At 37.5% G+C, this 127,533-nt stretch overlaps 2 protein-coding genes and 1 long non-coding RNA gene across 3 annotated transcripts; 2 read left to right on the top strand and 1 right to left on the bottom strand.

Moving 5' to 3' along the window:
* Positions 1–9,984: 9,984 nt before the first annotated feature.
* Positions 9,985–10,405, bottom strand: LOC119768857. Its single transcript, XR_005278261.1, has 3 exons — positions 10,288–10,405; positions 10,159–10,226; positions 9,985–10,104 (listed from the first exon to the last, which is right to left on the bottom strand). It is a non-coding gene; the product is annotated as an uncharacterized LOC119768857 (long non-coding RNA).
* A 19,574-nt stretch (positions 10,406–29,979) lies between these two features.
* Positions 29,980–106,289, top strand: LOC119768855 (tetraspanin-11-like). The gene is made up of 4 exons (XM_038260315.1): positions 29,980–30,123; positions 35,498–35,716; positions 76,351–76,614; positions 106,085–106,289. Exons 1-3 carry the CDS (start codon positions 30,103–30,105, stop codon positions 76,501–76,503), a joined length of 393 nt encoding a protein of 130 aa, XP_038116243.1. The 5' UTR covers positions 29,980–30,102; the 3' UTR covers positions 76,504–76,614; positions 106,085–106,289.
* Positions 81,817–82,564, top strand: LOC6054432. Its single transcript, XM_038260309.1, has 2 exons — positions 81,817–82,308; positions 82,374–82,564. The coding sequence occupies exons 1-2, from the start codon at positions 82,038–82,040 to the stop codon at positions 82,562–82,564; spliced, it is 462 nt and encodes a 153-aa protein (XP_038116237.1). The 5' UTR covers positions 81,817–82,037.
* Positions 106,290–127,533: the final 21,244 nt, after the last annotated feature.

Here is a 127,533-nt window from a genome sequence, read left to right as displayed (position 1 = left end):
GAATTTGTCAATGATCGAACACCACATTTTGGTATTCTTTTGGTATTACAGTATTTTATCAAATTCCTCTGCAACTATGGGAAAATTTTGACCAATTTTGACAAAATAATTAATTTTGCGCTATAACAATGTCTCAAAGCGAATGCTTTCATTTAAAACCGGAAATTTCAAACATGATTTTAAACATTTTTGATATCCCTACAGAAATGACTTGAAATTGTGGAAAATATTCTAAGTCAGGATGGCACATTTTGGTATTATTTTGGTATTTAAGTGTTTTATCAAATTCCTCTGAAACTATGGGAAAATTTTGACCAATTTTGACAAAATAATTAATTTTGCGCTAAATGATGTCTCAAAGCGAATGCTTTCATTCAAAACCGGAAATTTCAAACTTGATTTTAAACATTTTTGATATACCCCTATAGAAATGACTTGAAATTGTGGAAAAAATTCTAAGTCAGGATGGCACATTTTGGTATTATTTTGGTATTAAAGTGTTTTATCAAATTCCTCTGAAACTATGGGAAAATTTTGACCAGTTTTGACAAAATAATTAATTTTGCGCTAAAATCATGTATCAAAGCGAATGCTTTCATTCAAAACCGGAAATTTCAAATTTTATTTTAAACATTTTTGATATACCCCCTATAGAAATGACTTAAAATTGTGGAAAATTTTCTAAGTCAGGATGCCACATTTTGGTATTTAAGTTTTTTATCAAATTCCTCTGAAACTATGGGAAAATTTTTACCAATTTTGACAAAATAATTAATTTTGGCTAAAATGATGTCTCAAAGCGAATGCTTTCATTCAAAACCGGAAATTTCAAACTTGATTTTAAACATTTTTAATATACCCCCTACAGAAATGACTTGAAATTGTGGAATATTTTCTAAGTCAGGATGGCACATTTTGGTATTATTTGAATATTGAAAGGTTTCATCAATTTTCTCTGAAACTATGGGAAATTTGTTAAAAATTTTTACGAGTTAATTAATTTTGCTAAAATGACTTGAAACCCAAAAATGTTAAAGATGATTTTAAAAATTAGTGTGATATACCCACTAATATTTTTTCAAAAACGTTGAAATATCTCTAAGTCGGGATAACCAAATACTTTGAAAAACGAGTCAATCGACAGATTAATGAATTTTGGTGAATTTCAATTCAGTTTCATTTTAATAATACATATTTTTCAATCTTGTTTTTTTTCAGAAGCTTCAAGAACTTCAAGCACAGGCCGTTCATCAATGACAAATGCATTCGGTGTGGTGAAGAATATCACTAATAACAACATGGAATCATCAGGTGAGTAGATTTGGCTGTTGCATATTGTTGGCGCCAACGCCAAAGTAGATTTAATTTGCCCAAGAAATGATTTTAATCTTAAAAGAAATAGTTTCCAACCCATATGATTTTTCTAACAGTGTCAGGTAGAGTAAATTTGCAAGAATAATCCATCCATTTCCACAGTGTCAGTTAATCCTTCTATTGTTTAAGCACACAACACAACACAAATGTACCCGCACATACACGCCACATATTGAAGAAGAAAGGAAACAGCAGCATGTAAATAACCATACCAACTCACCATTCGTGTCCTTTCCCTTTCACACATGTTTCATTCATGTATTTCACAGCACACAATAGGTCAAGGACGCGCAGCGCGTTTGAGTAGGCAGCTTGCGCAAACAGACCAATAGGAGAGCAGGGAGTAGGAATGAAAGAAATGAATGAATGAAAGAAGAAGTGGCGTGTACATGGTTTAGGGAAGAAGGATTGCGCACCCGATAGGAGATTAAATAATAAGAATACTTTTCGTTGAAAGAATGAAGAAGATTCGGCAAAATTGCCCGAAAATTTATGCTTAAAAACCAAATGAATTTGTTAGTCCGTAAGTCAGTTTAAGCTTGTAAATATAGAAGTTAACATCGTGAAACAAGCTGTTTTCTTGCATCCTGGCCAAAGGAGTCCACTGAAGGAAAAAGTTGTGAATACAGTCCACTCGCCGATTGTCGCCTTGAAGCTGTGTTGTGCCACGGAATTCCTGCAACACAGTGGAAAGGTTGGACAATCAACAAGTCCTCCTGGAGCCGGGCCTAGCGCTCCTACATGGTCCTTCGAGCCGGATTTGTGTGAAGTGTTCGGACCTTCCGACCGGAATTGTGCGAAAAGTGCGGATCTTCGTGGTCCTTCAACCCGTTATTCTGTGAACGTTCAATGAGAGTCGCCAACCGGAAGTAAGTGATCCGTCAACCCGACATGTGAAAGTGGCCTTTAGCGGATGTGAGGAAGAACTGACAAGTGGGTCTAAAGAGACCAAAGTAAAGCACAGCCAAAGTGTTTTACAAACCAAAAACTCGTGTGCCAAAATTTGGCAAAGTGCGTCCACGCCGTGGACAAAAAGTGCAACAAGCAAAAGGTTGCAAAGTGAACTCAAACTTTGAGACACAAGTGAAGTGAAGTGAGAGCGCCAAAATGGTGTTGCACACGCCAATGAAGCAGCCCGTGAATCCAGATGAAGTGAAGTCGCTGATTCATCAGCGGGGACAGGTCAAGGGAAAAGTGACGAGAATTAAGAGTGCCCTTGACGAAGCAAAGAAGAACCCGCAGAGGATAACCAAGGCGACGCTGAAAGTGTACGAGAAGAAGCTGGAAGCGCACTACCAGGAGTACGTGTTGCGCCATCGTGAAGTGATCGAAGCAGTTGACAAGAAGGAGGAACAAGATGATGTGCTCGACGTGTTTGACCAGCTTCACACCGAAACGCTGGTGCTGGTCGAAGAGCTGATGGAGATGTTCAACCAGCCGGTCGCTGGACCGGCCCCCTTCCAAGTCGGTGCCAACGGAGTGGCGCCTCAAGTGATCGTGCAACAGCAACCTCTTCGAGCACCGATACCGAGCTTCGACGGGCAGACGGAGAACTGGCCAAAGTTCAAGGCCATGTTCGAAGACCTCGTCGGTCGCACCCGCGATTCCGACGCCATGAAGCTGCATCACCTCGACAAAGCCCTGGTCGGTGATGCAGCTGGGTTGATCACCGCGAAGATGATTCAAGACAACAACTACGAGCAAGTTTGGAAGGAGATCAGCGAGCAGTTCGAGAACCAACGTGTCATCGTGGATACGCACATCGATGGATTGTTGCAGCTCAAGCCAATCACCAAGGGAAACCACAAGGACTTGCAGGCGCTCACCAAAGCCTGTGATCGCCACGTCGCCGGATTGCAGTACCAAGGACTCGTCGTCGACAGGTTGTCAGGACTTATCATTAACAAGCTAGTGGTAGGGTGCTTAGATGATAGTACTAGACAGCAGTGGAAAGGACGCAGAAACAAGGTGAGTTGCCAGACTTTAACCAAACATTGCAATTTCTGAAAACCGAGTGCCAAGTCCTTGAACGTTCCCAAAATTCGCGCGTCTTGAGCTCAGCAAAGGAGCAAAGCAACACCAAGCCATCTTGCCCCAAACCAACCCCAAAAGCCCATACTGCCACATCTGCAAAGGTCGCCAAGTCATGTCTGGTTTGTGGGGCGGATCACCGTCACTTTGAATGTTCGAAGTTGCTGGCGATGACAGTTCCGGAGCGCAATGCCAAAGTTAGTGAGTTGAAGTTATGTTTTAACTGCCTCCGAGCTGGTCATCGACTTTCTAGTTGCTCCAGCAACCTGAAATGTCAGACTTGCCACAAGAAACACCACACCTTGCTCCATAACGACTCTTTCTCCAAAGCTCAAAGCGTAAGACCAACCCCAAGCCTAATTAATTATTTGTCGCGCAACGCGAGTCGACGGGTAAAATTATTTATGCTTGCGTTAGCGCGCATGGTCAGAACTGTGGTGAGGTTCGAAAAATGGACAAATTTAATGATTTAAATTTGAGGTCGCTGCAGTATTCATAAACCACGCGGACACTTAAAGAGTGCGGGGTATTGAGATCATCCACGTTCCATAAAAAAAAGATTTTTTTTGTAGGGGCAATTTTCAGCAAAGGACAATTTTCCAAAACGGGTTATCCACGTGGTAAGGATTGAACAGCAACGATAGCTTTATGCGACGACTCGATGCGCAAGATTCGGTTTGTTCTAGATTTTGTTTAACTGAACTGATTTGTCTTTATGAACTTTGGCTGGTTTTGTGAAGGCTTTGAAAACAAAATATGTGTTATTCGATAATCCAAAATGAACTTTTGATAAGGCCTTCGGATAATCGAGTGATTTTCAACTAAATGCATTTTTTGCGAAATGATCAATGTATTAAATCGACGCTGTTGTGCTATCTTGTCGTTTGTCGCTTTTTGACGTTCCGAGAAAATCGCGTTTTAATGTTTGGCCTTGAATAAACGAGAGCACGCAATGTAAACAATAACAAACAGGTTTTGTTTGGTTGACCATTCTGTGCATTGTCCCGAAGTTTTACAAATGTTTGCGGTAGTCAGGCATGTACGTGTGTCAAACACGTTAGACCTGAAATCCCTTTGGCCAGTTGTCGCACTTACATCAATTTACAGGGTGTGTCAAGTTAGCACAACAAGATTGAGACTTCTTTCATATGAAGAGCGGCAACAATGCACGGAGTATTTTCGGTTTTTATTGAATATCTCAAGATTGAAATCGAATGTTGGGTATCTGTGTAGGGCACTGTGAGCTACAAAATTGGCGTTCTTAACTCAATTTGGCTCATTTAGATCTGTTCATTAAAAATATGTACTCTGCTCAAGATGTTCTCCTTATCTACATCATTTGACATAGTCGGAGTTTTTTGTTGGATTCGGTGGAGTCAGTTCTATTTTGAAGGCAGTTAGAGTAACTAAATCTCAGAATCCGGAGTCCGAATCCTTTAACTCTGCAGACTAGGAAAATATTCAAAATTAAAGTGAAGCTCGGAATTTTTTGAACGTTCAATTGTGGACATAATAATCCCAACTTCCCCGAACCCAGTCGCGCGCGGTTCTGGGCAACGGCCGTACCCGCCTGACCGGGTTCGGGGAAGTGGCGTTCGGGGAAATGGCCGTTCGGGGATATGGTCATTTGGGAAAATGATTTTCAGGGATGTGGAAAATTATAGGGGAAGTGGCCATTCGGAAAAATGGTTTTTAGGGGTAGTCGCCATCCGGGTATGTGGCCGTTCGAAGAAATGGATTGTTCGGGAAATGATTTTCGATGATTTTTTTTTTTTTGGATGGCCCACTAGGGTGTAATATGGTTGTATGGAAAAAATAAAGTTGTCCAAATTTGGCTAGCACAGCAACTTTTGGTTCCTTATAGGGTCCTTAACAACTTCCCAAAGTTTGGGAACGATTGGTTTAGTCCTCACTTTGCGCAAAGCAATTCAATTTTCCATACAAACTTGTATGGGAAAAATCATTTTTTTGAATTTTGATATTTAAAAAATCCAAGTTTAACGCTATACAAAAACCGGATTCATATTCGGGTGCTCCGGAATGTGCTCTACAACTTTCCCGAAGAGTATGGTGCTTGCTCCTATAAAGATACAGCGTCCTCAAAACTCGTCTAAAACGTGATTTTCGATCAAAAACACGTTTTAGACGAGTTTTGAACACGCTATATCTTTTATAGGAGCAAGTTATACATATGAGCACATAGGGTTTACCGCGCCCAGAATCGCGTTTCTTTGGACTGTTTCATATGCGGCCCAGTGACATCCTCATTAGGACGTGAACCGATATTGAGAAGCCGACCGTCATGACATGCTCTCCTTCACAGCCACACCTATGGGATGCCACTTCATTCCAAAGGTCTCTGCCTTACAAAAGGTTTACACAGTTTCTTGAACTCACGAAGATTAGTTGTCGCTCTCGTTGACTCCGGTAGCATGTTGAACAAGTTGTATCCTCTGTAGAATAGCGAGTTCTGTGTGCACGATTTCTTAAAATTCAGCAATCTGATATCTCCTGCTTGCCTAGTAAAATGTCGATGAACGTCTCTTCCACACTGTACAGTTTTTGTCAAGTATTGTGGTGCCAATCCGTTAACAACTTTAAAAATAAACACTAATGTACTATACTCCACACGTTGCCTAATCGACATCCACTGCAGAGAGTCAAGCATCAAAATTCTTGGTGTCAATCTGTCACATCTAAGTATCATCCTCATAGCTTTACTCTGTACGATCTGCATCTTCTTCCGTTGCTGGTTCGTGGCAAGAAACAGAATTGAAGCGCAGTAGTCAAAATGTGGTGCAATCAGCGTTTTGTAGACCATAATTTTGTTGTCAAACGATAGGTAGCGATTGATTCTGCAGAGGACACCCAACTTCCGAGCAGCTTTCCGAATAGTGAGAGCTTTTCGTCCAACATTACACCAAGGTACTTGATGGCATTAACCCGCTCGACCAATTCACCGTCGACAGATATTGTACAGTTACTTTCACTCCTCCTTGTTGTCACCACCATGTATTTTGTTTTGCTGACGTTCAGTTTCAGCTTTTTCCATTTCAGCCAATCCGCGAACACTGCCAGCTCGTTATTCATGATCTCGTAGCACTCGTCTAGTTTGTCTCCAGCAACATATATCACGGTGTCGTCAGCAAACAGGTTGACACATGCCCGCCTAAGTGCTTTCGTCAGGTCGTTTATGTATAGGATAAACAGTAGTGGTCCCAGCACGCTCTCTTGTGGAACACCCAACTCTACTGCTTCTGCTTCTGATACTGAGTTGTTATACCGTGTAATTTGGGTTCTGTACTCCAGATAGCATTTAAACCACCTCCAAACGTCCCCTTTAATCCTGTTTCGCCGCAACACTTCCAACAACTTCCGCCGATCAATAGTTTCAAAAGCACGTTTCAAGTCAACAAACACCGTCAGGATAAACTTATTGTTCTCGATAGACTGCTTCCACTTCAGCATCAACAGGTTAAGGGCTGATTCACACGAGTGCTGCTTTCTGAATCCTGATTGTTCCTCGATAAGTAATCCGGCCCGATTGATACATTTTTCTTGGGTCGCTTTACACTCCTTCACGCGATGATTTTCGCTGCAAATCGGGCATATCTCACTTTCCACTTTGCAATCAGCACCTTTATGATTGAATCCACAGCACTTGAAACAACGCAGAACGTCCACACCGTCGAAAACACGGCAACGGTCCCATCCAACGTTGAGTTTTTCCAGCTCCATCACCTTAAAGAATGTCGCAGCGTCCAGTTCCACAATCGCAGAGTACTGTGCATATTCTCGCCTTGGGTTGCTCAGGAACTTCCGCAGTTTGAAGTGCTTGAGACCTTGAAAGACGTCATTCTGGCTGACCAGCGTTTCCTGTAGTTCCTCTTCCTCATACTCCTCATTCATTCCAACTATTTTGATTGTAGGTTTAATGCTTTCTCGTACAGACACGTCAAATTTATCTCCCATTGCCTTCTTGACACTCTCCTTCAGCTGTTTCGACGATCCTTCATCCTTCAAAACTACCATTACCGCTCCATCTTTGCCTTGAATCACGCGACTGACGTTCAAATTTTCGGGTTCACTTTCTTTTTCAGCTCTTGCCTTGTGCTTCCGGCTTCCGTATCCTGCTTAGGCTTGATAACGATAACCGGCTCCGGTTTCTTGTACTGCTTTGGGGCTGTCGGCTCTGCTTCATCTGGTGGTTTCGCTGCTTTTTGCTTTCCGCGCCCATTTTTGGTCACTTCCGCAAACGACAACGTTGATTTGGGTGTCTCCTCAACGTTTGCAACATTAAACACTGGCGTTTCCGGTTTATTTTTCTTGGTTTCTGATCGAAGAACTCGTCCATTTTGCTCCTTATTATCTTTTTGCACTGTCACACTAGAGTTATTTTTCACTAATTCACTTTTAACAATTTTTCGCACTTTTTGTTCAAAGTTTTTTACCAATTCGACGACACACGCGAGATCATTTAATTTGTTGACAATTTCATCTAATGTTTTATTACAGTGTCCAGCATCGTACTCATACCCGTGCAATGCATAACACGCATCACACACAAAGACTGCGTTGTGGATCTTTTCCAGCTGATCGATCTCCACCGCGGTAGCACCGGGCAAGCAGTTTGTGTGTATTTCGAGTCTACAGTGACCGAAACATTCTAACGTCTCGTCTTCTTCTGTGATCGGTTTCGCACACTGCGCGCAAGGCTGCATGTGTGTATCACCGTCTTTGACCATTTCTACTGGTCCGGGCACTTGCCCGTGTAGAACAAACAAAAAACAAATGCAACAAGGGTACTTAGCTTCGAGACAGAGGCAGGGTTAAAACTCGACGAAAAAATCAGTCTTCTGTTGCAAATCAGGACTGCACTCCAATGTTAGCTCACTGCACAGATCTTTCCACGTCAACACAAAAATTTTGATGAAAAACACTAGTTTTAACACCCTTTAAATTTAATTTTCCAGTCCGCTCATTTGAGACACAAACAACGGACACTCCGGCTGCGTAACCTTTCGGGGAAATGTCATAGATTCTAACGCAATGACGCCTCGGCCACCACAGATTGGTGAACAAGGTGTGGTCAATGAACTCATTTGTTTATTATGGTGGTGTGAGTTGGTAGCATTATTCTCTCGATTTTGGCGCTGAGTCCTCAATAAATTTTGAAGGAACGATTCTTTCGACTCGGAATTTTGGGTGTATGATTTGGTTCAGGGTCTAAAATTAAGCTTTAAATTCTGATGTTAGTGAACCATCGTAAATTTATTCAATTATTTAATTATATTTAATCAGAGATGCTTGCGCGATTTTGGCTTTTTCTACAATGTATTTCTTACGGGCGAACTATCATGTATACCACTCGAATCCGGTGTTCCTTTCAAAGTGATTTTTTACTGATATTACAATTTCTCAGTGATTTCTGTTAAATTCTGTTAAAAGGGTTGTATAGGGGACATCTTAAAATGAATTAGCTGAAAAATCTACTTCCTAGAACAAATCCTATCATTTTTACATCTGAGCAGTTCTCTCAGATTTCGGTCATTCGATTTTTTGTATTTTTTAATCCGACTGAAACTTTTTAGCTGCCTTCGGTATGCCCAGAGAAGCTATTTTGCATCATTAGTTTGTCCATATAATTTTCCATACAAATTTGGCAGCGGTCCATACAAAAATGATGTATGAAAATTCAAAAATCTGTATCTTTCGAAGGAATTTTTTGATCGATTTGGAGTCTTCGGCAAAGTTGTAGGTATGGATACGGACTACACTGAAAAAAATGATGAATGGTAATTTTTTTTTTTTGGTGATTCTTAATTTCACTTTTGTCACTAATTTGTTTATTTTTTTTTTTTGATATGTTTTAGAGGACATAAAATGCCAACTTTTCAGAAATTTTCAGGTTTTTCAGGATTTTTCAACATTACTTGAATACCAAAACTTGGTATTGCCATGGTTTTAATTTAAGGTATTCCCGCGCCCTTGGAAAATAAGATTTTGGTATTCCTGTGGTCTTCCACATACATGATTTTGATATGATTTCATATTTTACCATCTATTACTGGGCAACCAAGAGCACATTTTGGTCGCTGGTATTTGCTCAAGTAATACCAAAATTTGGTATATTCATACCATTTTTAGTGCAGCAGTTACAGTTAGTGAAAAAACGGAAATGATCCATATGCAACAGCCAAATTTACTCACCTGATGATTCCATGTTGTTCTTAGTGATATTCTTCACCACATCGAATGCATTTGTCATTGATGAACGGCCTGTGCTTGCAGTTCTTGAAGATTCTAAAAAATAACAAGATTGAAAAATAAGTACTATTAAAATGAAACTGGATTGAAATTAACCAAAATTCAATAATCTGTTGATTGACTCGTAGGCCGTCCCAAAAAAATGAAAAGTTGTCAAATGCTCGGTGCTCACCCCTAGAATGATAGATTAGGATGTCAGGAACAATGTTTTCATTCAACGAAAAATTCCCAAAAATGGTTTACAACTCGCGCGCGGAGCTTGAATGAAAAAAGTGCATTTTCAGAAATGCGAGTAACAATCATATTGTAGTTTTTCACGACCGTTACAATTATTTTAGATTACGTTTCGGCTTTCGGTCACTTGGTAAAATCAAACACCAGTTTGCTTTCTTCTCCGACGTTTCGGTTCATATAGAACCTTTTTCAAGGAATCTTAAATTTATTTGGTGGTAAAATTGGGCACAACATAATTACAAAGAATCTTACCGAAAAGAAGGTGCTTTTCGTCTGTTGGTACTTTTCCAAGCACTCAACTGTCAGGTGGTGGGGAAATACTAATAAAGGGTAAATTTTAATTAGCCAAAATTAGCATCACTTTTGTTTCCGTGTACTCACACGCTTGCGAGTCTGGCCACTCTCCAAGATTCGCTCGTCCCATGGAGATTTCGACTCGAACCACAATACGGTAGCACCAGAAAATTATCACACTTCTCATTCGGCGCGCCAACTTTTTAAGATGGCAGTACAAGTGAAAAAAACGACTATTGTGTGTGTTATGTAAACATTATGTGTTAGTATGTGTGTTGTCCCTACTGTTTGTGTTGTTTTTATTTGGTTTGTTTTGGTTAGCATTCCTTTTGTTTTGATGTTTTTAATTTCATGTAAAATTCCAGCATATGCAGCATGTAGGTTGTCCGTGTCCGTCCGTTTGTTCACTGTTTTGTCTGTGTTTTTTATGTGACAACTCTCCAAGATTGGCAGATTACTCGATTTCATTGAGCGATCTACTATTTTGACGGAGTCAATCCCGATAGAGTGTTCCATAGCTGTTGCGTGTTGAACCAATGCTGATTTTCCTTCGCCCAGCTGATCTGTGGATCAGTGTTTGTGTAGCCCTGCTGTCTCAGTGTTTGTATCCTCTTGATGTCCGTTTTGTGTCCGGACATCCTCTGTTTCAGCTTTGTTGTTGTGAGCCCAATGTAGCATGCATCGCAATCACTACACGGGATGCTGTAGATCACGTTGCTTTGCTCTTGTATTGGTGTTTTGTCTTTCACTAGTGGCAGCAGTGTGTTGACTGTTTTGGTGTTCTTTGTAGCAATGTGTACGGTTGGATATTCCTTCTGCAGTGTTTTGGTTATCTGTTGTGTAAGTCCAACGATATTGGTGAGAGAGTAGAATGTTTTTGTTGTTACTTCATTCCCACTCTCTTCCATAGCTGTAACCGTCTCTTGCTGTGTTGTTGTCGTTGTTGCTCCCTCTTGTTCTGGAATCTGTTGTGTTTGTCCTAGCCTGTTCAGCACCCGACTGATTAACGACACATAAAAAACACAGACAAAACAGTGAACAAACGGACGGACACGGACAACCTACATGCTGCATATGCTGGAATTTTACATGAAATTAAAAACATCAAAACAAAAAGGAATGCTAACCAAAACAAACCAAATAAAAACAACACAAACAGTAGGGACAACACACATACTAACACATAATGTTTACATAACACACACAATAGTCGTTTTTTTTCACTTGTACTGCCATCTTAAAAGTTGGCGCGCCGAATGAGAAGTGTGATAATTTTCTGGTGCTACCGTATTGTGGTTCGAGTCGAAATCTCCATGGGACGAGCGAATCTTGGAGAGTGGCCAGACTCGCAAGCGTGTGAGTACACGGAAACAAAAGTGATGCTAATTTTGGCTAATTAAAATTTACCCTTTATTAGTATTTCCCACCACCTGACAGTTGAGTGCTTGGAAAAGTACCAACAGACGAAAAGCACCTTCTTTTCGGTAAGATTCTTTGTAATTATGTTGTGCCCAATTTTACCACCAAATAAATTTTAGATTCCTTGAAAAAGGTTCTATATGAACCGAAACGTCGGAGAAGAAAGCAAACTGGTGTTTGATTTTACCAAGTGACCGAAAGCCGAAACGTAATCTAAAGTAACAATCATACTAAAGTCATTCAAATTTGGTTGCCTTGGGCTTCAAGTTATAGTTAATGTCCTCTGGACAAATTCCTGTACAGCCATGGTCCATAAAAGCTTGTTGTTGGGCATGGTACGGTGTTTTATGGAGAAAAAATTGTATTTTTAGCCAAAAAATTTCAAAAATCACTCCCCAAAGCGAGCCAAAAAAATTTGCAGCCAAAACTAGTGCATTCAGCTTATAGGAAATTTAACGGAGATCATTTTGCTTTTTTTTAACATTCAATTTATGTCCACGCAAAGCCGAGATATTTGCATTTTAGCATAGAATAGAAGTCCAACTGTCAAAAACAAGTTGTATCACTTTTTTCTCAAGAACAACCCAGTCAAATCAATCCGATCCTGAAACGGAATCTTATTAGAATCGTATACAAATTCCGTTTCAAACGCAACAACCGGTTCGAACACGGAACCGGTTGTTGTGTTTGAAACGGAATTTGTATACGATTCTAATTAGATTCCGTTTCAGAATTCGGATTGATTTGACTGGGAAGTAGCGCCGCGTATCGGCGATGGTATACTTTATTATACCACTACTCTGGCATAATTTCAAGAAAGTGTTGCTAAAGGTGGCAACAACACCATTATTGATTTTTATTCGGAAGAATTTAATTAAAATTTGTTTTATTCTTAGCATCAACAAACCGGGAGTGAAACACGCAGACAAAGAGGCAGTATGGAAAGTCTGCTGCTATATTTTTCTATGGTTCTTTACATTCACAGCGCTTTTAAACTTCGTTTTGAAAATTATTTTTAATCAACATATATGTTGATTTGTTATATGATTTGTTTTACCACCATTTTTGCATCGCATTGCCAAAGAACTGACATCATTGCAATTGAAAATCAAATTTTATTCTTAAAAAAACGAATCTCTTCATTTCTATTGAGGAGAAAATCGTGACGTCAGAAATGAACTCAAATCACTCAAAGTTCATTTTGTGAGTGACTTTAACAGTTTGGCCTAGTTTGACAGCTACATTGTCCCCAGTTTTCTGTGGGAGAAAAGGAGGCGAATACTTTATGAAAATCATACTTGTCATAATTCCCAGCCTCAAAATTTTGTCGCGAGTTGCTTTTCTCCTCTATTGTTCGATAATTTTCGAGCACGTGGTTTTAAGCTTTTGACAGAACCGGCTCCGTGGCTTAATGGTTACGGCTTCTGCCTCATAAGCAGAAGGTTCAGGGATCAAATCCCGGTCGGTACCTTTGAAATTTGGAATCAGGAATTGAACAAAACGAAACTGAATCAGGTGGGATTCGAACTCACACCTCTGGATTGATGGTCTGGGACCAGGGGCGCCGACTAGTCCAAAATGTTGGGAGGGCACGGTTGTTTTCCGAAATCAATAGGTAAGAGTGGCGATTAGATGTTTATGTTTCTTGTATATCACGAATTAAAAAAAATATATTACGATGTGATACGGATTTTTTTCATCCGGAATCCATTTTTTAAGAAATATATAATTTATTAAAACGTGATTGAGAATGTTAATTGGAGGGAATTTTTCATAAGTTTGGAAGGCGAATTCATTCTCATTGTCATATTCGTAGTTATTTTCTAGAAGTAACAGTCAATAATAAAAATAATCAGATATTTAGAAATTCAACAATACAAATATTCTAAAAATAAAAACAAAAGTTAAATGCAAAAATTTAGAACTTCAGAAATTTGAGAATACAAATACACATTTAAAAAATATCCATTTTTCAAATCTGCAATTTAGAAAAAACAGATACACCAAATTCAATATTCCAAAATAAAAAAACAGAGAAACCTCTCTTTATTTTTGAAAGCTTCAAAGGCGTTTTTAGATCTGAACCTTCAACCTACAAATTGCTTTTAAAAGATTGCAAAAATGTTGCGTCGTTCCAGAGAAATTTACAAATTAAAAACGTAACGCATCGCATAAAAAGAGAAAAAATAAAGAAAAAAATCTAGGGTTACAAAAACTCATGACTTGAAAATGTTAAGAAATCAAAAGCAGAAATTTAAACAATCAGAAATTTAGAAATAACAATAAAATTCAATGTTTAAAAAAAATCGAAAATTTCAAAAGAAGAGAATTTATAAATTAAAAAATTTAAGAATTTAAGAATTTAAGAATTTAAGAATTTAAGAATTTAAGAATTTAAGAATTTAAGAATTTAAGAATTTAAGAATTTAAGAATTTAAGAATTTAAGAATTTAAGAATTTAAGAATTTAAGAATTTAAGAATTTAAGAATTTAAGAATTTAAGAATTTAAGAATTTAAGAATTTAAGAATTTAAGAATTTAAGAATTTAAGAATTTAAGAATTTAAGAATTTAAGAATTTAAGAATTTAAGAATTTAAGAATTTAAGAATTTAAGAATTTAAGAATTTAAGAATTTAAGAATTTAAGAATTTAAGAATTTAAGAATTTAAGAATTTAAGAATTTAAGAATTTAAGAATTTAAGAATTTAAGAATTTAAGAATTTATGAATTTAAGAATTTAAGAATTTAAGAATTTAAGAATTTAAGAATTTAAGAATTTAAGAATTTAAGAATTTAAGAATTTAAGAATTTAAGAATTTAAGAATTTAAGAATTTAAGAATTTAAGAATTTAAGAATTTAAGAATTTAAGAATTTAAGAATTTAAGAATTTAAGAATTTAAGAATTTAAGAATTTAAGAATTTAAGAATTTAAGAATTTAAGAATTTAAGAATTTAAGAATTTAAGAATTTAAGAATTTAAGAATTTAAGAATTTAAGAATTTAAGAATTTAAGAATTTAAGAATTTAAGAATTTAAGAATTTAAGAATTTAAGAATTTAAGAATTTAAGAATTTAAGAATTTAAGAATTTAAGAATTTAAGAATTTAAGAATTTAAGAATTTAAGAATTTAAGAATTTAAGAATTTAAGAATTTAAGAATTTAAGAATTTAAGAATTTAAGGATTTAATAATTTAAGAATATAAAGATTTAAGAATTTTGGGATTTAAGAATTTAAGAATTTAATATTCCATTTTTAAGTATTATTTTCTACTCCCTGATTTTTTGATATATTTTTTGAGGATGCAGTTAAAATTTCTATAGCCTTTTTATTTTTTTAAATCGATCATGAATTGCAGAAAGCAATACACTTGTGTTTTATGATTATAATGTGGAATTGTCTCAGATTATGTTTAAATTTGTCAGCTTCTCAGTAAATCGGTGTTCTAGTTTCCAAAAATTTACTTTTTGAAACAATTGTATTTTTCAGCTAAAATTGGTATAGAACGGTTAACAAATGTATTTGAAATCTTTTCAAATCCTTTCTAAAATTACTAAAAAAATATTGAATTCCTCAGCATTTTTGTAAATGTAAAGCAGTCATCAAATGACCATTTTGAAAAGTGTTTCAGTTTATATTCGCTAAATCCTGATCTACAATGGCAAATCGCAGAATGTTGCGTTTGAAAACTTGGTGATTGTAGATAAGGTGCTATGGAAAAAGTACATTGGTTTTGTTTTTGAAACAACATGCACAGATACAAATCTTATGAGCAAATCCGTAAAATTTATGTTGACGACATCTCTCAAATCATATACCGATGCCTCTGTGCTCTTGTACTAGATAACTGATTTTCCTAGAGAGCACAGTGGTATAGATAAAACGTTGTCGATTTAGAAAAAAATGCATCTAAATCCAGAAAATTGTAAACGATTTTGTTCGAAAAATTTCAGCGATTTCGAAAACAACAAATGTTTTTGAGCTATTTTACGGATTCGCTTACAAGAATTCTATCCGTGTGTACAAACAATGTTCCATTTAAGTTTAAGATACTATTTTCAATTATTTCTGTGTTTTTTACATTTGAAATAAAAATATTTTTCTTCCAAAATTTCTGGGGGCACAATGCATGCGCTGCCCTCAGCCAAATTTTAGGGGGCAAAAGTACCGTGCCCCCAGAGTCGGCGCCCCTGTCTGGGACTCTAACCAGTCGGCCATCTGAAGGTTATTAAACATGTTGTATTCTTCTCATATTAAATACGCTCTGATCCCTGATTTGCCAGAAGGGATTGGGAGTCTTAAGATAGATCAAGGATCCGTCTGGTGCTTGCTTCTATGTAAAGGCGAGGCCGGTCAATGCCTCGGAATTGGGCCGCTAGGATCTCTGCCATTCTGAAATGGATCGTTAGAAGCAGCGCGAGGGCTATCACCACCTAATACCCAGGACTGAGATACAGTGAGTCAAATATTTGTCCGTACCCCCCCATACGGAAAATGTTTGTGATGTAAAAGTTCATAAAATACGATCAAAGTACCATGTTTTATACATCAATCGACGCGGCAGAATATCCTCTTCAAGACACTGTCATTGGATTTGCAAAAAACTTTTTCTAAAAAAATACAAAAATAGTTTACTGAAAATAGTCAAAAAAAAAAGAGGTCAAATAATTGTCCGTACCCCTAATAAAAGTACAAAATCTGATCGATTTAAGTGAATTCATTCATGAAATGTTGTTTCTGTGTCAAATACTAGTACCTCTAGCCAGTTTGTGACAACTTTGAACTTCTGATAACTTTGTTAAGTTAGTTTATATTAACAATTGGTTTAAATTTAGTTTTTTTATGTAAAACTTATCAAAACATTAGTTTATAAACAACTATTTTTATAAAATTGCTATTTTATGTTGTAAGAGTCTCTATTGAACAAGTTTTAACAATATTTGTTCGAAATATACATTGCTTTCATCTTTTTTATTGACATTTTTCGACCAAAAATACTGTTTCGGAACAGTACCGTTAAACAATCCGGATTGTCCCGGAACCGGTTTAACCCCTCGGAGGGAAATTTTGTGGTGGTCAGATAGAGGACAAAAAAACCCACCTCTCGCAATTTGAAGCATCCAATTTCGTCCACTACAGCCCGATTACGAGTCCCTAGTCTGAAATTTGAAATTTTCAAATTCCCCAAGCAAAACATTCTGACCCAGGCCGGTACAGAAATTCTCAGCACGGAAAGTGAAAATTTCAAATTTCAGTCTAGGGACTCGTAATCGGGCTGTAGTGGACGAAATTGGATGCTTCAAATTGCGAGAGGTGGGTTTTTGTCCTCTATCTGACCACCACAAAATTTCCCTCCGAGGGGTTAAACCGGTTCCGGGACAATCCGGATTGTTTAACGGTATTGTTCCGAAACAGTATTTTTGGTCGAAAAATGTCAATAAAAAAGATGAAAGCAATGTATATTTCGAACAAATATTATTAAAACTTGTTCAATAGAGACTCTTACAACATAAAATAGCAATTTTATAAAAATAGTTGTTTATAAACTAATGTTTTGATAAGTTTTACATAAAAAACTAAATTTAAACCAATTTTTAATATAAACTAACTTAACAAAGTTATCAGAAGTTCAAAGTTGTCACAAACTGGCTAGAGGTACTAGTATTTGACACAGAAACAACATTTCATAAATGAATTCACTTAAATCGATCAGATTTTGTACTTTTATTAGGGTACGGACAATTATTTGACCTCTTTTTGACTATTTTCAGTAAACTATTTTTGTATTTTTTAGAAAAGTTTTTGCAAATCCAATGACAGTGTCTTAAAGAGGAAATTTTTGAAATTAAATATGTCTTTATTGAACTTTCTTATAATAATTACATTTCATTTACATTCTAAGTGGTATGGCTACATGCTCTTCATCTTTGTTATATTTTTCGTTTTCTTATTAACTGTTCACATTCATTTATTTACTTCAAATTGTTTTACATTTTTGCATTAAATCGAATACATTTGGGTAAAAAAGAAAAAAAAATCGCTTTAACAACTAATCCTAACTTAAAACTAAAAAAGTAAATTCATTGAAATATTCAAAATCATTATAACGAGTAAACTACGAACTGTATTTTAAGATGAATGCTCCAAGCGTTCGTACTTGTTCCTGGCGAGTTTTGCAACCACGCAGTGTTGTTGTCATCTCGATGAAAATGTTCAGAAGTTCTTGTGGTGAAAACAGGTCACTACTGCCTTCATTCGTTGATGCTGGTTGGTTTTCCTCAGTTGCTGACTGAAGCCTGGAGGTGTTGTATTCTCTGCAACTCTTTGCCGCTGATTCAACGGCAATGGTTGCAGATTTGGAACCACTCGAACAGATCCCGCTCCAGGTGACGCCAAAGCAGGAAAATCCACGTCCGTGAAAGTTGGTGGTGTTTTGCGACGATTTGGTTGGTGCCTCGTCGTCGCTTGCTGCCGAATTTTCACAAACTCAGCTCGTTTTGGGCAGCTCCGATTCTTGGTAGAATGGTCGCCGCCGCAATTGAAGCATTTCGCTTCGATGTTCTCGTTGATTGTTTCGCAAGCTTGAGTTTTGTGCTCACCTCCGCAGGTTGCACAACGACTCTTGATGAAACAGTTCCTTCCACCATGTCCAAACTGCAAACAGTTCGAACACTGCGTCACGTCACGGTGCACTGGACGATAACGTTCCCAAGTCACGATGATGTTGAAAATTGCCCGAACTGCTTTCAGCTCAGACGGCGTAGTCGATCCTTTCTCGAGATGAACCAGGTACAGTTGATCACGATACTTGATGTCCTTGTTGTGTCTCGTCATCTTGAAGACTTCGATCACGTTCAACTTAAGAGTTTTGAGCTCTTCTTTCAGCACACTCACATCCATGTCGTACAGGCCTCGGAGGACCTGTTTCATGGGGCGTTTACCTGGATCGTCATGGCTGTAGTATTCAATCTTTGTGTTGTTCAGGAAATCCCGAACGTAGTTGTAATCCTTTCTGGTAGGTAGCAGAATTTTGAGTCCATCAGCACACAAGCGAATGGAAGCTCGTAAAGCACCAGATTTGATAAATCCGGTCAGCCACTTTCGCACCGAATCCGATGACGATGTTTTCACAAAAATGGGTGGCAACTTTTCCCGTCGTTCAAATTCTTCCTTCTCGCTCACGTCCACAGGGAGGGTAGCGAACTGGTTTCAGACAATTTTTGAGCGTCCTTGCTCAAACTGCCTGGCTTTGCAGGTAGCGCTTCGGCATTCTTTAGCTTCTTCAAATCTGCCGATCCTGCTGGTGAGGACCGCCTCTTTTTCTTGCCGTGAGGCATTTTGCACTTTTTAAGCACTTTTTTGGTTTGTGAGGGACGCACGTCTGACTCGCTTCTCTGCTGATCGCAGACTGAGTGTCTTAAAGAGGACATTCTGCCGCGTCGATTGATGTATAAAACATGGTACTTTGGTCGTATTTTATGAACTTTTATATTACAAACATTTTCCGTACGGGGGGGTACGGACAAATATTTGATTCACTGTAAGTTGTATCAGCATTCGGCATATACAAAGTCTGATACAAATTATACTTTCCCATAATTTCGCCTCCGGTCAGCGGGTATTGGATTGGACCACACACACACACACACACACACACACACACACACACACACACACACACACACACACACACACAAGAAAGAAGAGCTACTTCGAGAACCGCGTGCTGGTCTACGACACTGCCGATGGACAAAAAACCGTTGTTGTTACCGCGGGAGTTCCGCAGGGATCCATTCTGGGTTCAGCACTGTGGAACGGAATGTATGACGGAGTGTTGACACTGGGGCTACCCAACGGCGTAGAGATTGTTGGCTTTGCAGACGACATAGTGCTGACGGTAACCGGCGAAAATGTCGAGGAGGTCGAAGTGCTGGCTATGGAGGCAATCGCAATGATCGAGAACTGGATGCTCGAGGTGAAGCTGCGGATCGCTCACCACAAGACCGAGATGATACTGGTTAGTAACCACAAGAAGGTGCAGCAGGCCCAGATACACGTTGGAGAACACGTCGTGCACTCGAAGAGAGCGCTCAAGTACCTCGGGGTGATGGTGGATGACCGGCTGAACTTCAACAGCCACGTCGATTACGCCTGCGAGAAGGCGGCTAAGGCGATCATGGCACTGTCGAGGATTATGTCGAACAACGCTGGACCCAGGAGCAGTAGGCGCCGACTCTTGGCAAGTGTCGCGACGTCCATACTTAGGTACGGCGGACCGGTATGGTGGACGGCGCTGGGGACGAAGCGAAATCGAGCGCTGCTCGACAGAACGCAGAGACTGATGGCCATGCGGGTTGCAAGCGCGTACAGGACCATTTCGTCGGAAGCAGTTGGCGTCATAGCCGGAATGATCCCCATCGGCATCACACTGGAGGAGGACACCGTGCGCTACACCCGGAGAGGCACGAGAGGTATCCGGGAAGCTGCGAAAGCCGAATCGCTGGTAAGGTGGCAACGTGAGTGGGACACCACGGAGAAAGGCAGATGGACGCATCGGCTTATCCCGTCCGTATCCACGTGGGTGAGCAGAAGGCATGTAGAGGTCACCTTCCACCTCACACAGTTTCTGTCGGGCCATGGCTGCTTCAGGAAGTACCTGCACAGGTTCGGACATGCAGAGTCCCCTCTCTGTCCGGACTGCGTCGATTGCGAGGAAACACCGGAGCACGTGATGTTCAGCTGCCCTCGCTTCGAGGCAGCGCAAAGCGAAATGCTGGCCATAATCGGAGCAGACACCAGCCCGGATAATGTGGTGCGAAGAATGTGCAGCGACATCGCCAAGTGGAATGCGGTCGTCGGAGCGGTGACGCAGATCACTTCGGCTCTCCAGCGGAAATGGAGAGACGACCAGAGGAGGAACGACTAGGAGCCTAGTCGAAAACCCACGAGTGTGGCTGTGAAGGAGAGCACGTTATGATGGTCGGCTCTACCAAATCGGTACACGTCTCGATGGTCACAGGAGTTGAGAACCCACGAGTGTGGCTGTGAAGGAGAGCACGTTATGACGGTTGGCTCTACCAAATCGGTACACGTCTCGATGGTCCAAGGAGAGGGCTGCATATGACTAACCGATCAAAAGCAACGCGATTCTTGGGCGCGGTTAAACCCTCGCATGGACTCATATGTATGTAGAACAGGAAATGGTTCTAGCACCCGGCATGGATCCTGTAAGTAGACTAGTGCAGAAAATGCAACGCCTCCCCCGAACTTATACCGAAAGGTGGTCCGGGGGGGAAAAGGGCACGGCGTTCAAGGACTGGTTTAGTGGGTTGGGAAAACAAAGAGACACTACCTGAGAAATGAATTCTCAGGTGTCTGATAGCAGATTCCGAGCTTTAAAAAAAAAAAAAACACACACACACACACACACACACACACACACACACACACACACACACACACACACACACACACACACACACACACACACACACCCCGTGAACCGTGGGGACAGGTGAGGGTCCCTGCGGAGTTTAGCTGCCAGCTACCGGGCGGGTTGCAGTAGGCGGATAGCTGTCGGCGATTGCATACATTCATTGCATCGCCCCCGGACCAGCAGCGGGAGGATGTCTAGGACGTGGCGGAATTGAACAAGGGCACTGTTTAATTTCTTCGAAAAACCACATGGGTCCGTAAACACCTCTGTCAAGCGATCGAACGCCGCTATAAGTGTTTTAGCCCAAAACCTCACCAAACCCCGAATCCAAGATGTGATGCGACCCGTGTCGAGGGATGCATGGCTGGGGGTTCAACAAATTCCCAGTCGATAACGGAGCCTGTAGGGCACAGGGCGAACCCCACACGTAATTTGCCCTTACTGCGTCACGGCAGGGCACTGGCGCAGCGGACCGTATTTCCTAGCGACTCGTGGGATTCAAAATGAAGACAAGTGAAACAAACCAACAAAAGGGTCCCGATGCGCCCCAAGCATCGGAAAACACGGAGGTAGAAGAGGACGCAAACGTCGAAATGGCAGGAGGCGAGTCAAACGGCGGCGACACAGCAGGCGGAGTGGCGAGCGCGTTCCGTGGAAGCGGGAAGGTGTTGAGATCCCCAGTGTTGAACCAGGCGGCTGCTTCGAGTCAGCAGATAGGAGTAATTGGAGAGGAGACTCCCAAGTCATCCTTGTTGAACTTCGCCGGCAGTACCCTCAGGACGGAGTCCTGCTTGGAAGGACCGCGTTACAGGAGGTCAGGAGGAGGGTCAACGAACTCTTTGATTTCATCAAGGACAAAAACAACGTCCACACCAGAATCAAGCAGATGGTGAATGGAGTCAAGGCAGCCATGAATGCCGCAGAGCGCGAAAACAACTCGCTGGTGGTGACGCGGAATTCACTGAAGCTCAGAGCTGAAAGAGCCGAAGAAACGCTGAATGCAAAACTGGAGGAGGAAGCGCTACGGGAGAAAGAACCGAAAACGCCGCCCGGCCCAAGCTCTAAAAGGGACAGGGAAACGCCTGGAGAGGAGGAGGACGCAAAGAAGCAGAAGCAGGGAATGGAGACAGTCCGGACCCGGCGAAGGAACCAGAACCAACCCCAGGGAAGGAGAAGGAATGGGAGAAGGTCAAGAAGAAGAAGCGGAAGAAAAAGGGAAGCAGAACGAGGACACCCAAAACCCAAGTTTCGCAGGGAGCGTAACAAAGGCGAGGCTTTGGTGGTCGAGGTGAAGGAAGGTGTTTCGTACGCAGACCTCCTCCGGAAAGTACGAACCGATCCGGAACTCAAGGAGCTTGGCGAGAACGTGGTTAAAACCAGGCGCACCCAAACCGGAGCGATGCTTTTTGAGCTGAAGAAGGATCCCGCGGTCAAGAGCTCAGCTTTTAAGTCCCTCGTCGAGAAAGCCGTAGGCTACGAGTCGAAGGTAAGAGCGCTATCACCGGAGACAACGATCGAGTGCAGGAACTTGGACGAGATCACGACGGAGGAAGAGCTAGAAGATGCGCTGATCGTTCTTCTGGATGACCGTACGACACCGATGGCAATCCGGTTGAGGAAAGCCTACGGCGGCACGCAAATTGCGTCGATCCGACTATCGACGCCTTCGGCGTCTAAGCTGCTGGAAACCGGCAAGGTCAAAGTAGGGTGGTCGGTGTGCCCACTGAGGCCTGTTCCTCGAGTGACCCAGCAGATGACGAGGTGTTTCCGCTGTATGGGCTTCGGCCACCAGGCGAGAAATTGCGACGGTCCCGATCGAACCAACAGTTGCAGAAGGTGTGGTAGAGAAGGCCACATGGCAAGAGACTGCAAAAATCAGCCGAAGTGCGTGCTCTGTAAAGAAGGCGACGGCAATAGCCATGCGACGGGTGGCTTTAATTGCCCGGTGTACAAGAAGCTGGCCTCGGGCAAAAGTAATGGAGGTGTCCCAGGTGAACCTCAATCACTGCGACACTGCACAGCAACTGCTGTGGCAGTCGACCGCGGAGACGGGTGTGACGTGGCAATTATTGCAGAACCGTACCGAGTTCCACACGACAACGGAAACTGGGCCGCGGATACAGCAAGAATGGCGGCGATACACGTGATGGGGCGGTACCCCATACAGGAAGTGGTCTCGAGGGCGTTTGAAGGATTCGTGATCGCCAAAGTAAACGGAACCTTCTTCTGTAGCTGCTATGCTCCCCAAGATGGACCTTGGAGCAGTTTCAGCAGATGCTGGATAGTCTGACCGATGAACTGATCGGACGAAGCCCGATCGTTATCGGAGGTGACTTCAACGCGTGGGCGGTCGAGTGGGGTAGCAGATGCACCAATGCTAGGGGCATAGCCTAATGGAAGCTCTGGCAAAGCTAGACGTTAGGCTGGCGAATCGCGGAACCAGCAGTACCTTCCGCAAAGACGGTCGTGAGTCCATTATCGACGTTACGTTCTGTAGCCCGCGACTGGCGGCCGACATGAACTGGAGGGTGAGTGAGGACTATACCCATAGCGATCACCAAGCGATCCGGTACAGCATCGGGAGACGAGCCCCTGTACCAGATAGGAGCAGCCGGTCCTACGGAAGGAAATGGAAGCTGCAGTACTTCGACGAGGGTCTCTTCGTGGAAGCGCTCCATTGGTGTGATGGTCCCCAAGACTTGAGTGCCGACGTGCTAACAGCACAACTGGTGACAGCATGCGACACAACCATGCCGCGGAGACTGGAGCCAAGGAACTGTCGTCGTCCAGCCTACTGGTGGAATGAAGAACTCGGTACCCTTCGGGCAAGTTGCCTCAGCGCCAGAAGACGAGTCCAGAGAGCAAGATCCGAAGCAACTAGAGAGGAGTGCAGAGAGGAGTACCGGTCTGCAAAGGCCGCGCTCAAGAAAGCGATCAAATGCAGCAAGACAAACTGCTTCAAGGAGTTATGCCAAGACGCTGATGCAAACCCTTGGGGAGCGCATATCGTGTAGCGATGGCGAAGATCAGAGGCCCATCGATGGTGGCTGAAACGTGTCCCGACAAGCTGAAGGTCATTGTGGAAGGGCTCTTCCCAAGACATGACCCAACGACATGGCCTCCTACACCGTACAACGACGAAGGGGTAGCAACGCCGAAGGTCATCTGATCACCAACGAGGAACTTGTGGCAGTAGCGAAGAGATTGAAGGTGAAGAAAGCTCCCGGTCCGGATGGAATCCCGAATTTCGCCCTGAAATCGGCGGTTCTAGCATTCCCGGACAGGTTTCGAACAGTCCTGCAGGAATGCCTGGACGAAGGACACTTCCCCGACCCGTGGAAGATTCAAAAGCTCGTGTTGCTGCCGAAGCCAGGCAAACCACCGGGGGACCCATCATCGTATAGGCCTATATGTTTGCTGGACACCCTCGGAAAGCTTCTGGAACGGATCATCCTTAACCGGCTGACCAAGTACACGGAGAGCGAGCATGGCTTAGCAGCGAGGCAGTTCGGCTTCCGTAAAGGGAGATCCACGGTGGACGCCATCCGGAAAGTGGTCGAGAAAGCCGACGAAGCGCGGAGGAAAAACGCAGGGGGAACCGTTGCTGCGCAATAGTCACGATTGACGTCAAGAACGCGTTCAACAGTGCGAGCTGGGCGGCCATAGCAGCAGCGCTGCACAAAATGAAGGTGCCTGACTATTTGTGCATGATCTTGAAGAGCTACTTCGAGAACCGCGTGCTGGTCTACGACACTGCCGATGGACAAAAACCGTTGTTGTTACCGCGGGAGTTCCACAGGGATCCATTCTGGGTTCAGCACTGTGGAATGGAATGTATGACGGAGTGTTGACACTGGGACTACCCAACGGCGTAGAGATTGTGGGCTTTGCAGACGACATAGTGCTGACGGTAACCGGCGAAAATGTCGAGGAGGTCGAAGTGCTGGCTATGGAGGCAATCGCAATGATCGAGAACTGGATGCTCGAGGTGAAGCTGCGGATCGCTCACCACAAGACGGAGATGGTGCTGGTTAGTAACCACAAGAAGGTGCAGCAGGCCCAAATTCACGTTGGAGAACACGTCGTGCACTCGAAGAGAGCGCTCAAGTACCTCGGGGTGATGGTGGATGACCGGCTGAACTTCAACAGCCACGTCGATTACGCCTGCGAGAAGGCGGCTAAGGCGATCATGGCACTGTCGAGGATGATGCCGAACAACGCTGGACCCAGGAGCAGTAGGCGCCGCCTCTTGGCAAGTGTCGCGACGTCCATACTTAGGTACGGCGGACCGGTATGGTGGACGACGCTGGGGACGAAGCGAAATCGAGCGCTGCTCGACAGAACGCAGAGACTGATGGCCATGCGGGTTGCAAGCGCGTACAGGACCATTTCGTCGGAAGCAGTTGGCGTCATAGCCGGAATGATCCCCATCGGCATCACACTGGAGGAGGACACCGTGCGCTACACCCGGAGAGGCACGAGAGGTATCCGGGAAGCTGCGAGAGCCGAATCGCTGGCAAGGTGGCAACGTGAGTGGGACACCACGGAGAAAGGCAGATGGACGCATCGGCTTATCCCGTCCGTATCCACGTGGGTGAGCAGAAGGCATGGAGAGGTCACCTTCCACCTCACACAGTTCCTGTCGGGCCATGGCTGCTTCAGGAAGTACCTGCACAGGTTTGGACATGCAGAGTCTCCTCTCTGTCCGGACTGCGTCGATTGCGAGGAAACACCGGAGCACGTGGTGTTCGCCTGCCCTCGCTTCGAGGCAGCGCGAAGCGAAATGCTGGCCATTATCGGAGCGGACACCAGCCCGGATAATGTGGTGCGAAGAATGTGCAGCGACATCGCCAAGTGGAATGCGGTCGTCGGAGCGGTGACGCAGATCACTTCGGCTCTCCAGCGGAAATGGAGAGACGATCAGAGGAGGAACGACTAGGAGCCTAGTCGAAAACCCACGAGTGTGGCTGTGAAGGAGAGCACGTTATGATGGTCGGCTCTACCAAATCGGTACACGTCTCGATGGTCACAGGAGTCGAGAACCCACGAGTGTGGCTGTGAAGGAGAGCACGTTATGACGGTTGGCTCTACCAAATCGGTACACGTCTCGATGGTCCAAGGAGAGGGCTGCATATGACTAGCCGATCAAAAGCAACGCGATTCTTGGGCGCGGTTAAACCCTCGCATGGACTCATATGTATGTAGGACAGGAAATGGTTCTAGCACCCGGCATGGATCCTGTAAGTAGACTAGTGCAGAAAATGCAACGCCTCCCCCCGAAGTTATACCGAAAGGTGGTCCCGGGGGGACAAGGGCACGGCGTTCAAGGACTGGTTTAGTGGGTCGGGAAAACTCTTTTTTGTTTTCCCAACCCCACACTACCTGAGGAATGAATTCTCAGGTGTCTGGTAGCAGATTCCGACCTTGTAAAAAAAAAAAAAAAACACACACATACACACACACACACACACACACACACACACACACACACACACACACACACACACACGCGCGTGGTTTTAAGCTTCGCGAATTCAGATTTGCTAATTCAATAACAGTTCTATTCATATTGGCGAATCTGCATTTTTCTTAAAATTATTTTTGTTCTGTTCTTTTCGGTGCTGGGACCTGGTTAAAGATTTAAAGATCTTTGGAATTTTCGATATTTATTATTGCAAAAGTTTTTTAAAATATTTTTTTGATTTAAACGATTTATCGACAAAATACCTGAAAAGGAGAATGGGCGAATTTGGTCCAAGGATGTACACGAACGGGACCAACTTTTTTCGAAAGATCTCGCCGAGACATGAAAAAAAGTCTTCTGGACCAACTCTCTAAACCCTAAAGTTACATGCTTTTGAAGTTTGAGCATTTTGAGTAAAAATATACAAAAAATCGTATTTTTGCTATTTCTAAAATCATTTATAAAATCTCATTTTCATTATGGATTTCGATTTTCTTGACTTCATTCGACGCGTATCAGCAAAAACTATAAATTCTGATATGTCTTAGCATGATTGAAACATGATTTCTCTTGTTTTTATCCGTTTGAACCGTTTGTGCAAGAGGCATCCCATAGAAACAAGTCGAAACTTCAAGGTTTTGAAACCGGATCCGACCCAGACTGCTTCACTGAGTATGGAAGGCTTCAGTGCAATGTTGTAATAACTTATTGGGATGGTCTGAGATATCCAAGAACTCCTTGGAGTTAAGACCGGTGAGTCTACCGCCGTAACAAGCAAGATGTCGGCGGTTTTTGACCACTGATCATACCCGCATGGCTTCAGTGAGTATGGTAGACTACTATGCGGATGTGTTGGAGTGTCCTGGGTTCCCCTAGGACTCTCTGGGAAGGAAAATGTCGACCGGTTTTGACAACGGAACATGCCCGCATAGCGCATAGGATGACCAAAGACATCCCAACACATTAACTAAGCAGTCTACCATACTGACTGAAGCTATGCGGGTATGTTCCGGGGTAAAAAAAACCGTCGTCTTCTTGCTTGTTACGGTGGTAGACCCATAGATCTAAACTCCAGAGAGTCCTAAGATAACCCAGAACATTCCAACACATTAGCAAAGTAGTCTACCATACTCACTGAAGCCATGCGGGTATGATCAGTGGTCAAAACCGCCGACATCTTTCTTGTTAAGGCGGTAGACTCACCGGTCTTAACTCCAAGGAGTTCTCGGATGACTCAGACCATCCCAATAAGTTGTTACAACATTGCACTGAAGCCTTCCATACTCACTGAAGCAGTCTGGGTTGGTTCCGGTTTCAAAACCTTGAAGTTTCGACTTGTTTCTATGGGATGCCTCTTGTACAAACGGTTCAAATGGATAAAAACAGGAGAAATCATGTTTCAATCATGCTAAGACATATCAGAATTCATAGTTTTTGCTGATACGCGTCGAATGAAGTCAAGAAAATCGAAATCCATTATGAAACAGAGATTTTATGAATGATTTTAGAAATAGCAAAAATACGTTTTTTTGTACATTTTTACCCAAAATGCTCAAACTTCAACAACTTGTAACTTTTGAACCCCGGGGTTTAGAGAGTTGGTCCAGAAGACTTTTTTTCATGTCTCGGCAAGATCTTTCGAAAAAAGTTGGTCCCGTTCGTGTACATCCTTGGACCAGCTCCCATACAAATTTGCCCATTCTCCTTTGACTTGAAATTTCACTCAATGGGTTTTTCGGAATTGCAAAAAATGTTGTATGGAACTCGTTGCAAAATTTTTTCAGCACTCGTCGTATTTATCCAACTCGGTGAACTTCGTTGGATAAATGTACGACTCGTGCTGAAAAAATCCTCTTTTTGCAACTTGTTGCATAAACTACTATTTTCGCTTAATTTTTTGTTTTCTTCAAATCTTGCATTTTTTGTAAACTTATGATTGCAAAACTAGTGTAAGTTTAGGAAAAACAATGTCGAATTAATTTTGGATAGCTCAATGCTTAAAATGTCTCCCACAGTTCGGAATTTGTTGCTTGGTCGCTACTCTTCGATCCCAAAATGCTGTGGACGGTGAAAAACCTGTTCATCTGCTCCGATCATTTCCTCCCTGAGCAATTTAAGGACGCGTCGTGCAAGTGGAAAGGGTAAGTTTACCGTAATAATGCATAACGTAGCGATCACATATCACTGAATACCTTTAAAATTAAAAATTAGAAACAGCAATGTTTATAACATTATTTAAAAAGTTTGCAACGATTTGTCGTAGCCACCGATTTGCAGTCATCTTGTACCAACAATCCAGCTTCGCCATGATAAAATCTGGTATAATTATGCAAGCTTGGGCTACAGTCAAACCTCGTTAATTTGGAATGGTTGAACTTTTAAAATGTTTAAAAAAACTTTCAATGGTTTTTATAGCAATGTTCAGCGAAAAAGACAACGAACCAAAATTAATCAAAAGCAAAATAAAAGGAGCATTATTATGTAGTGTCCTTTTTTTTAAAATAATGAACATTGTTTTGTAATAAAAAACTACATACATTCATTTGAAACTGCATGGATCGAATTGGTTGTGATTACGGATAAGACAATATTTATTAATTTGTGGCAAAGAGTATTGTAAACGGTTGAAGCAGCGGTACCGTCATCTGTGCCGAATCGGGACACATGGGGCGAATTGGGACAGCAGTTTAAGCAATGTTTTTTTTTAGATTCAGAGCAACAAAATGTGTTCATTCAATCCCAAATATGAAGCTTTTAAGTGCTCTAAAACGTGGTGTCCCTAATTAGACTGTAGTTCCGAAACGCCCGCTTACAAAAATATACAAAAAAAAAATCGGGGGCCGAAACCCAAGTACGCCACATTTTAACTTAAAGGACAATCAACTCGACCAGGACAATGCAAGTAGCAGCAACTTTTCCACTCATTCGTCAACCAAATTGTCCGACAAGGAACTTCTAGACCAGGCAAGGGTCGAATTTTCTGGCCAACCTCCAACTACATCGAATTCAAACTTTATCAACTTCCGAAAAGGGGAAACCATCAACCCCTACCGGAAGGAAAAAACGCCAATCGTCCCACCTCTGAATGCCACTACGCCGCAGCCAGCAGAAACGTCATCACAAACTCCTGAAGTAACAGACAGTATGTTCTGTCTGGACCCAATGAAGCCGCCCATAGTACGCCTAACTGAACAGTCTGCAGTCGGCGATGGCCGTTTCCTGCTAGCCAGACTCCGCGAAATTAAAGTCTATGACAATCTCAGACTATACTTGGCGTATCTGAAGGACCAAAAACCGGACGTCTGCATAGACGGAATAACAGTAACCAGCATGCATGTCTTTTTGCATCCAATGGCCTGCCTTCTGAACCTGAACATCTTATGAACATCTTCATGGAATACAACTCAACAATTGGAATTTCACCTAAGCAAACCCTCACCGACCTGAAACCTACAGGAAATATGTAACAAACAAAAGACTTCAATACCTGCAGCACTCGCGCGAAACCGCCAACAAATTCTACCTGCCGACTACATCGTCGAATTTTTACAAGCATTGACGCCTTCTAACACGGAAGAAGAAATGACACCCTCGCAAGGGGCAGTAAGTACTACTAATAATTTAAGTATGTCTCCAAAAATTTCTTCAACGGAACAACAGAATGCGAATGAAATTCTAATTTATTGTCAGAATTTCAATCGCATGAAAAGCCCAGGCAAAATGAAGGAAATTTCTTTAAACATTCTCTCACATTCTTTCGACATTATTCTTGGAACTGAAACTAACTGGGACGAAAGCGTCCACCCTGAAGAAATTTTTGGAAACAATTATTTTGTATTCCTAGGCAATAGAAATTTAAATCTAAGTCAGAAAAAGTCAGGAGGCGGCGTCCTCTTAGCCATAAATGCCAGACTTAATCCAAAAGAAATTGTAACTGAAAAACATTTTCAATTTGAACAAGTCTGGGCCAAAGCCACTATTGCAGGCCAAGTACACATTTTTGCATCAGTATACTTTCCGCCGGACCATGCAAATAAACAGTCGTATGAACTATTCTTTAAAACAGTAGAAATCATAACATCAAAATGGAACCGGAAGTAAAACTTCACATTTATGGCGACTTTAATCAAAGCAAAGTCGAATTTATATCTGACCAAGAAAATGAAGCAATTCTTCTCCCAGTCATTGGGGAAAATGAAACATTGCATTTTCTCTTTGACAATATTGCAAATTATGGACTTTTCCAAATCAATCATGTAAAAACCAAAGAAATTCATTTTTAGACCTTTTATTCACTAACTGTATTGAAGACTTTCATGTACAAGAATCTGTAACCCCCCTTTGGAAGAATGAAGTCTTCCATACAGCAATTGAATATTCTATTTATGTCCATAAAAACACTTTGCCCATTGACTGGGAATATGAAGAAGTCCTGGAATACAATAAAACAAACTTTGTAGAAGCCAAACGTAAACTACTTGCAATTGACTGGCAAAATTTATTTAATAATGAAGGAAATGTCGACGAATTAGTAGGAAAATTCTATACGGAAATTAACACTATAACATCTGAAACCGTACCTACTAGAAGAAGACGACGTAATAACACAGGCAATAAATACCCAGTGTGGTTCACTCCACAACTAAGAAATTTAAAAAATAGAAAACAAAAAGCCTACAAACTATACAGAAACAATACAAATGACACAAATCTTCTGAATTATCTGAATATTTCCGACCAATTTTTCGGCACTCAATTCTGCCAACGAAGAATATAATAGTAAAGTCGAATCTGAAGTCAAATCATGCCCGAAAAATTTCTTTAATTACGTAAAATCCAAATCCAAAAGTAGTAACTTCCCATCGCAAATGCAACTGGACGAAAATGTAGGCAGTAACTCAAAAGAAATTTGCAATCTTTTTTCAAAATTTTTCAAAGAAGTATACACCTCATTTTCCGAAGAAGACCGCGACCGCGACTATTTTTCATATATACCAGAATTTCCAAATGACGTCTCAGTCAATTCTTTGTCAGAAACTGAAGTACGCCAGGCATTGAAGGACTTAGACTCATCAAAAGGACCAGGACCCGACGGAATAGCACCTGCATTCCTAAAGAACCTTGCAGAAGAATTGACATTTCCACTGCATTATCTCTTCAACATGTCAATAAATACTGGAAAATTCCCACAAACATGGAAAAGTCTTTTTGGTGCCTATTTTCAAATCAGGCCCAAAATCAGACATACGTAATTATCGCGGAATTGCCCTTTTGTCTTGCATTCCAAAACTTTTCGAATCTATTATAAATGAAAAAATCTTTCAGCAAGTAAAAACCGCATCACATGTAAACAGAACGGCTTTTTTAAAGGCCGCTCTACTAGCACCAACCTTTTAGAATTTGTAAATTTTACACTGAATGCAATGCATAATCGCAATTTCGTAGAAGCAATTTACACAGACTTTAGTAAGGCATTTGACAGAATCGACATACCATTATTAATCTTCAAACTGCAGAAAATTGGAATTCAACCGAATCTTTTGGAATGGCTTAAGTCATATTTGACTAAGCGCGAACAAATTGTTCGCTTCCAAAATGTACTATCGGAATCAATTCACGTCACCTCTGGGGTTCCGCAAGGATCCCATCTAGGACCTCTTCTTTTCATCTTGTATGTAAACGACATTTCCTTCATTCTTAAAAAATTAACGTACTTGTATATGCAGACGACATGAAATTGTATATGGAAATAGGAAATGCCAACGACAGTCATGTATTCCAAAACGAAATTAATCTTTTCTACACATGGTGTAGTAAAAGCCTACTCCAATTGAATGTAAAGAAATGTAATTCCATTGCCTTCAGCAGAAAACATGAAACACCAAACATAACAGTATTATTAGGAAACCAACCAGTAGAAAAATGCAAAGTAGTACGTGATCTAGGTGTCATCCTAGACTCACAACTAACTTTGTAGAACACTATAACACAATAATAAACAAGGCAAAAAGTACATTAGGCTTTATAAAGCGCTTTGCATTCAACTTCCAGGACCCGTATACTATTAAATTACTCTATATAACGTATGTCAGGCCACTCTTGGAATACTGTAGTATCGTCTGGAATCCATACTATGCCGTACACCAAGCACGTATTGAATCTGTCCAAAAACAATTCTTACTGTACGCACTACGTAAACTTAACTGGACTGCATTTCCTCTCCCATCGTATGAAGCACGCTGCATGCTCATAAACATACAATCATTACAAGAACGTCGTAAATTTGCCATGCTCTCTTTCATCAACGACATTATTTCTCAACGCATACAGTCAGCAGCATTATTGTCAGAAATACGCAATAGTATTCATGAACCAAGCCGTACTCTTAGACATTCACCACTTTTTAGAATAACTGCATACACGACAAATTATTTAAAAAATTCGCCATTAAATCAAATGATGCGCTTTTATAATGAAAATTCACAGTACATACATTTCGACATGTCTAAACCGGAACTACGAAAAATCTGTACAATAGAAATAATATCTAGTATGTAAGAAAATTGTAAGTAGTCTACATAAGCTTGACGAATAAACAATAAACATTTACTTTTACACCCCAGAATCAAACATTTATGAATAACTTTTCAAGGGAGCGTCCATAACCAAAGCCACTAATATGGCAGACGTGTATCTAGTAGACACACCTTTCCCCCAAATATGAGCCTGATTAGTTGAAACTACGACTTGTGAGAGCCATTTTATCATTGTTCCCCGTGTCTCATTGATGACTACTCTACCCTACTTCAAAAGTTCTGACAATGTTTAGAGAAGTTATGATTAGATGATGTTTTAATTGAATTTGTATTTGCGATGCTATTTAGTAGAAAATAAAACTGCATTAATGTAAGGAAGGCATCAGCCACCTCAAGGTGGATTGAGTAACGTTTTTTTTAATTAGGCTTGAAATTGAGTTATTCTAATTTTGTTTTAGCCAACACAACGAAGAAGAAGCGAAAGTCCAAGGAGTTGGCAAAGGCAAGAAAATTGAACATCTGAGAACCAAGCAAATAAATCTACCCACCACTAGCGTGCACAGGGTGGGGCAACTTGGGGCAGTTGCCCCACCATCCTCAGAAATTCGTTCTAATATTGCCAAGGGGTATGTATGTATGTATGTATGTATGTATGTATTAGTACCGTTTTGGCAGGACTTGGCCATGACCACAGTATGTTTCAACTGAGACGGTTCGTTTAGTAACCGACTTATATCTTAAGGACCTTAGAAGATTATCATTCTCTATCCAACCATTTGTTATGATATGATTAAATAGATAATGACATTCATGTGACTTGGGCCAGGCGATCCACGACTCCCTCATCCAGTCCATAAAATATATGAAGGCCCTGGGATATTTTTTGAGAGGCGTTTGAAATATAATTATATATGATAAAAAATGAATAATCAATGTTATGAATTAAAAGATATATCAATGTATAGCTAGGCCGTTGCAAATATTTTACAAAGTTTATGTCGAAAAAAACAATGAAATATCGCAATAATATAAAAACTCAACAAGTTGTTTCGAAGCTCTCATCCTTTTATTTTGGAAAATGCTAAGAATTTAAAAAAATAATGTTATACAAATTAATAATAATAATAATGTTCTAAAATTGCCAAGGGGGTGTCCATAAACGACGAAATTTTCAAAACGCTCATATTGTTGCCCCACCTTCCTTGAGGATCTGGGCACGCTAGTGCTACCCACCCAAACAACTGCTCGAATAAATATTGCCAATTTATTACTAATCTTCGAAATCCGTGTTTCGTTCTTAAACTGTTTTTAAAGTTGCTGTCCCTATTCAGACCGTAGTCCCAATTCACCACAGTTGGCGGTACTTATAGTTTTAAACTGGAAAATATGATTATAAAATTTAGTTTTTTCGAAATTGCCGAATTAGCGGAGCTCTACTGTAATCGTTTGTTTACAGTGAATTATACCACCAGTTATACCACTTCAAGGTACACTGTGAAGTCAGAACAGTGAGAAGTGAAAAAATCGTGGGGGCCTTTTGAAACACGTCGCCATCTTGTTTTCTCTCCAAGTTACACTTCTATTCTATGATAAAGTTGAATTTAGAAGCTAAAATTGTAAAAAAAATTGCTCTGGGTTCGTACAACAATACAGCTTTACAAACATAGCCGTACCTCTTTAGAATGGATTACCTTGCTCTCACCCGACGAAATATTTCGGGATACCCCGCAAAATGTCGGAAAGAGCACTTCTTTCCCGGTGCCAAATATCAGACATACCGATTTTTTGTATCTTTGAGGTCTCGAAAAAATACACCGTGACGGCGTCCTATCTCGCCCTGCGAAATGAAGTCGATAAAGTAGGTAGTCGGTTTCGATGGAGAAAAATTAGAAAACGTGGTCTAAAAATAGCGGTCAACAGATATGACAGTTGTTGGTTAGCAGAGTGGCAGGTTTGTCCGGATTTATCCCGGAGTAAAACGCGGAGTTACTCTGAAAGTCTAAACAAAACTGGAGATCTTTATTGAATGCGTGCAAACGAAACGGGTGATGAAAATGCATTGATTGTTGTTGTTCCACAGCTTTGACAGATGCGCGCGGTGGGCACGAAAGGGACTCAATCAATCCGAATTCTGAAACGGAATCTAATTAGAATCGTATACAAATTCCGTTTCAAACGCAACAACCGGTTCCGTGTTTGAACCGGTTGTTGCGTTTGAAATGGAATTTGTATACGATTCTAATTAGATTCCGTTTCAGAATTCGGATTGATTTGACTGGGGAGTCGGCCGATTAGATCGCCTCAATGGTGTCAACAGGTTTTGTCCATTTAGAAAAGTGGCCATCCATAAACCACGGAAACCCCAAATCTATTTTGTATGGAGCGTGGACAATCGTGATTGTCCTAGTTAGCATTATCTAAAAATATATTTTTTTTTTCAGTTCCAGTGTTGTGGTGCCGAAGGACCGAATGACTGGCAAAGTAGTGTATATAACAATGCTGACCGTTCGTCTTTGGTTGATATCGCGATTTCAAAATTAAATATTGCATATAAAGTTCCTGAAAGTTGCTGCCATGAAGGAATTTCTGTTGATGACTGCAATACTGTTCGCAATATAGGAATGTTAACGTCAATTGCAAAACCGGTTGTATACACAAGCGTAAGTATTTAAATTTTTAGTATTAAATTATTGTAGTTTTAGAAACACTGCCAAAAATCCACACGTTTCGTTCAAGTAGACGTAACACATGATTTGCAAGTTGTATAAAATAAAATAGTTTACGTGATTTCCACATCAAATCAAAACATGTTACACTTGAAAGTATAGAGTCCAAGAGTGTGCCACTCAAGGTTTTGGGCACGGTTCTGGCTCGGCGACAGAACTTTTGGCCCCGAACCAACTTTATTGAAAATATGGGTAATCTCTTTTAAGTGTGTACACATTTTGACGTTTAGAACGTCATCCAAGCAGCCAAAGAAAATTTTGTTGTTGTTATTATTTTTTGTCGAACAGGCTTTTAATTCGCTTTGTGGCCAAGAAACACCGGCTGGTCTAAACAACGCGCCGGACTCGAACAACCCGCAGCGGCCGGAGTCCAAGAAACAGCACGCAACCTGATCGACGACAATCACAATCTGGAATCTGCGTTGCGATTCTTCTCTTCGGTGTCGGGTATCTTCGGCAACCAGCAGAATCAGCATCTGCAGCTTATTAAACAAATGTTGGTCAAATATCTTGACCCATCGTCCGTTCCGAAGGTGCTCTTCCAGGTTGCTTGTACCGTCGGAGCGTTCATTCTGTTGCACGATAAGGACGAAGGGTGATGATAATCACGGCCGAAAGTATCGACGAGGTGATGATTTTACTGTCGGATAATGTTCTGAGATGTTCCGGAAGCGGACGTAAAAGAACGTGGCTTCTTTGGTTCCGCTGGTGTTACAGATGATGATCGACCTGGAGGACGACGAGGAGTGATCCGTGTTGGACGAGACTGCCGATGATAACACCAGCGACAAAAATGTGATTGCCGAGTCGGCGTGAGTCTTGTCGGAAAGGCCATTCTGCCGCACATTATCGCAAACATTACAAACATGTTGAACTGGAAGTAACGGCAACCGCTCTGTTAGTCGTCTCGGCCGCTGGCTAAGGTTGCCACAAGCAGATGGAAAGCATGCTGACGAACATCATGCAGGGCGTGCTCAAGTAGTTGATGGGTCATTTGACAGTTCATTGGTCAAATGGCCACCGACTTAGCATCGGTCTTCGAGAAGAAGGCCTGGGCTAACCGGCAGTGGGGACTCTGCATACTCAACGAATTTTAGTTTTCCATTTCAGCGAAGCCTGTTAATAAACGATTGTCAGTACGGTTAAATTGAACTAGGTTAAGCCCATTAAGATGATGAAAACGACATCCTCTCACCGAAGGTTTGATGTCGGAAAAGAAAAAGGAAGCATAGGAGTCGGAACATCGGAACTTATGACGACTTGCCGGATTTCTCACATAACGTGAACCCAACCCATCTCCGTTCCCAGCTTGGTTCCGAATCTACATCAGGCTACCGGAGTAGCTCCACCGATTGCGGCTGCAACTTCTGCAGCGTTTTAAATTTATTTCGAGTACATTTACAAATTTTCGTATTGGTTACTCATTACATAACTTAGTAACAATGGTTCGTTTCCTCGTGAACGTTTACTGATCAAACTCGAGGTCACTCTTGGCATGGTAGAACACTTGTCGCGATGGATCTGCAAGGTACTTGGCCGCAGGCGTGTGGCGGAAGAACTGTAGTTGCCGCCGTCGTCACTGTTGGCATTTGAGCACTCGAGCAGGTAACCCACGTTACAATCAGCACCTAGAAGTCGCGCAAGACCGTTGTGATTATACCACTTCAATTCTCCGTTCCTTCGCTGACGATCAGCCCGCAACACTTGCTCGCACCACAGTGGCAAATCTTCTTCTGGTCGCCGAACGTCTCAAAGTTGTAGTTGAAGGTGAGCTCTTAGCCCTGGTGGAGAAAAGAGAGTTAGTTGTAGTAAGTGTTTTTACCGGAATTTCGAAAAACTTACTGCTTTGAGGTCCTTGAGGGCAAACAGCCCTACGGATTGGCTTCCGCCGACCTTCCACAGCAACGTCTCGCAGTTGGACTCGAGTAGTTGATGAACCTGGCCAAGTTGCCCTTGGGCCCCGCGTCGATCGTCTGCTCCGAGTCCACCGTCAGGAAGTAGTAATTTTCGTCCTTTTGATTTATCCGCCGCGGCAACTCCTCGTTGTTGATCACTTCTCGTACTCGATCACGCGACGCGCGACCTGACCCTAGCGCTTGATGGGTATCCGTTTGGCTGCCAGTGCCTAGTACCGCTTCCGTTTGAAGCACTGGTTCTGGCAACTTTCGCTAGCTGGACAAGTCTTCGGATTGCACTCCACGAGCAGCGCCCGGTTGATGCAGTTCGAGTTTAGCCCGCAAGGGTCCTTGTCCGACTATTTGTACTCACCGATCTAGTCCTCCTGTCGAAATAAAATAGATTTAACAATTGATACGGAAGACCATTCCCTCGAAAAACTCACCCCGCGCATTGGCTCAAATCGTCCTGGGTCGATTCTTCATTGTACCGCTCCATCATGTCCGACTGCTTCCGGCCGCCACGATGTCCGAGTCGATTGCCTCCGGTTGATCCATCCAAAATCGTGCGTGCTGTAGAAGCGCACGCAAATGTCCTTTTGCTTGTGTTGCCGCCGGAATACCACGTCCGGGTCCGCTGGCAGGGCTATCGTGAGCGCGGGCCAGAACTTGAACGCGGAGATGGAGGTGGAGATGAGACTCCGCTCTTATCGCACCGTTGACGTTGATTGAGCACTGCTCGAGTGAGTGCTTGGGGCAGATCATGATCGACGTGGTCAGTAGCTGGAATCCGGCGGGGATGCACTTGACATCGGGTACGAAGAAGGACATCGAATGCACCGGACGAGGGAGCCCCGTGTGGCGGTCGAGTTGGTACGAGGATCTTCCGTGACGCAGGAGTGACACATGTGGTATGGCAAAGGAACAACCGGAACAACCGTTGAGTGGTCATCAGAATCGGATTGTTCGACTGCTTGACCGGACCACTTTTATTGATGCTGTTAAAAACCGCGTGCAACTTTTCGCAGGAAGAAAAAACGGGTTGACTTTGTTTGGATTTTTTTGCTTGACAGTGACAGCTGTTGTGCAGTGCACGCTAAATTTATTTCCAAAAATCGGCTACTTTTCAATCAAAGTTCCAGACACGGTTCCAGCGCGGTGCTGGCTCCGACCAGCTCGGTGCTGGCTCTGAGCTCGAGGTTCCAGCACCGGCAGAACCGAAGTGTCACCCCCCTAGATAGAGTCCCATAGTTTATTCTCACCTCACTTGAATATTAAGGGCCAATTTATTTAACTCCATGTTTTTGAAATATGCGGCAAATTTTAGAGAATTTCTCTTTATACCCAATTCTTTATGTAAACTAATGTCAAAAAGATACACAATGACTTTTATATCCCGCCGTTTGACTTGTGGGTTGGAGTCATCCCGCCAAACAAATCCTAGTAAACTGGGGTTGCGATGGCCAAAAAAATACTTGTCAAATATTTTCTGTTTTTGTGTTGAACTACACGGTTCTCACCCCGGCGAACAAACTTTAGATTAATCTTTTCAGCGTCAAGGCCGCTGTTTGTGATGTCCAGGTCATCCCGGCATGTGGCAGCTCCACGAGGCACGAGAACAGATCGCCCACTATCCGGAATAGTTATTGGCGTAACCTAGGGCTTAACTCACTATGGATGCCGTTCGTGTAAGGCATGTGTGGTAGCCGATTGTGACGAGTCTGGCCACGAAGATAAAAAAATCGAGAAATCTAATTTCCTAGCTTTTAATGTAGATCTGCATTGTCTGTTTGTTGTTTTTCATCTGTTATGACATGACATCAGAAACGAACCAAGAAAACCCGTGCCATGTTCAAGAACCTGACAGTAGAATCATGAAAAAATCCTTCGTCGAAGAGGAGTCTGCGATCAGCAGAGAAGCGAGTCAGACGTGCGTCCCTCACAAACCAAAAAAAGTTCTTAAAAAGTGCTAAAATGCCTCACGGCAAGAAAAAGAGGCGGTCCTCACCAGCAGGATCGGCAGATTTGAAGAAGCTAAAGAATGCCGAAGCGCTACCTGCAAAGCCAGGCAGTTTGAGCAAGGACGCTCGAATTTCGTCTGGAAACCAGTTCGCTACCCTTCCTGTAGACGTGAGCGAGAAGGAAGAATTTGAACGACGGGAAAAGTTGCCACCCATTTTTGTGAAAACATCGTCATCGGATTCGGTGCGAAAGTGGCTGACCGGGTTTATCGAATCTGGTGCTTTACGAGCTTCCATTCGCTTGTGTGCTGATGGACTCAAAATTCTGTTACCTGCCAGAAAGGATTACAACTACGTTCGGGATTTCCTGAACAACACAAAGATTGAATACTACAGCCATGACGATCCAGGTAAACGCCCCATGAAACAGGTCCTCCGTGGCCTGTACGACATGGATGTGAGTGTGCTGAAAGAAGAGCTCAAAACTCTTAAGTTGAACGTGATCGAAGTCTTCAAGATGACGAGACACAACAAGGACATCAAGTATCGGGATCAACTGTACCTGGTTCATCTCGAGAGAGGATCGACAACGCCGTCTGAGCTGAAAGCAGTTCGGGCAATTTTCAACATCATCGTGACTTGGGGACGTTATCGTCCAGTGCACCGTGACGTGACACAGTGTTCGAACTGTTTGCAGTTTGGACATGGTGGAAGGAACTGTTTCATCAAGAGTCGTTGTGCAACCTGCGGAGGTGAGCACAAAACTCAAGCATGCGAAACAATCAACGAGAACATCGAAGCGAAATGCTTCAATTGCGGCGGCGACCATTCGACCAAGAATCGAAGCTGCCCAAAACGAGCTGAGTTTGTAAAAATTCGGCAGCAAGCGACGACGAGGCACCAACCAAATCGTCGCAAAACACCACCAACTTTCACGGACGTGGATTTTCCTGCTTTGGCGTCACCTGGAGCGGGATCTGTTCGAGTGGTTCCAAATCTGCAGCCATTGCCGTTGTATCAGCGGCAAAAAGTTGCAGAGAATACAACACCTCCTGGTTTCAGTCAGCAACCGAGGGAATACCAACCAGCATCAACGGATGAAGGCACCCTGACTGAAAAGTCCGTCGGACGTCCGTCGTTTGTCGTCCGTGCAACCGTACGACGTCGCACGACAATGTCGTGCGACATTCGCACGAATGTCATACGTTTTTGCACCAAAATGTCGTATTTGTCGTGCGATCGATCATCGAAATTGTTCGACATTGTCGTACGACATTCGACCGACGTCGCACGGTTTTGTTATTTAGGTTGTCGTGCCTTTGTCGTGTGCTGTTTTTTCAGGTTTTTGGTTATGTTGCAGTTAAAAAATAGATGATTGTTTATTTTTAATATATTTTATTTTTCATGTAATTTGCACATTTCCCCACAGTAAAAATCAATTATTTCATTATACTTGTTGTGTCGCGGATCTTCACGTACATCTTGGTGTCGTCTTCCGGTTGGTCTTCCAGTTCTCCTCGTCGCTCGGCATCTTGGCCGGAATTTTTTGGCGTTGTCTTCCGGGTCCGGATTTTGTCAGCCATCTTTTCGAGCCGACGCCAGCGTGCGGGGCAGCATCTTGATCAAGAAGGACTATTGCTCCTCGACTAGCCGCAGATACGGCGGGGTGCGGCGCCACCGTTTATGTCCCATGGATTGATGGCCACCGGAGTACGGGACAGCGTCGGTTTACGAACTTCTGGAGCAGGTGTTTTGCGGTCGTTACAGCTTCCGTTCAACAAGCTGCGTGGAACAACACGGAGACGCTGGGTTGTTAGCAGGATCAGATTGGAATATGTTTGGTTACCTGAAAAAAGATAACGTCATTCGGCTGAATAATCATATCCAAATCATATCTAGAGTTTTGTTGTTGAAACAAAGGGAATCTCATGACAGATATCATACTCAAAAAATCTGTGAAAATTCATAAAATAATTAATTGTGGAATATTCAAAAGTTTAACTTTCAATGTAAAATTTTGAAAACAAATTAATTAAAAAAGTAGTTGATTAAACCTTATTTTATTCAGAAAATAAAGATTAAAGCAAATTTTAGACAACAAAATATTCTAACATTTTAAATTTCAAATTAAAAATCAACATTAACGCAAGTTTCATGGAGAAACCCCATCTGGACCTGTATAAATATTTTTGATTTTTTTAAATTAAAATGCATGTGTTTCTGAAGACTTGGGGTCTTCATGCTTTGAAGAAGCTAAGAACTTAAAAGACTTTAAATAATTTTAAAATGTTCGAATGTTTAAATTAATCATAAAAATTCAAAATATCTGAATAATTTAAAAATGAAATTTAATGTTTGATATTTTTGAAATTTACAAATATCAAGAATTAAAAGAATACACTCAAAACCCGATGGTTTGACACAAACTGTTGTCAAACGAAAGGGGTCACTTTTTAGTTTGACACCCATTTTACAAACGAAAAAGTGACCAACCACCGGGGCTGAGTGTAATGCAACATAAAAATTTAAGAGATTAAAAATTGTAGAACCTAAGAATCCAAAATTATTAAATTTATTTTTAGAATTTAGAGTTTTAGAACTTTAAAATTCTGAAACACTCAAATTCTTAATTTCTATAAATCTTTAATTCTAAAATTTTAAGATCACAAAATTCTAAAATTAAAAAAAATATTCCTAAAATTCTAAAAAAATCTAAAAATTCTAAAAAAATCTAAAAAATTCTAAAATATTAGAATTTTAGAATTTTAGAATTTTAGAATTTTAGAATTTTAGAATTTTAGAATTTTAGAATTTTAGAATTTTAGAATTTTAGAATTTTAGAATTTTAGAATTTTAGAATTTTAGAATTTTAGAATTTTAAATTTTAAATTTTATAATTTTAGAATTTTAGAATTTTAGAATTTTAGAATTTTAGAATTTTAGAATTTTAGAATTTTAGAATTTTAGAATTTTAGAATTTTAGAATTTTAGAATTTTAGAATTTTAGAATTTTAGAATTTTAGAATTTTAGAATTTTAGAATTTTAGAATTTTAGAATTTTAGAATTTTAGAATTTTAGAATTTTAGAATTTTATAATTTTATAATTTTAGAATTTTAGAATTTTAGAATTTTAGAATTTTAGAATTTTAGAATTTTAGAATTTTAGAATTTTAGAATTTTAGAATTTTAGAATTTTAAAATTTTAGAATTATTTTAGAATTATTTTAGAATTTTATTCTAAGTGTTTGAAATAAAAAAAGATATTTCTTTTACCTTTTTGTAATCTGCATTTTTTCAATTTGTTATAATTTTATTATAAATATTTTTTTCATTTAAAAAAATATTTTTGTAAACCTTTTAAAAATAATTAATTTTTTTGTAATCGCTTTGTTTTCAACCTTTTTTATTTAAATTAATTTTATTTTTTCGGTAAAAAAATATAAAAAAAACTGTAAAATATTAGAGAATTCAGGATGTTGGTAGTTTTTAAATATTGCAACTCATCATCAAGATGTTCCTGGCGGAGCACTTACACCATTCCAAAAATCCGTTTTTTCAATGTTAACTACTTTTTAGGTAATAAAAACAGTATAAAAAGTTCTGGGCCTTAAAGGGTTAAATCAGAGATATTAAAAATTTCCGTAAGGAGTTAATTTTTGATTAGTCAAATGTTAGAGTTTTTTATTATACAATTCTGAAGTCCAATAATCATAACACCCAATATTAGCCCTCATACTTCCGGTCTTCCAAGCTCACTCCCGATACTTTAAAATGCGCCTCTTCCATCATTTCAATGACTTGAAGCAACAGTTCTATTGATTAAAAATCCGGTGGATCAGAAACACCGCCACGAGATGATTATTTTGTACCCCTTTTTCTCTTACCTTGGGTAGAAATTTTGACATTCGGTGATTCATCCTCCTCCTCCTTTGGAATGAACCATATCCTCCATAAGCTCGGTTCCTCCCGGTCCTGTCTTCCGCCACGAAGACCTGGCCCGCCGGATTCATGCGTCGCGTCCTTCTCCTCCACCGCCACGAAGACAGAATTCTGAATATCTGGAACATAAGAAACTATAATTTGGCCACTTGCCCACTCCGGCCGGAACTTTCCGACAGAAAAAGAAGCACAACTTACCGGTCAAAATCCTTCCGAAGCCCAACATCAACAATAACTGGTTCGATTCGGTTGCATTCAAGTCCAAACAAGACAAACTGAAGAGAACTGTCAAACTGTTTGCGTCGACGAAAATCGTGACGTCGAATTGAAGGGAAATCGATGGAAAAAACATTGTCGGGCATGTCGAGTGTTTGTCGTACGTTTGTCGTCCTTTCGACCAATCGATATCGAAACGGTAAAACCAAAACCGCGCGACAGCTTGTACGACGTGCGACATTTTTCAAACAGGGCAGCAGTGACCTGTTTTCACAAAGAACTTCTGAACATTTTCATCGAGATGACAACAACACTGCGTGGTTGCAAAACTCGTGCGGAACAAGTAAGAACGCTTGGAGGATTTATCTTAAAAAACAGTTCGTAGTTTACTCGTTCTAATGATATTGAATATTTCAATGAATTTACTTTTTAGTTTTAAGTTAGGATTAGTTGTTAAAGTGATTTTTTTCTTTTTACCCAAATGTATTCGATTCAATGCAAAAATGTAAAACAATTTGAAGTAAATAAATGAATGTGAACAGTTAATAAGAAAACGAAAAATATAACAAAGATGAAGAGCATGTAGCCATACCACTTAGAATGTAAATGAAATGTAATTATTATAAGAAAGTTCAATAAAGACATATTCAATTTCAAAAAAACTTCGTCGAAGAAGAAAAATCCAGGAAGGTGCTGTGTCCTATCCCTCGCCTAGACCAGACCAAAATCCATGATTAAACTGACAGACCAAATCTGTCAGACCAAGACTGTCAGACCAAAGAGCAAAAAGTAAACAATCTTGGTCTTCGACGTAGGTGCACACAAATCAAGAAAATAAAATTCGAAAAAGAATTTTATTTTTCCCATTCAATGACTGGGTTTGGACTGCAAAATTGAATGTACGTCAGAAAATGATTAAACAGTGCGGCGTCCTGTACACCGACAATTAAATAAGCAGTTAAAAGCCTTATTCTTCCATTTTAATTTTTGATTGCGTATTCGGTTTACACCTGAAAAATCTTGAAATTATTTATACGGATTTGTGATTCCTCTCTTTCATCATTCCCTTGGAAAAATCAGCATTCCATTATTTGAAACATATGTTTAGGTCTAAATCTCATTTTTTTCAACTGACTGAATGCATCCAGTCCTGATCGCTAAACCTGAATTTTTCAGTCATAATTTAAACAGTAAGCTTGATTTAATTTATTTTCGGATCTAATTGGAAATTATTAAATGGATTAATTGCAATTTAAATTAAATTGTAAACGTGACATTGATATGTTATCTTCGGTCGAAGAAATGATAATCCGCATGCACGGGCAACTTTCGAATCTGGCGTCCGCCATCTGGCCATTATTCCAGATTTACTGGTCCAGCATAGCTTGCGTTTGATTCCGTTCCGATAGAAGACTTGTTGTAGTCCTGTCCAACGGTGGTCATCTCCTGCTTCAAGGGCAGTTTCTCAACGAAAGGTTCGCTCGTTTCGGCCTACCAGGTTCGTTATCCTGCGCAAAACCTTGTTCCGGCTGGTGGACGATCTGCCTTATTCAACTTCCTGGGCCTATCACATGCCGGGATGACCTGGACATCACAAACAGCGACCTTGACGCTGAAAAAAACAGGATTAATCTAAACTTTTTCGCCGGAGTGAGAACCGTGTAGTTCAACACAAAAACAGAAAATATTTGAAAAGTATTTTTGACCATCGCAACCCCAGTTTACTAGGATTTGTTTGGCGGGATGATCCCAACTCACAAGTCAAACGGCGGGATATAAAAGTCATTGTTTATGTTTTTGACATTAGTTTACATGAAGAATTACGGTCACATTTTGTAACCTCCTGGTTACACATCACTGGTTAGATCAAAGTGAGGAAGAAAATAACTAAAACGAATTTGCCCGCCTTTTCCCAGTTAACTCAATCGGAATTCTGAAACGGAATTCAATTCGAATCGTTTACGTATTCCGTTTCAAACGCAACAACCGATTCCGTGTAAGTACCGCCCAGTCAAATCAATCCGAATTCTGAAACAGAATCTAATTAGAATCGTATACAAATTCCGTTTCAAACGCAACAACCGGTTCAAACACGGAACCGGTTGTTGCGTTTGAAACGGAATTTGTATACGATTCTAATTAGATTCCGTTTCAGAATTCGGATTGATTTGACTGGGCGGTTGTTGCGTTTCAGAATTCCGATTGAGTTGACAGGATTCTCACAAACAATCCGAATTCTGAAACAGAATCTAATTAGAATCGTATACAAATTCCATTTCAAACGCAACAACCGGTTCGAACACGGAACATTCTCGCGTGACAGTTCCACGTAAACAGGAGAGGAGGCAAAATTTGCACCATGTTGCCACATTTCATGCGAACTATTTAAGCCAACAGATAGCCTCAGAAAAATTCAGTGCCTTACGAGGTTTCGACAAAAGCGGATCCACGGTGGTAATTTTATTGCTCACACACACACACGCACACATTGAAAGACACAGTTTGTGCACTAAATTGGGAGGAATTCTGTTCTTATGAAGATTGTAAGGACGGTCACCGGACCAGAATGATTTGGGGCAATGGGCTTGGGACCACATTTATAGGATATTGGCCACACCCGGAGTGGCCGGTGCCCTCAGGAAGGTTCTACGGGGGACATTATTCGAACCATACGAAATGGGGTAATATGGGTATCAAAATTCATGATTTTTAAACTTGTAATGAAAATGGCCATTTTGACCGGATTGGCCACACCCGGAGTGGTCAGTGCCCTCGGAAAGGTTCTACCGGGGGACATTAATCGAACCATACGACTTGGGGCAATATGGGTATCAAAATTCATGGTTATTGAAACTGGTAATGGAAATGGGCATTTTGACTAGATTGGCCACACCCGGAGTGGCCAGTGCCCTCGGAAAGGTTCTACCGGGGGGACATTAATCGAACCATACGACTTGGGGTAATATGGGTATCAAAATTCATGGTTTTTGAAACTGATAATGAAAATGGCCATTTTGACTGGATTGGCCACACCCGAGTGGCCAGTGCCCTCGGGAAGGTTCTACCGGGGGGACATTAATCGAACCATACGACTTGGGGCAATATGGGTATCAAAATTCATAGTTATTGAAACTGATAATAAAAATGGCCATTTTGACTGGATTGGCCACACCCGGAGTGGCCAGTGCCCTCGGGAAGGTTCTACCGGGGGGACATTAATCGAACCATACGACTTGGGGTAATATGGGTATCAAAATTCATGTTGTTTTAAACTTGTAATGAAAATGGCCATTTTGACCGGATTGGCCACACCGGAGTGGTCAGTGCCCTCGGAAAGGTTCTACCGGGGGACATTAACGACACACCAAGTTGGAGCCCCATGGGGAAAATTTCTTTTTGCGTTTGCGTCGCCAAAAATCAGGAACAAAAATTTTGGCAAAATGAATACATTCACGCTGTTGTGCACATTCCAATCTACATTGTGGTGAAATTTGGAGTGATTTGGTGCCTTTTGTGAAAACTGGACTAATTTCCGTGAAAAAGTCCGAAAAACTGAAAATCTATGTTTTTGCTTTCGCTCGTCATATCTCCGTTATTTTTCGATAAAAGCCTAGTAAGATTACATTTAGCTTGTAGCTGACATTCTGAGGAAAACGATGATGTAATAACATTGATACTTTTCTTGTAAATTTTGAAAGTTGGACCTCAGACAAGCTGAAAGTTTTGAAAATTTGGTTGGTTTCCACGTGTCGCGACGCAGCACCAAGCATCTCTGCTGGCCATCGCATGCACGAAAGGAAGGAGAAAGTGCAAGAATTGGTAAAACTCCGTTCAATCAGAATTGCCTTGATAACGTGTGAGAATTAGGTGAATTTGCAGGCGGCAAACAAGCGGGTGGTGTTTTCGCTAAATAGTCTGTTATCCGAATTGATTTTGGTGATCAATGTGGTTCGGGTATTTCGATATGAGGACAATTTTTGAATCGGTCGTGATGCCATATTGCAGAAGAGCCAGCAATGTTTTTTTCGCAGATTAGCAGCAATATTGATACAGAGTTTTATAAAGATGAAAAGTGACATGAGGATTTATAGACCTAGTGAATATTTCGACCACGGGTATGTTTTATCGATATGGGTTCATCTAATTGAGAGAAATAAATAATGGTTTATTGACATAGGACTATTTTAATGCCAATATAGACTAATGTATAATTGTAAGTATTTTTTGACATGAAACAACGCCTAACTTTATCATTTTCTTATACAACATGCCTTATATTACTTATGCCATTACTTATGGCCAAGGCCTCCGGGGACCATGGGACCGGTTCCAAGTGGCCATCGGATGACCCAATGTTGGTACATGGGTGCAATCGTCAAATATGTCAAGCGGCATGTCAAAACGCTTGAAAATGGTTTTATAAATTCAATGAAAATGTCAGAAACTCAGCAGCTGGTCGTTTGGCCACTTTGGCCAGTTCCGGTGCATCCGGAATTCCGGTCCAAGTCGAAGATTTTTTCCAAATGTTCAAATATGTCATGCGGTATGTCAAAAAGCTTGGAAATTGTTTTATAAATTCAATGAAAATGTCAGAAACTTAGTAGCTGGTCATCTGGCCACATTGGCCAGTTCCGGTGAATCCGGAATTCCGGTCCAAGTCGAAGATTTTTTCCAAATGTTCAAATATGTCATGCCGTTTGTCAAAAAGCTTGGAAATGGTTTTATAAATTCAATGAAAATGTCAGAAACTCAGCAGCTGGTCATCTGGCCAGTTTGGCCAGTTCCGGTGAATCCGGAATTCCGGTCCAAGTCGAAGATTTTTTCCAAATGTTCAAATATGTCATGCGGTATGTCAAAAGCTTGGAAATGGTTTTATAAATTCAATGAAAATGTCAGAAACTTAGTTGCTGGTCATCTGGCCACATTGGCCAGTTCCGGTGAATCCGGAATTCCGGTCCAAGTCGAAGATTTTTTCCAAATGTTCAAATATGTCATGCGGTATGTTTAAAAGCTTGGAAATGGTTTTATAAATTCAATGAAAATGTCAGAAACCCAGTAGCTAGTTATCTGGCCACATTGGCCAGTTCCGATGAATCCGGAATTCCGGTCCAAGTCTAAGTTTTTTCCAAATGTTCAAATATGTCATGCGGTATGTCAAAAGCTTGGAAATGGTTTTATAAAATCAATGAAAATGTCAGAAACTCAGCAGCTGGTCGTTTGGCCACTTTGGCCAGTTCCGGTGCATCCGGAATTCCGGTCCAAGTCGAAGATTTTTCCAAATGTTCAAATATGTCATGCGGTATGTCAAAAGCTTGGAAATGGTTTTATAAATTCAATGAAAATGTCAGAAACTTAGTAGCTGGTCATCTGGCCACATTGGCCAGTTCCGGTGAATCCGGAATTCCGGTCCAAGTCGAAGATTTTTTCCAAATGTTCAAATATGTCATGCCGTTTGTCAAAAAGCTTGGAAATGGTTTTATAAATTCAATGAAAATGTCAGAAACTCAGCAGCTGGTCATCTGGCCAGTTTGGCCAGTTCCGGTGAATCCGGAATTCCGGTCCAAGTCGAAGATTTTTTCCAAATGTTCAAATATGTCATGCGGTCTCATGTCAAAACGCTTGGAAATGGTTTTATAAATTCAATGAAAATGTCAGAAACTTAGTAGCTGGTCATCTGGCCACATTGGCCAGTTCCGGTGAATCCGGAATTCCGGTCCAAGTCGAAGATTTTTTCCAAATGTTCAAATATGTCATGCCGTTTGTCAAAAAGCTTGGAAATGGTTTTATAAATTCAATGAAAATGTCAGAAACTCAGCAGCTGGTCATCTGGCCAGTTCCGGTGAATCCGTAATTCCGGTCCAAGTCGATTTTTTTTTCCAAATGTACAAATATGTCATGCGGTATGTCAAAACGCTTGAAAATAGTTTTATAAATTCAATAAAAATGTCAGAAACTCAGAAGCTGGTCATCTGGTCAGTTTGGCCAGTTCTGGTGAATCCGGAATTCCGGTCCCAGCCGAGGATTTTTTTTTCCAAATGTTCATATATGTAAAGCGGCATGTCAAAACGCTTGAAAATTGTTTTATAAATTCAATGAAAATGTCAGAAACTCAGTAGCTGGTTATCTGGCCACTTTGGCCAGTTCCGGTGAATCCGGAATTCCGGTCCCAGCCGAGGTTTTTCCAAATGTTCATTCATGTCATGCGGTATGTCAAAAAGCTTGGAAATGGTTTTATAAATTCAATGAAAATGTCAATAACTCAGTAGCTGGTCATCTGGCCACTTTGGCCAGTTCCGGAGAATCCGAAATACCGGATTAACAATTCAAACATTTCAAATTATTTTTCATCAATCACAATTTGTAAAATATGTTGCATATAAAACAAGAAATTCAAAACTTATTTATAATTTTAAATTGACTGGTTTAATTTTATCTGTTGTCGCTTTTTGTTTTTAGACATTTTCAATGATTTTTTCTAACCTTTTTAGATCTAGACTAGTCATGTCATATAAAAAAATGTATAAAAGAAATATATTTATAAAAGACTTACTAAATTTGGATAACATTGGAATTAAAAATTTTAGTTCATTTTAAATTCAAAGCACAACAAAGAACAAACAAAATCCATTTATAATTTGTTTTAAGCTTTTTAAAAACTTTCGACCTTGTTTAGATTTGTAGATTATCACCAATTAATATAATTGAGCTAATTCTATAATTTTAAGCTTGAAAACATAACAAATATAATGAAAGCATAGATTTTATGACTGTTGAAAAAATTCCCGGGATCCCGCGAATTCCAGAGATTTCGAAAATATTTTCCCGTTTCCGGGAAATTCAAAACCAGGAAAATTGGACGCCCTAGGCATGTCAAAACGCTTGGAAATGGTTTTATTAATTCAATAAAAATGTCAGAAACTTAGTAGCTGGTCATCTGGCCATTATGGCCAGTTCCGGTGAATCCGGAATTTCGGTCCAAGCCGAGGATTTTCTAAATTTTCATATATGTCAAGTGGCATGTCAAAACGCTTGGAAAAAGTTTTTAAATTCAATGAAAATGTCAGAAACTCAGTAGCTGGTCATCTGGCCACTTTGGCCAGTTTCGGTGAATCCGGAATTCCGGTCCCAGTCGAGGATTTTTCCAAATGTTCAAATATGTAACATAACTGTCATAATGAGAAAAGTTGTTTAGATACGCATTGCGTAAAGAATTAAAAGATTATGCTTTATTTTTTTAAATAATTTATTCCTCTTGTCGATCTTGACCAAGACTGAGATCAGTGTTGCGTTCCTCACGCGCTCACGCGCTCGTGAGCGCTCACTTTTCGCTCATTCGTGAGGAGGAGCGCTGCGCGAGCTAGCTCACGTTTGCCCGCGCTCATGTTTGCTCCGATTTTTTCAACTCTCGTTTGCTCCACGCTCGCGCTCGCGCTGATATTTCGCTCACGGAGCGCTCATTTTGGACGTGTCGCTAATCATCTAACGTTTTTGAGAAAGTTTTTTTTTCAATTCTAGATGGATTTTTTGAGTCAGGTGCAGTAGGGCTGTGGAAATATGACTTTGTGAACAAATTTTATGATATATGAATTGGAATAGCTTAATTTCATCAATCATGTTTTTAAATAAATGGTTGGATTTGCAAGGGTCAAATAATTTTTTAGACATACATTCGAATGTATGAAATGAAATATTTTTTAGAATATTTTAGAATTCAAAGGCCTTATTGTAGCAGAGAGGGGCGGAAGGGTATAGACGCCTAAATAATAAGGCCTGTAAACCTTAGAAAAACTTACAAAACAATGAATTGATTCAAGAGGATTTATGCTTTGGTGAGTTCGATTCAAGGTTAAATGCTTGTTTGATTAAAATATAACTTTAAACTGTTTTTATGTACCTAATCAGCTACCATTAAAAAAGTTATTCAGTTTATTAAATTTTCAGTGATTAGAACAGCTAATCATTTTTATAAGGTTAGTCTTTATTTGGCAAACATTTTAGAAAATAGGGTAACATTTTTGAAACAGTTCTATTTTAAATATATGCCTCAAAATTCCTAAGGGTTGAAATAACCCTTTTGACTCAAATCAAATAAATTGTCAATATTTTTCACCACGAAAAGGTTGGCTCTTCTTGCAACAAGTGGATTTTATTCAACACTTTCGCAACCAAACCTGTGAAAATATTCAATTACAAGTTATATATGATTTTTTATACATAAATTGTCAATATTTTTGTACATAACAACAATACAATATGGTCCAATATGGATTTGATTTGTGAACAAACAGTGCATCTCTTCACGTCAATGAATGTTTACATTATGAAATTAGTTTTTTGTTCCTTGTTCGAAAAATGTCTAGATTTTAAATAGAACGTAAATTTCGGTTCGCTGATCAAATCCATTTCATTGTCTACTTTTGTTTGTTCGACCACTTTCTTGTTTGTTTTTGCTGCCTGTGCTGAGATAGTTCTAGAAACTTCGTTTCAAACAGGCAGATGCTTCAACAGGAAAAACAACTACCTACTTTGGCTCACCAGCTCACGTGAGCGCAAAATGCTCCGGTGAGCGTGAGCGAGCACGAGCTACCTGATAAAAACTCACGCTCCAGCTGGAGCGAGCAAGCCTTCCGTGAGCGCTCGCTCATTCGCAACCCTGACTGAGATACAAAAATTTTAAATATAAAAATGTGTGATAGTAATTCGGACAAAAATGGAAACACCTGATTTTTTGTCTTTACATTATTATGTTAAATTGTCTCTGCTTTCATTTGGACATGTTGGTTTTTAATAAAATAGTGCACTGGCCTTCGGATATGGCTTTTTTTAAACATTTGTTTTCGGCTGAATTTCGCACGACTCGTATTACATGAAATAAATTAATTCAAAAGCCTTCAAAATTTCCTTTCTAAAACTGCTCAAAACATAATGGTTCCGATAATGATAATGAATGAATGAATAGTAAAAAAAACAATTTTCAATAAAATCTGTTTGTTCGCTCTAAAGGTGTACTCTACATGAAGTCAGCAGGATCTAAAAATCAGATGCTTTTACATATAATTTTCCAGCTTTGCTTCTTTTTATTATGATAAGCTTGCTAAAAATACTCAAAATTCTCAAAAATATGAAGTCCAGGTCTGGATTTTGAACAAAAAAAAAACAATAAGATTTAAAATTACAAGTAACTATCTCTAATTACAAGTAACATAAATAAACGCATTGACTGACTGTTGCTCTAGAACTCATATCTAAAATATTTTTAATTAACTCAATTGCATGAAAAAATAAAAATAACCTTTGAAAAAACAATTCTTCATTCCTCTAAAATAAAAAAAACTCAAGAAATTTTGATGAGGCTTATCAGGTATATTTCGCAAATTTCGTTATGCATGAAAATTTTGCTGAGCTACATACTTTGTCATACTTTTCCAAATGTTCAAATAAGTCAATCGGCATGTCAAAACACTTGAAAATGGTTTTATAAATTCAAGAAAAAGATAAAAAGTAGCTCAGTACTTAGTCATGAATTCATTGTTTTTTCAATTTTTCAGTAGTAGCATAACTGGCATGATGTAAAATTTTTTTTAGGTACGTATTGCGTACAGAATTAAAACATTATGCTTTAATTTATCTAAACAACTTTTCACATTATGACAGTTATGCCACCACTAAAAAATTGTAAAAAAATGAGTTCATGAAAAAATTTGTTTTACTCAAGTTGCATACCTTTATCAGTTTCTGTGGTCTCAAAAAATAAATTTGCAAGCACCCCAAAGTGTCCAATTCAAATATAAATGCAAAATTAAACGTAAACAATGTTTTCTTAAAAGTATACTTAATCAGTTTTACATTTAAAAAAATATATTTTTTTCAATCATTTTGTTGCCCCTTTACTTGGCTCAAACTTTGTGGGGGCATTCCCTATGACCAAAAAAGCTATTTTGTGTCATTGGTTTACCCATACAAGTCTCCATACAATTTTAGCTGTTGTCCTACAAAATGATGAAGACTATTCAGAAAAATTGGTACACAAAAAAAATCACTAATGATTCAAAAATTCATAACTCGGTCGAAGTTTTTTTGCCTATTCTGGAAATTTCTGAAAAGTTGGCATTTGCTGTCCCCTAAAACATAACAAAAATTAAAAAAAATGAAAAAAGTGTTTTTTTTTTTTGCAAATCAAGTTTTAGTGACGAAAGTTAAATAAAATATCACCAATTTTTTCACCCAACTCGATCAAAAAGTCCTTCAATCTTTTGAAGGACTTTTTGATTGAATTTTAATTTTCATATATCATTTTTGTAGGGACAGCTGCCAAATTTGTATGGAAAATTATTTGGACAAACACTCAAGATTGTTTTTAGGCATACCAAATGCACCAAAAAGGATAAAAAAATACAAAAAAATCGAATGACCGAAATCTCAGTGAAGTGCTCAGTAGTTAAATTTACGAAATTGCATTTTGCATCATCTCTGTATAGTTACACAAAAGTTTTTTATAAAATTGTCAATGTTTTGATATTATGACATAACCAATTTTAATTGAATTTTTCCTCCGCTTTTAAGAAATCTTCAAAACAGGAAAAAAAGATTTTTTTTTATTAACTATTCTTTTACAAAAACTCAATTTCCCAAAATCCACATTCTTGATTTTCCAGACTTTTTGACATGTTTTTTGAAACAAAACAAAACGCAAATTTTGAGCCAATAAGCATAAGCATAAGCAAAAAAGCATAAGCATAGGTGCCCACCCGCAGTTGCTACTCCGTTATTGACCAGGACCTCCAGAAGTTACATCCACGAGCCGTGGAAGATAAGTGGGAGCTATCTTTCCTCGCTTCGCAACTTCTCAAAGGCCCCTATCATGCTGATCAATACCGGCGCCGGCCACGACCAGTGGTAGAGTCACGGGGAAGTGGATGGGAATGTTAGTCCGATACTTGAGTGATAGAGACCGCCCAATCGACTGCATCTCCGACAAAGTATCACATGAGTTTTGAGGGGTTAGTAGATGGGTATGAGGTCAGGATTCACGAGTGGCAGTGATGTGACCATGAGCATTTTGTTTCTCGGTTGAAAATTTTAAATCTTAGGCAGCCGGCTGCGGAGAGATAGGTAATTGATTATTTAAAAGTTTTTATCGAACGCGTGCCAGCCGAGCAGTAGTGCTATAAGCTGGACTTATCAGTATATTTTTACCGTTTTTACAATTTAGATAACGCGAGCAAATTTCAAAAATAGTAAATAAATGACGCTTTACTCTTCATAAAATCGATCGATGCCAGTTGGAATAAATTTTACGACCATTTACGATGAAAATTATCGCGAAAAAACAGGACTGCGCGTCCCCAGAAGCACTGCACTTATGATGTCAATAAGTTATAATAACCAATCACCCCATGCACACAAACAGCGACATAAAAGAAATGAAAATGAGCATGCAAAAACAAGACAGCGCGTCCGCGTGTTCAGCGCACTAATCAACGCAAATTTTGAGCCAATAGGTAAAAAAAAAAATATGTATGCAATTTCGATTTTCACTAGTTTTTCAAAAAATCATTATTGGACGGCAAAATGTTTTGCAAACTTCTCTATGGCTCAAAAGTTGTGGATTTTGGCCCTAAAGTATATCCAAAATTCTCGAAAATAAAAAAAATACGGATTTTGGGAAATTGAAATTCGGGGAAAAAAAATAATTAAAAAAAAATCGGAAAAAGTTTTTTCCCGCGTACCAGTTTTTCAGAATAGTCCTCATCAATATCAATAACTGTGCCAAATTGCTCAGAAAATTCCTTCAAAGCTTCAGATTTTCAAATATTCACGTACAATTTTTGTATGGCAAGCTGCCAAAATTGTATGAAGACTTGTACAGGCAAAATGACAAAAAGATTTACTTACTTTACCAATTTAACAACGAAAAATGAAGTTGAAAAATTTTGCGATCAATATTTCGATATTTTGAAAAAAATCACTAATGATTCAAAATGTATAACTCGGTCGAAGTTTTTGCCTATTCTGGAAATTTCTGAAAAGTTGGCATTTGCTGTCCCCTAAAACATAACAAAAAATAAAAAAATGAAAGAAGTGTTTTTTTGCAAATCAAGTTTTAGTGACAAAAAGTTTAATAAAATATCACCAATTTTTTTACCCAAAAAGATTGAAGGACTTTTTGATCGAGATTTTTGAATTTTCATATATCATTTTTGTAGGGACAGCTGCCAAATTTGTATGGAAAGTTATATGGACAAACTCACTCAAGATTGTTTTTTTAGGCAAAAAAGTTTCAGTCGGATTAAAAAATACAAAAAAAAAATCGAATGACCGAAATCTCAGCGAAGTGCTCAGTAGATAAAATTACGAAATTGCATTTTGTATCATCTCTGTATAGTTACACAAACAGTTTTTTATAAAATTGTTCAATGTTTTGATATTATGACATAACCAATTTTAATTGAATTTTTCCTTCGCTTTTAAAAATCTTCAAAACAGGAAAAAGAAGAAAAAGATCAAAAACTAGATATTTTTAAGGAAAAAATAATTAACAATGGGGTTTGTTTGTGTGTTTGAATCGAGTACCGAGATGATATTGAATTTTCTAAAATAAGTATAATAAATAATAAACTGTGCATTTCTTCTTGTAAAAAATGTGAATACCAATCAGAAAATGACTTTTATATATTAAATTACGCTTTTATCACTTTTTAAATATTTTGAATATTTTTAACATTATCATAACTGTAACTGTGCGTTTCTTTTTCATGCTTTTTGACTTTATTTTTTCCAACCATTCAAAAAATTCAATAAACTTTTTTCATTTAAAATAAATTTAGAAATGATCAAAGTATGTTTGGTAGGTTCCAAAAGCCTAAGGAACCAGTCAGAGGGTGGCCTCATACGAGCAATTTCTAGTATGGCAATATGGGTGTCAAAGTTTAAGATTTTCAAAATCATGCTCAAAATTCAATTTTCTAGTTCAAAAATTGCAATTTTCACAGGGACCAAATCCAAAACACCAAATTTTACGGAATTTAACATGAAATAAACTAGAAAATCTACTGTAAATATAACAGGGAGATTTTTTTTACTTAATTTTATATTGTTTATTGTTCACCGTCTTCGACCGGAGTCGCACAGACTGATTATTCACTGAATTTTTGTTATTCATCTATCATTTATTTATTTTTCACTGTTAATTTTGGAAACTCTAAAGTGGTAAAACCGGTCCAAAAATTTTACTGAGCTTTATTTGTATCAATAAACTGTGATACACATTTTGTTTGGGTTAAAAAATATTTTTGTATTTTTTTTACAAAATTTACCATACTTTGGAATTTCGAGATACCTGAAGCCGGTTCCAAAGCGGCAAGATTGATCCAAAAATGGTTCTGAGGATCAAGAATGAACTTTATTTGGAAAATCATGTACTTTGACTCCTATTTTGCCTGGTCAAAAATAACTGTAATAAAAACAATTTTAATATTTTCGAAATTTACCGTATTCCGGGATCCATCGCGGTATCTGGAACTTGTCCCAATGTGGCCAATTGTCAAAAAAAATGTTTCTGGGGATCATGAATGAGCTTGATTTGGAAAATCATGTACTTTGATACCCATATTGTTTGATCAAACATAATTCTTTGGTTTTACGAAATTGCTCCGGAATTTACCGAAGTACCTGGAACCGGTTCCAACGTGGCCAATTGGGTCTAAAAATGGTTTTGTGAATCATGAGTGAGCTTTATTTGGAAAATTATGTACTTTGATACCCATATAGCACGATCAAAAATAATTCTTGATTTTTTTACGAAATTGACCGTGATCCAACATCCACCGCGGTACCTGGAACCGGTCCCAAATTGGCCATTTCGGTCAAAAAATGGTTCTGCAGATCATGGGAGAGCTTGATTTGGAAAACCATGTACGTTGACACCTATTTTGCCTGGTAAAAAAATAACTCTGTAATATTTTCGAAATTGACCGTAATCCGGAATCCACCGCCGTACCTGGAACCGGTCCCAATGTGGGCATATTGGCCCAAAACGGTTCTGGGGATCATAAATATACTTAGAAATTAAATAAAAACAACCGAATACGGAGCTTTGAATCTAACTCAAAAATGGTTTTACAAGTGTGCAGTGGCAGATCTAAAATTATTTTTTTCTTTGTTGATGTTTTCGCTCCACTTCTCCCACTTGTTTCGTGCAAGGAGGACTTAGCCGTTTTTTCGGCGCGGGTTCCCAACTGAATGTGCTCTTAAGGTTTGCTTTTGGATAAACGCTTTTTTCAGAAATCTAAAAAAAAATCGTGCACGGCGAGGACTCGTCCCAGGAAAAAGTCCCAGCCCATTCTCGATCGAAAGCTCGACAAGTCGTCAAGTCGAAGCTTCAACGCCAGCGCTTTTACGCTTGCGCGTTTTACGCTGCGCGTGAAAGTGTTCTTTCTGACTTCTCATAATAGATCGACAAAGTGCAATAGCGATACATATTTTTTTTAAGTTAATCATAGACAAACAATAAAGACTGAGTACCATTTTTTGTAATAATTTCAATCCAATATGTTTTTCTTAATTAAATTTAAATATCTTGCGACAAATAATGTACCTCTGAAAGTAAAAAATATTGCATTTGATGTTCAGCCTAAAAAGATTCGAAGCTTAAGTCATGATTTTGTTTTAGAAACCAAAGCTGATATTGATTCAGCCTTGGAATCTTTAACTAATGCAATTTTGGATGCTAGGAATATTGCTATTCCTAAAGTCCAAGTCAAATTTGATTCTCCCATTATTGATGACGATCTTCAGCTTCTGATTCGTCTGAAAAATGTTCGCCGAAGACAGTATCAACGTTCTCGTGATCCTGCACTGAAGCGAATTCAAAAAGATTTGCAAAAGGTTATTGACCACAGATTCACTCTCCTGCGAAATGAAAAGTTCGCAAGAGATGTCGAACAAATTAAACCTTATTCCAAACCTTTTTGGAAACTCTCAAAGGTTCTTAAGAAACCTCAAAAACCCATCCCTTCTTTAAAAGATGGTGATAATATTCTATTAACTAATGGGGAAAAAGCTCAAAAACTTGCTCAGCAGTTTGAGAGTGCTCATAATTTCAACTTGAATGTTTTGAGTCCTATTGAAAATCAAATTTCAATAGAATTTCAGAATATTGTTGAACAAGAATTTTCATCAGATGAAGTTTTTAATACGGATCTGAATGAAATAAAATCTATTATCAAAAAATTAAAAATATGAAAGCCCCTGGTGAGGATGGCATTTTTACATTTTAATTAAAAATTACCAGAAGCAACTTTAAGTTGCTTGGTCAAAATTTTCAACAAATGTTTTGATTTGGCATATTTTCCCAGTAGTTGGAAAAATGCCAAAGTAATTCCGATTTTGAAACCGGATAAAAATCCTGCTGAAGCCTCAAGCTATCGGCCCATTAGTTTGCTTTCATCTATTAGTAAATTATTCGAAAGAATAATTCTTAATAGAATGATGACGCACATTAATGAAAATTCAATTTTCGCTGATGAGCAGTTTGGATTTCGCCTTGGGCATTCAACTACTCATCAGTTGTTGAGAGTTTCAAATTTAATTCGAAGCAACAAATCTGAGGGCTATTCTACTGGCGCTGCTCTTCTAGACATAGAAAAAGCATTTGACAGTGTTTGGCATAAAGGTTTGATTGCGAAATTGAAAAGGTTTAATTTTCCGATTTATATCGTGAAAATTATTCAAAATTATTTGACGGATCGTACTCTGCAGGTATGTTATCAGAATAGCAAATCTGATCAACTACCTGTACGTGCTGGCGTCCCTCAAGGAAGCATTTTGGGTCCAATTTTATACAATATTTTTACTTCTGACTTGCCTGATTTGCCCCAGGATGTCAGAAATCACTTTTGCTGATGACACAAGCATCTCCGCCAAAGGCAGAAGCCTTCGTGTCATCACAAGAAGATTACAAAAAGCTTGGATATTTTCAATTCTTATTTGAAAGAATGGAAAATTACTCCAAATGCTGCAAAACTCAACTTATTATTTTCCCTCACAAACCAAGGGCTGATTGTCTTAAACCAAAAGTCATCACATTATAAAGATGAATGAGGTAAATTTAAAGTGGGAGGATCAAGTGAAATATCTTGGACTTGGTTTTGACAAAACCTTACTTACAAGGATCACATTGAAAGTATCCAGGTTAAATGTAACAAATATATCAAATGTTTGTATCCACTTATAAACAGGAATTCTAGACTTTGTCTCAAGAATAAACTGTTAATTTATAAACAAATTTTCAGACCTGCCATGCTTTATGCTGTGCCGATCTGGACAAGCTGTTGCTTAACCAGGAAGAAAAAACTTCAGAGGATTCAGAACAAAATTCTGAAAATGATTCTGAAACTTCCTCCCTGGTTCAGCACCAGTGAACTTCATCAATTAGCCGAAGTTGACACTTTGGATGTTATGTCCAATAAGATAATTGATGCATTTCGACAAAAATCATTGCAGTCTTCAGCTGCATTGATCCGCTCTTTATATAGTTTATAAGTTAGTTTTAAGGTATCCCTTTTCCCTTTTGTACATGTAGGACCACCTACATTTGAAATCACTGAATAGCGAAAGCTACAATATTTCATGAATAAATGAAAGTTGCTAGTATTTAAAATTGAGGTGAAAAGTCATCGTTTGTGATTGGACACTCAATAATATTTTAACTGAATGAATGTACATGGAAAAGAAATTTGAATAAATATAAATTAAAAAAAAAAAAAAAAAATCGAAGCTTAAGGTAAAATTCTCACTGAGTGGTATCATTATGTTTCTGAAAAATTAATTACACCAATATATTTCTCGGAGTTTCATCATTTTGTAAGAAAGGCTCTATTTCACCTCTGGTGATATTAAATCGGGTTTTTATATTTTGACATAAAATAAGAATTTATATGCTAAATATAACCTGCTATTTTAGTTGAAAATTAAAATAAACATGCCAGGAGCGCAGCGCAGCGGATGACACACGAAAACGACGACGACGACAAAAGTCCAAGCAGAGAAACAGCACGCGCTTGTTGGTAAACAGGCAGGTAGGCAGGCGAGCAACCTGGAGAGAGCACGTGTGTGTACGAATTGAAAATAGACATCGTTGTTAGGTAGCCCCTTACAGCTGAGCTGGCCGCGCAAAAATGGTCAGTTTTGGGCGCTAATAACTTCGCGGGAAAAAAATCCTAAAAATATGGTGTCTTCGGGGAAGTTGTTCTAAATTTAATGAAGGTTCTACATCTGAGAAATGGTAAGAATCGGATAATAATGGTGCCTTCCACATGTAAAAAAGTAAAACAGTTGCTTTTCTCCATACTTTTTGACGATTTTTTCCATACAAATGTTAAGCGATTGGATGGAGGGCTTCCCGTGGTCAGAATGAGCTCAAATTTGGAATTTAGCCTAGTGATGGGTCAATCAGGGGGTAGCTCAAAAGCCCGGATTTGGACCACCCTAGTACACATGACATCATAAACAATAGAGATGAAGGAAAATATAAAAAAAATAAAATATTTTATATTTAATAATAAATTTTTATTTTGTCAATTTTGTTGCAATACGACTGCTTCATAAACTGGTAAGTAAAACTCAAAATATTTTTTTCAGGAACCGGAGTACAATGATTTAAGATTAAATCAATTGCAATGAATTTGTGTTGCCAAAAGTAGTTTAATAAATTTAAGCTTAGTAAGTAGCATTATTGATATTCTTCATTCATCATTTTAATGTATGCAACATTTTCTTACGTTCTTTTTTTCAGCTTATAGCCGAACATGAATTTCTTGTTAGGTGACTAATAAATTTCATATGTCACTTTGCAGCAAAAATGTTTGTTTTGTGTAAATTATGTGTCCAACCAACAGAAAAATAACTAAATCTGAGACCGTTGTAGATGATGACTTATCGGATGATTTCACAATGATGGTAAGTGAATACAACTCTTAATTTTATACAAAATAATAAAAATAAAAACTTAAAACTTGGTGAAAACTATGCTCGGTTTCTATTTATAGGAATTCATGTTAAATTAAACATCTTTAACAACATTTTTAATCTGTTTATTTTTATATTTTTCAAGGTAATCATTTAAAACATTAATCAAACTTTGCATGTTTTATAACAACAGTTTGTTTGTTCTTTTTGTTCTTTTGTTTTGTTCTTATACTTTTTACCAACAATTTAATTACTTTATGAAAAAATAGTATAATCAGTTAAGATTTTAGCGAGAATAAATGCGAATATAAAAATACCCAGCAATTGTTTACGAGGCAATATTACAAAATTTACTGCAAATAGGGCTGGCCACGCCGGTCGGCCCTAGCCTCCACGCAGCATTTGTTTACGAGGCAGTATTACAAAATTTACTGCAAATTCAATAAAAAATATTGCTGACAACAGCTGATTATTGATTACATGTACGAATATTTTTGTGTATTCAAGTAAGACATTAGTTGAAAATATAGCTAGAAATTCAGCCCAGCATGTATCGTTAGATATTTAAAGAAAATATATATCGACACTAACATTGATTTTGTTTAATTAAGCAATGTTTTGTTATAAACCCCTGATAATTTGCTGCATGCAAAAATATTTCGGTTGATACAACAAAAAAATTGCTGAAAAATTGTTGAAAAATAAGGTCCAGCCTGTTTTTTACAGAATATCCCACAATACTTAAGCTGAAAACAACAATTTTTTAGTTAATTTTGTCACCATATTTTTTGGACCATATTTTTCAACTATAATCCTGTTTTTCTAATGCTATGATTTGAATATAATAAAATCAAACAGATGAAAAACTTTTGTTTGATATAGTTTCTGCTGTTTGGAATTCGTAACATGAAATATTATGACCGTGTTTATTTATATTCTGTTACGACACCTGAAAATCAAAACAATTTTTATTCAGAGTAAAAATGTTCAGATTTAAAAAAACAATTCAAATCAATGGGATGTTTTAGAATTATCGCCGTTTTCATTATTTTTTATTTAAAATTAAGAAAAGGAAGTGTGGGTGATTAGGAGGTTGTTACAAACATTTAAAATGAATGAAGTTGTTGAGTCGAATATTTTGCAATATTGATGTTTTTTAAGAGGTTACGGAGCTTAATTTCCTCTCCATCGGTTCTACCATTTTTCATTTCACTTTAAGTATTGACAGTATTAGAAGAATTGATAATATTGAAAGCATTTGAAATATTTAATGAATTTGTATTGTTTATTTATTCTTAAATTTTTAAATTAGGTGTTTATTTGTAGTACTTAATTTATTTAAAGTTTAAGAAGAATTTCAAGTTCTTTAAATATTTATTGTTTCTGCTAAGACATATTTAAAGTTTCCAAAGTAAATAATGTATTTATAATTTTCAAGTATTGGAAGTGATTATAGTATTTCCAAGAAGTATTCAAAGTAAAAATATTTAAAGAATTTAAAGAATTTAAAGAATTTAAAAATTTAAAGAATTTAAAGAATTTAAAGAATTTAAAGAATTTAAAGAATTTAAAGAATTTAAAGAATTTAAAGAATTTAAAGAATTTAAAGAATTTAAAGAATTTAAAGAATTTAAAGAATTTAAAGAATTTAAAGAATTTAAAGAATTTAAAGAATTTAAAGAATTTAAAGAATTTAAAGAATTTAAAGAATTTAAAGAATTTAAAGAATTTAAAGAATTTAAAGAATTTAAAGAATTTAAAGAATTTAAAGAATTTAAAGAATTTAAAGAATTTAAAGAATTTAAAAATTTAAAGAATTTAAAGAATTTAAAGAATTTAAAGAATTTAAAAAATTTAAAGAATTTAAAGAAATTAAAGATTTTAAAGAAATTAAAGAATTTAAAGAATTTAAAGAATTTAAAGAATTTAAAGAATTTAAAGAATTTAAAGAATTTAAAGAATTTAAAGAATTTAAAGAATTTAAAGAATTTAAAGAATTTAAAGAATTTAAAGAATTTAAAGAATTTAAAGAATTTAAAGAATTTAAAGAATTTAAAGAATTTAAAGAATTTAAAGAATTTAAAGAATTTAAAGAATTTAAAGAATTTAAAGAATTTAAAGAATTTAAAGAATTTAAAGAATTTAAAGAATTTAAAGAATTTAAAGAATTTAAAGAATTTAAAGAATTTAAAGAATTTAAAGAATTTAAAGAATTTAAAGAATTTAAAGAATTTAAAGAATTTAAAGAATTTAAAGAATTTAAAGAATTTAAAGAATTTAAAGAATTTAAAGAATTTAAAGAATTTAAAGAATTTAAAGAATTTAAAGAATTTAAAGAATTTAAAGAATTTAAAGAATTTAAAGAATTTAAAGAATTTAAAGAATTTAAAGAATTTAAAGAATTTAAAGAATTTAAAGAATTTAAAGAATTTAAAGAATTTAAAGAATTTAAAGAATTTAAAGAATTTAAAGAATTTAAAGAATTTAAAGAATTTAAAGAATTTAAAGAATTTAAAGAATTTAAAGAATTTAAAGAATTTAAAGAATTTAAAGAATTTAAAGAATTTAAAGAATTTAAAGAATTTAAAGAATTTAAAGAATTTAAAGAATTTAAAGAATTTAAAGAATTTAAAGAATTTAAAGAATTTAAAGAATTTAAAGAATTTAAAGAATTTAAAGAATTTAAGAATTTAAAGAATTTAAAGAATTTAAAGAATTTAAAGAATTTAAAGAATTTAAAGAATTTAAAGAATTTAAAGAATTTAAAGAATTTAAAGAATTTAAAGAATTTAAAGTATTTAAAGTATTTAAAGTATTTAAAGTATTTTGTATTTAAAGTATTTAAAGTATTTAATGTATTTGAAGAATTTGAAGTATTTAAAGTATTTAAAGTATTTAAAGTATTTAAATATTTAAAGTATTTAAAGTATTTAAAGTATTTAAAGTATTTAAAGTATTTAAAGTATTTAAAGTATTTAAAGTATTTAAAGTATTTAAAGTATTTTAAAGTATTTAAAGTATTTAAAGTATTTAAAGTATTTTAAGTATTTAAAGTATTTAAAGTATTTAAAGTATTTAAAGTATTTAAAGTATTTAAAGTATTTAAAGTATTTAAAGTATTTAAAGTATTTAAAGTATTTAAAGTATTTAAAGTATTTAAAGTATTTAAAGTATTTAAAGTATTTAAAGTATTTAAAGTATTTAAAGTATTTAAAGTATTTAAAGTATTTAAAGTATTTAAAGTATTTAAAGTATTTAAAGTATTTAAAGTATTTAAAGTATTTAAAGTATTTAAAGTATTTAAAGTATTTAAAGTATTTAAAGTATTTAAAGTATTTAAAGTATTTAAAGTATTTAAAGTATTTAAAGTATTTAAAGTATTTAAAGTATTTAAAGTATTTAAAGTATTTAAAGTATTTAAAGTATTTAAAGTATTTAAAGTATTTAAAGTATTTAAAGTATTTAAAGTATTTAAAGTATTTAAAGTATTTAAAGTATTTAAAGTATTTAAAGTATTTAAAGTATTTAAAGTATTTAAAGTATTTAAAGTATTTAAAGTATTTAAAGTATTTAAAGTATTTAAAGTATTTAAAGTATTTAAAGTATTTAAAGTATTTAAAGTATTTAAAGTATTTAAAGTATTTAAAGTATTTAAAGTATTTAAAGTATTTAAAGTATTTAAAGTATTTAAAGTATTTAAAGTATTTGAAGTATTTAAAGTATTTAAAGTATTTAAAGTATTTAAAGTATTTAAAGTATTTAAAGTATTTAAAGTATTTAAAGTATTTAAAGTATTTAAAGTATTTAAAGTATTTAAAGTATTTAAAGTATTTAAAGTATTTAAAGTATTTAAAGTATTTAAAGTATTTAAAGTATTTAAAGTATTTAAAGTATTTAAAGTATTTAAAGTATTTAAAGTATTTAAAGTATTTAAAGTATTTAAAGTATTTAAAGTATTTAAAGTATTTAAAGTATTTAAAGTATTTAAAGTATTTAAAGTATTTAAAGTATTTAAAGTATTTAAAGTATTTAAAGTATTTAAAGTATTTAAAGAAGTATTTAAAGTATTTAAAGTATTTAAAGTATTTAAAGTATTTAAAGTATTTAAAGTATTTAAAGTATTTAAAGTATTTAAAGTATTTAAAGTATTTAAAGTATTTAAAGTATTTAAAGTATTTAAAGTATTTAAAGTATTTAAGTATTTAAAGTATTTAAAGTATTTAAAGTATTTAAAGTATTTAAAGTATTTAAAGTATTTAAAGTATTTAAAGTATTTAAAGTATATTTCAAGTATTTAAAGTATTTAAAGTATTTAAAGTATTTAAAGTATTTAAAGTATTTAAAGTATTTAAAGTTTTTAAAGTATTTAAAGTATTTAAAGTATTTAAAGTATTTAAAGTATTTAAAGTATTTAAAGTATTTAAAGTATTTAAAGTATTTAATGTATTTGAAGAATTTGAAGTATTTAAAGTATTTAAAGTATTTAAAGTATTTAAAGTATTTAAAGTATTTAAAGAATTTAAAGTATTTAAAGTATTTAAAGTATTTAAAGTATTTAAAGTATTTAAAGTATTTAAAGTATTTAAAGTATTTAAAGTATTTCAAGTATTTCAAGTATTTAAAGTATTTAAAGTATTTAAAGTATTTAAAGTATTTAAAGTATTTAAAGTATTTAAAGTATTTAAAGTATTTAAAGTTTTAAAGTATTTAAAGTATTTAAAGTATTTAAAGTATTTAAAGTATTTAAAGTATTTAAAGTATTTAAAGTATTTAATGTATTTGAAGAATTTGAAGTATTTAAAGTATTTAAAGTATTTAAAGTATTTAAAGTATTTAAAGAATTTAAAGTATTTAAAGTATTTAAAGTATTTAAAGTATTTAAAGTATTTAAAGTATTTAAAGTATTTAAAGTATTTAAAGTATTTAAAGTATTTAAAGTATTTCAAGTATTTCAAGTATTTAAAGTATTTAAAGTATTTAAAGTATTTAAAGTATTTAAAGTATTTAAAGTATTTAAAGTATTTAAAGTATTTAAAGTATTTAAAGTATTTAAAGAATTTAAAGAATTTAAAGAATTTAAAGAATTTAAAGAATTTAAAGAATTTAAAGAATTTAAAGAATTTGAACAATTTAAAGAATTTAAAGAATTTAAAGAATTTAAAGAATTTTAAGAATTTTAAGAATTTAAAAAAATTAAAGAAATTAAAGAATTTAAAGAATTTAAAGAATTTAAAGAATTTAAAGAATTTAAAGAATTTAAAGAATTTAAAGAATTTAAAGTATTTAAAGTATTCAAAGTTTTTAAAGAATTGAAAGTTTTTAAAGTTTTTAAAGTATTCAAAGTTTTTAAAGAATTGAAAGTTTTTAAAGTATTTGAAGTTTGAAATGTATTTCGATTATTTCAAATAGTTCAAGTATTAAAAGTATTTAAAGTATTTCAAGTATTTCAAGTATTTAAAGTTTTTAAAGTATTTAAAGGATTTAAAGTATTTAAAGTATTTAAAGTATTTAAAGTATTTAAAGTATTTAAAGTATTTAAAGTATTTAAAGTATTTAAAGTATTTAAAGTATTTAAAGTATTTAAAGTATTTAAAGTATTTAAAGTATTTAAAGTATTTAAAGTATTTAAAGTATTTAAAGTATTTAAAGTATTTAAAGTATTTAAAGTATTTAAAGTATTTAAAGTATTTAAAGTATTTAAAGTATTTAAAGTATTTAAAGTATTTAAATTATTTTCAGTAGTGCGGTGCCTGTGTGGACGCGCAGTCCTGTTTTTTCGTGTTATTTTCCGTCTCTTTTATGTCGCTGTTCGAGTGCATGGGGTGATTGGTCATTATAATTAAATAATGGCATCAGTAGTGCGGTGCCTGTGTGGACGCGCAGTCCTGTTTTTTCGTGTTATTTTCCGTCTCTTTTATGTCGCTGTTCGAGTGCACGGGGTGATTGGTCATTATAATTAAATAATGGCATCAGTAGTGCCTGTGTGGACGCGCAGTCCTGTTTTTTCGTGTTATTTTCCGTCTCTTTTATGTCGCTGTTCGAGTGCATGGGGTGATTGGTCATTATAATTAAATAATGGCATCAGTAGTGCGGTGCCTGTGTGGACGCGCAGTCCTGTTTTTCGTGTTATTTTCCGTCTCTTTTATGTCGCTGTTCGAGTGCATGGGGTGATTGGTCATTATAATTAAATAATGGCATCAGTAGTGTGGTGCCTGTGTGGACGCGCAGTCCTGTTTTTTCGTGCTATTTTCCGTCTCTTTTGTGTCACTGTTCGAGTGCATGGGGTGATTGGTCATTATAATTAAATAATGGCATTAGTAGTGCAGTGCCTGTGTCGACGCGCAGTCCTGTTTTTTCGTGTTATTTTCCGTCTTTTTGTGTCGCTATTTGTGTACATGGGGTGATTGGATTTCTTCTTCTTCTTTTTCATTTATTTTTGTTCGCGCGGTGGTTGGCCGATGAATTTTATTTTTGTTCTCTTTATATAGTTTTCGATAGAAACGATCCGATTTTGTTTTTTGAGACAAGCAAGTCGTATTGCTGGATTAAGTCCTTTCCATATCATCGAGGATCGGAAGGCACGTCGACGGATATGTTTTAAGGCTTATGATATAAAATAATTTTAATGAATGAAGCCCTTCCTACATCACCGTTGATCGGAAGGCACGCCGACGGAGAATTTCTGGAGAATCGCGGTCGAATTAATACTATATTAGCCGGCTGCCTAAGATTTTTAAAATTTCAACCCATAAACAAATTGCTCATGGTCGCATCACCTACCACAGTGAATCCTGACCTCATACCCATCTTACTAACCCCTCAAAACTCATGTGATACTTTGTCGGAGACGCAGTCGATTTGGCGGTCCCATCACTCAAGTATCGGCTAACATTCCCATCCACTTCCCCGTGTCTTACCACTGGTCGTGGCCGGCGTCGGTATTGATCAGCACGATAGGAACCTTTGAAAATTGCGAAGGGGTGATGATTGGTTCCTACTTTTCATCTGTGGTCCACGGAGCAATGTTTGGGGGTCCTGGTCAATAACGAAGTAGCAGCTACGGGTAGACACCAATGCTATGCTATGCTATGCTATTTAAAGTATTTAAAGTATTTAAAGTATTTAAAGTATTTAAAGTATTTAAAGTATTTAGAGTATTTAAAGTATTTAAAGTATTTAAAGTTTTAAAGTATTTAAAGTTTTAAAGTATTTAAAGTATTTAAAGTTTTAAAGTTTTTAAAGTTTTTAAAGTTTTTAAAGTTTTAAAGTTTTAAAGTTTTTAAAGTTTTTAATGTTTTTAAAGTTTTTAAAGTTTTAAAGTATTTAAAGAATTTAAAGTATTTAAAGTATTTTAAAAATTTCAAGTGTTTAAAGTAGTTTAAGTGTTTAGAGTATTTAAAGTTTATAAAGTATTTAAGGTTTTTGGAGTATTTGAAGTGTTTAAAGTATTTGAAGTATTTCAAGTATTTCAAGTATTTCAAGTATTTAGATTATTTAGAGTATTTCAAGTATTGAAAGTATTGAAAGTATAAATAGTATTTAAGGTTGTTAAAGTATTTTAGGTATTTAAAGAATTTAAAGTGTTTAACTTGATATATGACAAAAAGCTCTATTTGCTCTCCATCTGCATTGACTATTTCTTAATTCTGATATTTTGTTCTTCTTTTGCTGTCTACTATCTGTCTCTTTTATGTCCTTGTGGGGGATCATCGATCCATCCGCATTGACATATTATTTTTCATTTTCTTCTTATCTTTCTTTACATTTTTCATTGCTTTTTCACACTTACTACCAGTCTTTGTGAGGGGATACTGAGCTCGATTTGCTCTCCATCCGCATTGACCTTTTCTCATCTTTGATTTTCCTTTTTATCAGTAGTTAGAATCAAAGCCGAGGATTGGGAGGGAGCATCAGGGCAGTGGACGGTATGCTGTAATGGCGGAGATTGGATGTAGATAGTGGAAGACCAGAACTACGTCACAAGGGGAAATAGTTTATAAATTATACAATGCTGAAGGATTTCTACATCTATTGACTTCTGTCAGTCTCCAGCTGTCTGCCGCGCCCTTTAAGGCCACCAACAAGGTGCGACCCCTGTTTTTCAGCTTTGTCAGACTTTTTTCGGAGTTATTGGAGGTTACTGTCGGAAGGAGATTCTTTTCCCCTGAGGACACCGTGAGTGATTTTGCTTGTTCGCGCCAACCATCCCCTTTTGGCCCTTCATATGGCAGTAATTTGAAGATGCTCCCTTGAAGTCTGAGCCACTGTAATTCTAGGCAACCGCTACATAGGTCATCCTTGTGGCCCTGTTGGTTATCACATCAAATCAAAATCAAATCAAAAGATCAAATAGTATAAGAAAATTGATTTTTAGGGGAAAAGGGGCAAAATGAACCTGTGGATGGGGTCATCACCATTCGATTCATCTGGCTTTTTACTTATAGAACACTATTTTTGAGGTCAACAAACCTGCGGCCTTTTTCTGTACAGATCAAATAGTATAAGAAAATTGATTTTTAGGGGCAAAATGGACCTGTTCCGTGGTCTCCGGTGGATGGGGTCATCACCATTCGATTCATCTGGCTTTTTACGTATAGAACACTATTTTTGAGGTCAACAAACCTGCGGCATTTTTCTGTACAGATCAAATAGTATAAGAAAATTGATTTTTAGGGGAAAAAGGGGCAAAATGGACCTGTTACCGTGGTCTCCGGTGGATGGGGTCATCACCATTTGATTCATCAGGCTTTTTTACGTATAGAACACTATTTTTGAGGTCAACAAACCTGCGGCCTTTTTCTGAACAGATCAAATAGTATAAGAAAATTGATTTTTAGGGGAAAAAGGAGCAAAATGGACCTGTTCCCGTGGTCTCCGGTGGATGGGGTCATTACCATTCGATTCATCAGGCTTTTTTACGTATAGAACACTATTTTTGAGGTCAACAAACCTGCGGCCTTTTTCTGTACAGATCAAATAGTATAAGAAAATTGATTTTTAGGGGAAAAAGGAGCAAAATGGACCTGTTCCCGTGGTCTCCGGTGGATGGGGTCATCACCATTCGATTCATCAGGCTTTTTTACGTATAGAACACTATTTTTGAAGTAAAAAAAACCTGCGGCCTTTTTCTGTACAGATCAAATAGTATAAGAAAATTGATTTTTAGAGGAAAAAGGGGCAAAATGGACCTGTTCCCGTGGTCTCCGGTGGATGGGGTCATCGTCATTCGATTTATCAGGTTTTTTTACATAAAGATCACTTTTTGGGATCTAAAACCTGCGGCCTTTCTCGTAATCAATTTCATGGGATTAGCAGCGGGTTTGGCCCCACTGTGGCATTGCCCCAAATCACTCTGGTTTTCGAGTGACCGTCTCAACAATTTTTGTTAGAACAGAATTCCTCCCAAGTTGGTGCACAAACTGTGGCTCCCCATGTGTGCATGTGTGTGTTTTTGAGCTATAAAATTACCACCGTGTTCAGTCAAAACTAAAATTGTTCAGAGGCTATCTGTTAGCTTATATAGTTTGCATGAAATGCGGCAACATGGCTCAAAATTTTGCCTCGTCTCCTGCTTTCTTGGAACTGTCACGCAAGAATGTTGCACCACTGTTGCCACATTTCATGCGAACTATATAAGCTAACAGATAGCCTCTGAACAATTTTAGTTCTGACTGAAAATCCGTCAGAGACGGATCGACGGTGGTAATTTTATTGCTCAAACACACACATGCACACATTGAAAGACACAGGTTGTGCACCAACTTGGGAGGAATTCTGTTCTAATGAAGATTGTTAGGACGGCTACCCGAAAACCAGAATGATTTGGAGCAATGGAGTTGGTACCAAACTGGTAGGATATCGGCCACACTCGAAGTGGCCAGTACCCTTGGGAAGGTTCTACCGGGGACATTTATTGAACCATACAAATTGGGGCAATATGGGTATCAAAATTCATGGTTTTTGATACTGGTAATGAAAATGGCAATTTTGACAGGATTGGCCACACTCAAAGTGGTTGTCCGGTAGGAACTACTTCAGAACCTTCCCCAGCGCAATGGCCACCGGGTGTGGCCAATCCTGTAAAATGGCCATTTTCAAAATTTCATTTCCGGTTTCAAAACCATTAATTTTGATGCCCATATTGCCCCAAGTCGTATGGTTCGATAAATGTCCCCGGTAAAACCTTCCCGCAGGGCAATGGCCACTCCGGGTGTGGCCAATCCTGCCAAAATGGCAATTTTTATTACCAGTATCAATAACCATGAATTTTGATACCCATATTGCCCCAATTTGTATGGGTCCGTAAATGTCCTCCAGGTAGAACCTTCCCTCAGGGCAATGGCCTCTCCGGGAGTGGCCAATCCTTTCAAAATGGCTATTTTCATTACCAGTATCAAAAACCATGAATTTCGATACCCATATTGCCCCAAGTCGTATGGTTCGATAAATGTCCCCGGTAGAACCTTCCCTCAGGGCAATGGCACTCCGGGTGTGGCCAATCCTGCCAAAATGTCCATTTTCATCACCAGTATCAAAAACCATGAATTTTGATACCAATATTGCCCAAATTTGTGTGGTTCCGTAAATGTCCTCCCGGGAGAACCTTCCCCGGGGCAATGGCCACTCCGGGTGTGGCCAATCCTGTCAAAATGGCTATTTTCATTACCAGTATCAAAAACCATGAATTTTGATACCCATATTGCCCCAATTTGTATGGTTCCGTAAATGTCCTCCCAGTAGAACCTTCCGCAGGGCAATGGCCACTCCGGGTGTGGCCAATCCTGTTAAAATGGCCATTTTCATTACCAGTATCGAAAAACCATGAATTTTGATACCCATATTGCCCCAAGTCGTATGGTTCGATAAATGTCCCCGGTAGAAACTTCCCTCAGAGCACTGGCCACTCCGGATGTGGCCGATATCCTACCAAATTGTTCCCAATCATTTCGGTATTCCGGTGACCGTTCTGGCAACCGTCAATAACTTCTTGGATCTCCTCTCAAGTTCGTGCACCACCTGTTTCTTTCAACGTGTGCGTGTGTGTGTGAGCAATGAAATTTCCAACGTAAGGTCCGTCTTTGATGAAATTCTGATGGACACTAAATCCTCCAGAGGCTAACTTTTAGCTTAAATAGTTGGCACGGCATCCACGCAACAAAAACAGAATGTCACGCCGAGGGCATGCGACGGTAACTCTACATTTTCGAAATTTGCATTGACACCGCGGATAGAGCTTTAAGACAAAGTCCTTTGTCAAAAGTTGATAAAAAAATCTGCAATTTTTTTTCCGTGTACCTATTTTATTCTCAAAAGTCCTCAACAATACCTACAATTTTGCCGAAGACACCAAATTGATCAGAAAATTCACTTAAAAGTTACAGCTGTTTTAATATTTCCATATCATTTTTGTATGGACTGCAGCCAAAATTGTATGGAGACTTGTATGGTTGAACCAATGACGCAAAATAGCTTATTTGGTCATAGGGAAGGCCCCCACAAAGTTTATGTCAAATCAAAAAATACAAAAAATAAAAATGGTCGAAATCGGCCGATTTCGTAGAGCGTTGCTCACCTGCAAAGAAATCATCAACAAACCTACTCACCAATTCCACTTCCTCAGTTGCAACACTTTAATTTGCCACTTCAACAATAGCCAAATAATGTAATTTTCTCCTTTCACATCCTCTCACTTCATATTTAACAACACAAACTCAACAAATCGACCGCTCTCGTTCGAATCCTGACTTGAAATGACAGACGTAAACAATCCCAAGTTCAATTATATTCAACCAACAAAGTTTTTGATTTTTCTAAAACCAAAGCTAACAGTCGAGCACGTTCATTCGAGTTCGGGAAATCTGTTAGCCTTTTTGCATTTAGCATTTTCAACAAACAGGTTATTAAATTAATATTGAATTTTGGTTATTTTAACTGAAAATTGGCAGTCATCTTCGCCGCCAATTTGACTTCCGGTAGTTTTTTATGTAACATGTTACATCCTTGAGCAGAACTGTTAAATTCTAATGAAAACACTAATTGATTTGAAATTGAATTTTACTTTAAGGGTGCACAGCAACGAAGGATGTTGTTGTCTTCTTATTCCAAAATTGTCAAACTTACGGACCCAATCCGCAAATACGGGATTGTAAAATTAGTGAAACTTTGTTGTAAATTACTTTGTGGACAGTATTTTAGGGGAAGAATTTAAAAAAATATTTCGATAGTACCCGTAGTTTTAAAGATACTAAAATGTCTGCAACAAAAATCTGGATGCAAATGATCTGGTTGCTGTGCACCGTTAAACAACTCGATTTATTCCACATGTTTTTCTTTCCTGAACCTGCCAAGGCTTCTTTTATAATCCGCTCTTTGAAATCCTGCGGTGGGATTCCACACCTAATAGGAAGATACCATCGTGCACCGACACCACCAGGTGCCAAGTCCCGTTTCCTCCTTGAGAACTGAAAGAACACCCAAAACTCTGTTATGTACTTGAATGTACTTCCTGTATCTTGATTGAACCTGAATTGAAAATTGAATAAAAGATACACTTTAAGATGTTCGTCTAACCACATTGGTTGCTTAAATCAACGTATTTGCAACAATAAATTTATTAGCAGTGTTTTGTTCTCTATCGATCATAAAAACAAAAAAAATGCGACCATCAAAAATAAAACCTACATCATCATGTAAGCCAGCTTGGGAATTATTCAAAACCATTTTGGAAACTTTCAAAAGTTCTTAAAAACAAACCAAAGCCTATTCCTCCTCTTATTGTTGAGGATTCTCCTTTGATTACATCCGAGGAAAAGGCAAATGCACTTGGGCTTCATTTTGTTAGTTCACATAATCTTGGCGCTTCCATGACCAGCCGTAAAGAAACATCAGTTGCCAATAGTATTTCAACAATCAATGACTCTACCTTTGAATTTCCTGCAGATTCCCATGTTTCTGGTGAGGAAGTCAAAGTTGCAGTTAAACAAATGAAAAATATGAAAGCTCCTGGCTTTGATAACATTTTTAATCTAGTGTTGAAAAACAGAGTGATCAGTTCTTTCAACATCTAGCCAATATTTTCAATAAATGTTTGCAACTTGCTTACTTCCCCACCAATTGGAAGCTGGGCAAAGTCATACCAATTTTGAAGCCTCAAAAGATCCAACATCGCCAACAAGTTATCGTCCCATTAGTCTTTTGAGTAGTCTGTCCAAACTCTTTGAGAAGGTCATCTATTCAAGGCTTTTGGATTTTACCAACGATAATAATATAATTTTGAATGAGCAGTTTGGCTTCCGAAAGGGACATAATACTGCTCATCAGCTTACGAGAGTAACTAAAATCATCAAGCAGAACAAGCTTGAGTCTAAATCAACTGCTATGGCTTTGTTGGATGTTGAGAAGGCTTTTGACAATGTTTGGCATGATGGTTTGATACATAAACTGTATTTATACGGTTTTCCAATGTATCTTATCAAAATTATCCAGCACTATCTTTCGGAGAGATCGTTCAGGGTTTTTCTGAATGGGATTGCTTCTGGATTATTCAACATTGATGCTGGGGTTCCCCAAGGAAGTATTCTTGGCCCACTTCTGTACAATATTTTTACATCTGATTTGCCTACTCTTCCTGGTAATGGTGTGTTGTCACTTTTTGCTGATGACACTGCCGTTATTTATAAGGGTAAAATAACCAGATATTTAGTCGGCCGTCTTCAGAAGGGTCTTGACGTTCTTTCCGAATACTTTGGCGACTGGAAAATTCGCATAAATGCAGCCAAAACTCAAACCATCATTTTTCCACTTTCCAAATCGGCCCGATTTGTCCCAAAGGATGATGTTTTGATTAAAATGAATGATGTTTCAATACCCTGGTCAAAGGAAGTTGTATATTTAGGTCTCATACTTGACTCGAAACTATTGTTTCGACAGCATGTAGATAAAATATTGAACAAGTGCAGCATTCTCATCAGGTGTTTGTATCCTTTAATTAACAGAAAATCAAAGTTATCTTTGAAAAATAAGCTAGCAGTTTACAAACAAATAATTTACCCCGTTATTGAGTATGCAGTACCTGTTTGGGAGTGTTGCGCTAGAACTCATAAATTGAAGCTCCAGTGTGTCCAAAACAAGGTACTCAAAATGGTTTTGAATGTTCCTGGCTGGACTAGATCAAGTGAGGTTCATGAATTAGCAGAAGTAAAAATGTTGGATCAGAAGATTCAAGAAAAATGTTTGAAATTCAGGGAAAAATGTGCTATATCTGAATACCCCTTGATTCAAGGATTGGTTTAGTTTATGGTAAGATTAAGTTAGTTTTAGGTTAGGTTATGTTTTCTTAATTTTTTTCTTCATTGTACTTAGTGTTACAAAATGATAAATCATATACATTTAAAGTTATGAATATGAACAGTGTTTAAATCACGAAAAGCAAACTAAAGCTGAAGAGCCACAGCTGACCACTTATTATGTAAACCAAATGTAATTATTATAAGAAAGATTCAATAAAGTATATTTAATTCAAAAAAAAAAAAAAACCTACATCATTTCATGTATTGTTTGTACACTGCACATTTTCTATATTTTTCACAGGGATGTATGGAAAAACTTGTTGATGGCATAAAACAAAATATAAAGCTCGTATATATTGTCGGCGCGGGAGTTATTGGAGTTGAAATTCTTGCTTTGATATTTGCTCTATTACTCTGTTGTGCGATACGAAGAAGCAGCAACTATAAAAACTAAAAAAACATGCAAATTTTTAAGACAATGTAACTAGAAATACTCTTCAGAGATATATACATTCAGCTGCAGGCTTCCGGCAAATTATTCAGTTTTATGCTAAATAAGAGCAAGGTAAAGTATCGTTTTATTTTTTATTAAATGATAAACAAATCGCTTATATGACGTAAATGCTAAATGGCAGGGTATCTTTAATACATTTGAGAATAATAAATGAAATTATTGTTGTTTATTGGACATTTTCAAAAAACAAACTCTAGAAAAAAAATCGACTAGCTGTCTAGCGTGTGGGGCAGAATGGGCCACCTTAGAAGCCATTTTGTTTAATTTAATTATTAAGAATCGTTGGAACTTACTTATATCAAAAGAGGCCTTTCCAACACTTCTATAAAAAAGCCTAAAAAAATCAAACATTTTTTGAAAAAAGTGTAAATATGATGAAAAAAGCCGTATGTTGTAAAATTATCATCAAAACTAGCAAAATTCATTTTGTTTAGAGAGCCTGGAGTTTATTAGAGAACGGCCATCTTAAAACAAAAGTACCAATCGAAGCACGAGAACTTTCAAACGGAGGTACCAATCGAGCAGAAAAAAGTTCAGTTGGCGTTCATTCGATGGGAAGTATTGTAATTAGGGTGATTTATATTTAATTCGAAAATGTGCAAAACGCTGTAACCAGTGGTTAGGTTAGCTTCAAGAGTGGTGAGACTGTTGTTCCGCGACGCGTAAATTAGCATGCCGAAAGGGAACCCTGTGAAAGCTGGAGAGCGGAACATCCCCACTAGCGTGGTTCACGTTTCTATGAAAAGACAAAAGTTGTTATTTTGTCTTGCATCAACCGGAATTTCGTTCTTTTATGTCCCCAGAAGCACTCCTGAAAATTTGAGCCCATTTGGTAAGGTCTAGGAGCTCCAGTTTTAATTTGAAATTTATATGGGATTTTGAGGGCTTTACTTCAAAAGCCACCATCTAAAAGTATCTGTATCTTTAAAGGGTCACTTCCTAGCATGTTGGTATGTTCTACAAAGTTGTTCCCCAGTTCAAAACCTATCTCCTACTATAAGAATCAAGTCATTTCATCGATTTATAAAAAAATCCTAATACAATGTAAAAAAAGATAGTTTCCCATGGAAAATAAAACAAAATCCCATATAAATTTCAAATTAAAACTGGAGCTCCTAGACCTTACCAAATGGGCTCAAATTTTCAGGAGTGCTTCTGGGGACATAAAAGAACGAAATTCCGGTTGATGCAAGACAAAATAACAACTTTTGTCTTTTCATAGAAACGTGAACCACGCTAATCCCCACTCGAGTAGCGGTCCAACGCCAATGGACGCTACCAACGCTGCACGCTGGAGTAGTTGCGCTAGTCACCACCAGAAAGCGCCACGAGAAGGACAATGGATTCGCTAGGGCGAAATAGGATGAGAATGGGGCGAAACGGGAAGGATGGATGAGGTTGAGGATCGCTGGAGAATCTGCGCCATTGGATCGGTCACTTGCCTGGTTATTGAAGAAGTGGACGGTCGAACCAGCTACGTTCGCCGTCACGTAAAAGTGAAACCTGTTCACAGTGTGTGAAGTGGAACCGGTGCAGAAGACCGGAGGAAAGGGTCCGTCGATCACGAGATCCGGACGAGCTGCAGGAGTACCTGCGTAGAAACTGGACATCCAGGTAAAGGACGATTCCACTTTAACCCCGAAACAGCCAACCCATCTCCTTTCCGCCATCTTCTAACGCTGCCCCATTGTGCCCTACAGACCCTCGGTGTGTACGCTTCGCGTATTGGCCGGCAAGCCCAACCCTGGGTGCCGGAAGCCCGTGTGACCCACACGACACCCGCAGTGTCCCCTACGGCGATCGTCACGCCAGACGATCGCAACTCTACACCGTTCCGGTGAGGGAACTGCCGGTCGCGACGCCGCCATCTTGTTCCGAGGAACATCCCTGTCGCGACCATAACCGCCACCGAATCTGCCAACCGTTACATTCCGTCGACGCCGGAAACCAGGCAATCCGGTGGACTTGTCCACCGAAGTCCTGGGTCCGTCAACAAACCCAGGAGCGTCGAGGCAGAAGTCGAGGAGAGGGTCCGAGTACGAGTTGAAGCAGCTGACCGTCAAGCACGAGCGAAGTGCAGAAGAAGGCGTTCCGCTCCGGTGGAGTGTGTCCCGGATGCGTGGAGGCGACAACGACGGCGAGTAGCAGAAGCCGGCGAGAACGAGCAGCGGCAGCAGTGACAGTTCCGGAAAGGGGCCCCAAGGAAGAAGGAAGAAGAGGACGTGTGAGGTAGGACTAGATTAAGGAAGTGGGAAGGACAAGGAAGTGCAGCTTGAGTCTGCCAAAATAAACTGTCGGATAGTTCCGGAATAAAGTGGGTGTTTTGTTCAACGGTACTAGCAGGTGTTTTCCTTTTGTGCCGAATTCGGATTAACAGGCCGACCCTGAGGTGTTTTAATAAGGGAGGTCTCATCATTGCTGGAGTTAGCCAGCCATTTGTTATAACACAAATTGAAAACAAAACAGTTTAAAGGTGCACAGCCACGAAGGAAGTTGTTGTCTTCTTATTCCAAAATTGTCAAACTTACGGACCCAATCCTGCAACAATGTGATTGTAAAAATAGTCAAACTTTGTTGTAAATTACGTCGTGGACAGTACTTTAGAGGACGAATAAAAAAAATATTTCGATAGAACCCATAGTTTTGAAGATACTAAAATGTCTGTAACAAAAATCTGGGTGCAAAAGCTCTGGTTGATGTGTACCGTTAAATTTTCTTTTTTTAATTTTAATTTTGATTTGATTCGTAAACTCATTATGTCGTTGCGTATTAATGCCACTCAAAAATGGTCAGTTTCGGGCGCTAATAACTTCGCGGGATTTTTTTTTGAAAACTTTTGCAAACGCAGCATTTTATTTTAGATTTACACCAACCATAAAGTATGTTTAAGAGCGAGTTTTTCACCGATGTGAAACAGGTCGTATCGAGGTGCTCCGATTTGGATGAAAATTTCAGGGTTTGTTTGTCTATACATGAGATGAACTCATGCCAAATATGAGCCCTCTACGACAAAGGAAGTGGGGTAAAACGGGCGTTGAATTTTGAGGTCCAAAAAACATGAAAAATCTTAAAATTGCTCGCATTTCCGTAAAACTTAATCAATTCCAACTCTCTTAGATGCATTCGAATGGACTTTTGAAGCCCTTCAAAATGTGCTATAGACATCCAGAATTGGTTTGACTTTTTCACATAGCTTTTGCAAATTACTGTTAAAAATGGATTTTTTTAAAACCTTAATAACTTTTGGCATCAGCCTCCAACACCCATACTCCCATAGGTCAAAAGTTAGGGAATTTCATGGACTATAAGCCTACGGTATTAACTTTTTGGCCAATCGCAGTTTTTCTCATAGTTTTACGATTTTTCTAGAACAAACATTTTACAACGTTAGTTTTTGCCCTGTAGGCCTCCATAGCGGCACTTTTTGGTATCAATTTTGACATATTCGGAATCCTCAGAAAATTTTACATTAGATTGAGGTGTTTAGAATTTGATTGGAAAAAATGCCATTTAGAATTAATTAAAATATTATTTAGCATTTTGTCGGATTAGGGGTAAAACAAATTTTCGCCTACTTGATACAGCATTCGACTTATTGATTATAGGGTAAATAAGATCTATTTCTTTTTCAAAATGTGTTATTTAATTATTTTTAAATCAAAATTACAACTCCAATACTTCTAACTTACGTGAAATTGTCCGAGGATTCCGAATATGACAAAATGGAGACCAAAAAGTGCCGTCTTCTTTGCCTACAGGGCAAAAACTAACGTTGTAAAATGTTTGTTCTAGAAAAATCGTAAAACTATGAGAAAAACTGCGATTGACCAAAAGTTAATACCATAGGCTTATAGTCCATGAAATTCCCTAACTTTGACCTATGGGAGTATGGGTGTTGGAGGCTGATGCCAAAAGTTATTAAGGTTTAAAAAAAAACAATTTTTAACAGTAATTTGCAAAAGCTATGAGAAAAAGTCAAACCAATTCGGGATGTCTATAGCACATTTTGAAGGGCTTCAAAAGACCATTCGAATTCATCTAAGAGAGCTGGAATTGATTAAGTTTTACGGAAATGCGAGCAATTTTAGGATTTTTCATATTTTTTGGACCTCAAATATCAATACCCGTTTTAACCCACTTCCCTTTGTCGTAGAGGGCTCATATTTGGCATTCATCTCATGTATAGACAAACAAACCCTGAAAGTTTCATCCAACTCGGAGCACCTCGATACGACCTCTAGAACAAACCGAGCAGAATCTACAAATACTGCCTCTTAAACTCAGTTTGTTTTGATTCAATTGACTGATCAAAAGAGAATCTGAAAAGAGTCACGCAGGTGCTTTGACAATTGCTGTGCTGCAAGCTATTTTGACTGATGTGCATGTAGTGGTGCCAGTTGCCAGATGACCGTTCTCTAATAAGCTCCAGGCTCTCTAGTTTTGTTGCATTAAACCAGGGGATGCTAAAGACCGCCATCTTAGGTGATTGAGATTGATAACGGGGCAAAATGCGCACAGTGCAAACAATTTTTTAATAATTCAATTTTTGTTATTAGAATTACTGTAGTAAAAGTCAAATTACACAGTAGTTAAGTTAAACGTTTCATGTGATAAAAGTATAACTTTAAATGAGGTCATCGGCCCGATGTGTGCTTAATAATCCCAACTTTAGTAGTTTATTTTGCAAATAAATTGATAAAAATCACCTCACAAACATACACTAACTTTTAAACGTACATTGCGGTAAAATTTTACATAAAAACAATAATTACTTTATTTCCATTTTATGCCTGCAGTTTTTGTACTTTTTTTTACAGTGCGCAGTTGCTTTGTTTTGGTTCCGTAACGAACAGCTGTTCTTTTGTGCTGGAGCCGAAGTTGACATTTCCTTTTGTTCTGTTGCCGAAGTTCACGCTTACTGGGGGAGCTCAATTTTTAAGTTCGTTCAAGCAAAATGAAGTTCGGTTCAGCGATGTCAATTTTAAGATGGGTTTGTTTTGATTTTATTTCGCAAATTTGAAATCACTGAACCGAACTTCATTTTGCTTGGTGACTTTGCTGAAATTTAAAAAGTGACAGTTTTGGGGACTTAGCATTTTCAGAGTGGATGTTCTGGTAGGTAAGTTTGTGAAATTGTATCTTTTATTTAAAATATCTCGTAATTTGTATTTTTATATTTTTATTTCCTGGAAGACGACCGTCCCGCCGGAAACATCACCCATCGAAATGTCCGGCCGGTGGAAGGACCGCCGGAAGCAGTTAAAAGCGACCGCTGACGGCATCGGGGCTTGACTCGACCACGAGTATCTGCCGTGGTTCCGCGGATGGGACAGTCGCGACGCGTAACAGTTGCTCGAAGCCCCGCTCCGGAAGAATATTAAGAAACCTTAAAGGTTGGAAGGGAGGTTCGCGGCTGAGAAACCGTTAGTAAGCGAGCCGGATTGTGATTGAGAGGGAGTAACCTTGCCAGAACCATGAAACCGAATCTGCTTCCGCCACCCCTGGCGACCGGTGCCATCGACCTGTTGCAGGAGATGCTCCTCGAGCGTGGGGCCATCCGGACCGACTTTACGCTGTACCAGGACCAGCGTCGGAATCTGCTGCTGGTTCCGGAACAAGGCAAGTGTGATGCCGACGCAACACCGGCAACCTATTTGGTCGGGAAGCATGAGGAAGCTTTGGTGTGGTACAACCGGAGCATCTGCTTCGCGGAGAAGGGGACGGACCAGCTGGCCACGGGAATCGGTAGGGCGGGAGGCGAGACGTGTGTGGTTGAGGTTAGGTTTTGATGTTTTTTTTTTATTTTGAAGGTCGGCGGTTTACTACGAGCAAGGCGAGTAAGAGTTTGCACTGTACAACATCGATCTTGCCAAGAAGCATGATTATTCGGAAAAGTTGTTGCAAGCAGCAGATTGCTGCTCGAAGGGCACGGTTCCAAGTCCGCGGATGGGCATTAATGTGGATACTCACCCGAAGATTCCCTTCCTGGCCAAGGGAATAAAGGTTGATCACCCACCGGCGAATCCTAGTTGCCGAAAAGGACTTTAATCCGGGGGACGTGATTATGGATTGACTTCAACCTGTGCTACGAAAACTGCAGCCACTGCGGAGTCAAGTTCAGCAACAGCTTGAAACCTTGCCCGGGCTGCGTCTTCTTCATGTACTGCGGAGAGGAGTGTCGGCAGAAGAGCTGGAAGCTGTGGCATCAATTCGAATGTCCGGTGGCCACGAAGCTGCGCAATTTCTCCAACTTTAATCTGCTGAGCACTCCGCGTCTGTTCTTGTACGGTCTTTCCCTGTTCGATGACAATTTGGCCGAGCTGAAGCGGTTCTGCGAGGCGAACGAGGGCGCAGAACTGAACCGGTTCGAGTTGGATTACAGCAACCTGGACCGACGTGAGCTGTTCAGAATTCTGCACAACACGGTAGCTCGTCGCGACCCGATTGGAGAGTTGAACGGCTACTTGGAGGAAAAGCTGATTTCTTACGGTTACTTTTTAGTGTTCCAAGCGAATCCACTGATGAGCAGTTCTCTACGGAATCGGTCTTTTTTCTTTAATTTTAATTTTTGTATTTTTTAATCCGGCTGAAACTTTTTTAGTGCCTTCGGTATCCCAAAAGAAGCCAATTTGCATCATTAGTTTGTCCATATAATTTTCCATACAAATTTGGCAGCTGTTTATACAAAATGATATGTGAAAATTCAAAATCTGTATCTTTTGAAGGAAATTTTTGATCGAGTTGGAGTCTTCGGCAAAGTTGTAGGTATGGATATGGACTACACTGAAAAAAATGATACACGGTAAAAAAAATTTTGGTGATTTTTTATTTAACTTTTTGTCACTAAAACATGATTTGCAAAAAAACACTATTTTTAATTTTTTTTATTTTTTGGTATGTTTTAGAGGACATAAAATGCCAACTTTTCAGAAATTTCCAGAATGGGCAAAAAATCTTTGACCGAGTTATGATTTTTTGAATCAATACTGATTTTTTCAAAAAATCGAAATATCGGTCGCAAAAATTTTTCAACTTTATTTTTCGATGTAAAATCGAATTTGCAATCAAAAAGTACTTTAGTGAATTTTTTTTTTTTTGAAATTAAATATGTCTTTATTGAACTTTCTTATAATAATTACATTTCTTTTACATGATAAGTGGTATGGCCTAATGCTCTTCATCTTTGTTATATTTTTCGTTTTCTTATTAACTGATCACATTTATTTATTTGCTTCAAATTGTTTTACATTATTGCATTGAATTGAATACATTTGGGTAAAAAAGAAAAAAAATCACTTTAACAACTAATCCTAACCTAAAACTAAAAAAAAATAATCCATTGAAATATTCAAAATCACTAGAACGAGTAAACTACGAACTGTATTTTAAGATAAATCCTCCAAGCGTTCTTACTTGTTCCGCACGAGTTTTGCAACCACGCAGTGTTGTTGTCATCTCGATGAAAATGTTCAGAAGTTCTTGTGGTGAAAACAGATCACTGCTGCCTTCATCCGTTGATGTTGGTTGGTTTTCCCTCGATTGCTGACTGAAGCCAGGAGGTGTTGTGTTCTCTGCAACTTTTTGCCGCTGATTCAACGGCAATGGCTGCAGATTTGGAACCACTCGAACAGATCCCACTCCAGGTGACGCCAACGCCTGAAAACTCAGAAACGGGCAGCCCTCAAGAAGTTCAACAAGCACCCAACGCGTCGCTGGAAGGTCCAATACAACTCTATCAACCGAAAGTACAGCCGCTTGAACAACACTTTGTTCTTGAGATACCAGCGCCGCATCCAGCATCGCCTAAAGCAGAACCCGAAGCAGTTTTGGAACCACGTTAACAGCCAGAGGAAGGAAACTGGCCTACCAAGCGTCATGGAACTTGACAGCAGAGAAGCATCTTCACCAATTGCCATCTGCGAATTGTTTCGCTCTCAATTTAGCAGCGTATTCACTAATGAGGATTTGGATGATATAACGGTACAACAAGCTGCATCAAACGTTCCTGATCGCGATACTATTGCCCAGCACCCACTCGTTGATCCCGACACTGTTAGCCGAACTTGCAGCGCTTTGAAGTACTCCACCAGCAGCGGTCCGGATGGCATCCCCGCAGCTGTTTTGAAGAGCTGCTCTGACAGTCTTGCTCTCCTCTTTCGAAGCTGTTCAACATTTCCCTCAAATCTGGCGTGTTCCCACTGTCCTGGAAAAATCCTACATATTTCCGGTACATAAGAAAGGACCTAAGCGAAATGTTCGAAATTATCGAGGTATTGCTGCTCTGTGTGCCGTCAGCAAGTTGTTTGAGTTGATTGTTCTTGACCACATTAAACTTAACTGCAACAACTACATCGCTCAAGAGCAACATGGTTTCATGCCAAAACGCTCGACGTGCTCCAACCTTGTTGCCTACACTTCCATTATTTCCCAATCTATGCAAAAACGCCAGCAAGTAGATGCCATTTACACAGATCTCTCCGCCGCTTTTGACAAGATAAATCATCGGATTGCTTTTGCTAAATTGGAAAGGTTAGGCTTTTGTGGATCGTTTCTTAAGTGGCTGTGCTCGTACCTCTCTGACCGTGAAATGTGTGTCAAAATTGGTGATGTCTTGTCCGCAGTTTTTGCTGTTTTCTCCGGTGTACCTCAAGGAAGTCATCTCGGTCCAATCATCTACCTGTTGTACATGAACGATGTCCACCTGTTACTTAAGTGTCACAAACTGTCGTATGCTGATGATATCAAGCTCTTTGCTGTCATAAACTCTAGCAACGATGCGCTCTTGCTGCAAGACCAACTTAACATCTTCGCCCACTGGTGTGACGACAACAGAATGGTCCTTAACGCCTCGAAATGCTCTGTGATTACCTTTACCCGCAAGCGATCGACAATATCCTTTGACTATAATCTATCAAATACTAGTCTTAGTCGTTCGTCATCTATCAAAGACCTTGGTGTTGTGTTAGACTGTCAATTGTCCTTTATTGAACATATTTCCTACACCGTCTCTAAGGCATCCAAAGTTCTTGGTTTTGTTTTTCGTGTGGCTAAACATTTTCGTCAAGTTTCGTGTTTGAAGGCACTTTATTGCTCACTGGTTCGCTCGACACTAGAATATTGTTCGGTGGTCTGGGCTCCGTTCTACCAAAACGGTATCGAGCGAATTGAAAAGGTTCAACGGAAGTTCACTAGGTATGCGCTTCGCCACATCCCCCTAGTGGACCCACTAAATCCACCTAGCTACGCAGATCGCTGCAATTCCCTTGGTCTTGACCTTCTATCTGTTCGTCGTGACGTAGCTAAAGCAATCTTCGTGTCTGATTTGTTAAAGTCTTCAATTGACTGTCCTGAGATTCTTGAGCAAGTCAACTTCTACATTCAACGCCGTACGATCAGATCTCACCAATTCATTAGAATTCCACGCGCATCGACCAACTACGGTCGCAACGCGGCCGTGTCGAGCATGTGTAGAGTCTTTAACGATTGCTACGTGCACTTTGACTTCCATTTGTCTCGCAACGTACTTCGGAAACTTTTCCTAAACCATTTTAAAACTTGACCCATCGCTACCAGAAGCTTTCTACTTGTGATATCCAACTGTGATCTCAGTTTAGGTTAGGATTAGGGAAAGTTTTATTTGTGTTCTATGTATTAGTTTAAGAAATCTTGTATCATTGGAGTTTGTAAACTTGTTGATGCGTTAAGATGAGGTGGTTTTTATGCCTTCTTGAGAATGTGTCTGACACAGCTCAAGGGGCTTTTGCCCACCAAAATAAAAAATGAAATGAAATGAAAGCAGGAAAATCCACGTCCGTGAAAGTTGGTGGTGTTTTGCGACGATTTGGTTGGTGCCTCGTCGTCGCTTGCTGCCGAATTTTTACAAACTCAGCTCGTTTTGGGCAGCTTCGATTCTTGGTAGAATGGTCGCCGCCGCAATTGAAGCATTTCGCTTCGATGTTCTCGTTGATTGTTTCGCAAGCTTGAGTTTTGTGCTCACCTCCGCAGGTTGCACAACGACTCTTGATGAAACAGTTCCTTCCACCATGCCCAAACTGCAAACAGTTCGAACACTGTGTCACGTCACGGTGCACTGGACGATAACGTTCCCAAGACACGATGATGTTGAAAATTGCCCGAACTGCCTTCAGCTCAGACGGCGTTGTCGATCCTTTCTCGAGATGAACCAGGTACAGTTGATCACGATACTTGATGTCCTTGTTGTGTCTCGTCATCTTGAAACTTCGATGACGTTCAACTTCAGAGATTTGAGCTCTTCTTTCAGCACACTTACATCCATGTCGTACAGGCCTCGGAGGACCTGTTTCATGGGGCGTTTACCTGGATCGTCATGGCTGTAGTATTCAATCTTTGTGTTGTTCAGGAAATCCCGAACGTAGTTGTAATCCTTTCTGGTAGGTAGCAGAATTTTGAGTCCATCAGCACACAAGCGAATGGAAGCTCGTAAAGCACCAGATTTGATAAATCCGGTCAGCCACTTTCGCACCGAATCCGATGACAATGTTTTCACAAAAATGGGTGGCAACTTTTCCCGTCGTTCAAATTCTTCCTTCTCGCTCACGTCCACAGGGAGGGTAGCAAACTGGTTTCCAGACGAATTTTGAGCGTCCTTGCTCAAACTGCCTGGCTTTGCAGGTAGCACTTCGGCATTCTTTAGCTTCTTCAAATCTGCCGATCCTGCTGGTGAGGACCGCCTCTTTTTCTTGCCGTGAGGCATTTTTTGCACTTTTTAGCACTCTTTTGGTTTGTGAGGGACACACGTCTGACTCGCTTCTCTGCTGATCGCAGACTGCCAAGTACTTTAGTGATTTTTTGATAAAGTGCACCGTTTTCAAGTTATAGCCATTTTTAGGTAACTTTTTGAAAATTGTCGCAGTTTTTCATTTTTTATAGTTGTTTGCCCACCTTTGAAAAATATTTTGAAAAGCTGAGAAAATTCTCTATATTTTGCTTTATTGAACTTTGTTGATGCGACCCATAGTTGTTGAGAGCTGTAGGCTAAAAACAGGAAAATTGATGTTTTCTCCACCCAAACAACCCAACATTTTCTAATGTCGATATCTCAGCAACTATAGGTCCGATTTACAATGTTAAAACATGAAACATTCGTGAAATTTTCCGATCTTTTCGAAAAAAATATTTTCAAAAATTTAAAATCAAGACTAACATTTCAAATGGGCGTAATATTGAATGTTTGGCTCGTTCAAAATGTTAGTCTTGGTTTAAAATTTTTGAAAATATTTTTTTCGAAAAGATCGGAAAATTTCACGAATGTTTCATGTTTTAACATTGTAAATCGGACCTATAGTTGCTGAGATATCGACATTAGAAAATGGTGGGTTGTTTGGGTGAGACTTAGAAAACATCAATTTTCCTGTTTTTAGCCTTTGCATAGCAATATCTCAGCAACTATGGGTCGCATCAACAAAGTTCAATAAAGCAAAATTTAGAGAATTTTCTCAGCTTTTCAAAATATTTTTTCAAAGGTGGGCAAACATGAGCACTAATTTAAAACCCGATTTAATCCCACCAGGGGTGAGATAGAGCCTTTCTTACTAAAGAATATAACTTCTCTCAATTCACAACATCGACTTGATACAAAAAATCTTATGATGAAAGCAAGGTATTATTAATGATGTGTTTTCTAAAAGAATTCACCTATCGAATATTTTTAATCGTACAAATTCTTAGCTTCCAATGCGCAAGTGACGACACACACCGCGGTTTTGGTTTTCTAGTTTTGGTACGAGCCCAAAACCGAACAAAGGAGGCGCAAAGCAAAACCGAGTTAACCGCACAGTGGGAAGCTTGCCATTCAGCGTCTACGAAAGTGAGAGAGTCAGAGATAGATATTTTTACAACTGCACCACTACACACTCAATCGCAATACCTTAGGTAGATAGCCATTGGCGTCGCGAGCATTGAAAACTTTGAAAACGATATAAAGCTTAGAAGCTTCGAAAGCTCCTATTGGAATCCAATGAACTCTGTTAAATAAAACGACACGACAAATGAAGCCTACTTAAAGGCGATTTTAGGAGCACACGGGAAACAAATTGATTGTACCCGGATGAATGTCCTATGTCAAAATAGTTTTTGCATAAACATTGGACAGTTATGCAAAAACGGACAGAGCAAAAGAAACCGAAAAGCTACGATATCTTACATGTTGAAGGAAACATCGGTAGACAAAATACTACGAACGAGTATAAGTCGAGCCGTCGTTCTAAAAATTGATCGGGATTGCCGATCGATGTCGAATTTGTTTCAGATGCTCACTCATGGTCTGTACTATGAATGAATTAAATTTTTCAATAAAGGGATTTTAACTCCTCAGAAATTTATTCAGAAAATCCCACTTCGGTTGTTGACTTCATTCTCGAAGCAATGCCAAACTGGGGTATATCGCATCCTCAGTCAGTGGCGGTCACCCTAAATGGTGACTTGTCACCCTGAAAATATGCGACAGTAATTAGGGGTACACTACAATAGATCAACTAAATGGTCGCAGTAGTCTTAAATCCCACAAAAAAAAAATGAATGTAGCAAGAAATTTCGAATAAAATCAGAAATGAAAAATGTTGGCGAAGGTCACCAGGTGGGCTTTTACCTTTTTTTAGGGATTTTGTTTCTTATGGTAGGTCAATCAAACGGCTCTAACTCCAGAACCATATTATGAATCTGGATGAAAATTTGGGAGGTTGTAGGGCTCGAAAAATGCAATTTTTGAGATAAATAAAAGGTATGAAAATTAAAATTTTTGACCATATTTTCATTTGAAAACTGTGTATTTTCTGGAAAAGTCTGGCCGCATCCGAAAACAGATGGATAATTCGAAATTTGCGCGGCAACTCGCCCAGGTTCAGCACACTAGCTTTCATCTGCATTTAGGAGAATCGAAATCGGATTTATGGGAGCTGAGAACGGCGCGACACAAAATTTTGCAAAATTTTACCACATACGAACATCACTCGACCTCCACGGAATTTATTTTCTCAAAATTCGAGGGTTCGAGATAGATGAGTTCTGTCAAGGTGAATCGATAGAGCGTCGAAAATCGATGCAGTGTGATTTTTTGGCGATTTTTCCGATTAAAATTCATGCTGAATCGACATATTTACGAAGATGGAAATGACGTCCTGGCTTAAAGTAAAACCTATACCTTTCTTTAGTGAGAAAGGCAAAAATGAAAAACTGCGACTATTTTCAAAAAAAGTTACCTATAAATGGCTATAACTTGAAAACGGTGCTCTTTATTAAAAAATCACTAAAGTACTTTTTGATTGCAAATTCGATTTTACATCGAAAAATGAAGTTGAAAATTTTTTGCGACCGATGTTTCGATTTTTTGAAAAAATCAGTATTGATTCAAAAAATCATAACTCGGTCAAAGATTTTTTGCCCATTCTGGAAATTTCTGAAAAGTTGGCATTTTATGTCCTCTAAAACATATCAAAAAATAAAAAAATTAAAAATAGTGTTTTTGCAAATCAAGTTTTAGTGACAAAAAGTTAAATAAAAAATCACCAAAATTTTTTTACCGTGTATCATTTTTTTCAGTGTAGTCCATATCCATACCTACAACTTTGTCGAAGACACCAACTCGATCAAAAAATTCCTTCAAAAGATACAGATTTTTGAATTTTCACATATCATTTTTGTATGGACAGCTGCCAAATTTGTATGGAAAATTATATGGACAAACTAATGATGCAAATTGGCTTCTTTGGGCATACCGAAGGCACCAAAAAGTTTCAGCCGGATTAAAAATACAAAAATCGAATGACCGAAAACTCAGAGAATTGCTCTGATGGTAACGGTCACCACTGGCCGTCGGAACTTTACGATTCAAACTTTGAACAAACTCGCTCGCCTGCAAACCACCCTCCTCTCAAACAACCGCGACTTTCTCGGGCGCATCATTTCCATCAACTCATCTTTCTGGCCATCCTCGCCAACATCCACACGTGCGAACCGAACGCGCACACGGCCTTCAAATCCGGGACCAATCGGAGTGGAGTAGTGGACAGGCTGGCAATCATAGGCCCTGCAGGTGCAGCCGCTTGAGTGAGCTAGAAGATCCGGCAGGACAGTGGCGTTTAAACGACCGCCAGAAGCAGAACAACAACGCCGCCGGAGGCCATCCGGGTGGGGCGAAGACGAATTGACACCAGAAACCGGGCTGCGTGCCGTTCAGGAACATAGGTCAGGCTGGAGCTCGTGCTGAAGGGCTTCTTGGCAACGCTGCGGAACGTGCTGGTCAAGGGTACTTGTAGGACGCTCGTAGGTCGGATGCGAGTTCAAGATCTATCTTCTCCAGCTAATGCCGTAGATTCTGCGCGTCAACTCATCCACCGGCTCCACTAGAGTGAAACTGTTCCCGCGCTGCTGAAGTTTGGTAACATACGACTACTTGCCACTTGCCATTAGCCAGAACCGCTGGAGAAGGACCTGGCCGAGGACGAGGCGAGTTATTCCAGGTCAACTACGACTGGGATCTGCTCGCGTCACGAGCGATTTGGGCCTTCGGCCCGTACAACACCAGCCCACACATCCTCGTCAACGACAAGCTGTCCTTCGGACAAAACCCTGCTCGGCTCCGTCAAAGACTCCATCGTGCAAGGCTTCCAGTTGGGCTCCCACGATGGACCGTTCAGCGAAGACCCCATTCGGAACGTCAAGTTCAAAATTATCGACCAATCCTTCGCCCAGGAAACGCTCCACCGTGGAGGTTGCCAAAGCATCCCCACCGCCCATCGAGTCGCCTACTCTGCCTTCCCCATGGCCACACCACGCCTCATGGAACCGCGCAACCTTGTTACCGAACTCTCCAACGATGTCGACAAGTGTCACTCGCTAGTCCTCGTCCATCCGTAGTCAATTCCGTTGAATTCCGCCAAACAAGATGTCCCGGGTGGAAATCCTCCTGTACGAGCAGTAGCACGAAGGTTTGGAGGAGGAACCGTTGCTCCTAATGCTGAAAATTATATTTTAACACAAGTTAAGTTCGGGTACTCGATGTCAAATTTGTATGACTACGGTTTGCGCCGTTTTGATTGGATCCACTCAAATTTGAGTTCCCCTGGTAAGCGTGTTGACAGCTTTTGTTGGCTACGGGCGAGCTGCCTGTAGTGAAATATAGATGTCGCCCCCTGCGTTAAACGTGATTTGTGAAGTTGACAGATTTGAGAAAACCTATTTCATTGGTCCAGAACTCACCTCCAAAGAAAAAAGGGTCAAAGTTCTAGGGACTTTTCTTCACCCTTTCTGGTTTTCTTTGGCTATCGCTTCTCCCGCTACCCGGGCAGACGGTAATAACAAAATTAATAATATTTCAATAACAAATCCTGTTAAAATAACAAAAAGTGTTATTATTTTATCCTGAAGTTCAACTTCAAGAAGAAAAATAATAACAGTTTCTGATAAAATAACAAAATTTGGTATTGAAGTGATATTATATTGAAAATGTTTAATAACACGCTAATAAGAGGAAATGTTATACATTTCAAAACTCTCCTCATAACAAAATTTGGTATTCGTTCGGTATACTGACTTAGAAATAAAATTACCATAAATCGCACAAATGGAAAAGTTTCTAAGTGTCCATAACACAATCTGTTATTATTTTTCTTTTGTTAAACATGTTTAAATTTTTGGGATAATTTTGTCTAATTTCGTCGGGGTCATTATTTTGGCCATGAAATGGGGTCCTTAAGCTAAAATTATTCTGAAAAGTTGAAATTTTGAAAGTTGATTTTTTTTAATTATTTGATATACCACCTAAAGGACTTTGTTTAAAATGATTAGAACTATGGGATAATTTTGACCAATTTCGTCAGGGTCATTATTTTGGCCATGAAATGGGGTCCTTAAGCTTAAATTATTGTGAAAAGTTGAAATTTTAAAAGTTGATTTTTTTTATTATTTGATATACCCCCTTAGGGACTTTGCTAAAATTGGCTAGAACTATGGGATAATTTTGACCATATTTTGGCCATGAATGGGGTCCTTAAGCTAAAATTATTCTAAAAAGTTGAAATTTTGAAAGTTAATTTTTTTAATTATTTGATATACCCCCTAAGGGACTTTGCTAAAATTGGTTAGAACTATGGGATAATTTTGACCCATTTCGTCGGGATCATTATTTTGGCCACGAAATGAGGTCCTTAAGCTAATATTATTCTGAAAAGTTGAAATTTTGAAAGTGGATATTTTTTAATTATTTGATATACCCCCTAAGGGATTTTACTAAAATTGGCTAGAACTATGAAATAATTTTGACCAATTTTATTTCACCATGAAATGGGGTTTCAAGCTAAAATTAATCCGATAAAATTAACTTTTCTGAGTTCATTTTTTTTTAATTTTGTTTTATTCCCTAACGGAATTGATTTATTTAATGAGAATTTTTGATGTGTGAATAACAAAAACTGTTATTATTTTCACAGAGCCAGGAAGTCGGAGCTGACGTTGAAGTTCGAGCTGGAGTGAGACCTCGGAGACTGCATCGGATTCAGCAAATTTTCAGCAACTTTTACTTGGAGTCGGAATCTGTGAAGTCGGGTATTTTTAGAGAGCTGAAGTCGTCGTTGACGTCATATCCTACATCCAGAGTCGGAGTTGTCTTCAAAGTATGGACCCGAGCAGACGGAAATAACTTGGGAAGGTCAGTTTTTGATATTGTGAGAAGATCGAAATATGTTATTGGGATGATCGGATTAGTTGTTAAAATAACAAAAATCAATAACAAAGATTTGTTCGAAGAATAACATAAACTGTTATTATGTTGTTATTGCAATAACAAACCAATAACACAGAAGGAATCATGAAGGAATAACAAGATTTGTTATTTTGTGCGGAGAGGTGGAGCAGCATAATAACAAAAATGTTATTGAACTGGTATGTCTCCATAACAAAAGTTATTGTTTTGGTTTATTTGTTATTTGCAAATAAACCTGCAGTTGCCATAACTCCTCCTAGTCAGGGCTGCAGAGTCGGGTACCTCCAAGCGACTTTGAATCCATACTTTGAAGACAACTCCGACTCTGGATGTAGGATATGACGTCAACGACGACTTCAGCTCTCCAAAATACCCGACTTCACAGATTCCGACTCCAAGTAAAAGTTGCTGAAAATTTGCTGAATCCGATGCAGTCTCCGAGGTCTCACTCCAGCTCGAACTTCAACGTCAGCTCCGACTTCCTGGCTCTGTGAAAATAATAACAGTTTTTGTTATTCACACATCAAAAATTCTCATTAAATAAATCAATTCCGTTAGGAATAAAACAAAATTAAAAAAATGAACTCAGAAAAGTTAATTTTATCGGATTAATTTTAGCTTGAAACCCCATTTCATGGTGAAATAAAATTGGTCAAAATTATTTCATAGTTCTAGCCAATTTTAGTAAAATCCCTTAGGGGTATATCAAATAATTAAAAATATCCACTTTCAAAATTTCAACTTTTCAGAATAATATTAGCTTAAGGACCTCATTTCGTGGCCAAAATAATGACCCTGACGAAATTGGTCAAAATTATCCCATAGTTCTAACCAATTTTAGCAAAGTCCCTTAGGGGGTATATCAAATAATTAAAAAAATTAACTTTCAAAATTTCAACTTTTTAGAATAATTTTAGCTTAAGGACCCCATTCATGGCCAAAATAATGACCCTGACGAAATTGGTCAAAATTATCCCATAGTTCTAGCCAATTTTAGCAAAGTCCCTAAGGGGGTATATCAAATAATAAAAAAAATCAACTTTTAAAATTTCAACTTTTCACAATAATTTAAGCTTAAGGACCCCATTTCATGGCCAAAATAATGACCCTGACGAAATTGGTCAAAATTATCCCATAGTTCTAACCATTTTAAACAAAGTCCTTTAGGTGGTATATCAAATAATTAAAAATCAACTTTCAAAATTTCAACTTTTCAGAATAATTTTAGCTTAAGGACCCCATTTCATGGCCAAAATAATGACCCTGACGAAATTAGACAAAATTATCCAAAAATTTAAACATGTTTAACAAAAGAAAAATAATAACAGATTGTGTTATGGACACTTAGAAACTTTTCCATTTGTGCGATTTATGGTAATTTTATTTCTAAGTCAGTATACCGAACGAATACCAAATTTTGTTATGAGGAGAGTTTTTGAAATGTATAACATTTCTCTTATTAGCGTGTTATTAAACATTTTCAATATAATATCACTTCAATACCAAATTTTGTTATTTTATCAGAAACTGTTATTATTTTTTCTTCTTGAAGTTGAACTTCAGGATAAAATAATAACACTTTTTGTTATTTTAACAGGATTTGTTATTGAAATATTATTAATTTTGTTATTACCGTCTGCCCGGGGATTCAAAGTCGCTTGGAGGTACCCGACTCTGCAGCCCTGACTAGGAGGAGTTATGGCAACTGCAGGTTTATTTGCAAATAACAAATAAACCAAAACAATAACTTTTTTGTTATGGAGACATACCAGTTCAATAACATTTTTTGTTATTATGCTGCTCCACCTCTCCGCACAAAATAACAAATCTTGTTATTCCTTCATGATTCCTTCTGTGTTATTGGTTTGTTATTGCAATAACAACATAATAACAGTTTATGTTATTCTTCGAACAAATCTTTGTTATTGATTTTTGTTATTTTAACAACTAATCCGATCATCCCAATAACATATTTCGATCTTCTCACAATATCAAAAACTGACCTTCCCAAGTTATTTCCGTCTGCTCGGGATAGGGCAGACGGTAATAACAAAATTCATGCCATTTCAATAACAAATACTGTTAAAATAACAAAAAATGTTATGGAATCTTCTTGAAAAAACCATTTTTGCATAAGAGTTTAATAACAGTTTATGTTATCATAACAAAATTTGTTATTGGTCTGATATTTGTTGAAAGAAAAAACAACTTGGGAATAACATTTTTTGTTATGGAAGAATACCTTCAACTGTTATTGGGATGATCGGATTAGTTGTTAAAATAACAAAAAATAATAACAAAGATTTGTTCGAAGAATAACTAAAAGTGTTATTAGTCTGTTATTACAATAACAACCCCGGGCGGAAAGTGAGTTGGTTGCGACAACATCGAACTATCTTGGCTGGTTTATTTGCATCTTGTTGTAAACTCCTCGAGTTATGACGACTTTTGAAACCGACTGCGTATAATGGAAAGTATATTCCATGATCATACTGCATTATCTACAGTTGATATTGAGCTGTTAGTGGTAGTTTTTTAGACTTAGCAAAATTTCGAAAATTTTATTTTTCCAAAATTTTACCCGAACATCATGCAATAATTATTTTGACTTTATTTCTAATTTATACTGACTTTTTGCAGTCACTGACAGAATTTTCAATTTCCGACACTTAGAATAATTTTCATGAGCTGATATTTTAAAGTTTGATTTTATTTATGCTGGACTTTGAAATTTTTGCGTATATTTTTTAATTCTTTACTTTTACAGAAAAAGCATTTTTTTGGGACTTAGAAAATTTTCAGGAGGTTGGAAACATGATAAATTATTTTGATGTTTATTTTTGCTTTGATCCAAAATTTCGGAAAAATCGACGAAATTACAGGAAATTTTCGTCCGATTTTTACAAAAACATCAGTTTGTTCCTAAAATAATGTCCCTAACAAAACGTCTTCATTGAAATTTTGAAATTCGAAAGTTGGTTTTAATAATTATTGATATACCCCTACAAAAATCGTTCCGGCACTTAGAAAATTTACGGGATCCGTATCACGACAAGATTGTTGGTAGAATTTATTAGATTTTCAGGACTTTGCGAAATTTTTGCTCTCAGCCAGTTGAATATTTTTCAACATTTTGAAAAATTATTTTGATTAGAAACATTACCAGGCTTTTTCAAATTTTACTGTGGATTTTTGGACTTATGCAATTTTAGGAATATTTTCATAGACTTTTATTTTTAATTTTAAAAAAATGGAATATAGAGACTTTGGATTTTTCGTGATTTGGAAAATTATTGTGACATTTTGGCAATTCAACGCTTTCTCCACAATTTTTTAATGAGTTTTTAAAGTAAAATAATTTTTCAACTTTGAAAAATCTTGTTTTGATGTAAGTGCGTATATTCCTGCAATATTACTCATATTTATAAAGAGAAAGAAGGGGAGGGGGGTCTGAATAGTGGCGGGTGCATTAAAAACCAATAAAATTATTTTGGGATCAAAATCTACTTCATGAACTTGATATGATTTTTGGAAGATTTCAGTTGTTTGCTAATATAAACTCAACTTGATGTGGCATTGTTGGTCAAATAAACTCAACAAGATTTTTCGCAGATACACCTCGAACAATTTATGTTCGTGGCCATGTTCGGTTATCTCTTAACCATACCCTGGGGTGAACTTGACTTGTTCGTGTTTTTACGAACATGGGTAGATTTTTCCAAGATGCAACTTTCTGCCCGGGTATTAAACTCTTATGCAAAAATGGTTTGTTCAAGAAGATTCCATAACATTTTTTGTTATTTTAACAGTATTTGTTATTGAAATGGCATGAATTTTGTTATCCCGGGCAGACTGTAATAACAAAATTAATAATAGTTCAATAACAAATCCTGTTAAAATAATAAAAATTGTTATTAATTTAACCTGAAGTTCAACTTCAAGAAGAAAAAATAATAACAGTTTCTGATAAAATAACAAAATTTGGTATTGAAGTGATATTATATTGAAAATGTTTAATAACACGCCAATAAGAGGAAATGTTATACACTCAACCCCCGGTGGTTGGTCACTTTTTCGTTTGACACTTTTTAGTTTGTACCCCGTTGGTTGGTCAAAGTCAAACTAAAAAGTGACGAACTGTCACTTTACACGACGCTTACGCACACTATCAAAACAATCGTTAGGTAGTGCGTGAACTCCGTGTAAAAGGGGTGTCAAACTAAAACGTGACCCCGTTCGTTTGACAACAGTTGGTGTCAAACCATCGGGGTTTGAGTGTACATTTCAAAAACTCTCCTAGTAACAAAATTTGTTATTCGTTCGGTATACTGACTTAGAAATGAAATTACCACAAATCGCACAAATGGAAAAGTTTCTAAGTGTCCATAACACAATCTGTTATTATTTTTTCTTTTGTTAAATATGTTTAGATCTTTGGGATAATTTTGTCTAATTTCGTCGGAGTCAATATTTTGGCCATGAAATGGGGTCCTTAAGCTAAAATTATTCTAAAAAGTTGAAATTTTGGAAGTTGATTTTTTAAATTATTTGATATACCCCCTAAGGGACTTTGCTAAAATTGGCTAGAACTATGGGATGATTTTGACCAATTTCGTCGGGGTCAATATTTTGGCCATGAAATGGGGTCCTTAAGCTAAAATTTTTCTAAAAAAATGAAATTTTGAAAGTAGATTTTTTTAATTATTTGGTAAACCCCCTAAGGGACTTTGTTAAAATTGGCTAGAACTATGGGATAATTTTTACCAATTTCGTCGGGGTCATTATTTTGGTCATGAAATGGGGTCCTTAAGCTAAAATTATTCTAAAAAGTTGAAATTTTGAAAGTTGATTTTTTTAATTATTTGATATACCCCCTAAGGGACTTTGATAAAATTGGCTAGAACTATGGGATAATTTTTACCAATTTCGTCGGGATCATTATTTTGGTCATGAAATGGGGTCCTTAAGCTAAAATTATTCTAAAAAGTTGAAATTTTGAAAGTTGATTTTTTTAATTATTTGATATACCCCCAAAAGGACCAATTTCGTCAGGGTCATTATTTTTGCCATGAAATGGGGTCCTTAAGCTAAAATTATTACAAAAAGTTGAAATTTTGAAAGTTGATTTTTTTAATTATTTGATATACCCCCTAAAGGACTTAGTTTAAAATGGTTAGAACTATGGGATAATTTTGACCAATTTCGTCAGGGTCATTATTTTGGTCATGAAATGGGGTCCTTAAGCTAAAATTATTCTAAAAAGCTGAAATTTTGAAATTTGATTTTTTTATTATTTGATATACCCCCTAAAGGACTTAGTTTAAAATGGTTAGAACTATGGGATAATTTTGACCAATTTCGTCAGGGTCATTATTTTGGCCATGAAATGGGGTCCTTAAGCTAAAATTATTCTAAAAAGTTGAAATTTTGAAAGTTGATTTTTTTAATTATTTGATATACCCCCTAAAGGACTTAGTTTAAAATGGTTAGAACTATGGGATAATTTTGACCAATTTCGTCGGGGTCATTATTTTGGCCATGAAATGGGGTCCTTAAGCTAAAATTATTCTAAAAAGTTGAAATTTTGAAAGTTGATTTTTTTAATTATTTGATATACCCCCTAAAGGACTTAGTTTAAAATGGTTAGAACTATGAAATAATTTTGACCAATTTCATCGGGGTCATTATTTCACCATGAAATGGGGTTTCAAGCTAAAATTAATTCGATAAATTAACTTTTGAGAGTTCATTTTTTTTTATTTTGTTATATTCCCTAACGGAATTGATTTATTTATTGAGAATTTTTGAAGTGTGAATAACAAAAACTGTTATTATTTTCACAGAGCCAGGAAGTCGGAGCCGACGTTGAAGTTCGAGCTGGAGTGTGACCTCGAGACTGCATCGGATTCATCTAATTTTCAGCAACTTTTACTTGGAGTCGGAATCTGTGAAGTCGGGTATTTTTGGAGAGCTAAAGTCGTCGTTGACGTCATATCCTGCATCCAGAGTCGGAGTTGTCTTCAAAGTATGGATTCAAAGTCGCTTGGAGGTACCCGACTCTGCAGCCCTGACTAGTACAGAGGAGTTATGGCAACTGCAGGTTTATTTGCAAATTACAAATAAACCAAAATAATAACTATTTTGTTATGGAGACATACCAGTTCAATAACATTTGTCCTCGCGCAGGATTTTCGTTGCCGTTTCCGTCTTTGTTGTCCCCCGATTGTGTGTATTTCGATCCGGGCGGTTTCGGGATGCTTGACAGTTGAGTTGGAGAATTTGAACGGTGTGCGTCGCGGTCCTCGCGCAAGATTTTTGTTGCCGTTTCCGTCTTTGTTGTCCCCCCGATTGTGTGTGTATTTCGATCCGGGCGGTTTCGGGATGTTTGACAGTTGAGTTGGAGAATTTGAACGGTGTGCGTCGCGGTCCTCGCGCAGGATTTTCGTTGCCGTTTCCGTCTTTGTTGTCCCCCCGATTGTGTGTGTATTTCGATCCGGGCGGTTTCGGGATGTTTGACAGTTGAGTTGGAGAATTTGAACGGTGTGCGTCGCGGTCCTCGCGCAGGATTTTCGTTGCCGTTTCCGTCTTTGTTGTCCCCCCGATTGTGTGTGTATTTCGATCCGGGCGGTTTCGGGATGTTTGACAGTTGAGTTGGAGAATTTGAACGGTGTGCGTCGCGGTCCTCGCGCAGGATTTTCGTTGCCGTTTCCGCCTTTGTTGCCCCCGATTGTGTGTGTATTTCGATCCGGGCGGTTTCGGGATGTTTGACAGTTGAGTTGGAGAATTTGAACGGTGTGCGTCGCGGTCCTCGCGCAGGATTTTCGTTGCCGTTTCCGTCTTTGTTGTCCCCCCGATTGTGTGTGTATTTCGATCCGGGCGGTTTCGGGATGTTTGACAGTTGAGTTGGAGAATTTGAACGGTGTGCGTCGCGGTCCTCGCGCAGGATTTTCGTTGCCGTTTCCCTCTTTGTTGTCCCCCCGAATGTGTGTGTATTTCGATCCGGGCGGTTTCGGGATGTTTGACAGTTGAGTTGGAGAATTTGAACGGTGTGCGTCGCGGTCATCAACGCAGGATTTTCGTTGCCGTTTCCGTCTTTGTTGTCCCCCCGATTGTGTGTGTATTTCGATTCGGGCGGTTTCGGGATGTTTGACAGTTGAGTTGGAGAATTTGAACGGTGTGCGTCGCGGTCCTCGCGCAGGATTTTCGTTGCCGTTTCCGTCTTTGTTGTCCCCCCGATTGTGTGTGTATTTCGATCCGGGCGTTTTCGGGATGTTTGACAGTTGCGTTGGAGAATTTGAACGGTGTGCGTCGCGGTCCTCGCGCAGGATTTTCGTTGCCGTTTCCGTCTTTGTTGTCCCCCCGATTGTGTGTGTATTTCGATCCGGGCGGTTTCGGGATGTTTGACAGTTGAGTTGGAGAATTTGAACGGTGCGCGTCGCGGTCATCACGCAGGATTCTCGTTGCCGTTTCCGTCTTTGTTGTCCCCCTGATTGTGTGTGTATTTCGATCCGGGCGGTTTCGGGATGTTTGACAGTTGAGTTGGAGAATTCGAACGGTGCGCGTCGCGGTCATCACGCAGGGTCTTTGTTGTCCCCCCGATTGTGCGTGTATTTCGATCCGGGCGGTTTCGCGTTTTCGCATTTTAGTTGGTTTTATCTTTCCACAGCCGGCTGTCTAAGATTAAATCATTTATGCTAAACTCAACACCAAATAACCGGGAATAGTCTCATCCGCTTACTCCGACTGTTTGCCTTGAGAATGCATAATACATCACACCATTAAACTAAATTTATTGATTATTGGGTCGCATCATCATCCTCTATGTTGAATCCTGGCCATTACCCTTACCCACTAACAAAATCCCAAGTAGAAGTAGTTTTCCGGCACACGCGGGGGTGTGGATATCGTATAGAACCCACCCTTGGTAGCAGCCTGTGCTAACTAACATTCCCGTCCCATTCCCTCGAGATCTACAAACTGACATGGCGGGCGCCGTTGGTAGCCAACGACTGTTTCCTATTCGCACCGGCTTTAGTTTTGATGATCGTGATGTTTTATCTTTTCAGCGCATTCATGCATGCTGTTGATAAGGGAAACATCATTTGATCGTTGAAGCGTGTGACCGGTTGTGCTGATGGGATATTATGGTCCTGTTCAGCAACGGAGAAGGACAACCATGGGTGGTCTCTCATGCTCATGCTCATGCTCATGCTCATACCAGCTCAATAACATTTTTTGTTATTATGCTGCTCCACCTCTCCGCACAAAATAACAAATCTTGTTATTCCTTCATGATTCCTTCTGTGTTATTGGTTTGTTATTGCAATAACAACATAATAACAGTTTATGTTATTCTTCGAACAAATCTTTGTTATTGATTTTTGTTATTTTAACAACTAATCCGATCATCCCAATAACATATTTCGATCTTCTCACAATATCAAAAACTGACCTTCCCAAGTTATTTCCGTCTGCTCGGGATATTATAATATCCCGTTATTTCCGTCTGCTCGGGATATTATAATATCCCGAGCAGACGGAAATAACTTGGGAAGGTCAGTTTTTGATATTGTGAGAAGATCGAAATATGTTATTGGGATGATCGGATTAGTTGTTAAAATAACAAAAATCAATAACAAAGATTTGTTCGAAGAATAACATAAACTGTTATTATGTTGTTATTGCAATAACAAACCAATAACACAGAAGGAATCATGAAGGAATAACAAGATTTGTTATTTTGTGCGGAGAGGTGGAGCAGCATAATAACAAAAATGTTATTGAACTGGTATGTCTCCATAACAAAAAGTTATTGTTTTGGTTTATTTGTTATTTGCAAATAAACCTGCAGTTGCCATAACTCCTCCTAGTCAGGGCTGCAGAGTCGGGTACCTCCAAGCGACTTTGAATCCATACTTTGAAGACAACTCCGACTCTGGATGTAGGATATGACGTCAACGACGACTTCAGCTCTCCAAAATACCCGACTTCACAGATTCCGACTCCAAGTAAAAGTTGCTGAAAATTTGCTGAATCCGATGCAGTCTCCGAGGTCTCACTCCAGCTCGAACTTCAACGTCAGCTCCGACTTCCTGGCTCTGTGAAAATAATAACAGTTTTTGTTATTCACACATCAAAAATTCTCATTAAATAAATCAATTCCGTTAGGGAATAAAACAAAATTAAAAAAAAATGAACTCAGAAAAGTTAATTTTATCGGATTAATTTTAGCTTGAAACCCCATTTCATGGTGAAATAAAATTGGTCAAAATTATTTCATAGTTCTAGCCAATTTTAGTAAAATCCCTTAGGGGGTATATCAAATAATTAAAAAATATCCACTTTCAAAATTTCAACTTTTCAGAATAATATTAGCTTAAGGACCTCATTTCGTGGCCAAAATAATGATCCCGACGAAATGGGTCAAAATTATCCCATAGTTCTAACCAATTTTAGCAAAGTCCCTTAGGGGGTATATCAAATAATTAAAAAAATTAACTTTCAAAATTTCAACTTTTTAGAATAATTTTAGCTTAAGGACCCCATTCATGGCCAAAATAATGACCCTGACGAAATTGGTCAAAATTATCCCATAGTTCTAGCCAATTTTAGCAAAGTCCCTAAGGGGGTATATCAAATAATAAAAAAAATCAACTTTTAAAATTTCAACTTTTCACAATAATTTAAGCTTAAGGACCCCATTTCATGGCCAAAATAATGACCCTGACGAAATTGGTCAAAATTATCCCATAGTTCTAACCATTTTAAACAAAGTCCTTTAGGTGGTATATCAAATAATTAAAAAAAATCAACTTTCAAAATTTCAACTTTTCAGAATAATTTTAGCTTAAGGACCCCATTTCATGGCCAAAATAATGACCCCGACGAAATTAGACAAAATTATCCCAAAAATTTAAACATGTTTAACAAAAGAAAAATAATAACAGATTGTGTTATGGACACTTAGAAACTTTTCCATTTGTGCGATTTATGGTAATTTTATTTCTAAGTCAGTATACCGAACGAATACCAAATTTTGTTATGAGGAGAGTTTTGAAATGTATAACATTTCCTCTTATTAGCGTGTTATTAAACATTTTCAATATAATATCACTTCAATACCAAATTTTGTTATTTTATCAGAAACTGTTATTATTTTTCTTCTTGAAGTTGAACTTCAGGATAAAATAATAACACTTTTTGTTATTTTAACAGGATTTGTTATTGAAATATTATTAATTTTGTTATTACCGTCTGCTCGGGTACCGTCTGCCCGCCTGAGCAGACGGAAATAACTTGGGAATAACATTTGTTGATATTTGAAAATACTAGGCCAATATCATGTTATGTTATTTATAACAAGATTTGTTATTCGTCGTTATGAAATTTGTGTTATTGGGTCCCGGGCAGAAAGTTGCTTCTTGGAAAAATCTACCCATGTTCGTAAAAACACGAACAAGTCAAGTTCACCCCAGGGTATGGTTAAGAGATAACCGAACATGGCCACGAACATAAATTGTTCGAGGCGTATCTGCGAAAAATCTTGTTGAGTTTATTTGACCAACAATGCCACATCAAGTTGAGTTTATAGTAGCAAACAACTGAAATCTTCCAAAAATCATACCAAGTTCATAAAGTAGATTTTGATCCCAAAAATAATTTTATTGGTTTTAATGCACCCGCCACAATTCAGACCACCCCCTTCTTCCTCTTCACAAATATGAGTAATATTGCAGGAATATACGCACTTACATCAAAACAAGACTTTTCAAAGTTGAAAAATTATTTTACTTTAAAAACTCATTAAAAAATTGTGGAGAAAGCGTTGAATTGCCAAAATGTCACAATTATTCACCAAAAATCCAAAGTCTCTATATTCCATTTTTTTTTAATTAAAAATAAAAGTCTATGAAAATATTCCTAAAATTGCATAAGTCCAAAAATCCACAGTAAAATTTCAAAAAGCCTGGTAATGTTTCTTATCAAAATAATTTTTCAAAATGTTGAAAAATATTCAACTGGCTGAGAGCAAAAATTTCGCAAAGTCCTGAAAATCTAATAAATTCTACCAACAATCTTGTCGTGATACGGATCCCGTAAACTTTCGAATTTCAAAATTTCAATGAAGACGTTTTGTTAGGGACATTATTTTAGGAACAAACTGATGTTTTTGTAAAAATCGGACAAAAATTTCCTGTAATTTCGTCGATTTTTCCGAAATTTTGGTTCATAGCAAAAATAAACATCAAAATAATTTATCATTATTCCAACCTCCCGAAAATTCCCAAAAAAATGCTTTTTCTGTAAAAAGTAAAGAATTAAAAAATATACGCAAAAATTTCAAAGTCCAGCATAAATAAAATCAAATTTTAAAATATCAGCTCATGAAAATTATTCTAAGTGTCGGAAATTGAAAATTCTGTCAGTGACTGCAAATTTTGCTAAGTCAAGTATAAATTTGAAATAAAGTCAAAATAATCATTTCATGATGTTCGGGTAAAATTTTGGAAAAATAAAATTTAAGAAATTTTTGCTAAGTCTAAAAACTACCACTAACAGCTCAATATCAACTGTAGATAATGCAGTATGATTATGGAATATACTTTCCATGATACGCAGTCGGTTTCAAAAGTCGTCATAACTCGAGGAGTTTACAACAAGATGCAAATAAACAAGCCAAGATAGTTCCAAGTTATCGCCACCAACTCACTTTCCGCCCGGGTAACAGTTTATATTAACAGTTTAATAACAGTTTATATTATCATAACAAAATTTGTTATTGGTCTGATATTTGTTGAAAGAAAAAACAACTTGGGAATAACATTTTTTGTTATGGAAGAATACCTTCAACTGTTATTAGGATGATCGGATTAGTTGTTGAAATAACAAAAAATAATAACAAAGATTTGTTCGAAGAATAACTAAAAGTGTTATTAGTCTGTTATTACAATAACAACCCGGGCCGGGACCGTGGTGTAGGGGTAAGCGTGGTTGCCTCTCACCCAGTCGTCCTGGGTTTGATCCCAGAAGGTCCCGGTGGCAAATTTTGAGACGAGATTTGTCTGATCACGCCTTCCGTCGGACAGGGAAGTAAATGTTGGTCCCGGTCTAACCTAGTGGTTAGGTCGTTAGCTCAGTCCAGGTCAGGTGCAGGAGTCGTCTCCCTGGGTCCTGCCTCGGTGGAGTCACTGGTAGGCCGTTGGACTAACAATCCAAAGGTCGTCAGTTCGAATCCCGGGTGGATGGAAGCTAAGGTGTAAAAGAGGTTTGCAATTGCCTCAACAATCAAGCCTTCGGACACCTAGTTTCGAGTAGGAATCTCGCAATCGAGAACGCCAAGGCAATGCTGTAGAGCGAATAATTTGATTTTTTACAATAACAACCCAATAACACAAATTTCATGATGACGAATAACAAATCTTGTTATAAATAACATAAAATGTTATTGGCCTAGTATTTTCAAATATCAAAAAATGTTATTCCCAAGTTATTTCCGTCTGCTCGAGCTGCCCATTATTTTTTTTTCTTTACCGTTTCTTTACCAAGTGCACACTCTACAATAACAAAAAAGGCTGGCCCATTTTGCCCAAGTGGATTTTTATTTAACGTCTCCGCTACCAACAAACCCCTCCCCCATTTGTCCTAGATCATAGATTTTCAGCCAGTAGATGGAATATATTCACCTTCTGAATCTTCAGCATTTATTTTTTATTTTTATTTTTTATAAATACCTTATCGAAAAAAAATCGCAATTGTAATAATAAAAACCTTTTCCCATTGCAGATTTATCGAGAACAAAGAACAGCTATGTCGTTTTCTGCAATTCATACTGAATTTCGTTGACTAACTGGATGTGCTTACAAATTATGTAGATAAACATATTGCACAAATTTTATCAGATTTACCAATATTTTTATGATTGTTCAAAAGCTAGTTTTAAAAACACACCTTCAAAGCCAAAAACAAGATTGTGCCAATGTATAAACTGTATTTAACATAAAGATGTTTTCCATTTTAAGCTACATAAAATCACAACAAGTTTGTTAAAAGAAAAAAATATGTAACGTCATGATTCGAATTCCCGGACGCTTCGAAACCCGGGAACCTCATCTTGTTTTATCAATTATTTGGATATAAGTTCACGTTATGAATGTCAAAACTGTGTTAAATGATGAATTCTAACATCAACTTTCATTTAAAGTTCGTTTGAACGCTGTAGTTAATGCCAAAACAATTATATAAAATAAAATTATAAGTTTACCAAAAATGTGAAACATTTCACTGAAATATTTCATAGGCGTCCGATGCACCGGAAAGGAAAAGCAGAAATTTATGGGTTTGATTTCCTTAAATTCTAGCAAATTTTATATGAAATCTCGATTGTTTTGATGTTAACCGCTTATTAACCAACATTTCAGTCCAAATTTGTGCTGTTCATAAGCAAAATTGAGTGTCCGGAATTCGAAGCAAAAGTGTCCGGATTTCGAATCAGCTTTTATCAGTGTCCGGGATTTGAAGCACAACAAGTAATTTTAATTTTAAAATTCTGATGAAAATTTGTTAGAATAGACATATTTTGCATGTATTCTCTTAAAACTGACTGTTCATACTACATCCTGATGATATTTCTACATTTCTAACTTGTTTCATGGTTTTTTGCCACCTATAACAAAAATGATATGCTACTAAGTGTCCGGATTTCGAATCATGACGATATGTGTATAACGTAGAACATAACATAACATTTCTAATACTTTTTGAATCTCATTTAATTATTGAAAAGTTAAAAAATGTATGGAAACCAAAACCCACAGAAAACACAAGACGATATAAAATGATCAAAAGTTTAGCACAAAACATATTTAGGAGCATTCGTAGACCATCATTAAATATTAACGTCAAATAAGAGAATTGAATGTAAGGTCGAAATGGAGCTTATCCAAATAAATTAAAAATACTTAAATAAGTGCTCGTAATAAAAAATAAAACATTTGAATGAGTGTAATAAATTTACTGTGTTGCCATCTGTAGGGTCTGACCCTCCGAGTGTGCTGCCCTTTGGCACAAGATGTGGGAGAGTAGTTGTGTGAGAGAGGGAAAGGACGCGAGAGAGTTAGTCTGATGCGGACAGTGGATAGGAGCGGATGCAGCGACGAGCTGCCGCATGACGCGAGTGGTTCCGGGTGAACCGGATGTCTGTTCCGGGACGGCCAGCGTACGGACTTCGGTCAGAGGGCGGACGGGTGGACGATCGGCAGCGATTACGAGCTGCGTCCGTTACGCTAGGACCCCACAAAGTTGGCGACGAGGATTAACAACAGGTATTTGAAGCGCGGCAGGTGTTAAGTCGGGCCATTGTTTTGAAGACAGTTGTGCTGTTTTCAAGCTTTGTTTTTAAAAGAGGAGGAAAAGTGAGGCTCTCTATCTCTCTCTTTGATCGGAATTTTGAAAAGGAAGGCAAGAAGGATCGTGGTGATTGAAATGATGCCTGGAGCGTTGTGTTTATGAATTCACGATGAGCTGTTTGGATTTGCCGTGGGTCTCGTGGCGCAGGGGTAGCGGCTTCGGCTGCCGATCTCGATGATGCTATGAGACGCGGGTTCGATTCCCGCCTTATCCACTGAGCTTCTATCGGATGGTGAAGTAAAACGTCGGTCCCGGTTTCTCCTGTCTCGTCAGAGGCGCTGGAGCAGAAATCCCACGTTAGAGGAAGGCCATGCCCGGGGGCGTCGTAGTGCCAATAGTTTCGTTTTGTTTGGATTTTCTTGACACACATAAAAGAAACGTCATATGGTCGGGTGCGTTTTGTGGCCCATGCATGTTCAAGAAGAATAGATGACAGATTGGTTTGGCGTAGGATTCGGCGGTTAACGTAGGATTACATTAATTTTGACGTAATACTTAAATTATTTTAACGTAGGATTACAATAATTTTGACGCAGGATTCGATTATTTTAACGTAGAACTACAATAAATTTGACGTAGGATTTCAATTCTTTTAACGTCCCGGCCCGGGCGGAAAGTGAGTTGGTAGCGATAACTTCGAACTATGGCGTCATCCATAAAGTATGTCACGCTAAAATCGGCCAAAATTAACCCCCCCTCCCCCCTATGTCACACTTTGTCACACTTTCTCCAACCCCCCTTCGAAAAGTACGTCACATTCTGTCCCCCTTATCCATATTGATTTTTGAATAATTATTACATGATTTATAAATAGGATTATTTATAAATTCGGAGTTCAATCGAGAAAGTTTTTAATTTTACAGGTTGTGTTTAGATTTTATTTGTTAAATGTTGTAGTGATAGAAATCACCATCAACAGTTTTTAATCTAATGATTTAATCATATTAAATCTATCATCAAAATTCTGTTTCTTAAAGCCTTGATATATTTTACTTAAAAAAATTTTTAGATAAATTCTTTGACTGAATTTTCAGTACATATTCAGGAAATAGTCTAGCGTGACGTCACAGTCTCACGGACCCCCTCTCCCCTTGTCACACTTTGTCACGCTTGCGCCTACCCCCTCCCTAGAGCGTGACGTACTTTATGGATGACGCCTATCTTGGCTTGTTTATTCGCATCTTGCTGTAAACTCCTCGACAGAATTTTCAATTTCCGACACTTAGAATAATTTTTCATGAGCTGATATTTTAAAATTTGATTTTATTTATGCTGGACTTTGAAATTTTTGCGTATATTTTTTAATTCTTTACTTTTTACAGAAAAAGCATTTTTTGGGACTTTGGGATTTTCGGGAGGTTGGAAACATGATAAATTATTTTGATGTTTATTTTTGCTTTGAACCAAAATTTCGGAAAAATTGACGAAATTACAGGAAATTTTCGTCCGATTTTACAAAAACATCAGTTTGTTCCTAAAATAATGTCCCTAACAAAACGTTTTCATTGAAATTTTGAAATTCGAAAGTTGATTTTTAATAATTATAGATATACCCCCTACAAAAATCGTTCCGGCACTTAGAAAATTTACGGGATCCGTATCACGACAAGATTTTTGGTAGAATTTATTTGATTTTTTGGACTTAGCAAAATTTTGGCTTTCGGCCGGGTAAAATATATTCAATACTTAGAAATTTTTCGAGAGCAGGAAAATTAACAAAAAAAAATGGGACTTAGAAAATTTTTGGGAGTTTGGAAACATGATAAATTATTTTGATATTTGTTTTGCTTTGTGTGTGTGTGTGTGTGTGTGTGTGTGTGTGTGTGTGTGTGTGTGTGTGTGTGTGTGTGTGTGTGTGTGTGCAACCAACCAAACGGGACCACGCGGTCGCTTCTTACAAATTGAGTTGTTTCCATGTATTTTAGATTTTAAATCTTATACATGCAAATAACTCGCATAGGCATTTGGCAGGTGTTAGCTCTGCCGTGCTTCGGTGACCCATTTCTACGCAGGCTAGCCGTGCGCGAGGTACTTCAGCTTGAATCGACAAGCCCCGCCCTAAAGAACGTTTGCATCAGTCGGATTCAAACGTTATTTAGCACTTCCGAGTCCTTGTCAAATGGACAAAGACCCAGCACGTATATAGTTTGTAGTAGTAGTATTCCTAATTCTACCAATCCAAAGGACGGGAATCGAACCCCGGTTCGAGCGACTTTGATGTTTCGTTCATGTTTAGAGTTTCAAAATTCATATTTCCTGATCTATCTCGTTTGGAGCAGATGGGAATCGAACCCAGGATCATTCACTTACAAAGCGAACAACGTAACCAGTCAGTCACGGCTGCTCCATATTTCCAATTGGAAGTTTCTCACCCGAAAAGCAGCATCATCCGTCAAACCGGCAGCGATTACATTCACTATTTCGTCGCGAATCCGGCGACTTCTCGAGCCACCTGCATTTTGAGCCGCTCAGAAATCGAGCCGCCAATCTCAGCAAACGTTGCCTACTCCCCTCCCGTCCCCTTCACTCACTACTCAACTCCATCAACATTTTCCTCAGCAATTTTCACAACTTTACAACAATAAAAACTTAGAAAATCCACCCATTTTTCTTTTAAAGGGCACTTCCCGTATCGGCAGAAATTTCGGACCAAAATTTAACAAATGGCTTCAAAAAACTCCGTTCGGTGACCGAGATTTCTCATCAAAGTGTCACTTCTTCACAACACCCAAATCACATGAAAACCTGCAAAAATCCGTCTGAATTCTTGTACCACTCAAAACCACTACACTACCGAAAGAACTTCTCACGGAACTGTCCCGCCGGAAAGTCTAAAAATCGCGAACCGTAAAACGTCACGATGAAAAATTCGAAACGAGGAGAAACCAAAAAAACGCGGAGCGCAAATTCTTGTCAACCAACCGCGACCCTATTTTGAAGTTTATTTTGCTTTGAACCAAAATTTCGGAAAAATTGTCGACATTACAGGAAATTTTCGTCCGATTTTTACAAAAAATCAGTTTGTTCCTAAAATAATGTCCCTAACAAAACGTCTTCATTGAAATTTTGAAATACGAAAGTTGGTTTTTTAATAATTATTGATATACCTCCTACAAAAATCGTTCCGGCACTTAGAAAATTTACGGGATCCGTATCACGACAAGATTGTTGGTAGAATTTATTAGATTTTCAGGACTTTGCGAAATTTTTGCTCTCAGCCAGTTGAATATTTTTCAACATTTTGAAAAATTATTTTGATAAGAAACATTACCAGGCTTTTTGAAATTTTACTGTGGATTTTTGGACTTATGCATTAAAAACCAATAAAATTATTTTTGGGATCAAAATCTACTTTATGAACTTGATATGATTTTTGGAAGATTTCAGTTGTTTGCTACTATAAACTCAACTTGATGTGGCATTGTTGGTCAAATAAACTCAACAAGATTTTTCGCAGATACACCTCGAACAATTTATGTTCGTGGCCATGTTCGGTTATCTCTTAACCATACCCTGGGGTGAACTTGACTTGTTCGTGTTTTTACGAGCATGGGTAGATTTTTCCAAGATGCCACTTTCTGCCCCGATGAACAGAAAAATAACTTGAGTTGTTTTTGATATCATGGCATGATTTTTGTTTGTTCCAAAAACTAAAAAAATTGCCGCCGAATTTCATGATACTTTTTATGTTCCTAGACAGTGGATCATCAAATATTTTATTTTCATTTCTATTTGATATTTTTGGACTTAGCAGAATTTCGAAAATTAATTTATTTGGGACTTTGAAAAAATTTCGACCCGTCTATCATGATATGATATTTTGATGTTTGATCAAGTTTTCGCTGGACTTAGAAAAATTTCGAAAGCCAAATTATTTTGGGACTTAGAAAAAATTCGACCTCTCCATCAAGAGATGATATTTTCTAGTTTTATCTTGTTTTCGCTGGACTTAGCAGAATTTCGAATGCCCAATTATTTTGGGACTTAGAAAAAAAAACCGACCTGTCAATTATGAGATGATACAATTATTTTTCTTCATGTTTTCGTTGGACTTAGCAAAATTTCCACTCCTCCACAAAATGCCAGTTTTGTTAATGGAATTTTTTATTGAGTTTTTTTTTCACTTTAATTTACTTTAAATACACTAGTTAAACTAATCACAATAAAATTATTTTACCGCACATAACAATTCATCGAAAGCGCAGAAATGAACCCACGCGCTCACTCTCTCTCTCTCTCTCTTCTCTCTTCTTTCGTTCACTGCTTGCACGCAACGCGCGAGACATGTCGTGACAGGAATCGGCAATCGACAAACAGACAGCTTTTGCGTTCGAGGCGGGCTGGTTTGTTTACGTTTTCGCGCAGTAGTTTTCCGCGGATAAATTGTAGTCCGCGAATCGCCGCGGGTTGTGAGTACGTTCTGTGGCCGAGGGAGTGTGTGTTCGTTCGGTCCGTGGCGTTCGGGAGCCGCGATATATTGTGGTTAAGTGATTGCTTCTGTTTTGGTGGCTGGGGGCGAAGAAAAATTTCCGCTCAGTGTTGGCGGATGCAAGGAAGCAAGCAGCTGTCCCCAGAAGAGGAATCCTCTTGCCCTCAATGTCACTTGGCCTCCTTCCTCGTCCTCCTCCTGCAGATGCTGGCTTGACACGGATCAACGCCGGAACTATTTCGGTGAATTTGACAGGACACGAGAGTTCTCGGTGGAGGAAAACACCGCTGGTTAAGTTTGTTTTGATTTTGTGTCGCGTGATTGGAATCCTGATTTGTGGGGGAACATTGTTTTCGCGAATGCGCGATTGTGTGCGTGTGTGTTTGTTTGCGTTTGACGCATTCTTGGTGAACGGGTGATTAAAACTGGATGAAACTTTCTTGGTGTTTCCGGAGGGGGTGAGCGAGAGAAAAACTGATAAATTCGCGTTGATGCTGGCTGTGGCCTGTGATTGTTCATGTGACTGTGCTTTGGGGTTTGTTTACGTTTTTAATTGATTATTGTGAGTGTGTGGCAGGGGCAGGGACGTGACAAAGTGACATTGCTTCTATCCTTTAGGGGTGTCCGTGACAGAAGGAAGAACCTTTCTCTGGTTATTTCTGAGGAGGTAATCTACTGGGCGACTCGCGAGAAGTTTCCCGGTGAAGGTGGAGAGTGGAGTCCATCTGAATCGATGGTACAGCCTGGTTCTAAATACTTAGTAGGAAGAAGTATTTCAACGGGTTTTTGACTCAGATAAGTATTATTTACTTTCCTTTTCTATTTTTATTATATCATATTGGATTATTTGATAAAAAAACCCTGGAAATTCTGTTTGAAAATTGATACTTTGTGTTTTGTTTTCTTTAACTGTAACTTTTGCCAACAAAAAAAGTTGTTTATATTACATTGAAAAACTGATGATCTATGTAACTTGCAATATCAAATAAAGTGAAATTTTATTTAAATATTTAATAAATCTTTTCAAATATTTTTAACATTTAAAAATATTGTTTACTTTCAGTACACAGAAAAAAATGATGGTAATATTCATCAGGGAATGGTGACAGATTTTGTGCCAAAATGAATGATTAGTTTTACCACAGAAAATGATGAATTTTCATCAGTTTTTGATAAATATTCATCAGGTTCACATTTTTAAAACATTTTTTATGTAATACAAGTCAAAAAAAGAGGTAATTTTCAACATACCAAATCTTCAACGTTCCAAAATTCAACTTTTTTTTCTGTGTATATCATTTTAATAACTGTTTGATTGAAAGTTACTAACAAAACTTCCAAAAAATAGATAAGACTGGTGTCCCTTAAGAAATACACATTGTAACTGAGTTTTGTGGAATTAATATTAAATGAATATTAATGGGAAAAACTCAATATATAAATCGATTCAATTTAAATATCAATGTTGATAATTAATTCAATTTATACGCAATGTTTTTTCACAGTACGCTTTCACTGTGCGCGCACTCTCTCTCTCTTTTTCTGACTATTTTTGTAAACAGTGTATTGGGCTATTACTAAAAATCATGGTTTTCTGAGTTCAATATCAATATTGTAAGATTTCTTCACAAATCACAACTTTTCATGATACATTAATGATTCTGGATGACATTTTTACGAACATTTTTTTTCAGGCAAAAACCTGAACCTGTTTTGATTTTTATATGTTTCTGGATGATATTTTTTCGCACCATTTTTTTCAGGAAATAGCAGAATTGGCCATGATTATTTCATGTTCCTGGATGATATTTTTCGGTACCATGACATGATATTTTTAAGTTCAAAATGACAACTTGGTTTGATATTTTTTTGATGTTTCGTAGAGTAACTCATGTTACATTTTATGTTTCTACATCTCTTAAGTCAAGCGTTCTGGAAACATGTCATCTTCATGTTTTTGGCAACATGACAAGTTTACCGTAAGATGTAATTTTCTGATCCCCGACCATTTAAGAATTTAAGAATTTAAGAATTTAAGAATTTAAGAATTTAAGAATTTAAGAATTTAAGAATTTAAGAATTTAAGAATTTAAGAATTTAAGAATTTAAGAATTTAAGAATTTAAGAATTTAAGAATTTAAGAATTTAAGAATTTAAGAATTTAAGAATTTAAGAATTTAAGAGTTTAAGAATTTAAGAATTTAAGAATATAAGAATTTAGGAACTTAAGAATTTAGGAATTTAAGAATTTCAGAATTTCAGAATTTCAAATTTCGGAATTTCAGAATTTCAGAATTTTAAATTTTAGAATTTCAGAATTTCAGAATTTAAGAATTTAAGAATTTAAGGATTTAAGAATTTAAGAATTCAAGAAATTAAGATCAGGATTGCTGGGATTGCTTGTTTTCAAATCCGTATTAGCTTATTTAAGATGTTATGCTTGAATTTTGCTTTTTACTCAATACAAATGACTTGTCTCTTGCATGTCCGGCAGTAGATCGACAATGCGTTGACCAAAATTAAACATGCACAGCCCCAATCTTACCTAAAAAACTAAACTGCATCACCCCAGATTACCAAAAGTCATTTTTCATGAGTAAACTCAGCACGAAAGGGAAAATATCTCCAAACTCGAATAATTGAAATCGAAAAAACAAACATCACTCCTAATGTAAACATTTACTGACGTGAGCAGGATAAACTCTATGTTAACAAACTCACATTGGCCCAATTGGGTACTAAAGCCCTATGCCAATTTTTATGTACAACTGTAAAAAACACGATTAAAAACCATTTCTGATCACTTTTTTTCATTTTAAAGCAAAACAAAATATTGTCAAGACAACATTTTTTCGATGGATCAACTATGGTCCCCTTGGAACGAGCTGTCAAGTAGGAGCTTTTCTGTCAAGAAGGATCTCGAGGTTAATTTTTCAAAATTGATTTAAAAATCCATTTTAAACTCTTTGTGGTCGTACAAAGGGTCATTGTACTCAGAAAAATAAGCTTTATCGCTGTAAACAATAATATCAGCAATCTAAGCTTCATTTTAGGACCCAATTACATTGTTTTGCTTGAAAAGACCATCCGTCAGACGATTAGCTCCCGGTAGATCCCGGAGCTAACCTGAGTTTTGTTTAGATTCGGATGAACACGGATGAACTCGAACCTAAATTAGCTCTCGCACAAGTACCGCGGTGGGCTTGACGCGGGTGCCAAATTAGCTTTGCAACGCAATTAGGTCCCTGCGGTGGAGATGCCCTCACCCCCTCCGGAAACACCAAGAAAGTTTCATCCAGTTGTAATCACTCATTCACCAAGAATGCGTCAAACGTAAACAAACACACACGCACACAATCACGCATTCGCGAAAACAATGTTCCCCCACAAATCAGGATTCCAATCACGCGACACAAAATCAAAACAAACTTAACCAGCTGTGTTTTCGTTCATCGAGAACTCCCGTTTCCTGTCAAATCCACCGAAATCGTTCCGGCGTTGATCCGTGTCAAGACGTCACCTGCAGGAGGAGGAGGAGGAAGAAGGCCAAGTGACATTGAGGGCAAGAGGATTCCTCTTCTGGGGACAGCTGCTTGCTTCCTTGCATCCGCCAACACTGAGCGGAAATTTTTCTTCGCCCCACAGCCACCAAAACAGAAGCAATCACTTAACCACAATATATCGCGGCTCCCGAACGCCACGGAACGAACGAACACACACTCCCTCGGCCACAGAACGTACTCACAACCCGCGGCGATTCGCGGACTACAATTTATCCGCGGAAAACTACTGCGCGAAAACGTAAACAAACCAGCCCGCCACGAACGCAAAAGCTGTCTGTTTGTCGATTGCCGATTCCTGTCACGACATGTCTCGCGCGTTGCGTGCGGGCAGTGAACGAAAGAAGAGAGAAGAGAGAGTGAGCGCGTGGGCTCATTTTTGCGCTTTTCGATGAAATTTTATGTGCGGTAAAATAATTTTAATGTGATTAGTTTAACTAGTGTATTTAAAGTAAATTAAAGTGAAAAAAAAACTCAGTAAAAAATTCCATTAATAAAACTGGCATTTTGTGGAGGAGTAAAAATTTTGCTAAGTCCAACGAAAACATGATGAAAAATAATTGTATCATCTCATAATTGACAGGTCGGTTTTTTTCTAAGTTCCAAAATAATTGGGCATTCGAAATTTTTCTAAGTCCAGCGAAAACTTGATCAAACATCAAAATATCATCTCATGGTAGACGGGTCGAAATTTTTTCAAAGTCCCAAATAAATTAATTTTCGAAATTCTGCTAAGTCCAAAAATATCAAATAAAAATGAAAATAAAACATTTGATGATCCACTGTCTAGGAACATAAAAAGTATCATGAATTTCAGCGGCCATTTTTTTAGTTTTTGGAACAAACAAAAATCATGCCATGTTCACAAAAACAACTCAAGTTATTTTTTTGTTCGTCCCATGATGCCCCGCCCGGGCAGAAAGTCGCATCTTAGGATGAACTTAAAAATATCATGGACTGTTTTTGTGAACATGGCATGATTTTTGTTTGTTCCAAAAACTAAAACGCAGAAATTCATGATACTTTTGTTTCTAGACAGTGTATCACAAATGTTTTATTTTCATTTCTATTTGATATTTTTGGACTTAGCAGAATTTCGAAAATTTATTTATTTGGGGCTTTGAAAAATTCGACCGTCTATCATGAGATGATATTTTGATGTTTGATCAAGTTTTCGCTGGACTAGAAAAATTTCGAAAGCAAATTATTTTGGGACTTAGAAAAAAATCGACCTCTCCATCATGAGATGATATTTTCTAGTTTTATCTTGTTTTCGCTGGACTTAGCAAAATTTCGAATGCCCAATTATTTTGGGACTTAGAAAAAAAATCGACCTGTCAATCATGAGATGAAACAATGATTTTCCATCATGTTTTCGTTGGACTTAGCAAAATTTTCACTCCTCCGCAAAATTCCACTTTTGTTAATGGAAATTTTATTGAGTTTTTTTTAATTTACTTTAAATACACTAGTTAAACTAATCACATTAAAAGTATTTTAACGCACATAAAATTTCATCGCAAAGCGCAAAAATGAGCCCACGCGCTCGCTCTCTCTCTCTCTCTCTTTTTCGTTCACTGCTCGCACGCAACGCGCGAGACATGTCGTGACAGGAATCGGCAATCGGCAGACAGACAGCTTTGCGTTCGTGGCGGGCTGGTTTGTTTACGTTTTCGCGCAGTAGTTTTCCGCGGATAAATTGTAATCCGCGAATCGCCGCGGGTTGTGAGTACGTTCTATGGCCGAGGGTGTGTGTTCGATCGGTCCGTGGCCTTCGGGAGCCGCGATATATTGTGGTTAAGTGATTGCTTCTGTTTTGGTGGCTGGGGCGAAGAAAAGTTCCGCTCAGTGTTGGCGGATGAAAGTAATGTTCAGGCCAAGCAGCTGCCCCAGAAGAGGAATCCTCTTGCCCTCAAAGTCACTTGGCCTCCTTCCTCCTCCTCCTCCTGCAGGTGCTGTCTTGACACGGATCAACGCCGGAACGATTTCGGTGGATTTGACAGGACACGGGAGTTCTCGGTGAAGGAAAACACAGCTGGCTAAGTTTGTTTTGGTTTTGGTGTCGCGTGATTGGAATCCTGATTTGTGGGGGAACATTGTTTTCGCGAATGCGCGATTGTGTGTTTGTGTGTTTGGTTACGTTTGACGCATTCTTGGTGAACGGGTGATTACAACTGTATGAAACTTCCTTGGTGTTTCCGGAGGGGGTGAGCGAGAGAAAAACTGACAAATCCGCGTTGGTGCTGGCTGCGGCCTGCGTTTGTTTATGTGACTGTGCTTTGGGGTTTGTTTACGTTTTTAATTGATTATTGTGAGAGTGTGGCAGGGGCTGGGACATGACAATGTGACATTGCTTCTATCCTTTAGGGGTGTCCGTGACAGAAGGAAGAATCTTTCTCTGGTTATTTCGGAGGAGGTAATCTATTGGGCAACTCGCGAGCAGTTTCCTGCTGAATCGATGGTACATGCTGGTTCTAAATACTTAGTAGGAAGAAGTATTTCAACGATTTTTGACTCAGATAAGTAGGAAATATACCCATTCTAATCACTCTAAACCGTTCGACCAATTCTAATCACTTTTCCGTTTTCGCTATTAAATCAACATTTTCAGATGTTTCAACAATGGAGAGTTGCTTGCTCACTTTTATTTGAGCTATTCATTACTTTGGAACAGTCAAAAACACTTTATGAAAGCTGTAATTCATGATCAAAGTGCTGATAGGCCGATAATAGAAATAGGCTGAGAAAGGGTATAGTTTCCCTATTATTTGCTTTCCTTTTCTATTTTTTATAATATCATGTTGGATTATTTGATAAACAAAACCCTGGAAATACTGTTTGAGAACTGATACTTTGTGTTTTGTTTTCTTTAACAGGACCACAACCTGGGCATGTTTCGGGACATTCAGCATCTGGCATTTTGTTTAATTGGACAAATTAGTTGCGATGCAATCGTGCTTTGGTTGGATGGATTTGAAGAGGATTAACCAGGTATGTACGAAAAATATTATTTTAAAGTGAACCTATCACTGTTCAAACTTCATTTTGTTACATTTGCGAATATATTTTTTTCAAACCAAATCAATGTAGTCATAAATTTTATATTAATTGAATTTTCACCAAGATATATTGATCACAGATGGCTTCGAAAATCTTTTTCTGGGAAGTCACTAGAATATTTTGTGCGAATTATTGTTTAAATATTTTTTAAAGACGTTCTCGTGAAGAGATTTTTTTTATTTAACGTTGTTGCCGTATTATATTTGTATAGTAGTTGTCCTAAGCTGAGATGAGGAGTACCTTTAAAAACTGTTTAATTCAAAGAAAGATTTTGGTTTTGAGCGAATAATTCAACTGAAGAAAGAACATCATCTTTCTTCAATATTTGATTTGCTTTTATTATTTCAGTGTTTTAAAGAATTTGGGCATGAATCGTTTTTAAGTTTATAAATTTATTTTTTTAGAAGTAGATTATGTTAAAGTCAATGTAACTTTTTCCAACAAAAAGTTGTTTATATTACATTGAAAAACTGATGATTTATGTAACTTGCAATATCAAATAAAATGAAATTTTATTTAAATATTTAATGAACCTCTTTAATTATTTTTTACATTTAAAAATATTGTTAACTTTCAGTACATCATTTTAAAACAGATTGATTGAAAGTTATTAACAAAAACCTTCAAAAAATAGATAAGACTGGTGTCCCATAAAAAATACACATTGTTACTGAGTTTTGTGGCATTAATATAAAATGAATATTAATGGCAAAAACTCAATATATAAATCGATTCAATTTAAATATCAATGTTGATAATTAATTCAATTTATACGCAATGTTTTTTTCACAGTACGCTTTCACTGTGCGCGCACGCTCTCTCTCTCTCTTTTCGCTTTTCTCCCACTTGCTGCTTACACTCGCACACACGGCGAAATGTCAAAACAGGAATCAAAACAAACCGGTGGTTTTTTGTTTCGTAAATCGGGAAAAAGTGCATTTTTGGTGCATTATGTGTCGATAGTCGTATGTATTTGTGTTTGTTTATGTGTAGTGAGTGAGGGGAAAGTGGAGGTTGTCGTTTTATCGCGGAAAAGAACGATTTGTAGCGAGAATCTTGTGTGTTTTGCGTCACCATTTTGGTGCATTAGAAGAAGGAAAACTAAGTAGATTCACCACCGCCAGAGTTGGCCACCGATGGAAACTGAGGCTTCAATTCGGTGCGGAGTGAACCCGGCAGGCTGTGCTGTTTTTGTTTATGTGTTTTATGTCGGTAATTGCGTGTGTATTAGTTTGTTTATGTGGGGGATGTGGTTTGCAAAAGAATTTGGAGGAGGTTTTTTCGCGATCGACTTTTGCACCTGGCACAGAAGAAGTCAGAAGAGGAATCCTCGTTGCCGGTATGGCCACCATCATTCAGCTTTACGGAAGCTCTACAATCTCCAGATTCTTCCTGTGGCAGACGGTGCTAGTTTTGCCTGTTGACAGATGCATCTCGCGGAAGAGGAGCTTTGCAGTCGCAAGGTATTATTTATTTATCACAGCCCCCAATGTTTTTGTTCTGCTGCAGCTTGTCCCCTCCGTCAAAAGCCCGGTTCAAATATTTTTTTATTTTCAGCCTCTGAAGGAGGACGAGGCAAAACGGTGCAATCTAATAAGCAGCTGCGTTTTGTAACTGTCTCCAGGGCGGGTCCTACCTATTTAGCAGCACCATCTTCCACCGGAAGATTTTGGGGCCTCCATCGTTCCGGTAGTCATCATTTGCATTGGACAAATCCGGTCATTTCGACAACGGAATTCTCGTTTTTATTCAGATAAGTATTGTTTGATTTCATTTTGTAGAAGTTACATTTAATAATTATTGTAAAGGTGGAGTATCTTTACAAAAAAGATTTACATTTTCATTTTAGAATTGATACCTTGTGTTCTCTTCTCTATCACAGGACAGCAATTTCTGGACAACCATCATCACATCATAGTATTCATCATAGGGAATTGATTGGATGGATTTAGAGTTCATTTACAAGGTATGTTAAAAAATATTGTTATGTGAACATATCACTTTTTATCAATTGGATATTCAATACATGTCAATTCCCGTTTTTTTTTAAAAGATAATGGGTCTTAATTGAAAACCAATTGAAAACATTCATGGTGTTAATTTTTGAGATACTACCATTAAAACTACTTTTGAGAAAAACTTCTTGCAAATTGTAATTCTCGCTTACTTTTTAAAAGGTCCTATGTAAATAGGAAACTCATGGCGCTTTGGTGGTTTTGAAAAAGTAATCTAGAATTATTTATTGGCAAAAATAAAAGGAATCTAAAAATATGCAATTCAGCATTTCAATAAGACGATTACACCAGTTGTATGATTAACGTTTTTTCATTCGTATTCAGTCATATTTTCGTTTTGCAAAATCATCTTCATTCAAAGTCATCTGGTTTATGGTACCCATGCTTATTAATGTTAACCCCAAATCAAACAAAACAATCAATTTATATAAATAAGTTAGACTCTAGTACATTTATATATTTTCAGAAAAAACACCAATATATCACTTGTTTTCATAGTTCTTTTATGTTTCAGATGACAGTTTTGACATAAAAAAACTTCTTCTGACTATTTTTGTAAACAGTGCATTGGGCTTACACACTTACCAAAAATCATGATTTTCTGAGATCAATATCCCACTTTTCATACGATTTTTTGAGTTCAGGTACTACAACCATAAAAATGGTTAATCGTATGAAAAGTGGGATATTGAACTCAGAAAATCATGTTTTTGGTGGGTGTACTCAGTTCAGATAGCGCGATGCACTTTTACTTAAAAAATAAGCCCTTTTAAGTTTTCTGTCGAAAAATACCATCTGAAAATAAAAATGTATCATGGGAAGTTGCGAATTATGGATTTGTAAGATTTCTTCACAAATCACAACTTTTCATGATACATTAATGTTTCTGGATGATATTTTTACGAACGGTTTTTTTCAGGCAAAAACCTGAACCTGTCATGATTTTTTTATGTTTCTGGATGATATTTTTTCGCACCAATTTTTTCAGGAAAAAGCAGAATTGGCCATGATTATTTCATGTTCCTGGATGATATTTTTCGGTACCATGACATGATATTTTTGAGTTCAAAATGTCAACTTGGTTTGATATTTTTTTGATGTTTCGTAGAGTAACTCATGTTACATTTTATGTTTCTACATCTCTTAAGTCAAGCGTTCTGGAAACATGTCATCTTCATGTTTTTGGCAACATGACAAGTTTACCGTAAGATGTAATTTTCTGATCGAGAATTTAAGTTTTAAGTTTTGGAACAAATATCAAACATGCCATGATATCAAAAACAACTCAAGTTATTTTTTTGTTCGTCCCATGATGCGACTTTCTGCCCGGGAATTCCATCTTCCTGAAAACTTGTCATGTTCGCAAAAACACAAACATGTCAAGTACCTGTTAACTTCCAGTTAAGAGTTAATCAAACATAAACGCGAACATAATTTACTCTACGCATATCAAAAAATTATCAACTTAAGTTCGTGTTGGAAACTTCAAATTATCATGCTATGGTGCGGAAAAATATCATCCATAAACATAAAATTATCCCGACCAGTTCATTTTTTTCCTGGAAAAATATGGGGCGAAAAATATCATTCAAAAACATAAAAGTATTATAACAAGTTGTGATGTTTCCAGATATTTTTTTTCTGTAATAATTTGGTTGATTTAGGAAGCATAATACTCAGTAAGAAAATATAAGTTTTATATAGACTGTTTTTCAATTGTATTTCAATAAAACAAATTAATTTAATGATATAATGTGATTTTCTAGTAAAATTTATTTTTATTAAATAAACCTAAAATTAAAAACTATAGCAAACAATGTGCTGGAAGACTAAACATAATGACAATCTAAATTTTTTTAAATATTTGTATACAGTCATCCCTCATATTCGGAACAGTTTACGGATCGGCCAGTATTCAAAAAATCGGACCAACACAACTGGTGATCTTTTCCCTTCTGGATTCGATTGCTTAGTAAAGGGAAGGTAGTGTATCGTCACAAACAGGACCTTATCACGACACCTTAGGGAGGCGACCTATGGAATGTTAACATTAACCTTAACATGTTAACATTAGTTGAGTGAAAAACTGCCACTGAATCCGCTTTGAAAATGCCGGCCCCGATACTCTTCACGGGTGTTCCCCTCAGGAACTGGGAAAGATTTACTTTTTTACTTTAATGATTCGCTTTTACCTTCATTTGAAAGCTGTTTTTGCGATCTTTCGAATGCTGTATCGAACATCTGCAAATATCAAGTTTTGCAGAATCTACAAATTCGGAACACTTTTTTCTAACGATGTAAACAATCTTTTTATCGCTCCAGGGGTACATATTTTTAATAAAAAAAATGACTTCACATTCTGAAACCAGTAAAACTCATGCTTAGTAATGTTTTATGAATGGTCTGCTAACTTTTTGTGAAAATATCAGTTAAATTCAGGTGTTCCACAATTGTGGGAGGCACAATAACATCCCACAATTATGGAACAGGCAATTTGGAAGCAGCGTTTTGCTGCTCTGAATAAAATAGTCTCGAAATGCAGTTTTTTGTTTTAAAAGTACTACTTATATTAATGAAATAGCAAAGGAATGTCCAAATAAAGGTCCTAAAAATAGTAGGGTGAAAGAAAAGATGCATTTGGCATGCTTTTGACAAATTATCACAAAAGTGTTCCGAATTTGTGGGATGACTGTATCATTTGGCTTATAATTCGAATTAATTCAAAGTTTAGTGTGAATAAGTAAGGCTGGTACACATTTTATTTAAAGTTTTTGTCACTCCTCCCTTCGAAGTTTGCCCGAAAAATCAGGGGGCAACAAAAAATTACATCCAAAATTGCATACTACTAAATCAAATCAAATCAAACTTTTTGTAAAGCCAAGTCAAAGAAAAAGCTTCGAAAATCTGTACAATTGAACTAAACAAATCAATTTGCATTGGCCGCTGAAATTTTTCCTGAAATTCTAGCAAACCTATTTGAAAGTGTAGAAATTTGTAAATATTGTCAAGGCGGAAGCGTTACAACTGGGCTACGTGGCTCAGTCTTATACAAACATTTAAATTTATAAAATTCCCAAACAACAAAAAATAAACAAAAATATGGTCTTTAAAGGAAAGAATCTAAAAAATATATGCAATCCTTATCAATAAATAATTTATTTTCAGAATTTTATATCAATCTGTCAAAAGTCAATAATGTGTATTCAAAATCAGCATAAATAACAGAATGAAAAACTGAACTTAAACAAACATTGAAATGTTTGAAAGAATTTCTAAACTGAAGTGATAGGTTCACTTTGAAATAATAATTCTCGTACTTACCTTGTTAATCCTCTTCAAATGCATCCAGAGAGCATATGATTGCAGCACAATCCATTTTTGCAGCTGATTGGTCAAAGTAAACAAAATTCTAGAAGCCGAATGTCCAGAAAATGCCCGTTGGTAGATCTGTAAGAGAAAATAAAACACAAAGCATCAATTCTCAAACAAAATTTATGGAATAATTAAAAATCAAAGTAAACAAAGAAAAAGAAAACAAGCAATACTTATCTGAGTTTTAAAAATCGTCGAAAAATATTTGTCGGTTGACTAGTAGAACCAACATCTGTAGCCACTTCAGGTGGACTCATCTTCCTCCGTGAAACTGCTTGCGAGCCACACAATTTAATCATCTCCTCCGGAATCACAAGAGGAAGGTTCAGAAACGTAAACAATCACACGCACACTCGCGAAAACACACGGACCAAATACGTTTCCTCCACAAATCGCGATTCTGATAACGCGACGACAAAAAACCAAAACAAATCGAAACTGCTGTTTTCTTCCACCGAGAACTGTCAAATTCGCCAAAATCATTCCGACGTTGATCCGCGTCTTGATAGCACCTGCTGGAGGAGGAGGAATGATGACCAGCGACATGCAGGCAGGAGGATTTCGATTCTTCGAACTGCGGCCCGCTAACGTAACTTTTTCTTCTCCAACGAGCCACAAAAACATCAACTTTCACATAAATAACAACATTTCGCAACTCACATAAAACGACACCAACGAACGCACATTCCCACGGCCAAAATACGCACTTACAACCCGCGGCGATTCGCAGGCTGTTGTTAATCAGTGGAAAACTACTGCACCAAAAACGTAAACAAACCCTTGTCCCTTGTCCTGGCGAATCCGCCAAAATCCTTTCCTCGTTAATCCACAGCAGCATCTTGGGCAAGATAATTACTTTTCTGGTGCAGCGGCTTGGCCGAAACTTTCCTTGCACCCGTCAACACGGAGCGAAACTTTTTCTTCGCCCCCCAGCCACAAAAACACAAACAATCACTTAAACACAACATATCACGGCTCCCGAACGCCACGGAACGGACGAACACACACTCCCTCGGCCACAGAACGTACTCACAACCCGCGGCGATTCGCGGACTACAATTTATCCGTGGAAAACTACTGCGCGAAAACGTAAACAAACCAGCCCGCCACGAACGCAAAAGCTGTCTGTCTGCCGATTGCCGATTCCTGTCACGACATGTCGCGCGCGTTGCGTGCGAGCAGTGAACGAAAGAAGAGAGAAAGAAGAGTGAGCGAGCGCGTGGGCTCATTTTGCGCTTTGCGATGAAATTTTATATGCGGTAAAATACTTTTAATGTGATTAGTTTAACTAGTGTATTTAAAGTAAATTAAAGTGGAAAAAGTCAATAAAAATGTCCATTAACAAAACTGCCATTTTAGCTAAGTCCCGATTGAAAAAATTTAACCTTGTAAATCATCTCATAATCTCGGGTTTTCAAAAATATTCTAAGTGTAGGAAAAGTGAAATTTTGTCGAGGAGTGAAAATTTTGCTAAGTCCAACAAAAACAAGATAAAACTAGAAAATATCATCTCATGATAAAGAGGTCGAAATTTTTTCTAAGTCCCAAAATAATTTGGCTTTCGAAATTCTGCTAAGTCCAGCAAAAACAAGATAAAACAAAATAATATCATCTCATGATAAAGATTTCGAAATTTTTCTAAGTCCCAAAATAATTTGGCTTTCGAAATTTTGCTAAGTCCAGTGAAAACATGATAAAACAAAATAATATCATCTCATGATAAAGAGGTCAATTTTTTTTCTAAGTCCCAAAATAATTCGGCTTTCGATTTTTTTCTAAGTCCGGTAATATCATGAGAAAATGAAAATTTATCAACTGATGATAAAAGGTCTACAAACATAGAAAGGAACATAAATTTCGGCGCGCATTTTAAGAGTTTTTGGAACAAATATCAAACATGCCATGATATCAAAAACAACTCAAGTTATTTTTTTGTTCGTCCCATGATGCGACTTTCTGCCCGGGGCGACTTTCTGCCCGGGGAAATTCATGATACTTTTTATGTTCCTAAACAGTGTATCATCAAATGTCTTATTTTCATTTCTATTTGATATTTTTGGACTTAGCAGAATTTCGAAAATTAATTTATTTGGGACTTTGAAAAAATTTCAACCCGTTTATCATGATATGATATTTTGATGTTTGATCAAGTTTTCGCTGGACTTAGAAAATTTCGAAAGCCAATTTATTTTGGGACTTAGAAAAAATCGACCACTCCATCATGAGATGATATTTATAGTTTTATCTTGTTTTCGCTGATAGCAAAATTTCGAATGCCCAATTATTTTGGGACTTAGAAAAAAAAACCGACCTGTCAATTATGAGATGATACAATTATTTTTCATCATGTTTTCGTTGGACTTAGCAAAATTTTCACTTCTCCGCAAACTGCCAGTTTAATGAATGGAATTTTTTATTGAGTTTTTTTTTCACTTTAATTTACTTTAACCCGGGCGGAAAGTGAGTTGGTGGCGATAACTTGGAACTATCTTGGCTTGTTTATTTGCATCTTGTTGTAAACTCCTCGAGTTATGACGACTTTGAAACCGACTGCGTATCATGGAAAGTATATTCCATAATCATACTGCATTATCTACAGTTGATATTGAGCTGTTAGTGGTAGTTTTAGACTTAGCAAAAATTTCTTAAATTTTATTTTTTCAAAATTTTACCCGAACATCATGAAATGATTATTTTGACTTTATTTCAAATTTATACTGACTTAGCAAAATTTGCAGTCACTGACAGAATTTTCAATTTCCGACACTTAGAATAATTTTCATGAGCTGATATTTTAAAAATTTGATTTTATTTATGCTGGACTTTGAAATTTTTGCGTATATTTTTAATTCTTTACTTTTTACAGAAAAGCATTTTTTTGGGACTTAGAAAATTTTCGGGAGGTTGGAATAATGATAAATTATTTTGATGTTTATTTTGTTATGAACCAAAATTTCGGAAAAATCAAAATTACAGGAAATTTTTGTCCGATTTTTACAAACATCAGTTTGTTCCTAAAATAATGTCCTAACAAAACGTCTTCATTGAAATTTTGAAATTCGAAAGTTGGTTTTAATAATTGATATACCCCCTAAAATCGTTCCGCACTTAGAAAATTTACGGGATCGTATCGACAGATTTTGGTAGAATTTATTTGATTTTGGACTTAGCAAAATTTTGGCTTTCGACCAGTAAAATATTTTCAACACTTAAAATTTTTCGAGAACGAAACTGAAAAAAAAATTGGGACTTAGAAAATTTTGGGAGTTTAGAAACATATTCGAATTATGTTGATGTTTATTTTTGCTTTGAACCAAAATTTCGGAAAAATCGTCGAAATTACAGGAAATTTTCGTCCGATTTTACAAAACATCAGTTTGTTCCTAAAAT

Source organism: Culex quinquefasciatus, chromosome 1 (genome assembly GCF_015732765.1).
Source record: "Culex quinquefasciatus strain JHB chromosome 1, VPISU_Cqui_1.0_pri_paternal, whole genome shotgun sequence".
In the NCBI taxonomy this organism is placed as follows: domain Eukaryota; kingdom Metazoa; phylum Arthropoda; class Insecta; order Diptera; family Culicidae; genus Culex; species Culex quinquefasciatus.
This window is presented reverse-complemented; position numbering and strand designations above follow the sequence as displayed.

Excerpts from the sequence above, each read along its gene's own strand:
- LOC6054432 (XM_038260309.1), top strand. The coding sequence starts at position 82,038 with ATGAAACCGAATCTGCTTCCGCCACCCCTGGCGACCGGTGCCATCGAC. Across the intron at positions 82,309-82,373 it reads CCAGCTGGCCACGGGAATCG|GTCGGCGGTTTACTACGAGC; the intron begins GTAGGGCGGGAG and ends TTTATTTTGAAG.
- LOC119768855 (XM_038260315.1), top strand. The coding sequence starts at position 30,103 with ATGACACCCTCGCAAGGGGCA. Across the intron at positions 30,124-35,497 it reads TGACACCCTCGCAAGGGGCA|TTCCAGTGTTGTGGTGCCGA; the intron begins GTAAGTACTACT and ends TTTTTTTTTCAG. Across the intron at positions 35,717-76,350 it reads AACCGGTTGTATACACAAGC|GGATGTATGGAAAAACTTGT; the intron begins GTAAGTATTTAA and ends TATTTTTCACAG.